The following is a 144,179-nucleotide window of genomic DNA, read 5'->3' as shown; positions in this document are numbered from 1 at the left end:
TGACACAGCATAGGTTTCTGACACAGAATGAATGTGGTCTAATGAACTTAAAAGTTTTTTTTTGCCTTTGAGCAATTCACTATGCTGTTGAATATTAATCCTCTCAAAAAAATGTTTGAAGAAATTTTCTTTTTATTTATGAAATCTGAAATGAGAAAAATTTAACCCCCACCCCATTTTTTTTTTCACATCCCCCTTTCCCTTTTTCCAAAACTGATCTCAATTCAAATTCCTAATGGAGTTTGCAACAATAACTACTCATTTAAATACATCATAGAATATTAAAATGTAAATTAAAGTGCTTGTTATCACTGAATGGTAAAGATTGTTTTATATTTCAGTTGGTAGTAAAAGTGAATATACATTGTATACTGTATAAAACAATGATTTAAGTTGATTTAACTACTATTCTGGACAAAGAAAGATAACTCCAATTGAAAATGTCTTGCTATTGCACAATATTGTGCAATTAGATATTTCTTGCTATTGCGCAATACTGTGCAATTGAAAATATTTGCTATTGCACAATACTGTGCAATTGAAGATTTCTTGCTATTGCGCAATACTGTGCAATTAAAAATTGCTTGCTATTGCACAATACTGTGCAATTGAAAATTTCTTGCTATTGCTGAATACTGTGCAATTGAAAATTTCTTGCTATTGCTGAATACTGTGCAATTGAAAATTTCTTGCTATTGCACAATACTTAACATAATAATTTTGGATCCTTATTTTGGACCAACTGAAAACTGGGCCCATAATCAAAAATCCAAGTATATGTTTAGATTCAGCATATCAAAAAAGCCCAAGAATTCAATTTTTGTTAAAATCAAACTTAGTTTAATTTTGGACCCTTTGGACTTTAATGTAGACCAATTTGAAAACGGGACCAAAAATTAAGAATCTACATACACAGTTAGATTTGGCATGTCAAAGAACCCCAATTATTCAATTTTTGATGAAATCAAACAAAGTTCAATTTTGGACCCTTTGGGCCCCTTATTCCTAAACTGTTGGGACCAAACCTCCCAAAATCAAACCCAACCTTCCTTTTATGGTCATAAACCTTGTGTTTAAATTTCATAGATTTCTATTTACTTATACTAAAGTTTTGGTGTGAAAACCAAGAATAATGCTTATTTGGGCCCCTTTTTGGCCCCTCATTCCTAAACTGTTGGGACCAAAACTCAAAAAATTAATCCCGACCTTCCTTTTGTGTTCATAAACCTTGTGTTTAAATTTCATTGATTTCTATTTACTTATACTAAAGTTATTGTACGAAAACCAAGAATAATGCTTATTTGGGCCCTTCTTTGGCCCCTCATTCCTAAACTGTTGGAACCAAAACTCCCAAAATCATTCCCAACCTTCCTTTTGTGGTCATAAACCTTGTGTCAAAATTTCATAGATTTCAATTTACTTAAACTAAAGTTATAGTGCAACCAAGTGCTCCGCAGGGCACAGCTTTATACGACCGCAGAGGTCGAACCCTGAACAGTTGGGGCAAGTATGGACAAAACATTCAAGCGTGATACAGCTCTGAATTTGGATTGTGATCAAATTTTTGACATTACATGGTTTTTTTTACACGAAACAAATGTCAAGATTTTACAAATCAATTAAAGATTTCTTCTTCAAACTTTTTAAATCTAAAATTAAATAGTTGACACAGCATAGGTTTCTGACACAGAATGAATGTGGTCTAATGAACTTAAAAGTTTTTTTTTGCCTTTGAGCAATTCACTATGCTGTTGAATATTAATCCTCTCAAAAAAATGTTTGAAGAAATTTTCTTTTTATTTATGAAATCTGAAATGAGAAAAATTTAAACCCCCCTCTTTTTTTCACATCCCCGTTTCCCTTTTTCCAAAACTGATATCAATTCAAATTTCTAATGGAGTTTGCAACAATAACTACTCTTTTAAATACATCATAAAATATTAAAATGTAAAATAAAGTGCTTGTTATCACTGAACGGTAAAGATTAGTTGGTAGTAAAAGTGAATATACATTGTTTATTGTATAAAACAATAAAAAAAACTTCATCAGCAACATTTTATATTGGCAAATTTCCAATGAAGTTATTTACATAAAGTTATTGACAAATAAAAATAGAAAATGACATCATAGTCATGTCTGGCAAATGTCCAACATACATTATCTAAAAACATTTTAGATAAGATAAGGAAAAAAAGCTTCATCAGCAACATTTTATATTGGCAAATTTCCAATGAAGTTATTCACATAAAGTTATTGGCAAATAAAAATAGAAAATGACATCATAATCATGTCTGGCAAATTTCCAACATATATTATCAACTACTATTCTATACAAAGAAAGATAACTCCAATTGAAAATTAATTGCTATTGCACAATATTGTGCAATTAGATATTTCTTGCTATTGTGCAATACTGTGCAATTGAAAATTTCTTGCTATTGCACAATACTTGATAAGGAATCCTGATTTGGACCATCTTGAAAACTGGGCCCATAATCAAAAATCAAAGTACATATTTAGATAAAGCATATCAAATAAGCCCAAGAATTTAATTTTTGTTAAAATCAAACTTAGTTTAATTTTGGACCCTTTGGACCTTAATGTAGACCAATTTGAAAACTGGACCAAAAATTAAGAATCTACATACACAGTTAGATTTGGCATATCAAAGAACCCATTTATTCAATTTTTGATGAAATCAAACAAAGTTTAATTTTGGACCCCCATTTGGACCAACTTGAAAACTAGGCCAATAATTAAAAATCTAAGTACATTTTTAAATTCAGCATATCAAAGAACCCCAAGGATTCAATTTTTGTTAAAATCAAACTAAGTTTAATTTTGGACCCTTTGGACCTTAATGTAGACCAATTTGAAAACGGGACCAAAAATTAAGAATCTACATACATAGTTAGATTCGGCATATCAAAGAACCCCAATTATTCAATTTTTGATGAAATCACACAAAGTTCAATTTTGGACCTGCATAAAAATATAGTATATACCAATACACATAATTAACAGCGCCTGGTGATGTTTGATAGCCTGACCGGTTTCGGTCCATAAAGGACCTTCATCAGAGGCAAAATGGTGGATTAATGTTTGCACCCTATTTATATAGATATGGTAACCGGCGGTTGAGTTAACCAGCGGTTGAGTTAACCGGCGGTTGAGTTAACCGGCGGTTGAGTCAACCGACGGTTGCGTTAACTGGCGGTTGAGTTGACCGGCGGTTGAGTTAACCGGTGGTTGAGTTAACCGGCAGTTGAGTTAACCGGCGGTTGAGTTAGGGGGCGGTTGAGTTAACCGGCGGTTAAGTTTACCGGCGGTTGAGTTAACCGGTGAAAAATCCCAGTGGGATTTTCCATGGTTACAATTATCTATATTTAGCTAATGTTCATGTTACAGTAAACTTTTTGACATGTTACGGTAAACATTTTTACACTATATGGTAAACATGTGACCTGATGATATAACCATATTTGGGCTTTAGCATTGGATAAAGGGTGTTTAAATAATTTAAGAAGTACATAGTAATCATTTAGTCTTGATCTTTTGCTTATGATTCACCTAAATATCAAGTCTTGGAATAGTATTTCATGGTAGTTATGTGATCTTAATATTTGGCTTATGATACACCTAAATATCAAGTCTTGAAATAGTACTTCCTAGTAGTCATGCAGTCTTGACCTCAGGCTTATGATACACCTGTATATCAAGTCTTGAAATAGTAATTCATGGTAGTCATGCAGTCTTGATCTTTGGCTTATGATACACCTAAATATCAAGTCTAATAATAGTATTTCATGGTAGTCATGCAGTCTTGACGTTTTAGCTTGTGATACACCAAAACATCAAGTCAAAACTTAACTCAACCGCCGGTTAACTCAACCGCTGGTTAACTCAACCGCCGGTTACCATATCTATATAAATAGGGTGCAAACATTAATCCACCATTTTGCCTCTGATGAAGGTCCTTTATGGACCGAAACCGGTCAGGCTATCAAACATCACCAGGCGCTGTTAATTATGTGTATTGGTATATACTATATTTTTATGCTTTTACATTTTTCTCACTGATACACATAGTTAATATGGCTTCTACTAACGAAAGCTCCATGGAGCTAATGTGTTTAGAGACTACTTATGTCAGTACACCTTTCCTATATTGCCTATTGATTTTTCACTGGCATAGGAGCTCTAAGCGTAAGCCTAGCGATTACCTGAAATTGATGTATATATGTAATACCTACATTACAAACTTAAGGTGTTGAAAACTTTTTAACACTGAGGATTAATATTCATCTACCTTTGATCTTGAAAGGAGTACTAAAGGCTTAAATGAAGCATTCTCAATAAGAACCCCCCCCCCCCCCCTAAACCAAATTTTGTTTGGTTAGGGGGGGGGGGGGGGTAATAGTTTTGACTTGATGTTTTGGTGTATCACAAGCTAAAACGTCAAGACTGCATGACTACCATGAAATACTATTATTAGACTTGATATTTAGGTGTATCATAAGCCAAAGATCAAGACTGCATGACTACCATGAATTACTATTTCAAGACTTGATATACAGGTGTATCATAAGCCTGAGGTCAAGACTGCATGACTACTAGGAAGTACTATTTCAAGACTTGATATTTAGGTGAATCATAAGCCAAAGATCAAGACTAAATGATTACTATGTACTTCTTAAATTATTTAAACACCCTTTATCCAATGCTAAAGCCCAAATATGGTTATATCATCAGGTCACATGTTTACCATATAGTGTAAAAATGTTTACCGTAACATGTCAAAAAGTTTACTGTAACATGAACATTAGCTAAATATAGATAATTGTAACCATGGAAAATCCCACTGGGATTTTTCACCGGTTAACTCAACCGCCGGTTAACTTAACCGCCGGTTAACTCAACCGCCGCCTAACTCAACCGCCGGTTAACTCAACCGCCGGTTAACTCAACCACCGGTTAACTCAACCGCCTGTCAACTCAACCGCCAGTTAACGCAACCGTCGGTTGACTCAACCGCCGGTTAACTCAACCGCTGGTTAACTCAACCGCCGGTTACCATATCTATATAAATAGGGTGCAAACATTAATCCACCATTTTGCCTCTGATGAAGGTCCTTTATGGACCGAAACCGGTCAGGCTATCAAACATCACCAGGCGCTGTTAATTATGTGTATTGGTATATACTATATTTTTATGCTTTTACATTTTTCTCACTGATACACATAGTTAATATGGCTTCTACTAACGAAAGCTCCATGGAGCTAATGTGTTTAGAGACTACTTATGTCAGTACACCTTTCCTATATTGCCTATTCAATTTTGGACCCTTTGGGCCCCTTATTCCTAAACTGTTAAGACCAAAACTCCAAAAATCAAACCCAATCTTCCTTTTATGGTCATAAACCTTGTGTTTAAATTTCATAGATTTCTATTTACTTATACAAAAGTTATGGTGCAAAAACCAAAAATAATGCTTATTTGGGCCCCTTTTTGGCCCCTAATTCATAAACTGTTGTGACCTCAACTCCAAAAATCAATCCCAACCTTCCTTTTGTGGTCATAAACCTTGTGTTAAAATTTCATTGATTTCTATTTACTTATACTAAAGTTATTGTGCGAAAACCAAGAATAATGCTTATTTGGGCCCTTTTTTGGCCCTTAATTCCTAAACTGTTGGAACCAAAACTCCCAAAATCAATCCCAACCTTCCTTTTGTGGTCATAAACCTTGTGTCAAAATTTCATAGATTTCTATTCACTTAAACTAAAGTTATAGTGCGAAAACCAAGAAAATGCATATTTGGGCCCTTTTTGGCCCCTAATTCCTAAAATGTTGGGACCAAAACTCCCAAAATCAATCCCAACCTTCCTTTTGTGGTCATAAACCTTGTGTTAAAATTTCATTGATTTCTATTCACTGTAAACTAAAGTATTCGGACGACGACGACGACGACGACGACGACGACGACGCAGACGCCAACGTGATAGCAATATACGACGAAAATTTTTTTCAAATTTTGCGGTCGTATAAAAACCAAGAAAATGCTTATTTGGTCCCTTTTTGGCCCCTAATTCCTAAAATGTTTGGACCAAAACTCCCAAAATCAATCCCAACCTTCCTTTTGTGGTCATAAACCTTGTGTTAAAATTTCATTGATTTCTATTCACTTTTACTAAAGTTAGAGTGCGAAAACTAAAAGTATTCGGACAACGATGACGACGACGACGACACAAGACGACGACGCCAACGTGATAGCAATATACTACGAAAAATTAAAATTTTTGCGGTCGTATAAAAATAGACAATCCCCATGGCAGTACAATATGGCCAAAAACACATGGATGCAAACACTGCTACCAAATATGAGAGTTTTCTGTTAAATGGTCTTATTAAGAAGGGATATAGTTACGATACTGTTATCAGGTCATTAAAGATTGCATATTTTGGCGTTAATATTGATTCACTTATAGGGTCTTTGCATCGGAACTAAACACATTTATTCAAAAACCAGTTGTTGGCATAACACGGGTTATGATCTTCTCATATATGTTATGATGGTATGATACTAAACCCCTAACGGGAAGGATTGTGCCTGATGTTCATATGATGAAATCATAATCTTTCAGTCAGTTTAATTGAAGTCTGGAGCTGGCATGTCAGTTAACTGCTAGTAGTCTGTTGTTTTTATGTATTATTGTCATTTTGTTTATTTTCTTTGGTTACATCTTCTGACATCAGACTCGGACTTCTCTTGAACTGAATTTTAATGTACGTATTGTTATGCGTTTACTTTTCTACATTGGCTAGAGGTATAGGGGGAGGGTTGAGATCTCACAAACATGTTTAACCCCGCCGCATTTTTGCGCCTGTCCCAAGTCAGGAGCCTCTGGCCTTTGTTAGTCTTGTATTATTTTTAATTTTAGTTTCTTGTGTACAATTTGGAAATTAGTATGGCGTTCATTATCACTGAACTAGCATATATTTGTTTAGGGGCCAGCTGAAGGACGCCTCCGGGTGCGGGAATTTCTCGCTACATTGAAGACCTGTTGGTGACCTTCTGCTGTTGTTTTTTTCTATGGTTGGGTTGTTGTCTCTTTGGCATATTCCCCATTTCCATTCTCAATTTTATTAGAGGAGTTTTGTTCATAAGGTGTTATTGTCCCAACAAAAGATAATTAGCTCATGTTTGTTTACATACCATGATGGCAAACAATCCTACAAATTACAAATCTTTTTGTAAAACAGACCCAGTTAAGTTGTTTTCACAAGGTGTCAGTGTTACAATACAAAATAAAAGAAGAATGTGTGTGAGGACACAAATGCCCCTACTCAAGCTTTGCAATTTTAAAAAGTTTAAAAGGGGCATAACTCTATATCAGTAGGGGACACAGTCCAAAATCGAACTCTGTCTGCTAGTTTTGGTTCCTATAACTCACATACAATTAAAAAAAAAAATTCCAATGTCCCCTGTGTTGCACTTTATATATCCAAGGGGCATAACTCTTTTAAAAAAAAGTTGATAGTCAATCATTATGAAACTTGTGCAAGATATTGCTGATGTAAACCTATAGTACAAGTTTTATAAAATTCTGGTAAGAGTTGTACCTGTGTTATTGAGGTCAAGGTCAGATAAAACTAGTCTATTCAAAAACCAACTACAAATTAACTTATGTTTATAGATTCTGTGTGAGACTTGACCATCAATTGGAAAAAAACAATGCAAGGATGAAGAAGTGTTTTCTTGTTTTTGTATGGTAGACATCTGTTAATCTCTCATAATACATACCTCAATGCAAAAATCCAGTGGTGTTTTATTACTTTTATCTGGTAGAAATACTGATCCTCTTTGTAATAATATTGTAGCTGTATCATGCTGTCCATGACTGCAAAAATAAAGAATTATAGATAAATTCATTCATATTCATTGGAGCCAATTTTCCTAGTAGAAGGAAAAATTGTATTTTCCTTGACATGTCTGATATTTGATATCATAAAATTGAGAATGGAAATGGGGAATGTGCCAAAGAGACAACAACCCGACCACAGAGCAGACAACAGCAGAAGGTCACCAACAGGTCTTCAATGCAACGAGAAATTCCCACCCCCGGAGGTGTCCTTCAGCTGGCCCCTAAACAAATATATACTAGTTCAGTGATAATGAACGCCATACTAAACTCCAAATTGTACAAAAGGAACTAAAAGTTAAAATAATACAAGACTAACAAAGGCCAGAGGCTCCTGACTTGGGACAGACACAAAAATGTGGCGGGGTTAAACATGTTTGTGAGATCTCAACCCTCCCCCTATACCTCTAGCCAATGCAGAAAAGTAAATGCATAACAATACGCACATTAAAATTCAGTTCAAGAGAAGTCCGAGTCATGGTTTTACCAAAGCCTGCATACAAGCACAAGGCAAATTTAAATTCCTGGTTTACCTATACTCAAAATATTCTGGAAAATAAGTATACAAAGAATAAACAGAATATTTTTATTTTTCTTCTCTCAAATAAAGGACAAAGGGAGTTTATACTGTTTCTTTGTTTTAAAACATGAAAAAAATCGAAGCATGATGAAAGTAAGATTGTAATGAAAAGTTTCTTTTGGTGAAAAAATGAAGTGGCAGTTGGTGCAAATACAAAAGAGTCTGCAAATCAAACAAATTAGTAAACACTTTTACCTGCAGGCAAAATGTAAAGGCATCCATCCATAATGATTTGGTCTGTTGATTTCTGCTCCATGGTCCAGTAAACATACAACAGTCTGTCAACAAATATTTACTCTTAGAATAACAATTTAACACAGTAACAAATATACTTCCTTTATAATAAATAAATATAACCTTAAGTTTTTGATTACTGTTCCTGTAAATGTGTTTATGCCCCACCTAGGCATGCTAGGAGCATTGTGCTTTTTAGTCTGATTCATTGCTACGTTTTAAAATTATGTGGTAAAACCTACTGATCTATCAGATCATTGTTTAATAGCATTGAATATTTTTAATTATAAAAATTCTAAAGAAATAGATAAGGAAGAACTATGGTCCCTTCCTGGTACTTTTAAATGGATGGATCAGAGCAAGGACATTTATATTGATGCTTTATTAGAAGAATACAGTGAAGAAGACATTCTATCTTTAGACAAACTAATTGATGATAATAATTTTAATGATATTGACTTCTTAGTAACCAAAACTAATGAAATCTGTTTAGAAGCTGCAAAAAAATCAGTTTCTTTTAAAGCAAATTTTAAAAAGTCCATAACGCAAAGACATACAAATACAAAATAGGCAAAACCTAAAAAAGTATGGATGTCAAATAATTGCTTACTCCTTAGAAAAGAAGTTCATTCCCTTGGAAATAGATTAGCTAAAGCCCCTAATAATAATGCATTAAGATTGACTTGTTGCAACTGTAAAAGAGAGTACAATAAATTGAATAAACAGCTGCGCCATGAGCGCATGATACGCCCGACGTCTTGTGTGGAAGTTTTATGCAATAATCATAAATAGTTTCTGAGAAAGTTTTAAGCAATTCCAATTTATTGCTTTTGAAACACGGCGGGACATGTGAAACCCCCCGCCCCCACCCTGTTTTTTTTTTACAAATATCACTAAAAAAAATTTTGAATCAAACCAAAAAGTATACAGATCTTTAGATTAATATAACAAAGAAGTGTGTACAGTTTCAAGCAATAATCATAAATTGTTTTTGAGATAAGGTGCGACATGTAAAAAAAAACCTCCCCTTTTTTACAAAATACTCAATAACTCAAAAATAAAATGTTGAGTCATCACCAAAAAGTATACAGATCTTTAGATTAATATAACAAAGAAGTGTGTAAAGTTTTAAGCAATAATCATAAATCTTTTTTGAGATACGGCACGACATGTAAAAACCCCCTCCCCCTTTTTTACAAAATACTCAATAACTCAAAAATGAAATTTTGAATCATCACCAAAAAGTATACAGATCTTAAGATTAATATATCAAAGAAGTGTGTAAAGTTTTAAGCAATAATCATAAATCGTTTTTGAGATACGGCGCGACATGTAAAAAACCCTCCCCCTTTTTTACAAAAAACTCAATAACTCAAAAATGAAATTTTGAATCATCACCAAAAAGTATACAGATATTAAGATTAATATAACTAAGAAGTGTGTAAAGTTTTAAGCAATAATCAAGAATCGTTTTTGAGATACGGTGCGACATGTGAAAAAAAAACACACCCCTGTTTTAGTTACAAAGTGCCGTAACTCAAAAAGTTTAAATCTTATTTTCACCAAAAAGTATACAGATCATTTGACCATCATAAAAAACAACTATATTAAGTTTCATGAAATTTAGATAAGTCGTTCTCAAGTTACGGTGCGACATGTTTATGCCAGACAGACAGACGGACAGACGTATGGACAGACAGACAGACGGACGGACACCGGACATTTGTATACCATAATACGTCCCGTCAAAATTTTGACGGGCGTATAAAAATAAATTGAAAAAGGATTTTTTTCATTCCTTGATAAAACAAATAAATGAGATAAACCCAACGAACACCAAAGAATTTTGGGGAAGCATTAATAATTACAAAAAAAAGGAATAATAACTGTGAACCTGCTATTTCTGCCAAAGAATGGGAGATTCATTATAAAAATTTGCTTGCTTCAAGTGATAATGATAAAACTCATACAAATCAAAATATGGAGAACAAAAACCACAACTTTACTGATACGTCCCTTAATGTCCCTATTACATGTAAAGAAATCAAAGACTGCACTAAGAAGTTAAAAAACGGAAAATCTGGAGGTCCTGATCTGATAATTAATGAATTTCTAAAGGTGGGGTCAAACACTCTAGTTTCACTTTTGACAAAACTTTTTAATAAAATACTTAACTCAGAAAAATTCCCCAAAATTTGGAACATTTCTCTGTTGACATCAATTTATAAATCTGGTGACCCATCTGATTGTGGGAACTATAGAGGTATAAGCATAACAAGCTGTCTTGGTAAAGTCTTTACCTCTATTTTACAAAAACGACTTAGTGATTTTCTTGAAACACATAATTTATTATCTTCAAATCAAGGTGGTTTTAGAAAAAAATACAGAACTGTAGATCATGTCTTTATTTTAAAAACAATAATAAACAAATATTTGTTTAAATGTAAAAAGAAACTATATGTGTGTTTTGTAGATTTTAAAAAGGCTTTTGACAGTGTCTGGAGATCAGCTCTATTTTTAAAATTACAAAATAAAGGAACACAAGGCAAATTTTATGATATACTGCATGACATGTACTCTAATACCTTATATTCATGTAAATATCAAAATATGTTTACTAAGCCTTTCTTTGCTAATCAGGGAGTCAAACAAGGAGACAGTTTAAGTCCAACTTTATTTAATATATTTGTTGATGACATAGGAAAATACTTAGATACAAACTCAACTAGTGTAGTTAATTTAAACGGTCAAAAAGTGAACCATTTATTGTATGCTGATGATTTATTATTGATATCGGAATCTGCAGATGGTCTCCAGAACTCTCTTGATTCCTTACAAAAATATAGTACTGAATGGAAACTGGACTCGAACCTTAAGAAAACAAAAATTATAATTTTCTCTAAAAAATAAAGTAAATAAAGAAAGCTTTTACTTTTATTACAGTTCTAATGCAATTAAAGTTGTTGATTGTTATAAATACTTAGGAGTTGATTTTCATAGCTCTGGAAAATTTATACAGGCAGTGTCAAGCCTCTCAGATAAAGCTAAAAAAGCATATTTTGCATTGAAGTCAAAACTACCATATAGTGAAAATTTGTCTGTTAAGACTCGGCTCCAGCTTTTTAATTCAATGATAATTCCTATTTTAACTTATGGATCAGAAGTATGAATATCAGAATTCAAACCAAATTTTGAAGCCTTAGACAAAAGTAAATTAGAAAAAAACACAAAACTCCATATTTAAAAACATACTTGGGGTTCATGAAAAGTCTTCCAATCTAGCAGTGCGGTGTGAATTGGGCACTTTACCCATTAGCATTAAATGTTATCAACTTATGTATAAATAGTATGTGCGTCTCAGTGATATTGGTGAACGGTCTGGTGGTTCGCATGAAATTCTCAAGGCTGCTTTTGAAGTGGACAAAACTCTCACAAATAGAGAAAATTCATGGTCTAATAAACTATCTGAATTAATGAAATATATTGGAATATCCTTCAAAACAAGCATTGTAATAGTAATTTCAAACAGAAACTAGAAGATTTCTAAAAAAAAAAAATTATATATGAACTATCTCAGATAAAAGATGGAAACTGTGGTAAACTTTCATTTTTTAGTAAAATTTATACTAAATTTAAACAACAAGAATATTTAAACTTTGATGTTCCTAGATACCTTAGAAAAGAACTCACTAAATTAAGAATAAGTGCACACTCATTATAGCAATAGAAACTGGTAGGTATGCAAGACCAAAAATACCCTCTAATGAAAGATTTTGTAAATTTTGCACAGGAATTTGAAAATGAGATACATTTCTTGATTGAATGTCCGTAATATAACAAAATTAGATCTAAATATAAAATTAATGATATTAATTCAAATAATTTGGATGAAAATTTTACCAAAATGTTAAATCCTATGTCTGAAAAAGAATTAAAATCTATTTGTATGTTTATTGAAGAAGCTCTTGATTTGAGAGACCACCATACCGTTTCATCAGATAATAATCTTTTACAGTAGTTTGTGAATATACATATATATATATCTTATATTGTGTGTTTTAAGTAAATTTATGAAAATCTAGAATAATACTGATGTATAAGTTTATGGTATCAATATCAGTTTATAATGTATTGGTTGGTATACATAGAATTGGCTTATGACTTGTTATATGCATCTTTATTCCATTTATATGTTGTTTAATATTATAAATGTCTGTATTTGGATCACGCCTCTATTGTGCTCTTTCCAATAAAATATTGAATTGAATTAAATTGAATATGCAAGCTTTTAAAAGATCATGATCAGAATGTTTACATTATTGCTAAGACCAGCTGTACACCCTTTGTTATTCATTTAATCTTTTAATTCATTTAAAGTTACTCATTTTCCATAAAATAATCTTCAATGAGACATAATAGGGAAATTTCAAAGTGAAATAAATTTACCAAAAGAAAACCAGGACGTAAAGATTTAAAATTTTGTCCTGCATTTTTTTTTATAGTTGTTATCATCATTATTGTCCTGCATTTTTTATTTTTCATTCTTTACAGACCTGCAATTTTCATTAGTTTACTGAAATTGTTTTCATAAATTGTCATCCTGCTGGTTATGCCAAATTAATGATCCTGCCTTTGTTGGTTCAAAAGTCTGTCTTGCCTTTTTTCAAATTTCATCCAAGCCCCCCTCCTCAAATGAGGGTGGATAGGACCTTTATCAGGACTCCGAGATCGTATGTTTTTAAGGTCGGGATTTAGGGATTGACCCTTTCGAGATCCGGAAATTCTCTTTTCGAATTTCGGAATGTCGGGATTTAAATTTATTTTAATTCTGGACCTTTGGGATTACATGTTTTTAAGCCAGGATTTCGGGATCAGGACCCCTTCTACCCCCCCCCCCCCCCTCTCAAATGGTAGCTCCCTCCGACAATAAAATTTTAACCAAATAAATAAGAATCCCTGGACAATTACACAATGCTTATGTTCGTAGATCTTCTTATCAAATTGATTAAATCAAAACTGAATTGACTCCACAATACTTTTTATTTAAACTAAACATGTAGTTTTTAATGAAATACACTATGGCCTTAATCATGTTAATTAGTAATACATGTAGTAATGTAAAAAAGATTACGAATAATTTATAATTTTATAATTGCTGTCATATTTTTTAAAGTGCAATTGAATATTTCATTGCATGATTTATATTCATGTAAAAAGTTAGAAATACTCAGAGGGATAATCAACCACCAGCATGCATGACCAGTGCATCATTTACATGTCATGAAACAAGGCAAAAAGAAGAAAAAAACGTCCAATTCAGTCCAAAAAACACTCCACATATTTTTGCTTTCTTAATTCATCTGAATAAAAAAAACCTATATCTTTCTAGTATCTTTTTCCAACCTTTATCCTGACATGTGTAGAAAATTAACGGGTGTCTTCTATTCCTTCCGTAATTTTAGTGAAAATAAAGTCTATATTTAGAATCATAGTTGAAACTGAAACTACACATGAATGATATAAATAGAACATGTCATTTTCACTTTATCAAATTTAAATTTCGAAGGGATAGCAAAATTTGTTATTGTCTTTTGTTGTGCTTTTGTCATGTTAACTTGTGTATCTTTCCGATTTTTTTTTTATCAAATGCAATTTTGAAAGAAATATAAAAAAGGAAGTGTGGTGTTATTGCAAGTGACAAGTGAAAATGCTTCTTCTCAAGTCTCAATTCAAGATTATTACTGAATAGAGTAATCATTCTCTATAATAATAAAGGGCCCCAAAATAATGTGAAACTTGTAACTGCCGTGCTTTTAACTTAAAAACCAGTTGTATCTAATTTTCATAACCTCTGCAGAAATACTAAAAAATTTCTATGTTTAACGAACTTGATTTAACAGTATAAGGATTTTGCACAGTCAGCTCTATTTCATCTCTCATGAGCCATGGTTCTTTGCACCAATGGTTTTGTCGTTAAGTTTTGAACTGTATATTTTTGAATCTGGCCAAAAGACAAATAAATTGAAAACCTTGATCATGTAAAGCATCTGCAAACTTTAAAGCTTTTCCCTATGTATCATGTGTATTTTTGGCGTGTGATGCTTTTAATTTCAACAGCTCGTATCTGAAATCAAAAATTAGTTACATCCTTTTTTTGCCCCTGCAATTGAAAGTGAAGAAGGCACACCACCTCATGATGATACATCCACATGCCAAAGATGTAAGGCCTAGGTCAAAAGACAAAGAAGTTATGGCCTACATGGTTGTGTTTTTCACAGAAAAAAAACCATAAAGTTGACCTTGAGGTCACATTTGAAGGTCAAGACACTTAACCCTGTGATGATACATCCACATGCCAAATAGCTAACGCCTAGTTCAAAAGATGAACAAAAATATGGCCATGTTGTACTTTTTGAATAGATTTTTCTCTTATTTAATGAACCAATTTGAGGGTGGGGCGTAATTTAAACTTAAATACCAAAAAATCTGACGGTTAAATTTTTAAAAAAATTTGCAAGAACAACCGACTAGTAAAGCACTCCAAATACTTAGTTTTATGAAAAAATTAAACGACACATTTAAAAAAAAAAAAAAAATTCTTCTTCAAATACTAGAAGCACAGAATTCACTTTACAGGGCCGATTCTGATACCCCCTATTAAAGTTCTGGCAAAATTTTAAATCCGGAATAAAAAACTTAAAAGAAAGGGGTATCAGTGAACTAATATTCACCTCAGCTATCAGGCCATAATAAATAATAGGTTTGTTTGCCCAAACACTACCTACCCAGAAACAAGAGGCTCTCAAGAGCCTGAATCGCTCACCTTAATTCTTTTGGTTAAATCTCTCATCAATGATTATTTTGGCTTTTCAATTTATTTAAATGTTTTTTGGATCGTCCTATTTTCTTCAAAAGCCAAAAAAAATAATCATTTTCTCCTATGTTCTATTTTAGCCATAGGAGCTATGTTTCTTGACATACAAGGAAATAAAATATAAAATTTATACTAGATACTCTGAAACTCATTTAGCCTAAGTTTGGCTGAAATTGATACAGCAGTTTCAAAGGAGAAGATTTTTTAAAGTAAGTCAACATGATGAACAAATTGTGGAAAAAGTCTTTAAAGGGCAATAACTCCTTAAGTGGTCAATTGACAATTTTGGTCAATTTGACTTAATTGAAGATCTTAGTTTGCTGTTTACAGTTTATTTCTATCTATAATAATATTCAAGATAATAACCAACCAGGTGCTCCGCAGGGCGCAGCTTTATACGACCACAGAGGTCGAACCCTGAACAGTTGGGGCAAGTATGGACAAAACATTCAAGCGTGATACAGCTCTGAATTTGGATTGTGATCAAATTTTTGACATTACATGGGTTTTTTTTACACAAAACAAATGTCAAGATTTTACAAATCAATTAAAGATTTCTTCTTCAAACTTTTTAAATCTAAAATTAAATAGTTGACACAGCATAGGTTTCTGACACAGAATGAATGTGGTCTAATGAACTTAAAAGTTTTTTTTTTTTTTTTTTTTTTTTTTTTTTTTGCCTTTGAGCAATTCACTATGCTGTTGAATATTAATCCTCTCAAAAAAATGTTTGAAGAAATTTTCTTTTTATTTATGAAATCTGAAATGAGAAAAATTTAAACCCCCCCCCCCCCCCTTTTTTCACATCCCCGTTTCCCTTTCTCCAAAAATTTCTAATGGAGTTTGCAACAATAACTACTCTTTTAAATACATCATAAAATATTAAAATGTAAAATAAAGTGCTTGTTATCACTGAATGGTAAAGATTGGTTGGTAGTAAAAGTGAATATACATTGTTTATTGTATAAAACAATAAAAAAAACTTCATCAGCAACATTTTATATTGGCTAATTTCCTATGAAGTTATTTACATAAAGTTATTGGCAAATAAAAATAGAAAATGACATCATAGTCATGTCTGGCAAATGTCCAACATACATTATCTAAAAACATTTTAGATAAGATAAGTAAAAAAAGCTTCATCAGCAACATTTTATATTGGCAAATTTCCAATGAAGTTATTTACAAAAAGTTATTGGCAAATAAAAATAGAAAATGACATCATAGTCATGTCTGGCAAATTTCCAACATATATTATCAACTACTATTCTATACAAAGAAAGATAACTCCAATTGAAAATTAATTGCTTTTGCACAATATTGTGCAATTAGATATTTCTTGCTATTGTGCAATACTGTGCAATTGAAAATTTCTTGCTATTGCACAATACTTGATATGGAATCCTGATTTGGACCAACTTGAAAACTGGGCCCATAATCAAAAATCAAAGTACATATTTAGATAAAGCATATCAAATAAGCCCAAGAATTTAATTTTTGTTAAAATCAAACTTAGTTTAATTTTGGACCCTTTGGACCTTAATGTAGACCAATTTGAAAACTGGACCAAAAATTAAGAATCTACATACACAGTTAGATTTGGCATATCAAAGAACCCATTTATTTAATTTTTGATGAAATCAAACAAAGTTTAATTTTGGACCCCCATTTGGACCAACTTGAAAACTAGGCCAATAATTAAAAATCTAAGTACATTTTTAAATTCAGCATATCAAAGAACCCCAAGGATTCAATTTTTGTTAAAATCAAACTAAGTTTAATTTGGACCCTTTGGACCTTAATGTAGACCAATTTGAAAACGGGACCAAAAATTAAGAATCTACATACATAGTTAGATTCGGCATATCAAAGAGCCCCAATTATTCAATTTTTGCTGAAATCACAAAGTTCAATTTTGGACCCTTTGGGCCCCTTATTCCTAAACTGTTAGGACCAAAACTCCCAAAATCAAACCCAACCTTCCTTTTATGGTCATAAACCTTGTATTTAAATTTCATAGATTTCTATTTACTTATGGTGCAAAAACTAAAAGTATTCGGACAACGAAAATAATGCTTATTTGGGCCCCTTTTTGGCCCCTAATTCATAAACTGTTGTGACCTCAACTCCAAAAATCAATCCCAACCTTCCTTTTGTGGTCATAAACCTTGTGTTAAAATTTCATTGATTTCTATTTACTTATACTAAAGTTATTGTGCGAAAACCAAGAATAATTCTTATTTGGGCCCTTTTTTGGCCCTTAATTCCTAAACTGTTGGAACCAAAACTCCCAAAATCAATCCCAACCTTCCTTTTGTGGTCATAAACCTTGTGTCAAAATTTCATAGATTTCTATTCACTTAAACTAAAGTTATAGTGCGAAAACCAAGAAAATGCATATTTGGGCCCTTTTTGGCCCCTAATTCCTAAAATGTTGGGACCAAAACTCCCAAAATCAATCCCAACCTTCCTTTTGTGGTCATAAACCTTGTGTTAAAATTTCATTGATTTCTATTCACTTTTACTAAAGTTAGAGTGCGAAAACTAAAAGTATTCGGACGCCGACGACGACGCCGACGACCGCGACGACGAAGACGTTGACGACGACGCCAACGTGAAAGCAATATACGACGAAAAATTTTTCAAATTTTGTGGTCGTATAAAAACAGCAAAATTTCTTTAAAATTACCAATTCAGGGGCAGTAACCCAACAACAGGTTGTCTGATTCATCTGAAAATTTCAGGGCAGATAGATCTTGACCTGATAAACAATATTATCCCATGTCAGATTTGCTCTAAATGCTTTGGTTTTTGAGTTATAAGCCAAAAACTGCATTTGACCCCTATGTTCTATTTTTAGCAATGGCGACCATGTTTGTTGATAGATCACAACTTCGGATACAATTTACAAACTAGATACCCTAAGGAACATTCAGTTAAAGTTTGGAAGTATTTGGCCTAGTAGTTTCAGAGGAGAAGATTTTTGTAAAAGATTACTAAGATTTACGAACCAGATGCTCCGCAGGGCGCAGCTTTATACGACCGCAGAGGTTGAACCCTGAACGGTTGGGGCAAGTATGGACACAACATTCAAGCTGGATTCAGCTCTAAATTTGGATTGTGATTAAATAGTTGACACAGCATAGGTTTCTGACACAGAATGAATGTGGTCTAATGAACTTAAAAGTTTTTTTTTTTTTTTTTTTTTTTTTTTTTTTTGCCTTTGAGCAATTCACTATGCTGTTGAATATTAATCCTCTGAAAAAAATGTTTGAAGAAATTTTCTTTTTATTTATGAAATCTGAAATGAAAAAAATTGACCCCCCAATTTTTTTTTCACATCCCCCTTTCCCTTATTTCAAAACTGATCTCAATTCAAATTTCTAATGAAGTTTGCAACAATAACTACTCATTTAAATACATCATAAAATATTAAAATGTAAAAAAGTGCTTGTTATTACTAAATGGTAAAGATTGTTTTAATCTATCAGTTGGTAGTAAAAGTGAATATACATTGTATATTGTATAAAACAATGATTTAAGTTGATTCAACTACTATTCTGGACAAAGAAAGATAACTCCAATTGAAATCCTATTGGATTTTCTTGCTATTGCACAATATTGTGCAATTAGATATTTCTTGCTATTGTGCAATACTGTGCAATTGAAAATATTTGCTATTGCACAATACTGTGCAATTGAAGATTTCTTGCTATTGCACAATACTGTGCAATTGAAGATTTCTTGCTATTGCTGAATACTGTGCAATTGAAGATTTCTTGCTATTGCTGAATACTGTGCAATTGAAAATTTCTTGCTATTGCACAATACTTAATATAATAATTTTGGATCCTGATTTGGACCAACTTGAAAACTGGGCCCATAATCAAAAATCTAAGTACATGTTTAGATTCAGCATATCAAAGAGACCCAAGAATTCAATTTTTGTTAAAATCTAACTTAGTTTAATTTTGGATCCTTTGGACTTTAATGTAGACCAATTTTAAAACAGGACCAAAAATTAAGAATCTACATACACAGTTAGATTTGGCATATCAAAGAACCCCAATTATTCAATTTTTGATGAAATCAAACAAAGTTTAATTTTGGACCCTGATTTGGACCAACTTGAAAACTGGGCCAATAATAAAAAATCTAAGTACATTTTTAGATTCAGCATATCAAAGAACCCCAAGGATTCAATTTTTGTTAAAATCAAACTAAGTTTAATTTTGGACCCTTTGGACCTTAATGTAGACCAATTTGAAAACGGGACCAAAAATTAAGAATCTACATACACAGTTAGATTCGGCATATCAAAGAACCCCAATTATTCAATTTTTGATGAAATCAAACAAAGTTAAATTTTGGACCCTTTGGGCCCTTTATTCCTAAACTCTCCCAAAATCAATACCAACCTTCCTTTTATGGTCATAAACCTTGTGTTTAAATTTCATAGATTTCTATTTACTTATACTAAAGTTATGGTGGGAAAACCAAGAAAAATGCTTATTTGGGTCCCTTTTTGGCCCCTCATTCCTAAACTGTTGTGACCAAAACTCCCAAAATCAATACCAACCTTCCTTTTGTGGTGTTAAACATTGTGTTCAAATTTCATTGATTTCTATTTACTTAAACTAAAGTTATTGTGCGAAAACCAAGAATAATGCTTATTTGGGCCCTTTTTTGGCCCCTAATTCCTAAACTGTTGGAACCAAAACTCCCAAAATCAATCCCAACATTTATTTTGTGGTCATAAACCTTGTGTCAAAATTTCATAGATTTCTATTAACTTAAACTAAAGTTATAGTGCGAAAACCAAGAAAATGCTTATTTGGGCCCTTTTTGGTCCCTTATTCCTAAAATGTTAGGACCAAAACTCCCAAAATCAATCCCAACCTTCCTTTTGTGGTCATAAACCTTGTGTTAAAATTTCATAGATTTCTATTCACTTTTACTAAAGTTAGAGTGCGAAAACTAAAAGTATTCGGACGAGGACGAGGACGACGACAACGACGCAGACGACAACGCCAACGTGATAGCAATATACGACGAAAATTTTTTCAAATTTTGCGGTCGTATAAAAATGGTTAAAAATTGACTATAAAGGGCAATAACTCCTAAAGGGGTCAACTGACCATTTCCGTCATGTTGACTTATTTGTAAATCATACTTTGCTGAACATTATTCCTGTTTACAGTTTATCTCTATCTATAATAATATTCAAGATAATAACCAAAAACAGCAAAATTTCCTTGAAATTACCAATTCAGGGGCAACAACCCAACAACAGGTTGTCTGATTCATCTGAAAATTTCAGGGCAGATAGATCTTGACCTGATAAACAATATTACCCCATGTCAGATTTGCTCTAAATGCTTTGGTTTTTGAGTTATAAGCCAAAAACTGCATTTGACCCCTATGTTCTATTTTTAGCAATGGCGACCATGTTTGTTGATAGATCATATCTTCGGATACAATTTACAAACTAGATACCCTAAGGAACATTCAATTAAAGTTTGGAAGTATTTGGCCCAGTAGTTTCAGAGGAGAAGATTTTTGTAAAAGATTACTAAGATTTACGAAAAATGATTAAAAATTGACTATAAAGGGCAATAACTCCTAAAGGAGACAACTGACCATTTCCGTCATGTTGACTTATTTGTAAATCTTACTTTGCTGAACATTATTCCTGTTTACAGTTTATATCTATCTATAATAATATTCAAGATAATAACCAAAAACAGCAAAATTTCCTTAAAATTACCAATTCAGGGGCAGCAACCCAACAACGGGTTGTCTGATTCATCTGAAAATTTCAGGGCAGATAGATCTTGACCTGATAAACAATATTACCCCTGTCAGATTTGCTCTAAATGCTTTGGTTTTTGAGTTATAAGCCAAAAACTGCATTTGACCCCTATGTTCTATTTTTAGCAATGGCGACCATGTTTGTTGATAGATCAAAACTTCGGATACAATTTATAAATTAGATACCCTAAGGAACATTCAGTTAAAGTTTGAAAGTATTTGGCCCAGTAGTTTCAGAGGAGAAGATTCTTGAAATAGTTTACGACGACAGACAACGACAGACGACGACAGACGACGGACGACGACGGACGCCAAGTGATGGCATAAGCTCACTTGTCCCTTCGGGACAGGTGAGCTAAAAAGCTGCCAACTCAAATTCTTTTATTGTTCTGATTTGAAGAAGTTTTTTTTTAATCAAATAGGCATGAAGACTAATAAACATCTGATACTTCAATTTCTTTTTTTTGAAGAAAAAAAAAAATGCCTTCCTACCTACTCACTGTCTCAACCTTTGGGTAGGGTTTGGGCAAACCAAAATATTTTTAAGTATGGCCTCATTATTAGCTATGCTATTGTCAATTTAGGATTAAATTTTAAAAATTTTAATAAATTCAATCCTATACCCATATTTCAGAAACTTCCAATTTTGGCCGATACTAGTATGTAAAAGATGCCATATTTGAGTTGCCAAATCTTTCAAACCTATGGTTCAAATCTTTTAAATTTTTTACAAGATGTTTAGGTTGGCCTAGTTTATCAATGAAAAAAAAATTAAGAAAACTTAAATGACAGGATTTTTTTGGGGTTTAGTGTTGGGTACCCCCTTAACTTGAAACACTTCTAAAAGAAAATATAGATTTTTCATGAGACATGTACAAAATGTACAGTACTAAGTTACTTACAGATTTGTGACCATTCTGACAGGCAACATGTAAAGCTGTTTGTCCTTGAGCATCCTATAAAGAGAAATAATTACATTACATGAATCTGTACCTTTGTTTGACAGAACACTTTTGAGAGGCATTCCAAAATTTGTGGAGATCCTATTCAGTAGATATGAGAAGATGTGGTATGAGTGCCAATGAGACAACTCTCCAGTCTCCACCCAAGTAACAATAAGCTCAAAGTAAACCATTATACTTATAATACATGTAGGTCAAAGTAAGGCTTTCAACACAGAGCCTTGGCGTACCCCAAACTGCAATCTATAAAGGGCCCCAAAAATGACTGAGAAAAATCATTCAAAAAGGAACACCAATGGTTTATTCTCTAAAACAGAATTCATGAGAGCATGTGCTTCCCATTAGTATTTACACAACAAAAATTTGGAAAACAAATGTTAAAGCATGTCACATGAAGCCTGATTACAGTTACATAGAAAAATACATCAACAAAATTTCTTTCATATAAAAAACAAGATGTGGTATGATTGCCAAAGCGACAACTGTCCGCAAGATACCAAACCATTTACAGTATGCAATGTTCAATTTTCTTCAGTTTTTCAGTGAAGGTCTATTGAAGCCTCCTGTATGTTATTATCATTGTTGAAGTCTGTATTCTTGCCTTTAATTGCCTTCCAGTGACGAATACATAAATTGTTATAAGTGGGGGCCCACTGACTGCCTAAGAGAGGGCCAGCTCTGGTCATGCTTCAGTGATTCCCTATATAAGCAACCAAATTTTTCAAAGAAAAGGGGGTGCCCGGGTCCTCTGGCCTCCCCCCTAAATCCGCCTCTGCCTACTTTCATTTCATTTAAATTTCAGGTTGATAGAGTCTCAATGGCAATCATACCACATCTCCTTTTTATATAGATAGTTTCAGAAATTTGTATGGTCAATTTTCCTGCTGTCATATATACATTTATCTGTTTACCCTTAATATTCAACTGAAATCATATAAATAGTATTACTTCAAAAAGAAGAATAAAAAGTTTGTTCATGGTGCAATAACCAATATATTTATATACTATGTATATAGACATGAATTATACTGTTCATATAATTTATTATAAAACCCAATCAAATTCATTTTTTAAAATTTTAAATGTTAAACTTTTTTTCATATTAAGGACTTACATAGGCTTGTAGTTTCTAAATCAAAGACTACCAGTGGAGCTGTAAAATATCTATTGGTATACATAATGATGCATTCATTGGAGCAATGATTTCATCATCTAACTGCTCATTGTCCATTCCAATTGTAAGAGATAAATTTGTACTGGTAAAATATGTTACAAAATTTACTAGTAGTTTTTGTCCAATGTTAGTAATTTATGTCCCCAGACTAATTTTCCTAGAAATTCTAGTCCATGTCATTAATATTTCTCGGTAAAAATGTCCATGTCCTCTTTATAGGTAAAATATTAATGAATTAAATTATTTAGGTTTAAATAATGAAAACTTATATAAGAGTTGTGTATTTATATTTTTAATAAAATGTATGTCCCCAGAATAATTTTCCTAATTGCAGATTTTAATTGTTATATACATGTATGGTATAAATGTGTTTGTACATAAGTAAATGAAATACCAAATGTTTAATGTATGTTCGATTGTATAACTTTGCATCAATTTAACAGACCAATAAACAGGCTCCCCATTTAATAGATAACAGTATTGTATTTTAAGATCTTTACCTGATGGATAATGTTTTCCTAATGTCATGCTTTGGTTTTTGAGATATATACATTTGCAAGCCAAAATCTACATTTTATCCATATTTCTAGTTCAAGCCATGGCGACCATCTTGGTAAGCTGGCCATTCTTCTGTTATACTGCAGCACTGACACGATAATTGAAACTTGAGGAGCCCGAATAATGTTTATTTTTTGTTACCTTGGTTGAGACCGTATGGTTAAATCTCTCATTTGCTTGGGAACTGGCAAGTTTTGATAATTTCTTTGATTGGCTCTCTATTTTTCCCAGAAACAATTTCTGGAGTTCAGCTTTCCGACTTTCAGATTTCAAGTCCTTTCTGAATGGTAAATTTGTGTGCCTGTATGAAGCTCTGTCTTTTAAAAAACACACCATTTTATATCACAGTTTTCATGTTTCCCATACATATGATCGATCATCCCTCTGACTCCTTTTTCTACTTTTTCTGGAGAACCTTGATTTTGTGCCAACATGTAGGAATAGTTCTTGGTAATTGCATTTATTAACATTGGTGTCAACTCCTTTTGCCTTAGTTTAAGACTGTAAAGCTTTTTGGTGACATTTATGATGATATGATTTCTGTCGCTTGTTTTTACAATTCTAGAATTTGGTAGAGGTTTCTTTACCCTGTCAAATACAACTGAATCATCATCACCTGCCAGTTCATTTATATCGATATTTCGTTCATGTACATCCTTCACCAACTGAACTACCATGTCTGGTTCCATGCCCTTTGCTGTCCCCGACCAGTTTTTCTTACAGTTGTGGGGTAAAGTTGGTCCTCCCTTCCGACATACACGGCAAACAGATATTCTGAGGGTGTGATGCACAATTTCCCCTGTTTTTCCCCTATCAGTGAGGCCACACCTGAAAAGTGAAATGCATATGCTAATGCAAATAAGCTTGCATTTCCTATCATGATTTTCTTGATAGAGGGTTACTGCTCACAATGAAGCTATTAAACCAAGAGTTCCAAATGGTGAAGTTGAAATCATCCCTTCGTAAATTTTACGGACGCCATCACGAGTTGGTTGACCGTTATGGAATAACCGTTTCACAAATGATATCGGATATGTTCCTTACGTCGTAACTACAATCCCCTTCCCTTTCATGAATATGACCTACCGAATTAGACTATTTACCGGATTTGTAATCACATATTAAGCAACACGACGGGTGCCACATGTGGAGCAGGATCTGCTTACCCTTCCGGAGCACCTGAGATCACCCCTAGTTTTTGGTGGGGTTCGTGTTGTTTATTCTTTAGTTTTCTATATGTTGTGTCATGTGTACTATTTTTTTTCTGTTTGTCTTTTTCATTTTTAGCCGTGGCGTTGTCAGTTTGTTTTAGGTTTATGAGTTTGACTGTCCCTTTGGTATCTTTCGTCTCTCTTTTAAAATAAGTGTTTAATAATTCTTATGTGGTTTGCATATCTATAAATACTTGACTTGGATAAGTCAGTTCAAATTTTTGTTCTCTTGGTTTACAATTAGATAAACCATGTTTCCGATACTCATTTCATAATCTGTTCATGCATGATACACATGCTTGCAGGGATCCTATGATTTTCAGCAAATTGAGATTGAATAACAAACAAGAATTACCAGCTACGCAGGGCACAACTTGATACTTAAGTTAATGTCCGGAAACTAAGTGATTCCTTATATAATCAAACAAATTTTTCAAAGAAAAGGAGGGGCACCCTGAAAACACCTCTAAATCCGCATCTGAAAATTCATACATATTTGGCTGAAGAATTATCAGGATTAAACACATTTTTTTTCTGAATTTGGTGTCCATACTTTTCAAATCTGTACTAAGATGGGCATTTTATAACTATATATATGAGGCACGATTTTTTTTTCTTTTTTAATATTTGTATATTTGTACCATTTGCGGCATTTCTTTAAATAGATGCACATTTTTGGGGGTCCAATATGATTTTATATTTAGCTGACAAACTATTATAAGCCCTTCCTGAACATTTTTTTTTTGCCAACATGTGTCTGTGGATGCATTAATACCTGATTGTTCATTACCCTCTGTAAAAAAAAGTTAAATTCGTAGTGCAGTACCTGGAAGTCATATATTTAAAATCAGATATCAACCCCAAAAAACATAAACCAAAAGGTAAAACTTAAGCATTAAAAATATACCAAATTGGCCTTAAATTTATACATCAGGACCTATTAAAAGCTGAGAATTATCATTGATTTAATATGAAATGTTTTCATAGAAATAAACCTAAACACAAAACTCAACCACAAAATTAAGGTATTAAAGTGATTGTGGCACCTTAATCTTATTGTTGGCTATTTATTCAGTCATTTCATATATACCAAAAAAATACCTGCATGAATCATACCTGTTAATATAAAAAAAACTTACAAAAATATAAATTAACAATGAATTTAAAACACCAGCAAAATTATAAAAGTACATGAAGCTAAAATTATACAATATTTGGACTATATGTTTATGTACATGTATGAAATTGAAAGGTAAGCAAAATTAATTTTGTGACAATGCAAAATAGGGAATTATAATGTCAATCTAATTAAAATTAAATCCTTTAATTGCTCCTGTTCTGATATGTCGCGCATCAGAACAGGAGCAATTAAAGGATTTAATTTTAATTAGATTGTTATACTGTCTGACCAGGTTGAAATGGTATGTTTTAAATTATCACACTACTGGCAGCTGATTTTAGTTCTGGTGTGCTAATACTATATTATATAAATCTTGCAAATTAAGAATTAAAGAGGATTTTCATGTTGACAATTAAGATTGACATGTGCATAAAAATACTCTGACATTATCATAATCAAAAAGTGACATCTTATTCTATTTTTTTAATCAGTTTCTTGTTGGCTGGCATTAAAAGCAGAGGACCTTATAAAATTCACTAACTCGTCATTTGCCCTATTCATTTAATGTGCAATGTTATACATGTACTGTGTACCCATTTTTTTTATAATATTCTGAAGTTAATTCTTGTATGATATGAATACTAATTTGGTTATCAAATTTAATTTCCTCAATTTTACAGTTGATATTCTACTTTAATGCTATAATAGCATTTTGAAATTAAACAAAAAACATAAATATGCTCTTTAAATAACATTAAGATACATGTGATGTATCAACCCACTAACATGACCAAGCCAATCTTGGAATTAAGTATTTTCTGCACTTTTCATTGTTTATTACCAACATATAATTATAAATGTATAAATAATCTGCCTCACCAAGTTTGTGTGTTTGTAACTTGTTTTCTGCTTTTCATTGATCTGATGAGATATAAGAATAAGCCCTTTTCAACTGATTTTTATATTTTGTTCATAAATTGTGCTGTACATGTACAACACTGTCCTAAGTTGGGTACCTGCAAAAAATTTAATCCCTCCAATCCCTATTCCGTATGCTCTTGTGCCAAGTCAGGTGTCTGTAATTCAGTGCTTCAATTTGATTTGATGCTGTGTAACATATTTATTTTTCATTCATTGCTAAGAACTTTAGACATGTTACAAAATTGTAAGTTTTTTTGTTTGAATTGTTTTACAATGATCATTTGGGGTATTTATAGATGACTATACTATACTATACTATACATGTATATGGTATGGGTTTTGCCAATCGTTAAAGGTTGGATGGTGACCTTAAGCTGTTAACTTGTATGTAATTGAAGTCTGTTGGAAAGTGGTCTTATTAGCAATCATTCCACAACTTTTTTTTTATACATAGTACATTCTTCATACTATATATTTATATCAATGACCAAACTATATCGTTATCATCATTGAAAGAACATTGCACGTTAATTGGTTTACCTGCAGCTAATTTTGTATCTACATCAAACATTGTCAAATCTACCAACTCCTCTTTTATTTTTATTTGCAAAATGTGTTTTCCCTAATCTAATTCTAGCAACATCTCCACATTCTGTACATTGTACTTACAAAATACCAGCAACACCATAAGGTTTAACTCCCAATGTATTTTGTTAGTGTAAGGGCTCTCCACATTTAAAACATTGTTTCAACTGCTGAACAATAAAGTCTAGTTCAACAACAGATTTTCAGTGGTTTAAGGGTAGTAAATCAGTAGGTAACAGTAAGAAGTCAAAGTCAACATTTATACCAACCATCATCAATCTCTACTTCATGACTATGATCTTGTAAATCAGGTACAGACTCAAAGCATCATTTAAACATAAATCAGATGTTTCATTTGTTTGCAGTTTGGCATATGAGTGGTCAGGTTCTAACTCTAAGTATTGATATGGACCGGGTCAAATGAAGGTATATTGTGGCGGTCAGGTTGTAATATGTTTTGAGAATTATCTGAATCAAGTGGTGGTATATTGTGATGGTCTGATAGCAATCTACTCCTATGAAAAACTAGCCCACTGATCCTTTGGTCTTTCTCGAAATTCTTCTTTTTTGAAAATTTTCCTTGTTTGTTCCTTTGAGACATTGTTTAGCAGACGATACAATAATTTTACGATTGTCGTGATTTTATATCAAAGAATCATCAGTCAAGGATTTACAAAATTTTATCAGAGACATATATGTCTCTGATTTACATGTCTCTGATTTCATTGACTAATTCTGAACGTACCTTTTACATACTCACCACTTTGTCTCTTTCTTTGGGTGATCTATGTGTTGAAAATTTGTCATACAGCTTTAAAATATACCGAAATGAATACAAATTATAACAAACATTGATAGTCATTCTAGTATAGATATAAACGCTGGTTACTTGTTATCGGCTCATAGGAGTCGATATTAAGAATTGAATGATGGACAGTCAGTGCGTGAATTTTTCTTGCTACCTGATTGGAAGATATTACGAGACGTGAATAATTAAAGTTTATTGATTGGTAAGGACAATCCAAACCTAGTGAATGTCCTTCAATCCCGTAGAGTATCGGATTTGTCCTCTCCATTATACATGTAGCAATTAGATTTTGCCTGGTCTTTAATCATGTATATTCATGATATTGATACACAGGTAATTATTTTCTATAAATAGTCGAATCTTCTGGAGTTTCGTAAACAACAACGTTAAGGTGTAATGGGTGTCTTCCTCCATCTTGGATTGTAAAAAACAGAGAACCAAAGGTCCAGATTTTCTATCAAGTTAGCAATATTGATGCACGAATGCATATATTTAATGTAAATTTTCATTTAACAGAACCAATTTATAAGAAAATAACTTATAGACATTAATATTTTTGCAAATGTTGATTATTTTTGAAAAACAAAAAACAAATTGCCATTTTAACGGGAGGTAACTCTAAAACAGTGCATTTTCTGAAGGATTCTACATTGAATTTTCCTATTTTGTATTTTAGCCAGAAAAAACGTACGGTGACCCTATCTTTTCTTTTGATATTCTCAAAGCATTGTCTGAAAGCTATCTTTTCCTTAAGTATTTAACAATTAAATCATTTTGTTTTGTTTCTAATCACAAAATGGTGTTTTTTCCTGTATAATCCATACAAAATGTGTCATTTTGTCACGTCCTGTAGCTTAACAATATTTCAAACTCGCAAACATTTTCAACAAAAAGATATAGTACTATTAATACCCTTAGTAACGAGGTTTTATTTTCAGACTTTAAGAGTGACAATACACCAAAATTTAAAAGGACTAGTCTACGAATAATAACCACAATAAGAAGTAATTACTGACTTGACTACTTTCTAAATTTAAAAAATGAGGATAAGGTTCCATAAGAAATAGTAATGAACATTTTAATCAGGAACTATGTCAAATAGAATAGTACAGCTATTGAAATTGAATACATTAATAATTTAAGCTTTAGTCCTACTTAAGGATGCTTTATAACACGTCGATACGCTGAGCGCTGGTTTTCGCTCAAACTACGTATTACTAGTATTACATGCGTTATTTACAGCAAAGGAGATACATAAAGTGAAAAATGTATTGCAAATCACAGGCGCTTGTTTCTGTCAATGTGGGGTTATACACTAAATTTAGTCCTGGTATCTATGATGAGTTTATTTATTTACTATCCATACCAGTACAAAAAAACACTTGTTTTTGTCAATGTGGGGTTTACTATCCATACCAGTACAAAAAAAATGTCAGTATTCACCTCAGAAGCTAACAAAACCTTTCAAAAGACTTATTAAGAAGGAATATAGTTACGATACTGTAGTCATGTCATTAAAGATTACATATTTTGGCGTTAATATTGATTCACTTATAGGGTCTTTGCATCGGAACTAAACACATTTATTTAAAAACCAGTTGTTGGCATGACACGGGTTATGTTCTCATATATGTTATGAAGGTATGATACTAAACTCCTAACGAAAATGATTGTGTCTGATATTCATATGATAAAGAGATAATCTTTCAATCAGTTTAATTGAAGTCTGGAGCTGGCATGTCAGTTAACTGCCAGTACTCTGCTGTTATTTAAGTATCATCGTCATTTTGTTTATTTTCTTTGGTTACATCTTCTGACATCATACTCAGACTTCTCCTGAACTGAATTTTAATGTGCGTATTGTTATCCGTTCACTTTTCTACATTGGCCAGAGGTATAGTTGGAGGGTTGAGATCTCATAAACATGTTTAACCCCGCCGCATTTTTGCGCCTGTCCCAAATCAGGAGCCTCTACCCTGCAGGCACACTTTGTTGAATCAACGTTGAATCTTTGTTGATTTTAGGTTATACATTGATCAACAAATATTCAACATAGATTCAACGTTGACAATGCAACGTTGAAATTAGTACATTGTTCCAACGTTGAATTGACATTGTGTTGAAATACCAACACTGAATCAACGTTGGCTAAACAATATATAAAACCCAGTAGTTGTGGATACCAGAATTGTCAAAAATGAAGTATTTGACACATCACAATTATTTTCAAATTGAAAACGATATTCACATTAAATAAAATATTTAGTAGATTTATCAGTAATTGTTGTGCTGATTATAGAATAACACATAAAACAATCGCAGTGTATATATAAGCATTACTAATTAATCATGAACTTCGCACCCCAAATATTGAAATAATAGAAAATTCAAAAATTTCACCCCACCCCAAAACATAATAAAAGAACCAGCGTGTATACAGGATCATACAGTAAATATAAAATTAAATATTTGTGAATAACTCCTTCCCCTTAAAAGATCCCTCCACCTTTTTCCTTAAATTCTGATGTCAAATATCTTGTTTTCATTTTTTTTTTTCTATTCTTTTTATTAATTCCTAGAGAAAGACGTATACATCAGTACATAAACAATGGTTGACAACTTGAAATATAAACAACGGATAGATCTATTTAAATAACGATTTAAATTTTCGCGGCATTGTAACATTTCTATTTTAAGACCTCAGGTATGCGCATGCGCAGTTGTTTTTGTTGCCAAAGTTTGAATATCCGCCAACGAGACCACAAGTGATTTGTGCAGAGTTTTTATCAATATCTTTCCTCTATACAGCTTTTACATTTTTATCGTAAGTATTTATATTAATTGTTGTGATTACGTTATCGTATTTTAGAAATGTGAACATATCATGTTGTTATGAAACTGTACAGTACTGAAAAGTTGAAATTTTACACGTGAAAAAGGGGGAAGTTTAGGACAATCTATGGATTGACCTTAGGATCAGGATCAGGATAGCATGTTACCATTCCTAAGATATCCTCCAACGTCTCATGAATTTTTATCATTGACTATTTGAAATCATATGATTGAATCAAAAGTGAAAAGAAATTTTAATCGCATAAAAAGGGGGGCTTGTTTACAACTTTGGGATGGAAGGTCAGAAGCTATATATAACTCACCAAGTTGAACCTTTAATTTTACTGTCAAAATTGAGGTAGAGTTTGGACAAGGTAATTAAACATAATGGTTATATGAGGGTGGTAAAAAGTTATTTGCATTTATGGCCTTTTTATTTCACGTGTTATAGCGTTTTATTTCTCGTAATTGGTTTCGACATGCATTATTTTTGTTTCCTCTTATTTATTTTCCATGTTTCGTCTGGATACTCTTTAATTTCTCGTGCTAGTCCAACATTCAAGATAAAAAAAAAGTAAACCAGGACTAAATTCGAAGTCCAGTCGAGAGATTGTTTTAAATTATGTGCTCCCAGGATATTAATTGTGATCAAGTTAACTTTTCCACGGTTCGGATGCAACAAGCGGAAGCGAAAAGGTGACTGCAGGGTCTTCGTGTCCATTATCATGACTGTTTGATCTCCAATAACGACTGAGTATTAACTTCTAGTACTTTTTTCCTTAATAATATTCATGATTTAATTTTTCGTGCTTCCTTTATCCAAATTTTTATTTTCAGTGCAGTGGGTTTTATTTATTTTTGTTTCACGTGTTTCCGTGTTAAGAACCCCCTTTATCATCCTCGAATATGTCAATAAGTCAGATATCCATGCCGCAGCACAAGTAATACAAAAAAAGACATAAGTGGATAAACCTTCAATTTGTTCAAATTAAAATGTAGTAGTTAGGATTTTCTTGCAGATTATACCTAAGTCCTTCTAGTCTATCTAAAAGGAAATGTAATTGAGACTTCAAAGGACAACTGTTATTTACTTTAGTTTTCACCGGTTCTTTATGCTTTTTATTTATACTTTAAAGTAATATCATTATGAAGTTAAAATAGTTAAATGTGTTGAACAGAATACAACTTTACAATGTTATAACTTTTGATTTTGTAGATGTCATCATGAAGACCTAGATGGAATCACGGAACAGCAATTCAAGTGTCTGAAAAAACAATAAACTTTCTAAAACGGGCTCCAAAAAGACAAGGTGTGAGAAAAAAGAAGTTGAAGTTTCACTATTAATAAATAAAAAGTTTCAGTATTAATAAATAAATTTATTTTAATTTTATCGTATTGAATATTTCTCTATAATCAGTGGTTGGACATTAGAATACATAGGATAGGAAGTGTCCGAACAGCAAACTGTTTTATATTTTGACCACTCAGATATTTCAAATAGACATTGAGCAAAATTTGTGTATTAAGGGTTGTGCGCTTTCGAAATCAATAATTCTCTTGGATGATAACTTGTGTTGTTGTAAGCATGTTGTTAAATGTTAAAAAAATCTTGGTGGTTAAATTATGGTTCGTAGGATATCCCTCAACACCCATATTTGTTATTCAGTTGATTGGTTGTTATCATCATCATTGTCAAGCCATGCTCTCATCACATGTGGCCACTCAGTTTTATTGTTGAAAATTACTGATATTTTACAAGTAATTGGCAGTCAATGGCATCTACATTGTATTAAAATTTTTGTGCACCCAAACACTTTTTATTGTTGTACCTATTGTTAACAAGACAACCACCAACCAAAGAACATTATTTATATATCTTTGCGGTACCATACAGTCTTCAACAATGAACTAAAGAACACACCATGTCAAATATAACCAGACAATGACTTTATTTAAAGATAATCAATTTTGTTTTGAGATTATTTTTCAAACTTGGGTCTAACGGAGCAGTTATTGGATCAGGTTTTCGAGGCAGAATGTTGCTATAGCGTTTTGCATATTGAGCGCCTAGAGAGGACAATAGCTTGAACATTGCTACAGTATAAAATTATGGACTGCAAGACAAAGAAAATACAGGATGAATGAAATATATTAGTTTAGGTGGAAACACAGTTGAACACTATCACTAACCAATTTTGATTCCGTGTTGAATTGTAGTATTGTATTCACCCTGAATTCAATCTGAATTTAAATTAAGCTATTGGTTGAAACAATGTTGAAGCAACTATTATTCTATATAGATTCGATGTTGAACATCAACGTTGATTCAACATAGGATTTCAACGTTGATACAAATTTGCAAAATCTAATAATAATTCAACATTGATTCAACATAAAAAATAAACATTGATTCAATGTTAAATCAACGTTGTGTGCCTGCTGGGTAGCCTTTGTTAGTCTTGTATTAATTTTAATTTTAGTTTCTTGTGTACAATTTGGAGTTTAATATGGCGTTCATTATCACTGAACTAGTATATATATTTGTTTATAGGCCATCTGAAGGATCCCTGCGGGTGTGGGAATTTCTTGCTGCATTGACCTGTTGGTGACCTTCTGCTGTTTGTTCTATGGTCGGGTTGTTGTGTCTTTGACACATTCCCCATTTCCATTCTCAATTTTATATATCTTTCTTATTTTTTCTTTTAAAAGATACCAAAGAGGCATTAGAAGATCACAAGTCCAATGAAAAAGGCAACACCATGGCCTAAAATTAATAAATGGGGAATGTGTCTATGGGACACAAATGAAGCCCCTGATTACATATATATAGTAAATCTGTATTAAAGACTGGGCAACAACGTTAAAAGATTTTATGCAGACTACATTTAAAATATCTGATATGTCAATTCTTAACTCCCATTTCCTATTTAAAAAATAACACTTCTAATGGACTCTAAGATCTATAATAGCTTCGAAATAATTGGCAATAAACTGTTTCGCATCTGGATATGACTGCAGAGGTCCAACCCCCAACAGTTTGTGCAAAAATGGACACAATGTTCAAGCTTGATACAGGTATAAAATTGGGTTGTAATTTAAAAATACTTGACACATCATAGGTTTCTGACATAGAACAACTGTAGCCAAAGAACTTGAAATTGGTTTGAATTAATATTCAATTGAAGATTTATCACTGTTGCACAATACACTGTGCTGTTGTCCAGTACTAAGTAACTCTGTTTTCAGACTATATACAAAGAATAAGCAAAAAAAATGTGAACCCTTGTGAACAACTTGTGGTACAATTTCTGAGCAATAGAAATACTTGTAAACCAGTTATTTTCCTGAAACTAGACCAGATGCTCCGCAGGGCGCAGCTTTATACGACCGCAGAGGTTGAACCCTGAACGGTTGGGGCAAGTATGGACACAACATTCAAGCTGGATTCAGCTCTAAATTTGGATTGTGATTAAATAGTTGACACAGCATAGGTTTCTGACACAGAATGAATGTGGTCTAATGAACTTAAAATATTTTTTTTTGCCTTTGAGCAATTCACTATGCTGTTGAATATAAATCCTCTCAAAAAAATCTTTGAAGAACTTTTCTAATTATTTATGAAATCTGAAATGAGAAAAATTTACCCCCCCCCCATTTTTTTCACATCCCCCTTTCCCTTTTTCCAAAACTGATCTCAATTCAAAATTCTAATGGAGTTTGCAACAATAACTACTCATTTAAATACATCATAAAATATTAAAAAGTAAAATAAAGTGCTTGTTATCACTGAATTGTAAAGATTGTTTTAATTTATCTGTTGGTAGTAAAAGTGAATATACATTGTATATTGTATAAAACAATGATTTAACTACTATTCTGGACAAAGAAAGATAACTCCAATTGAAAATTTCTTGCTATTGCGCAATACTGTGCAATTGAAAATATTTGCTATTGCACAATACTGTGCAATTGAAGATTTCTTGCTATTGCGCAATACTGTACAATTGAAAATTTCTTGCTATTGCACAATACTGTGCAATTGAAGATTTCTTGCTATTGCACAATACTGTGCAATTGAAGATTTCTTGCTATTGCTGAATACTGTGCAATTGAAAATTTCTTGCTATTGCACAATACTGTGCAATTGAAGATTTCTTGCTATTGCTGAATACTGTGCAATTGAAAATTTCTTGCTATTGCACAATACTTAAAATAATAATTTTAATTTTGGACCCTCTGGACCTTAATGTAGACCAATTTGAAAACGGGACCAAAAATTAGGAATCTACATACACAGTTAGATTTGGCATATCAAAGAACCCCAATTATTCAATTTTTGATGAAATCAAACAAAGTTTAATTTTGGACCCCGATGTGGACCAACTTGAAAACTGGGCCAATAATCAAAAATCTAAGTTCATTTTTAGATTTAGCATATCAAAGAACCCCAAGGATTCATTTTTTGTTAAAATCAAACTAAGTTTAATTTTGGACCCTTTGGACCTTGATGTAGACCAATTTGAAAACGGGACCAAAAATTAAGAATCTACATACACAGTTAGATTCGGCATCCCCTACAGAAAAAAAAGTTGAGGGCCAGTTGATGGCCATGTGGCGGACAGTTGAGGGCTAGCTGTTTTAAGCAAAATAGTTGAAGGCTAGGTGTTGAGCATCTCAGCTCAACTCAAACCTGGCCAAGCACTGTATGTTGGATAGATGTCGCTCAACTGGCCCTCAACTGAAGCTGGCCAATAAGTTGAGGAACATTGAGCTATTGATCTTTGATTGTCATATAGTTGAGCAAAAGTTGAGCTGTCAGACTTTGAAATTTTTGTAGTTGAGCAAAAGTTGAGCATTCAGACATTGAAATTTTTGTAGTTGAGGAAAAGTTGAGCATTCAGACTTTGAAATTTTTGTAGTTGAGGATAAGTTGAGCGTTCAGATTTTGATTTTTTTTAATAGTTGAGCAAAAGTTGAGCAATTAGAAATATGACCTAGTAATATAAATGTTATGTGCCATCTGTTTTATTTGTCTTTAGTGCAAATGGACAGGAAGTATTATTATAAATGTACACAAATTTTGAGGCAAAATTAAGGGAAGCACATGTTTTCAATTTTATACATTTTTCTGTATTTTAACTTAACTAAATCTTTGACATAAAGATAAAAAAACAAACAGCATTTCTTTTATTATAAGATCAAATATTCAAGATTTAGGTAATTAACAGTTATTATTAGGGGCAAATCTCAAAGTGATCACACTGTCACAATACCCAAAAGAACCTCAAACATTTAAAATGTGAACTGGGTTTGAGCATGCACATGGCAAGTAAAGATGTCTTCTAGCTATCATGAATAAAATATGAATTTTACAATGAATGTAGATAAAAAAAAGTTACAAATAAATGTATTGACATTGAAAAGTGCAGTGTATTCTTCTGATGACATGACTCTTGGATTTAGGAAGATTGGTGTTTAACACATATTTCTGGAAACATCTTTTGGTAAGTACATTGGATTAGATTTGATTTCCACCATTTTGAATAAGTGTATAATTATGCTCTTTTAGTTCATAATAGTGATATTTAAAATGTTTTCTTTATAAACTTTAAAGAGTAAAGAAAAAAATGAGACAATATATACTGAGTGCCAATGAAAACGCAACACTTGGTTTTTCAAAAATAAAATTTATTTTAGAAATGATAATCTTTCAAAATAAATTGTTCTTGAAAATTAACAATTTTAACAATAGATCGATGTCAAACAAAAATGTTTCATTGTCATCTTTCGGGCGAAATTGGTAAACGAAACATCCAATGTCGAATCATCAACTCACAGTCCTAACAAAAAATGTTACAACCCCGTGATGCAGCGCAATCTCGACAGCGCCGTGGAAATGATCATCCCGGACGTTTAATGTGATCCCGAGGAATGTTATTCCACTTGTCCCGCAAAGCAAACTCAAGCTGACTTTATGATATTGGTGGTGGTTTTCATCGTCTCAACCATGTCAAATCTGATGCAAAATTTGCTCGATCGGGCCAAAATCCGGCGAGAGCATGACTATTGGTACAGAATTTAATGTTTACGCCAGACGGCCATTTAGATGTCACTACGGGAAGACTGTGGTGCTCTTTAACAATTTCTGCGCAAATGGTGCTTTACTGAAATTGCTCCAAAGGTTCTACCGTGACCACCATTTGACTCTCGTGACCTTTGGACAGCCATCAGAGTCGATATCGGATATGTTAAAGACCAAATGTATCGGTCTTGCTGAGCGTTTCTTGCTTTTTGTACCCCGAGATGTGGCTTATCATTTAATGATCAATTTTGGTTGAATTTGTGGATGATTTTGGTTATTGTAGAGGCTATAACTTCAGTCTTCTCGTAATTGTATGCTGTAAGGGCTTCATTGGATCATGCCCAAAACTGCATGTCGCTGGTTCTCAGAAAGTCCTGGCATTTACTCAGATGTTTATTGCAGTTTCTTTAAAATGAGGGCGGGAAAATTCATGACATTAGCCAAGCTTTAAATGACCAAATCGTGAAAATGGTGCGTATGTTGAAAAGCGGCGAACTCGGTTTATGTCCATTCAAAATAACCCTTACTTCAGATTTGTTCCAAAAATCACTCAACCGTAAAGTTGTCGACAATTGTCTTAAAAGTCATTTTGAACCAACTATACCAAGTTCTGATATAAATAAAATAAAAATTATAAGATTTTTATTTAAAAACAAAAGTGTTGCGTTTTCATTGGCACTCAGTATATTTATGCATTAATTTAGATATTGTCAAAATGTGTAAGACAGGAGACATGTTTATTTTATTATTAAGACAATTTGTTTTAGAAAGTATTACTAATAAAATAAGAATATTCTAATATAATGAATTTGGTATAAAACTAGAGATCTATTCTTATTTGCTAGATAACTTCTTAAAAGCAAGAATAAAGCATTCATGTAGTATGTTGTGAGTTAAAATCTTTCAGCAGTATTTTGGCTATAAAAATACACAATTTAAATTTATTTTTTCTACAATGTGTAGTCATCAGTTTTCAATTACCACATAATGCTCAACTTTTTAAGACATAGCCGTCAACTTTTAATGACCTGGCCCTCATCTATTGGCCACCTAGCCCTCAACTTTTAATGACCTGGTGCTCAACTGTTGGCCAGGTAGCCCTCAACTCTAATTGCTCAACTGTTGGACACCTAGCCCTCAACTATGATATTTTCTCAACATTGCTCAACTAATTTGCATAAAGTTGAGCATTGATAGTTGAGGGCTACCTAATTTGCATGGCAAAAATCTAGCTAGCCCTCAACTATTTGCTCAACTGATGGCCAGCTAGCCCTCAACTGTTAGCTCAACTGCAATGCAGTTGGCCTAGTGATCATTTTTTTCTGTATGGAATATCAAAGAACCCCAATTATTCAATTTTTGATGAAATAAAACAAAGTTCAATTTTGGACCCTTTGGGCCCCTTATTCCTAAACTGTTGGGACCAAATCTCCAAAATCAAACCCAACCTTCCTAATAAATATTGTGTTTAAATTTCATAGATTTCTATTTACTTATACTAAAGTTATGGTGCGAAAACCAAGAATTATGCTTATTTGTGCCCCTTTTTGGCCCCTAATTCCTAAACTGTTGGGACCTCAACTCCCAAAATCAATCCCAAGCTTTCTTTAGTGGTCATAAACCTTGTGTTTAAATTTCATTGATTTCTATTTTCTTATACTTAAATTATTGTGCAAAAACCAAGAATAATGCTTATTTGGGCCTTTTTTTGGTCCCTAATTCCTAAACTGTTGAAACCAAAACTGCCAAAATCAAGCTCAATCTTCCTTTTGTGGTCATAAACCTTGTGTCAAAATTTCATAGATTTCTATTTACTTAAACTAAAGTTATAGTGAGAAAACCAAGAAAATGCTTATTTGGGCCCTTTTTGGCCCCTAATTCCTAAAATATTGGAACCAAAACTCCCAAAATCAATCCCAACCTTCCTTTTATGGTCATAAACCTTGTGTTAAAATTTCATAGATTTCTATTCACTTTTACTAAAGTTAGAGTGCGAAAACTGAAAGTATTAGGACGATGACGACACAGACGACGACGACGACGCAGACGACACCGCCAACTTGATACCAATATACGACCAAAAAATTTTCAATTTTTGCGGTCGTATAATAAAATTAACGGTACCAATTTTCTTGCACCAGATGCGCATTTCCACAATATATGTCTCTTCAGTGATGCTCGTGGCCAAAGTATTTGAAATCCAAAGCTTATATAAAAGATGAAGAGCTATAATCCAAAAGGTCCAAAAAATAGCCAAATCCTTGAAAGGAATCAGAGCTTTGCATGAGAGAGATACATTCCTTAATTTATAATAATTCTAATATTTTGTAACAGCAAATTTTAATAACACAAAAATCCGTATTTTCATGCCAGTACCGAAGTACTTGCTACTAGGCTGGTGATACCCTCGGGGACTAATAGTCCACCAGCAGAGGCATCGACCCAGTGGTAGTAATAAAATTAACGGTACCAATTTTCTTGCACCAGATGCGCATTTGGACAATATATGTGTGTTTTTACCCCTTATTTCTAAACGGTTTAGACCATCACCCCCTTAAACTTCATAGAGATCCATAAACTAAAACTAAAGTTATTGTCATTTAAACAGTAATTTTTGGTGTTTAAGGTGGTACCCAACACTTTCGCTAAAATTAATTTGGCTCGTTTAATATTCATAAAACTTTGTCAAAGTCAATAACAAAAATATAAAAATGTACAAAATTTTGAACCAACCGTTTTGTCAGAAAAATTACACTGGTTATATAGCAATTTGACAAACACCAATTTTGATCAGTGAGAAGCTTAATATTCCTTTTACAACACAACATAATTAAAACGTTTAGCTGAATTTACAGAGTTATCTCCCTGTAGTGTTAGGTACCACCTTAAAGTCCAACATATCAACTTTATATTGAACAGAAGGTATCATGTAAATGTAACAACTCTGTTAAGTAGCTTTCCATTGGTTCCAGTCATAATTACATAGTACCACTTATGTAGATCTATTGTAGTTTTTTGGTAGCTATAAGGAGTCATCCAATGGTTTCACTCATACAGACATTCCTGTAGATCTTGTTTTGCTAATCAATTTAGCATTTTACAATTTCTTCATATGTATTTATACTTTATTATATAAAAGGCAAAACATGAAAATAAGTTACAAATTATGAATTAGAAGTTTTAATTTTTTAGCCATGTTGGGCAACAAACAAAACAAAAAAAATATACAAACTTCATACTACACTCCTTTGGTATAATGAAACCAAAGTTTGTTTGAAGTGTAGAAGATTTCTTTTTTAAAATTAATGTTGAAAAACACCAAAGCCGAATAATGACAACAGCTCTTGGTACAGCCAGGATGAGCCAACAATAACCACATGGTACAATACTTAAAAAGGGAAAACAAGAGGGTAAACACTGAAAGTCTCCCCTGCTTTACTAAAAATATCACATAAACTTAGTATTATCAACAATCAATGTAAATGAGATCTAGGTAAAACAGACCCTGTCAGACAGACATTTACACCTAACAATCATACAATACAACAAATATACTTTGCCAATTCCTTACATAATATGAGAAACAGAATGAATTATGAAATTTGAACATTGAGTAATGAACCATATAAATTAGTTCAATGTCAGATGAAACCTGTCAAACCTCACATACACCTTATAACAATTCCATACACAAAAAAATTGATAAAATTTTAAACATGCAGCAGCAAGTCTGCCATACATATTCAAATCAATAATTTTTTTTCTCTCTTTGAAAATCTGGTTTAAATTAGTGATCATATTGCTAATAGTATCTGACAAATAGAACATTCAAATAAAAAGAAATAATAGGCAGTCCATATATCCTGATAATGACCAGTTTCTCAAAAAGCTATCATATAATTGTCCATTCTGCAATTTTTTTACCATCACTAAATACTACAGTACTTGCAACCTTAGGCGTTACTGTTTGACGTGAACTTGACTGATCGGTGAATGATCGGTGACGGATGTTTGACTGATCGATGACTGATCGGTGATCGGTGACCCATAGGATCCGTCAGATAAGTCAAATAACCTATGTAGGAGTTACCGTGACAACGGTCATCGATCGATCAGTAAATCAAATTTATGCACGGATCGGACGGATACGTATATATTTCAAATTCTAATGTAAACCGAACTCAACAGTGTTTACGATCCATGAACGCGGACCTCGACGAAGACACCATAATTTACACGTTAATTTGGTTGCAATAAAAAAGTAAAAATAGTATAACAGTTATATTAGATGCTTAATTAAAGCGCTAAATTGTTTTTGTTGATTAATTGTTTTGTATTACATATTGTAAACATTAGAAACATATATAATACATAATATGTCTCAGTTAACATGAACTTCTACCTACGAAAATGCCGATAATCCACCATTGAAGTTTTAAACTTTTTATAGTTTAGAAAAGGTCGCTTTTCATAAAATTAAAAGAATGTCAGATAAATCATATTTAAATATCATCCGCATTGTTTAAAACTACCAAAACAAAACTATTTATTTAAAAATGGCACTGTTTCATTTGAAATCAGTTATTTTCAACAACTGGAGATAAATACTCTCATTAGAATTGAGATATAAAAAGAATTAAAATACTTAAACTATTATTTTGGGGAATAAGAAAGGATTTATTCAATATTTTGATAAAAATTATCAACCGCAATATGATTTCAGTACTTTTTGTTCATCAGGATTGGTTGTTCTTCATAAATTATGTTTACTTTAGGGAAAAAGATATTAAATTTATATACACGTTGCGTAAAATGCTAATTTTTCTTCTCATATTTGAAAATATTGTAACTTCAATTTCAAACTGTTGCTATAAATTCCTTTTATTGACAAATTTTGTATAAAATTTGAATATTTGAAGAAGAAGTATCTTTTTACTTTTAATTTTGTTGAACCAGAATGCGATCATTTCTTCATTTGAATGGAAATTATTGACCACAATTTGATTTTTTCACTGTATATAGTTTAAAATTAATGGTTTGTTTATGAAGTTTAAAGAATGTCAGTGAAATCATACAAAATGTATTCGCATTGTTTAGAATAACCAAAATTGGTTTTCTTTTTATTGAATATGCCTAATTTAAGGAAACAAATATTTAATTTTTGTACGCGTTGCCTAAAATGCAAATATTTCTTCATTTTACCAGTCTGATTTTACTAAAAATTATTGACCGCCATTGGATTTTTGTACTTTTTATAGATAAGAATAGTTTTTTTCTCATGAAATTAAAAGAGTGTCAGAGAAATTATACTAAAAATTTTATTCGCATTGTTTAAAATAACCAAAATTAGTCTTCTATTTATTAAAAATTATGCTATTTTAATTGAAATCAGTCATTTTTACCATTTTGAGACAAGTCATCTAATCAGAATTGAGATAAACTGAGAATTTAAATACTTTAACTTTTAATTTTTGTTGAATGAGAATGCAGTTATTAATTTATTTTGATACAAATTATAAACCGTCATATGATTTCAGTTCTTTTGGTACATTAAGATTAGCTGTTCTTCATAAAATATGCTTACTTTCAGGAAAAAGATATTTAATTTTTGTATGCATTGCCTAAAATGCAAATAAATTTCATTTTACTAAAAATTATTGACCGCCATTGGATTTTTTGTACTTTTTATAGATTAAAATATTTTTTTCATGAAATTACAAGAGTGTCAGAGAAATCATACTAAAATTTAATTTGCATTGTTAAAAATAACCAAAATTAGTCTTCTTTTTATTAGAAATGATGCTATTATATTTGAAATCAGTTATTTCTACCATCTTGAGACAAGTCTTCAAATCAGAATTTAGATATAATGAAAATTAAAATACTTAAACTTTTATTTTTGTGGAATAAGAATGCAGTTATTGATTTATTTTGATACAAATTATTAACCGTCATATCATTTCAGTACATTTTGTACATCTGAGTTGGCTGTTTTTCATAAAATATGCATACGTTAAGGAAAAAAATATTTAATTTTTGTACGCGTTGCCTAAAATGCAAATATTTCTTCATTTTACTAAAAATCATTGACCGCCATTGGATTTTGGTCCTTTTATAGATTAGAATAGGTTTTATTTCATGAATTTAAAAGAGTGTCAGAGAAATCATACTGAAATTTTATTAGCATTGTTTAAAATAACCAAAATTAGTCTTCTTTTTATTCAAAATGATGCTATTTTATTTAAAATCAGTCATTTTTACCATCTTGAGACAAGTCATCTAATCAGAATTGAGATATAATGAGAATTTAAATACTTAAACTTTTATTTTTGTTGAATGAGAATGCAGTTGTTGATTTATTTTGATACAAATTATTAACTGTCATATGATTTGAGTACTTTTTGTACATCAAGATTGGCTGTTCTTCATAAAATATGATTACTTTCAGGAAAAAGATGATTAATTTTTGTACGTGTTGCCTAAAATGCAAATACTTTACTAAAAATTATTGACCGCCATTGGATTTTTTGTACTTTTTATAGATTAGAATAGTTTTTTTCATTAAATTAAAAGAGTGTCAGAGAAATCATACTAATATGTTATTCGCATAGTTTAAAATAACCAAAATCAGTCTTCTTTTTATTAGAAATGATGCTATTTTATTTGAAATCAGTTATTCTTACCATCTTGAGACAAGTCTTCTAATCAGAATTGAGATATAATGAGAATTAAAATACTAAAACTTTTATTTTTTGTGGAATAAGAATGCAGTTATTGATTTATTTTGATACACATTATTGACCGTCATATGATTTGAGTACTTTTTGTACATCAGAATTGGCTGTTCTTCATAAAATATGCCTACGTTAAGGAAAAAAATATTAAATTTTTGTAAGCGTTGCCTAAAATGCAAATATTTCTTCATTTTACTGAGAATTATTGACCGCCATTGGATTTTGGTACTTTTTTTTAGATTAGAATAGATTTTATTTCATGAATTTAAAAAAGTGTCAGAGAAATCATACTAAAATTTTATTCGCATTGTTTAAAATAACCAAAATTAGTCTTCTTTTTATTCAAAATGATGCTATTTTATTTAAAATCAGTCATTTTTACCATCTTGAGACAAGTCATCTAATCAGAATTGAGATATAATGAGAATTTAAATACTTAAACTTTTATTTTTGTTGAATAAGAATGCAGTTGTTGATTTATTTTGATACAAATTATTAACCGTCATATGATTTGAGTACTTTTTGAACATCAAGATTGGCTGTTTTTCATAAAATATGCTTACTTTAAGGAAAAAGATAATTAATTTTTGTACGCGTTGCCTAAAATGCAAATATTTTACTAAAAATTATTGACCGCCATTGGATTTTGGTACTTTTTATGGATTAGAATAGGTTTTATTTCATGAATTTAAAAGAGTGTCAGAGAAATCATACTAAAATTTTATTTGCATTGTTTAAAATAACCAAAATTAGTCTTCTTTTTATTCAAAATGATGCTATTTTATTTGAAATCAGTTATTCTTACCATCTTGAGACAAGTCTTCTAATCAGAATTGAGATATAATGAGAATTAAAATACTTAAACTTTTATTTTTGTGGAATAAGAATGCAGTTATTGATTTATTTTGATACACATTATTAACCGTCATATGATTTGAGTACTTTTTGTACATCAGAATTGGCTGTTTTTCATAAAATATGCCTACGTAAGGAAAAAAAAATTTAATTTTTGTATGCGTTGCCTAAAATGCAAATATTTCTTCATTTTACTAAAAATTATTGACCGCCATTGGATTTTTGTACTTTTTATAGATTAGAATAGTTTTTTGTTATAAAATTATAAGAGTGTAAGAGAAATCATACTAATATTTTATTCGCATTGTTAAAAATAACCAAAATTAGTCTTCTTTTTATTAGAAATGATGCTATTTTATTTGAAATCAGTTATTTTTACCATCTTGAGACAAGTCTTCTAATCAGAATTGAGATATAATGAGAATTGAAATACTAAAACTTTTATTTTTTGTGGAATAAGAAAGCAGTTATTGATTTATTTTGATACACATTATTGACCGTCATATGATTTGAGTACTTTTTGAACATCATAATTGGCTGTTCTTCATAAAATATGCATACGTTAAGGAAAAAAAAAATTTATTTTTGTATGCGTTGCCTAAAATGCAAATATTTCTTCATTTTACTGAAAATTATTGACCGCCGTTGGATTTTGGTACTTTTTTTTAGATTAGAATAGGTTTTATTTCATGAATTTAAAAGAGTGTCAGAGAAATCATACTAAAATTTTATTCGCATTGTTTAAAATAACAAAAATTAGTCTTCTTTTTATTCAAAATGATGCTATTTTATTTAAAATCAGTCATTTTTACCATCTTGAGACAAGTCATCTAATCAGAATTGAGATATAATGAGAATTTAAATACTTAAACTTTTATTTTTGTTGAATAAGAATGCAGTTGTTGATTTATTTTGATACAAATTATTAACCGTCATATGATTTGAGTACTTTTTGTACATCAAGATTGGCTGTTCTTCATAAAATATGCTTACTTTAAGGAAACAGATAATTAATTTGTGTACGCGTTGCCTAAAATGCAAATATTTTACTAAAAATTATTGACCGCCATTGGATTTTGGTACTTTTTATAGATTAGAATAGGTTTTATTTCATGAATTTAAAAGAGTGTCAGAGAAATCATACTAAAATTTTATTCGCATTGTTTAAAATAACCAAAATTAGTCTTCTTTTTATTCAAAATGATGCTATTTTATTTAAAATCAGTCATTTTTACCATCTTGAGACAAGTAATCTAATCAGAATTTAGATATAATGAGAATTAAAATACTTAAACTTTTATTTTTGTGGAATAAGAATGCAGTTATTGATTTATTTTGATACACATTATTAACCGTCATATGATTTGAGTACTTTTTGTACATCAGAATTGGCTGTTCTTCATAAAATATGCCTACGTTAAGGAAAAAAATATTTAATTTTTGTACGCGTTGCCTTAAATGCAAATATTTCTTCATTTTACTAAAAATTATTGACCACCATTGGATTTTTGTACTCTTTATAGATTAGAATAGTTTTTTTTTATGAAATTAAGAGTGTTAGATAAATCTTACTTACATTTTATTTCGTGTTGTTTAAAATATCCAAAATTAGTCTTCTTTTTATTAAAATTTTATAGGCTTCGATTGTGACAGGAATATTTATAGAAATAATAATAATGAATTTTATGATGATAACAAGGATTTGTATAGCTATGCACATCCTTGTTCTTACTATACAAATCGTTGCTTTTCCCGAGTATGTTTGGAAAATAAAAAAATAAAAATCGCAATGCAGACACCGTTTTAAAACCCGCCGTGTTTGAAAATATATAACCCAAATAAAACAAAAATACCATTCTTTAATAATAATATTTATGTTAGGCTTTATCTGTACATTTCTTTTTGATAGAACTTTGCTAAATTATTATTATTAAAGCAAAATGTATCATCATGATCATTGAACGTTCGATTTTCACTTGTCGCCATTTTAATTAAACTAAACGAAACTAAGATTCCGTAATTTGCATTATTTTATCATGTGACGTATTACAGGTCAATCCGTCATCAAGGTCGATCGGTTCTATCAGTCCGATCAGTCCGATCAGTCAATTACTTTTACTATAAGTCTGACGGATTGCTGACGTGAGTTTGACGCGAACTTGACTGATCGGTGACTGATCGATGACCGCTGACTGATCGCTGAAATAGTAACGCCTAAGGTTGCAAGTACTGTAAATATTGACTGGTAATTCAAACAACTTTGATCAAAATCATAAAAATCATTAAAAGTGAGAAGTAAAATATCAAAACGACACTCAAACTCACAAGTCGAAAATATACTGACAAAACCATGGCTACAAAAGACAAAGAAAAGAAGACAAACAGAAGTAGACAAAACACAACATTTCAAATAATTTTAATCATGGTTACAAAAATATCACAGCAATTTATTGCATAAAAAATACTAATAAAATGGAAAAATCAAATAAATATCAAAATGTACAGTTTGAATAAAAATCAATTCAAAAATTCAGACAAAACAATAAAAATATTAGTTCTTTATCAAATGGTCTACTAATAATTACATAATATTTTGTTATCTTTTTGGTAAATAATTATAATTGGATAAATGTTATTGTGTGGAATTCTAAAAATAAAAATAACATCTTCTTTCAACATGTCAATATTCATCATTTTCCTTTGCTATACTATATTATAGTAGTTGTTAAATATATACATTCATTTGTTAATAAAAGATGAAAATTTAGTTAACTTCTGTAACATGAAAATAGGATAAAGTAATATCCTATTTCTATGGGCCACCATACATGGCTAGCACTATTCTATATTTAAGTTCAGTGTACTGTAAAATCAGTATCAAAATTGTAATTTGTCATATAATATTTCCAGTTGACCATACTATGACCATGTGTACTAGGTTGCGTCAGCAATTTAATGTTTCAAATGATTCTTGGTAAACCACCTAAAACAAACAAATTATCCTGAGAATGTACTTATTTCCCACTAACACATTTCTATTGTCAGTAGGGTCAGAATCGTAATTTGGCAGAAAATCAAAATGTTCATGTTGTAAAGAAAATGTATTCTATTGAACCTGTATTATGGCAGGTTTTAGTTTTCAATATATCTTGTTGAAAAGGTTGATGGCTCAATATTTTCTGTAACATAAAATTGTTTCTCAATTTCAAACAGAAAATATGGTAAAACGTTTGTGCATCAGACCTTCTAACTCAAGCAATTAAAACCTTTCTTTATAATATGAAAAAAGCTGAATTCCAAGTAGATTCAGAAATAGTCTAAGATGTTCAAATTGGAGAGGTTTTCAAAACAAACAAAAAACTTTCAATAACTATAGGCTATTCAGATGGAAGGCTATTTCTCTGAAACATTAGAGTTCTCTGGGCAATATGAGGCATGCTTCTTTGTTTGGTGTCACAATGGGCTTCATCTTGAATAGTATTAAATGAAATCTGTGCAAAAATGTGAAAAATGGTTAAACAACATTTGGTCAAAATGTATTGATACTAATAACATTTAATTTTTTTTTTTAAATTCTTATTGTAGATAGTATGATAAAGTAAAATGCATGGCTGGTACCAATGAGGGTATGATGTTCAACCTCTGATTTATATTTTATTTTGAAGTTAGGTGCAGAGGAAAGAGGTATTAACTTTAAATTTTGAATAGAATTTCTGTTATTATATCTAAAAAAAAATACATTTGCCATAGTACATCAGATGATCCCATTTGTTTCTGGTTAAAGCCTACACTGTCTGTTTTAACATATATTATACAGTAGAGAAGTGGTATGTAAAGGCTACTGAGAAGACATTTACCACTCTTTGTTAAATGGATAGATTATTTCATTGAGTTTCTATATTCTCTTTGATTGATCATCACATTCTATAATTCATTCTAATTCTTCAACAATTCAAATCCTTCTGGGGCGTGTCTTCCAAGTCAATCCAAGAATTAATTGCACTTCCTGTTCATGCAAAAGCATACCCTTGGTTGCCACACTGTAAAGCCACCATCAGTCTGTTATGTAACTCTGTCTTTGATTTATATTCTGGCATCTTCAGCATGTTGATACATGTACTATAAAATAAAAATAAAGAATTTTCTCTTATGCAATGCAGTTGTGTATTTTCCTACAACATAAAGTAAAAAAAAACCAAGAGGCTTCTTAGAGCCTGAATTGCTCACCTTAATTTTTTTGTATTTATCTTTCGATTAAGTGTTTACGTGTTCAATTTCATTGTAGTGTTTGAAAATGCAGTTTTTTGTCATACTTTCTTAAAAGCAAAAGAAAAAGGTGTTTGGTGTGAGATTTTGAAGTTTGTTAGGTTTTTAAAAGGTGACTAACTGCAGTTGACTTGAAGATGCTTGCTTCAACATTAATTAATCTGTTGCAAATAACTGTCTCATTGATTATCATACAAGATATGGTTCAGTAGTTTCAGAGAAGATTTTTTAAAGTTTGAAATCATGATTAACAAATTGTGTAAAATTGTCTTTAAAGGACAATAACTCCTTCAGGGGTCAATTGACAGTTTTGGTTATATAAACTTATTTGTAGATCTTACTTTGCTGAAAATTTTTGTTGTTTACACTAGTTTATCTTTATCATTAATAATATTCAAGATGATAACCATAAACTGCAAAATTTCCTTAAAAGTACCAATTTAGTGGCAGCAACCCAACAATGGGTTGTTAGATTCATCTGAAAATTTCAGGGCTGATAGAACATTACCTTATGAGCACTTTAAATCAATGTCAGATTTGCTCTAACTGCTTTGGTTTTTTAGATATAAGCCAAAAACTGCATTTTACCCCTATGTTCTATTTTTAGCCATGGCGGCCATATTTTATGACAAAACAGAAAATAAAACACAAACTTTTTCTAGCTACCATAAGGATCAGTCAGCTTAAGTTTGGTCGGAATTGGTTCAGCAGTTTCAGAGGGGAAGATGTTTGAAATAGTTAACACCAGACGGACGACGACGGAAGGCAAGTGATGGCTAAAGCTCACTGTTCCTTCGGAATGGTGAGCTAAAAAAGGATAAAAGTGAGTGAAAGAATCTATCTAATTAATGGTATACAATGCCACAAAAGTACTGTTATTAATATCGTTAGTATATTCATCATATAAGTTGAATGTGATGCTACAATGCTTGAAGCAATGCCAACTAAAAATATTTTTTTATTCTAATAATAATCTAGATTGTGTTATGGTTGGTGGCTTGATAAAAACAGTAAAAACAGTCAACTTGTTCATTTGCTCTTGACTCTGAGCCTGTTTTCTCTTAAACAATAAAATGATAAAGTTATCACATGTTATAATGGTACCACAATCTTATTTGCTATGAATCTTAAAGTCCATTAATATTCCTCTCAATAAGTAAACAGATAAGGCTGCAAATAACATGTACAAATAAATAAGAAGCAGTCTATACAAACGAGGACTATAAATCCTTACCAAGTACTGGCTGTAGGTAATGTATGTTCTTTATATGGCACTATAGCTATGGTAAAATGTTGTGGCCCTCCTCCACCAACAAACTTTGCAAAACCTCCAAACGGTACTCGAGAACTGTATTTGAAAATAAAAATCAATAATAATCTTTATTGTCTTAAAGCATGCAAAGAATTGCTTGTGATAAACAAAATACAAATTACATAACATATATATACCTGTTGAAAACTGGATATAGGAAATATTGTAGATTTATAAGTGAAATTCAAAATTTCTGTTTGAGTTTTGGGTTAATATATTGATATTCATTTCATTTGTCAATAACTATTAATCATGTAGATACTATTGGTATCCCTAATCACTTATGTGTTATAGAATGTCTAGATCACTAATTTTAATATAAAAAAAATATTGAACTGTGACCAAATAATTATTTTGTTCAGGATTGTGTATTAAAAAAAACACAATAATTTTATCATTTCTTTATAAAAATAAGGAGATGTGGTATGATTGCTAGAAAGATGTACAATTATCCACCAAAGTTCTAATAAAGTGTAAGCAGTTTTATGTCTACATTACCTGCCAGTGGTGAACTGAAGCAGCAAAACTCTGTTCTCTTGACTGAAATCTTCAACAATTTCCCAAAACCACTAAAAGTATGAAATATTTAAAAAAAAAAATTAGTATTTATACAAATTTTTTTTATTCATATCTAAAAGGTGTATACAAAACAATATCATTTAAAATCATTAACATCACAATAATGTCTTGTTTGTTAACCTTGATATTGTCTTTTTTAATATCAGTATAAGGACATTGTTCCATTTATTTGACCACATAACCATAAAAAGACATTGGCAAGGTTGTAAGTATAAAATGTTTATTAACTGAATTTTCTTGGCAAACTTTAGAACCATATATAATAAGTGGTGTTGAAAACTGTATTTGAATGAGTGGTGCTAAGTTGTTTAATATTTTATTTATCATTTTAAACATTTAGTCTTACTACCATATTCTTTTATTTTGATATGGGCGCCATACTCAAATTTTCCAAACTTTCCAAAGAGCACCTGTTTAATTATTTCACACTAACCTGGATAACAGATGACTGTCTATCATAGCCATTGTATTCTGTATGTTTCTCCCAGTCACTTATATCTATCTCTGGAATACCTGACAACATTAACTCCTAAAACAGAACATAAATACAGTAAATCATCACTGTCTATCATAGCCATTGTATTCTGTATGTTTCTCCCAGTCACTGATATCTATCTCTGGAATACCTGACAACATTAACTCCTAAAATAGAACATAAATACAGTAAATCATCACTGTCTATCATAGCCATTATATTCTGTATGTTTCTCCCAGTCACTTATATCTATCTCTGGGATACCTGACAACATTCACTCCTAAAATAGAACATAAATACAGTAAATCATCATTGTCTATCATAGCCATTGTATTCTGTATGATTCTCCCAGTCACTGATATCTATCTCTGGGATACCTGACAACATTAACTCCTAAAATAGTACATAAATACAGTCAATCATCATTGTTTATCATAGCCATTGTATTCTGTATGTTTCTCCCAGTCACTTATATCTATCTCTGGAATACCTGACAACATTACCTCCTAAAATAGAACATAAATACAGTAAATCACCATTGTCTATCATAGCCATTGTATTCTGTATGTTTCTCCCAGTCACTTATATCTATCTCTGGGATACCTGACAACATTAACTCCTAAAATAGAACATAAATACAGTAAATCATCACTGTCTATCATAGCCATTGTATTCTGTATGATTCTCCCAGTCACTGATGTCTATCTCTGGGATACCTGACAACATTAACTCCTAAAATAGAACATAAATACAGTAAATCATCATTGTCTATCATAGCCATTATATTCTGTATGTTTCTCCCAGTCACTGATATCTATCTCTGGAATACCTGACAACATTAACTCCTAAAACAGAACATAAATACAGTAAATCATCATTGTCTATCATAGCCATTGTATTCTGTATATTTCTCCCAGTCACTGATATCTATCTCTGGAATACCTGACAACATTAACTCCTAAAACAGAACATAAATACAGTAAATCATCATTGTCTATCATAGCCATTATATTCTGTATGTTTCTCCCAGTCACTGATATCTATCTCTGGAATACCTGACAACATTAACTCCTAAAACAGAACATAAATACAGTAAATCATCATTGTCTATCATAGCCATTGTATTCTGTATGTTTCTCCCAGTCACTGATATCTATCTCTGGAATACCCGACAACATTACCTCCTAAAATAGAACATAAATACAGTTAATCATCATTGTCTATTATAGCCATTGTATTCTGTATGTTTCTCCCAGTCACTGATATCTATCTCTGGGATACCTGACAACATTAACTCCTAAAATAGAACATAAATACAGTAAATCATCATTGTCTATCATAGCCATTGTATTCTGTATGTTTCTCCCAGTCAATTATATCTATCTCTGGTATACCTGACAACATTAACTCCTAAAATAGAACATAAATACAGTTTATCAACACTGTCTATCATAGCCATTGTATTCTGTATGATTCTCCCAGTCACTGATATCTATCTCTGGGATACCCAACAACATTAACTCCTAAAATAGAACATAAATACAGTCAATCATCATAGCCATTGTATTCTGTATGTTTCTCCCAGTCACTGATGTCTATCTCTGGGATACCCGACAACATTAACTCCTAAAATAGAACATAAATACAGTTAATCATCATAACCATTGTATTCTGTATGTTGCTCCCAGTCACTGATATCTATCTCTGGGATACCCGACAACATTAACTCCTAAAATAGAACATAAATACAGTTAATCATCATAGCCATTGTATTTTGTATGTTTCTCCCAGTCACTGATATCTATCTCTGGGATACCCGACAACATTAACTCCTAAAATAGAACATAAATACAGTTAATCATCATAACCATTGTATTCTGTATGTTTCTCCTAGTCACTGATATCTATCTCTGGGATACCCGACAACATTAACTCCTAAAATAGAACATAAATACAGTCTATCATCATAGCCATTGTATTCTGTATGTTTCTCCCGGTCACTGATATCTATCTCTGGGATACCTGACAACATTAACTCCTAAAACAGAACATAAATACAGTCAATCATCATAGCCATTGTATTCTGTATGTTTCTCCCAGTCACTGATATCTATCTCTGGAATACCTGACAACATTAACTCCTAAAATAGAACATAAATACAGTAAATCATCACTGTCTATCATACCCATTGTATTCTGTATATTTCTCCCAGTCACTTATATCTATCTCTGGGATACCCGACAACATTAACTCCTAAAATAGAACATAAATACAGTTAATCATCATTGTCTATCATAGCCATTGTATTCTGTATGTTTCTCCCAGTGACTGATATCTATCTCTGGGATACCCGACAACATTAACTCCTAAAGTAGAACATAAATACAGTAAATCATCATTGTCTATCATAACCATTGTATTCGGTATGTTTCTCCCAGTCACTGATATATATCTCTGGAATACCTGACAACATTAACTCCTAAAATAGAACATAAATACAGTAAATCATCACTGTCTATCATAACCATTGTATTCTGTATGTTTCTCCCAGTCACTGATATCTATCTCTGGAATACCTGACAACATTAACTCCTAAAATAGAACATAAATACAGTAAATCATCATTGTCTATCATAGCCATTGTATTCTGTATGTTTCTCCCAGTCACTGATATCTATCTCTGGGATACCTGACAACATTAACTCCTAAAATAGAACATAAATACAGTAAATCATCATTGTCTATCATAACCATTGTATTCTGTATGTTTCTCCCAGTCACTGATATCTATCTCTGGGATACCTGACAACATTAACTCCTAAAATAGAACATAAATACAGTAAATCATCATTGTCTATCATAGCCATTGTATTCTGTATGTTTCTCCCAGTCACTGATATCTATCTCTGGTATACCCGACAACATTAACTCCTAAAATAGAACATAAATACAGGATATCATCATTGTCTATCATAGCCATTGTATTCTGTATGTTTCTCCCAGTCACTTATATCTATCTCTGGAATACCCGACAACATTAACTCCTAAAATAGAACATAAATACAGTACATCATCATTGTCTATCATAGCCATTGTATTCTGTATGTTTCTCCCAGTCACTGATATCTATCTCTGGGATACCTGACAACATTAACTCCTAAAATAGAACATAAATACAGTAAATCATCACTGTCTATCATAGCCATTGTATTCTGTATGTTTCTCCCAGTCACTTATATCTATCTCTGGAATACCCGACAACATTAACTCCTAAAGTAGAACATAAATACAGTAAATCATCATTGTCTATCATAGCCATTATATTCTGTATGTTTCTCCCAGTCACTGATATCTATCTCTGGAATACCCGACAACATTAACTCCTAAAGTAGTACATAAATACAGTACATCATCATTGTCTATCATAGCCATTGTATTCTGTATGTTTCTCCCAGTCACTTATATCTATCTCTGGAATACCTGACAACATTAACTCCTAAAATAGAACATAAATACAGTTAATCATCATTGTCTATCATAGCCATTGTATTCTGTATGATTCTCCCAGTCACTGATATCTATCTCTGGGATACCTGACAACATTACCTCCTAAAATAGAACATAAATACAGGAAATCATCATAGCCACTGTATTCTGTATGTTTCTCCCAATCACTTATATCTATCTCTGGGATACCTGACAACATTAACTCCTAAAATAGAACATAAATACAGTAAATCATCACTGTCTATCATAGCCATTGTATTCTGTATGATTCTACCAGTCACTGATATCTATCTCTGGTATACCTGACAACATTAACTCCTAAAATAGAACATACATACAGTAAATCATCATTGTCTATCATAGCCATTGTATTCTGTATGTTTCTCCCAGTCACTGATATCTATCTCTGGTATACCTGACAACATTAACTCCTAAAACAGAACATAAATACAGTAAATCATCACTGTCTATCATAACCATTGTATTCTGTATGTTTCTCCCAGTCACTGATATCTATCTCTGGTATACCTGACAACATTAACTCCTAAAATAGAACATAAATACAGTCAATCATCATAGCCATTGTATTCTGTATGATTCTCCCAGTCACTTATATCTATCTCTGGAATACCCGACAACATTAACTCCTAAAGTAGAACATAAATACAGGAAATCATCATAGCCATTGTATTCTGTATATTTCTCCCAGTCACTTATATCTATCTCTGGAATACCTGACAACATTAACTCCTAAAACAGAACATAAATACAGTAAATCATCATTGTCTATCATAGCCATTGTATTCTGTATGTTTCTCCCAGTCACTGATATCTATCTCTGGGATACCTGACAACATTAACTCCTAAAATAGTACATAAATACAGTAAATCATCATTGTCTATCATAGCCATTGTATTCTGTATGTTTCTCCCAGTCACTTATATCTATCTCTGGAATACCTGACAACATTACCTCCTAAAATAGAACATAAATACAGGAAATCATCATAGCCATTGTATTCTGTATGTTTCTCCCAGTCACTGATATCTATCTCTGGGATACCTGACAACATTAACTCCTAAAATAGAACATAAATACAGTAAATCATCATAGACATTGTATTCTGTATGTTTCTCCCAGTCACTGATATCTATCTCTGGAATACCTGACAACATTAACTCCTAAAATAGAACATAAATACAGTAAATCATCACTGTCTATCATAGCCATTGTATTCTGTATGTTTCTCCCAGTCACTGATATCTATCTCTGGGATACCTGACAACATTAACTCCTAAAATAGAACATAAATACAGTAAATCATCACTGTCTATCATAACCATTGTATTCTGTATGTTTCTCCCAGTCACTGATATCTATCTCTGGAATACCTGACAACATTAACTCCTAAAATAGTACATAAATACAGTACATCATCATTGTCTATCATAGCCATTGTATTCTGTATGTTTCTCCCAGTCACTTATATCTATCTCTGGAATACCTGACAACATTAACTCCTAAAATAGAACATAAATACAGTTAATCATCATTGTCTATCATAGCCATTGTATTCTGTATGATTCTCCCAGTCACTGATATCTATCTCTGGGATACCTGACAACATTACCTCCTAAAATAGAACATAAATACAGGAAATCATCATAGCCACTGTATTCTGTATGTTTCTCCCAATCACTTATATCTATCTCTGGGATACCTGACAACATTAACTCCTAAAATAGAACATAAATACAGTAAATCATCACTGTCTATCATAGCCATTGTATTCTGTATGATTCTACCAGTCACTGATATCTATCTCTGGTATACCTGACAACATTAACTCCTAAAATAGAACATACATACAGTAAATCATCATTGTCTATCATAGCCATTGTATTCTGTATGTTTCTCCCAGTCACTGATATCTATCTCTGGTATACCTGACAACATTAACTCCTAAAACAGAACATAAATACAGTAAATCATCACTGTCTATCATAACCATTGTATTCTGTATGTTTCTCCCAGTCACTAATATCTATCTCTGGGATACCTGACAACATTAACTCCTAAAATAGAACATAAATCCAGTAAATCATCATTGTCTATCATAACCATTGTATTCTGTATGCTTCTCCCAGTCACTTATATCTATCTCTGGAATACCTGACAACATTAACTCCTAAAATAGAACATAAATACAGTAAATCATCATTGTCTATCATAGCCATTGTATTCTGTATGTTTCTCCCAGTCACTTATATCTATCTCTGGAATACCTGACAACATTAACTCCTAAAATAGAACATAAATACAGTAAATCATCATTGTCTATCATAGCCATTGTATTCTGTATGTTTCTCCCAGTCACTGATATCTATCTCTGGGATACCCGACAACATTAACTCCTAAAATAGAACATAAATACAGTAAATCATCATTGTCTATCATAGCCATTGTATTCTGTATGATTCTCCCAGTCACTGATATCTATCTCTGGGATACCTGACAACATTAACTCCTAAAATAGAACATAAATACAGTAAATCATCATTGTCTATCATAGCCATTGTATTCTGTATGTTTCTCCCAGTCACTGATATCTATCTCTGGAATACCTGACAACATTAACTCCTAAAATAGAACATAAATACAGTAAATCATCACTGTCTATCATAGCCATTGTATTCTGTATGTTTCTCCCAGTCACTGATATCTATCTCTGGAATACCTGACAACATTAACTCCTAAAATAGTACATAAATACAGTTAATCATCATTGTCTATCATAGCCATTGTATTCTGTATGTTTCTCCCAGTCACTGATATCTATCTCTGGAATACCTGACAACATTAACTCCTAAAATAGAACATAAATACAGTCAATCATCATAGCCATTGTATTCTGTATGATTCTCCCAGTCACTTATATCTATCTCTGGGATACCTGACAACATTAACTCCTAAAACAGAACATAAATACAGTAAATCATCATTGTCTATCATAGCCATTGTATTCTGTATATTTCTCCCAGTCACTGATATCTATCTCTGGAATACCCGACAACATTAACTCCTAAAACAGAACATAAATACAGTAAATCATCATTGTCTATCATAGCCATTGTATTCTGTATGTTTCTCCCAGTCACTGATATCTATCTCTGGGATACCTGACAACATTAACTCCTAAAATAGAACATAAATACGGTAAATCATCACTGTCTATCATAGCCATTGTATTCTGTATGATTCTCCCGGTCACTGATATCTATCTCTGGGATACCCGACAACATTAACTCCTAAAATAGAACATAAATACAGTCAATCATCATAGCCATTGTATTCTGTATGTTTCTCCCAGTCACTGATATCTATCTCTGGGATAGCCGACAACATTAACTCCTAAAATAGAACATAAATACAGTAAATCATCATTGTCTATCATAGCCATTGTATTCTGTATGATTCTCCCAGTCACTGATGTCTATCTCTGGGATACCTGACAACATTAACTCCTAAAATAGTACATTAATACAGTAAATCATCACTGTCTATCATAGCCATTGTATTCTGTATGTTTCTCCCAGTCACTGATATCTATCTCTGGGATACCTGACAACATTAACTCCTAAAATAGAACATAAATACAGTTAATCATCATAGCCATTGTATTCTGTATATTTCTCCCAGTCACTGATATCTATCTCTGGGATACCCGACAACATTAACTCCTAAAATAGAACATAAATACAGTTAATCATCATTGTCTATCATAGCCATTGTATTCTGTATGTTTCTCCCAGTCACTGATATCTATCTCTGGGATACCCGACAACATTAACTCCTAAAATAGAACATAAATACAGTAAATCATCATTGTCTATCATAACCATTGTATTCTGTATGTTTCTCCCAGTCACTGATATCTATCTCTGGAATACCTGACAACATTAACTCCTAAAGTAGAACATAAATACAGTAAATCATCATTGTCTATCATAGCCATTGTATTCTGTATATTTCTCCCAGTCACTGATATCTATCTCTGGGATACCCGACAACATTAACTCCTAAAATAGAACATAAATACAGTTAATCATCATTGTCTATCATAGCCATTGTATTCTGTATGTTTCTCCCAGTCACTGATATCTATCTCTGGGATACCCGACAACATTAACTCCTAAAATAGAACATAAATACAGTAAATCATCATTGTCTATCATAACCATTGTATTCTGTATGTTTCTCCCAGTCACTGATATCTATCTCTGGAATACCTGACAACATTAACTCCTAAAATAGAACATAAATACAGTAAATCATCATTGTCTATCATAGCCATTGTATTCTGTATGATTCTCCCAGTCACTGATATCTATCTCTGGAATACCCGACAACATTAACTCCTAAAACAGAACATAAATACAGTAAATCATCATTGTCTATCATAGCCATTGTATTCTGTATGTTTCTCCCAGTCACTGATATCTATCTCTGGGATACCTGACAACATTAACTCCTAAAATAGAACATAAATACAGTAAATCATCACTGTCTATCATAGCCATTGTATTCTGTATGATTCTCCCAGTCACTGATATCTATCTCTGGGATACCCGACAACATTAACTCCTAAAATAGAACATAAATACAGTCAATCATCATAGCCATTGTATTCTGTATGTTTCTCCCAGTCACTGATATCTATCTCTGGGATAGCCGACAACATTAACTCCTAAAATAGAACATAAATACAGTTAATCATCATAGCCATTGTATTCTGTATGTTTCTCCCAGTCACTGATATCTATCTCTGGGATACCTGACAACATTAACTCCTAAAATAGAACATAAATACAGTTAATCATCATAGCTATTGTATTCTGTATATTTCTCCCAGTCACTGATATCTATCTCTGGGATACCCGACAACATTAACTCCTAAAATAGAACATAAATACAGTTAATCATCATTGTCTATCATAGCCATTGTATTCTGTATGTTTCTCCCAGTCACTGATATCTATCTCTGGGATACCCGACAACATTAACTCCTAAAATAGAACATACATACAGTATATCATCATTGTCTATCATAACCATTGTATTCTGTATGTTTCTCCCAGTCACTGATATCTATCTCTGGAATACCTGACAACATTAACTCCTAAAATAGAACATAAATACAGTAAATCATCACTGTCTATCATAACCATTGTATTCTGTATGTTTCTCCCAGTCACTGATATCTATCTCTGGGATACCCGACAACATTAACTCCTAAAATAGTACATAAATACAGTAAATCATCATTGTCTATCATAGCCATTGTATTCTGTATGATTCTCCCAGTCACTTATATCTATCTCTGGAATACCTGACAACATTAACTCCTAAAATAGTACATAAATACAGTAAATCATCATTGTCTATCATAGCCATTGTATTCTGTATGTTTCTCCCAGTCACTTATATCTATCTCTGGAATACCCGACAACATTAACTCCTAAAATAGAACATAAATACAGTAAATCATCATTGTCTATCATAGCCATTGTATTCTGTATGATTCTCCCAGTCACTGGTATCTATCTCTGGGATACCTGACAACATTAACTCCTAAAACAGAACATAAATACAGTAAATCATCATTGTCTATCATAGCCATTGTATTCTGTATGATTCTCCCAGTCACTGATGTCTATCTCTGGAATACCTGACAACATTAACTCCTAAAATAGTACATAAATACAGTAAATCATCACTGTCTATCATAACCATTGTATTCTGTATGTTTCTCCCAGTCACTGATATCTATCTCTGGGATACCCGACAACATTAACTCCTAAAATAGTACATAAATACAGTAAATCATCATTGTCTATCATAGCCATTGTATTCTTTATGATTCTCCCAGTCACTTATATCTATCTCTGGAATACCTGACAACATTAACTCCTAAAATAGTACATAAATACAGTAAATCATCATTGTCTATCATAGCCATTGTATTCTGTATGTTTCTCCCAGTCACTTATATCTATCTCTGGAATACCCGACAACATTAACTCCTAAAATAGAACATAAATACAGTAAATCATCATTGTCTATCATAGCCATTGTATTCTGTATGATTCTCCCAGTCACTGGTATCTATCTCTGGGATACCTGACAACATTAACTCCTAAAACAGAACATAAATACAGTAAATCATCATTGTCTATCATAGCCATTGTATTCTGTATGTTTCTCCCAGTCACTGATATCTATCTCTGGGATACCCGACAACATTAACTCCTAAAATAGAACATAAATACAGTAAATCATCACTGTCTATCATAGCCATTGTATTCTGTATGTTTCTCCCAGTCACTTATATCTATCTCTGGAATACCTGACAACATTAACTCCTAAAACAGAACATAAATACAGTAAATCATCATTGTCTATCATAGCCATTGTATTCTGTATGTTTCTCCCAGTCACTGATATCTATCTCTGGGATACCTGACAACATTAACTCCTAAAATAGAACATAAATACAGTAAATCATCATTGTCTATCATAGCCATTGTATTCTGTATGATTCTCCCAGTCACTGATATCTATCTCTGGGATACCTGACAACATTAACTCCTAAAATAGAACATAAATACAGTAAATCATCACTGTCTATCATAGCCATTATATTCTGTATGTTTCTTCCAGTCACTGATATCTATCTCTGGGATACCTGACAACATTAACTCCTAAAATAGAACATAAATACAGTAAATCATCATTGTCTATCATAGCCATTGTATTCTGTATGTTTCTCCCAGTCACTGATATCTATCTCTGGAATACCTGACAACATTAACTCCTAAAATAGAACATAAATACAGGAAATCAACATAGCCATTGTATTCTGTATATTTCTCCCAGTCACTGATATCTATCTCTGGTATACCTGACAACATTAACTCCTAAAATAGAACATACATACAGTAAATCATCATAGCCATTGTATTCTGTATGTTTCTCCCAGTCACTGATATCTATCTCTGGAATACCTGACAACATTAACTCCTAAAACAGAACATAAATACAGTAAATTTTCATTGTCTATCATAGCCATTGTATTCTGTATGATTCTCCCAGTCACTGATATCTATCTCTGGAATACCTGACAACATTAACTCCTAAAATAGAACATAAATACAGGAAATCATCATAGCCATTGTATTCTGTATATTTCTCCCAGTCACTTATATCTATCTCTGGAATACCTGACAACATTAACTCCTAAAACAGAACATAAATACAGTAAATCATCACTGTCTATCATAGCCATTGTATTCTGTATGATTCTACCAGTCACTGATGTCTATCTCTGGAATACCTGACAACATTAACTCCTAAAATAGTACATAAATACAGTAAATCATCACTGTCTATCATAACCATTATATTCTGTATGATTCTCCCAGTCACTGATATCTATCTCTGGGATACCTGACAACATTAACTCCTAAAATAGAACATAAATACAGTAAATCATCATTGTCTATCATAGCCATTGTATTCTGTATGTTTCTCCCAGTCACTTATATCTATCTCTGGGATACCCGACAACATTAACTCCTAAAATAGAACATAAATACAGTAAATCATCATTGTCTATCATAGCCATTGTATTCTGTATGATTCACCCAGTCACTGATGTCTATCTCTGGGATACCTGACAACATTAACTCTTAAAATAGAACATAAATACAGTAAATCATCACTGTCTATCATAGCCATTGTATTCTGTATGATTCTCCCAGTCACTGATATCTATCTCTGGGATACCCGACAACATTAACTCCTAAAATAGAACATACATACAGTAAATCATCACTGTCTATCATAGCCATTGTATTCTGTATGATTCTCCTAGTCACTGATGTCTATCTCTGGGATACCCGACAACATTAACTCCTAAAATAGTACATAAATACAGTAAATCATCATTGTCTATCATAGCCATTGTATTCTGTATGTTTCTCCCAGTCACTGATATCTATCTCTGGAATACCTGACAACATTAATTCCTACAATAGAACATAAATACAGGAAATCATCATTGTCTATCATAGCCATTGTATTCTGTATGTTTCTCCCAGTCACTGATATCTATCTCTGGAATACCTGACAACATTAACTCCTAAAATAGAACATAAATACAGGAAATCATCATAGCCATTGTATTCTGTATATTTCTCCCAGTCACTTATATCTATCTCTGGAATACCTGACAACATTAACTCCTAAAACAGAACATAAATACAGTAAATCATCACTGTCTATCATAGCCATTGTATTCTGTATGTTTCTCCCAGTCACTTATATCTATCTCTGGAATACCTGACAACATTAACTCCTAAAACAGAACATAAATACAGTAAATCATCATTGTCTATCATAGCCATTGTATTCTGTATGTTTCTCCCAGTCACTTATATCTATCTCTGGGATACCCGACAACATTAACTCCTAAAATAGAACATAAATACAGTAAATCATCATTGTCTATCATAGCCATTGTATTCTGTATGTTTCTCCCAGTCACTGATATCTATCTCTGGAATACCTGACAACATTAACTCCTAAAATAGAACATACATACAGTAAATCATCATAGCCATTGTATTCTGTATATTTCTCCCAGTCACTTATATCTATCTCTGGAATACCTGACAACATTAACTCCTAAAACAGAACATAAATACAGTAAATCATCACTGTCTATCATAGCCATTGTATTCTGTATGATTCTACCAGTCACTGATGTCTATCTCTGGAATACCTGACAACATTAACTCCTAAAATAGTACATAAATACAGTAAATCATCACTGTCTATCATAACCATTATATTCTGTATGATTCTCCCAGTCACTGATATCTATCTCTGGGATACCTGACAACATTAACTCCTAAAATAGAACATAAATACAGTAAATCATCATTGTCTATCATAGCCATTGTATTCTGTATGTTTCTCCCAGTCACTGATATCTATCTCTGGAATACCTGACAACATTAACTCCTAAAATAGAACATAAATACAGGAAATCATCATTGTCTATCATAGCCATTGTATTCTGTATGTTTCTTCCAGTCACTGATATCTATCTCTGGAATACCTGACAACATTAACTCCTAAAATAGAACATAAATACAGGATATCATCATAGCCATTGTATTCTGTATATTTCTCCCAGTCACGTATATCTATCTCTGGAATACCTGACAACATTAACTCCTAAAACAGAACATAAATACAGTAAATCATCACTGTCTATCATAGCCATTGTATTCTGTATGTTTCTCCCAGTCACTTATATCTATCTCTGGAATACCTGACAACATTAACTCCTAAAACAGAACATAAATACAGTAAATCATCATTGTCTATCATAGCCATTGTATTCTGTATGTTTCTCCCAGTCACTTATATCTATCTCTGGGATACCCGACAACATTAACTCCTAAAATAGAACATAAATAAAGTAAATCATCATAGACATTGTATTCTGTATGTTTCTCCCAGTCACTTATATCTATCTCTGGTATACCTGACAACATTAACTCCTAAAATAGAACATAAATACAGTAAATCATCATTGTCTATCATAGCCATTGTATTCTGTATGTTTCTCCCAGTCACTGATATCTTTCTCTGGAATACCTGACAACATTAACTCCTAAAATAGAACATAAATACAGGAAATCAGCATAGCCATTGTATTCTGTATATTTCTCCCAGTCACTGATATCTATCTCTGGTATACCTGACAACATTAACTCCTAAAATAGAACATACATACAGTAAATCATCATAGCCATTGTATTCTGTATGTTTCTCCCAGTCACTGATATCTATCTCTGGGATACCTGACAACATTAACTCCTAAAACAGAACATAAATACAGTAAATCATCATTGTCTATCATAGCCATTGTATTCTGTATGATTCTCCCAGTCACTGATATCTATCTCTGGAATACCTGACAACATTAACTCCTAAAATAGAACATAAATACAGGAAATCATCATAGCCATTGTATTCTGTATATTTCTCCCAGTCACTTATATCTATCTCTGGAATACCTGACAACATTAACTCCTAAAACAGAACATAAATACAGTAAATCATCATAGCCATTGTATTCTGTATATTTCTCCCAGTCACTTATATCTATCTCTGGAATACCTGACAACATTAACTCCTAAAACAGAACATAAATACAGTAAATCATCACTGTCTATCATAGCCATTGTATTCTGTATGATTCTACCAGTCACTGATGTCTATCTCTGGAATACCTGACAACATTAACTCCTAAAATAGTACATAAATACAGTAAATCATCACTGTCTATCATAACCATTATATTCTGTATGATTCTCCCAGTCACTGATATCTATCTCTGGGATACCTGACAACATTAACTCCTAAAATAGAACATAAATACAGTAAATCATCATTGTCTATCATAGCCATTGTATTCTGTATGTTTCTCCCAGTCACTGATATCTATCTCTGGAATACCTGACAACATTAACTCCTAAAATAGAACATAAATACAGGAAATCATCATTGTCTATCATAGCCATTGTATTCTGTATGTTTCTCCCAGTCACTGATATCTATCTCTGGAATACCTGACAACATTAACTCCTAAAATAGAACATAAATACAGTAAATCATCACTGTCTATCATAATCATTGTATTCTGTATGTTTCTCCCAGTCACTGATATCTATCTCTGGAATACCTGACAACATTAACTCCTAAAATAGAACATAAATACAGGAAATCATCATAGCCATTGTATTCTGTATATTTCTCCCAGTCACTTATATCTATCTCTGGAATACCTGACAACATTAACTCCTAAAACAGAACATAAATACAGTAAATCATCATTGTCTATCATAGCCATTGTATTCTGTATGATTCTCCCAGTCACTGATATCTATCTCTGGAATACCTGACAACATTAACTCCTAAAATAGTACATAAATACAGTAAATCATCATTGTCTATCATAGCCATTGTATTCTGTATGATTCTCCCAGTCACTGATATCTATCTCTGGAATACCTGACAACATTAACTCCTAAAATAGAACATAAATACAGGAAATCATCATAGCCATTGTATTCTGTATATTTCTCCCAGTCACTTATATCTATCTCTGGAATACCTGACAACATTAACTCCTAAAACAGAACATAAATACAGTAAATCATCATTGTCTATCATAGCCATTGTATTCTGTATGATTCTCCCAGTCACTGATATCTATCTCTGGAATACCTGACAACATTAACTCCTAAAATAGTACATAAATACAGTAAATCATCATTGTCTATCATAGCCATTGTATTCTGTATGATTCTCCCAGTCACTGATATCTGTCTCTGGAATACCTGACAACATTAACTCCTAAAATAGTACATAAATACAGTAAATCATCATTGTCTATCATAGCCATTGTATTCTGTATGATTCTCCCAGTCACTGATATCTATCTCTGGAATACCTGACAACATTAACTCCTAAAATAGAACATAAATACAGGAAATCATCATAGCCATTGTATTCTGTATATTTCTCCCAGTCACTTATATCTATCTCTGGAATACCTGACAACATTAACTCCTAAAACAGAACATAAATACAGTAAATCATCACTGTCTATCATAGCCATTGTATTCTGTATGATTCTCCCAGTCACTGATATCTATCTCTGGGATACCTGACAACATTAACTCCTAAAATAGTACATAAATACAGGAAATCATCATAGCCATTGTATTCTGTATATTTCTCCCAGTCACTGATATCTATCTCTGGTATACCTGACAACATTAACTCCTAAAATAGAACATACATACAGTAAATCATCATAGCCATTGTATTCTGTATGTTTCTCCCAGTCACTGATATCTATCTCTGGAATACCAGACAACATTAACTCCTAAAACAGAACATAAATACAGTAAATCATCATTGTCTATCATAGCCATTGTATTCTGTATGATTCTCCCAGTCACTGATATCTATCTCTGAAATACCTGACAACATGAACTCCTAAAATAGAACATAAATACAGGAAATCATCATAGCCATTGTATTCTGTATATTTCTCCCAGTCACTTATATCTATCTCTGGAATACCTAACAACATTAACTCCTAAAACAGAACATAAATACAGTAAATCATCACTGTCTATCATAGCCATTGTATTCTGTATGATTCTCCCAGTCACTGATATCTATCTCTGGGATACCTGACAACATTAACTCCTAAAATAGAACATAAATACAGTACATCATCATTGTCTATCATAGCCATTGTATTCTGTATGTTTCTCCCAGTCACTGATATCTATCTCTGGAATACCTGACAACATTAACTCCTAAAATAGAACATAAATACAGGAAATCATCATAGCCATTGTATTCTGTATATTTCTCCCAGTCACTTATATCTATCTCTGGAATACCTGACAACATTAACTCCTAAAACAGAACATAAATACAGTAAATCATCATTGTCTATCATAGCCATTTTATTCTGTATGATTCTCCCAGTCACTGATATCTATCTCTGGAATACCTGACAACATTAACTCCTAAAATAGAACATAAATACAGGAAATCATCATAGCCATTGTATTCTGTATATTTCTCCCAGTCACTTATATCTATCTCTGGAATACCTGACAACATTAACTCCTAAAACAGAACATAAATACAGTAAATCATCACTGTCTATCATAGCCATTGTATTCTGTATGTTTCTCCCAGTCACTTATATCTATCTCTGGAATACCTGACAACATTAACTCCTAAAGTAGAACATAAATACAGTAAATCATCATTGTCTATCATAGCCATTATATTCTGTATGATTCTCCCAGTCACTTATATCTATCTCTGGGATACCCGACAACATTAACTCCTAAAATAGAACATAAATACAGTAAATCATCATTGTCTATCATAGCCATTGTATTCTGTATGTTTCTCCCAGTCACTTATATCTATCTCTGGGATACCCGACAACATTAACTCCTAAAATAGAACATAAATACAGTAAATCATCATAGACATTGTATTCTGTATGTTTCTCCCAGTCACTGATATCTATCTCTGGTATACCTGACAACATTAACTCCTAAAATAGAACATAAATACAGTAAATCATCATAGACATTGTATTCTGTATGTTTCTCCCAGTCACTGATATCTATCTCTGGTATACCTGACAACATTAACTTCTAAAATAGAACATAAATACAGTCAATCATCATAGCCATTGTATTCTGTATGTTTCTCCCAGTCACTTATATCTATCTCTGGGATACCTGACAACATTAACTCCTAAAATAGAACATAAATACAGTAAATCATCATTGTCTATCATAGCCATTATATTCTGTATGTTTCTCCCAGTCACTTATATCTATCTCTGGAATACCTGACAACATTAACTCCTAAAATAGAACATAAATACAGTAAATCATCACTGTCTATCATAGCCATTGTATTCTGTATGTTTCTCCCAGTCACTTATATCTATCTCTGGGATACCTGACAACATTAACTCCTAAAATAGAACATAAATACAGTAAATCATCATTGTCTATCATAGCCATTATATTCTGTATGTTTCTCCCAGTCACTTATATCTATCTCTGGAATACCTGACAACATTAACTCCTAAAATAGAACATAAATACAGTTAATCATCATTGTCTATCATAGCCATTGTATTCTGTATGTTTCTCCCAGTCACTGATATCTATCTCTGGAATACCCGACAACATTAACTCCTAAAATAGAACATAAATACAGTAAATCATCACTGTCTATCATAGCCATTGTATTCTGTATGTTTCTCCCAGTCACTGATATCTATCTCTGGGATACCTGACAACATTAACTCCTAAAATAGAACATAAATACAGTAAATCATCACTGTCTATCATAGCCATTGTATTCTGTATGTTTCTCCCAGTCACTTATATCTATCTCTGGTATACCTGACAACATTAACTCCTAAAATAGAACATAAATACAGTAAATCATCATTGTCTATCATAGCCATTATATTCTGTATGATTCTCCCAGTCACTTATATCTATCTCTGGAATACCCGACAACATTAACTCCTAAAACAGAACATAAATACAGTAAATCATCACTGTCTATCATAACCATTGTATTCTGTATGTTTCTCCCAGTCACTGATATCTATCTCTGGGATACCTGACAACATTAACTCCTAAAATAGTACATAAATACAGTTAATCATTATTTTTTTTAAGTTCTTTGCATTTGAAACCAAACTCATTTATATTATTTTTGTTAAGCAATATCAAAAATTGTAAAGTACATATACATCTCTTTGGTGACATACAAAATATAAGAGTATCTTTGTCACAATGATTTATTTACTGAAATGTATAAAGTTTTTTCATAGTTTGCACTAATTATCTCCCTTTGAAAGGTAATATAAAGGAAATAATTCAGTGTATTTAATATTTTCCTCCTTAAAATGGCTGTGAGTAAATAACTGATGTTTTTTTCTCTACATCTGATTTGCAAGTTATAATTAATACAAAATCAAAGCATGACCTCAGTGTTGCAAAAGTGTAACTCTTGACTATATTTTTTTTTCAAATAGAATTTCATGGCAATTGGAACTCAGTGTTGAAAGTGTCCTTGGACTTTTTCTGTAATAAATGATACTAACCAATTCATACTCATCAAACATTTGAATCAGTGATTGTGGAATGTACTGATGGAAACCAGATAGAAAGCTATTTATCTGTGGCTGTATGTCATTCCTAATTCTGTTACTAACTGAGCATATTCTGTCTGCAATAAAATATATAATTATTTTGTATTAAAGAATTTTAAATTGAGAACCTGTTCAACACTTGCATATTCTACTAAACATTTTTTTTTCTCTCGATACTATCTTTTGATTGTCAGAAGCTTCTGTCCATGTTTGCTTAAAATCCGGAAGTGTTTAAGAATCTTAAAAATGTTTTTAAAACTTGAACTGCAGACTGTATGTAATGATAAACTGGAAGAAAAACTAAGTCCATTTAAAAGTAAAAAACAGGAAAAATGGATTTTTTTATACAAAATTTACTTCTGGATACTATCTTATGATTAGAAACATGTTTCTGTACAAGTTTGGTACAAATCCAGGATAGTTTAAGAAAGTTATTAAAATTTTAAAAACTTTAACCACAAAGTGAATGTTATGTTTCCAGGCAGAAAAACTAAGTCCATTTATAAGTAAAATACAGAAAAAATAGAATTTATTTATTACAAAATTTATTTTAGGATACTATCTTATGAACGTAAACAAGCTTCTGTCCTATTTATGTTTTGATATATATGCACTTATAAACCTTTCAAAGATACTTTTATATCAATCAATTTAATCAGTCAAATTGAATACTGCTAACTTTTTTATGTATATCAATCTGTATCATCCCTAATTAAAGAGAGCTGACCTTCTTAAATGCTTTATCTTGTACAACAGTCTGTTCACATATATATATGTATACCTTCATTATTACAAATTCAAATTCAAATTCAAATTATTTATTCAAGAAAACTCACAAAGAGCATAAAATGAACAATATAAATGCATATGTACATAAATATTGAGAAAGAGTTATAGCTGACAAAGAGATCTAATACACACATAAAAAAGGAAATATTATATTATATGGTATGATAAATATCAAGGGAGACAACCCTGTTCTTATGTAAATACTCTATTAAGTTACCATATCCATACAACAAATAAATATATATATATATGACAGAACACTAAGATGATAATTTTTCTGTTGCTTTGCTATCAGTTTTGTAAAATATACTCAAACTTAGAAATCTAGATATATTTCTACATACATTGGCATGTTCATTACTCATAAGCCAAATAAATTTGTTATCTGTGTTCAGTTTTGAACTATTCTTATTATAGCAAATGTCTATATAGGTTTGCCTAATAGTAAAATATTTTTGGCAATCTAATAAAATGTGTTTTTCATCTTCTACTTCACAAGAGGAACAGTTCTTACATGTTCTGTCATTAACAGGTGTTTTTGGTATTGTATATCTACCCAATTCAATTTGCAGTCTATGATTGCTGGTTCTATATCTACTCATGTTATATTTATCATTTTCGTTACAAATATTAACAAGATAATTTTCAAATTTGAAAATGTTTTTGAAAGTTCTATATGTTCTCAGTTTCTCACTGGTTTGAAGTTGTTGAAACCATCTAGATTCAAACTTACTTTTAGTAGATTTTATTATCCTTTGGATATCACCATTTTTCATAGAAACATGTAATTGAGTTAATTCTGACTCATTAGAGTTGAACATATTAAATTTCTTGAGAATATTTTTTATTGAGCTTAACCAGCAATTTTGATTATTTTCAATCATGAGTAGATTCTCTGCAAGTGCATGAGATAAAAGTTTATCACCTGTTTTATCATTTTCAAGTCTAGTCCAATATTTTAACATAGACGAAACAATATCAATATAAATTGGATATCGACCTAATTCACCATACAAGGCCAGTTTGCTTGTCTTTTTATTAACTGATAAAATATATCTACATAAAGACAAATTAAGTTTCTCCAATGGGAGATATTTATAAACTTTTTCAAATAAGTTATCATCTAAAGAGGGTTTAAACATCCCCACTATCTCGGATGCATATAAAAGTACAGGTTTGACAGTATGGTCAAATACATACAAAAAAATTTTCTGCATCACAAGACATATTTTTAAATACATTAGTTATTTTGAAAAAAGCTTTTTGGCCTCGGGTGTATAGGTCCTTTAGCGCATTATTAAAACTACCATTTGCAGTAAATATAACACCAAGATACTTGTATTGTTTTACAATTTCTATTTCTGATTCACCAATGTAGAAATTAACTTTAGGAATTCTACTTCCCTTATTGAATATAAGTACTTTTGATTTCCGATAGTTGATGCCAAGTCCCCACTCATTACAATATTCAAACACTTTATTCATGCTATTTTGAAGACCCTCTTTAGTTTCTGACATCAACAATAAATCATCGGCATATAGCAGACAGTTAATAGATTTAGTTCCCATAGAAACTGGTGAACAGGAGCAATCAAATATCTTGGTGATATTACATAAAGGCATAGTAAACTATGAATGACTATAAAAGTTTCATTTTTAATCTGTAATTACCCTCTACATTTAGTTTTCTATCTGGAATATACCCAAAAAGTTTCTTCAAGGTGATGTTACCTTATTTTCTTCTGTCACTGTTATCTTTCTGCCTCCAGGTTTTAGTTCTACTTCCTGCATCACACCAAACACATCAGTCTCAACAGAAAATGTCAGGTCCAATCCTAAGTTGTCAATGTCATGGTCAAGTATCCACTGTTATATAAAGTCAACAACCGTTATGAGAAATTATTACATAGGTTGCAATGAATTTCATTAATTTCCCAGTGAAAACACGATAATTTCACATGTAAAATAAACGTAGTTATTTCACTCCTCTGACGTCATATAACAATAAGCTTTATCAAGACCTTACATATGTAGATCAAAATAAATTGTGAAGGCTTAGAAAAAGATATAGTTCCTTAGATTTTCTACTCTAATTTCAAAAAGCAATTTGTCAATGTAGTCAAAAGAATAACATATCATAGATTCAAATATTGAAAAATATTCAACTTGTGTGACAGAACAACACTGATAATTAACTCATATATACACTACTTGCATCCCTGAATTTAATGGGTTCTCCGGTCACTCGTTGAATATTTTTTCTTTTTGAATTCTTCTATTAGCTATAAATTTTTGTATGAATATCTTTATAATGTCTCAGATAGCTATTCAAAATTTACCCTACAAAAATCATATTTTATCTATCGATATTTTTGATTAAAACAAACAAATGATAAAAACAGAACTCATCAATGCATTTGTTAAACTTTGTTTAGCTTTGCAAGTGGAAAAGAAAAATTTCCATACTGTCATTGATTTCTGGTATGCTATATTAATGGCACAAAACCAGGTAATCAGTTACAGTATATGATAGCAGGATTTTCAAGAGATATTAAATCATTCTAATCTATTAATTGTTTCACATTCTTGATTGGTTAAAAGGTAAGTAGACTTAATATTTCTTAACACATACTTGTAGATTTTCGGCGTAGTCAGGATCAATAGATGCCACATCTGTATAATTCACTGGAATACCTACAAAATAAAGACTATATTATATATTAATATTTATATGTTTTTAAGTGAATAATAATATTCTGTATTTAATAGTCATGCATATATCCTATATTCCATCTATTGTTATATCAAAATTATGAAGTGCAAAAATTTATATGTGAACTAGGATGCTTACTTTGCGTGATGCCAAATCATTTGATATGACGACATCATCAATTTATATGAGTAACAAGATGGGTGTTAAACATATGAGCTTAGCCTACTTACTTTTCAAGTACCTACAATCACCACCTGTTTCGTTATTTGTCATGGAATCTCCAGTATATTTTTGACTTATTTTTTTGAATAAATCATTTTACCCCTCTGGTATCTTTGACCCCTTTTATAAAACTACTACAAGGGCATCAAGCAATTCAGTGTCCTTTTTACCAATCTGTGTATATTTGGAAAAAAAATTCACAATTTGTGAATTTCAAGGCACTACAACTTTGTACTTGATTTGGTCTTCCAACTATTTCCAGCTTCTCTAATGAGTCTTATTGTAGAATTATCAGGCATTCAAATTATAAGCTTGATATCTTTGATGAATTTTAACTTACAGTTAATCAAACTTACCAAGGATATGTTTATAAAATGATCTGGTAAAGTAAACATTGATTAACTGCTTGTGATAAAGACAAAGTCCTAAGATTTGTCCTGCAAATCTAAAGTAATTGAGGTGGTCTGGATTAATAGCTGAATTACTGTTTGGCTGGAATGTACTCCCTAAAAAGACATGATATTCCCAAAATAATAATGCGCAATCATTAATCTTGCATTTCTGTCCACATTTCAACAATCATAATAATAAATACGTTGATGATATTCCAACAAAACTAGGATGAGAACATACTGTTGTGCTAAAAAGTACATCTTACAAAAAGACGTACATTATATACATGTATTGTCAATTATTAGAACCAACCATTAATATCTATAGTGTAGTGTTTTCATCTAAAATCTTAACTAAATTAGAACTTTCTTTGCTCCTGGTCCCACCTTTACAGATGTGCACTAGTCCAATTCCAACATTTTATTTTCTGAATACACCTGGGAAATTTTTTATACGAAGATCTTAATTTGGCAACAGTAGTTTTGGTGTCAAAAATGAATCAATCTTTAAAAATCTCATGCTTTTTTGTAACATTCAATTTTTAGATTTGACATTTATTACTTAATTCTGTTATCTTGAAACAATCATTGTCTCTATGACATCACATTTACTTACTTTTCCTCATAGATAATTGAGTCCTACAGTGACCTATAGTTAATTTCTGAGTCTGGTTTCTTTTTGAGAGTTGTTTCATTTACAATCATACCACATCTTCTTTTTTATATTTGGACAAAATGGTATTTCAATCTTTTTTCAAATTTTTTATCTTGAATCTTTTCTAACTACCATATTTGACATACCATCTGCTGACTGGGTAAACAATGCATAATCAGGATTTAGGATTTCTTTAGACAAAACATCAAACCATTCTCTCACTACTCCCTGTCCCTATAATATATAGATAATGTTAAATGGTTCAGATATCCAATTCTTTTTTATTTCTTAATCATTGGTAATACTGGAGAGCAAGTTATGAATTCTTATCCTAAGCAATATGCTTGTTTCCAATTGTTAACTTTCTGACCCAGTGTTTGGTTTTAATTGGTGTAAGATGGCAGGATCAAGTTAGCCTATAAAACATTTAAATGACATGAGAAATCAGAGAATAGTAAAAGAGTATTTCTGGTAATGGAAATGCTATGTATCATACATACTCCTTTGACATTTTGACAATAACCAGAGTAAGAAATTTTGTAATATTTTAGATTTTTCATTCATTCATTTTCTTAAAAGAATAAACACACATAAGACGTATTTTTTTTTTAGAAAATATTAATATATTTATGACATTTAAAGATTTAGTATTTAACAACAAGAATATATTATTAAAGTTACAATAATCAATATTACTTATCTGATGTAAATATTTATAAACAAATTTAATATCTACAAAATATTCTAAAGAGAAGTACAAAAGATGGATTACAAATAATCCAGATAATATAAATACCATGCCCTCTTCACCATCAAACTTGAACGCCAGTCCTTTCTTCAATTTATCAGGATTTTCTTTAAGCACCCTATCACAGCTACTGTCAAAAATTCGTTCTGTTCATAAAAATAATAGGTACAATAATCAGTTTTGTAAACATGAAATCATTATGTTTTGTACACAATTCCAACATTCAATATATGTTGTTTAAGAGACGACGTTACTCTTTAGTGTCTCAAATAGAAGCATATGAAATAAGACAATAATGTGTCTATAGTACAAAGATGCCCGAATCACACTAGCATTTTCTATGTTCAGTGGACTGTGAAATTAGGGTCAAAACTATAATTTGGCATTAAAATTAGATAGATCATATCATTAGGAACATGTGTACTAAGTTTCAAGTTGATTCAACTTGAACTTCATCAAAAACTATCTTGACCAAAAATTTAAACCTGTAGCGAAACAGACGAACGATTGAACAGACGAATGGACGAACAGACCATAAAACATAATGTCCATAAATAGGGCACAAAAAAACTTTTCAGTATGTATCACCCTTTATTAAACAATGACCCTTTTTATACAAAGAAACAAAATAAAATCAAATGTTTTTTTTTTAAACTAGTTATGGTTTGTGTAGGTGAAGAAAAAAATATGTGTACAAAAATTCATCATAATAAGCAATACTACTGCAATCATCTTGATCAATCAATTGAATAAAAGGAATTTTATTTATCAAATTAATCAGCCTTTGCTTTATTATTTAGCTGCATTTTCAGTTAATTAAGAAATATGGGGGGGGGAGTAAAAATAACAAAAAATAAAATTATTTCCCTTTTTTATATATAATTTAGCAAAACACTACCTCTATTTATAATGAGAATGTCCTCCTCAGTTGTTGGGATAGGTAGTACTTCACTTGGATTTTCATCATCGGATATATTCTGGTAAAACCATTCTCTTCTTTTCACAAAAGGCTGAGGAAATTTATTAAAATAATTGTATTAATAACATTTTTATCACAAATTTATGTTAAGTTTTTTTTTTCTAAAATTGAAATTTAAAGTCACTTGGCAAGTATTTTTTCTATTTATGTTCCACAATTATCTGTAACATTGATCGCATAAGAAACAATCGGGAGGCATTCCAAAATTATATCTCCTTTTCCAATGTACTTCTTCATTACAGCATATGCTTCCCAATATAACACTACAAAAACTCATAGGAAAACAAACAATAAAATTGATATCCTTGTATCCTATAGGAAATGTAAATATTATAAATTTATTCTTCTTTTAGCATCAAATACAGTTGACAGGTGAGATAATTTGGAAGTTTACAAACAAGAATGTGTCCAAAGTACACGGATGCCCCATCTGCATTATCATTTTCTATGTTCAGTGAATCGTGAAAACGGGATAAAATTTCTAATTTGCCATTAAAATTAGAAAGATCATATCACAGGGAACATGTTTACTAAGTTTCAAGCTGATGAGACTTCAACTTCAAAAAAAAAAAAAAAACTCGACCAAAAACTTTAACCTGAAATGGACGGACAGACGAACGAACGAACAGAGGGACACACAGACCAGAAAACATAATGCCCATAAATGGGGCATAAAAAACATATTGTTGCCTTTGCTAAAATAAAATTTGTTGTTTGATGCTGTGTGATTTTTTTTTTTTTTTTTTTTTTTTTTTTTTTTATATACTACAACATGTTTAAAGACTTCTTATCTATTGCTAGCATTTTTAGACCATACTGTTTGTTGTTTGTATCAGATTAAAACATTGGCATTTTACACCACTAAATTTAATAGCGTCAGCTGTGTATGAGACAATTTTCACTTAAAAACTAATTTGGTACTCTGCACAATTTGTTATACAAGCATATTTTTGGTACAACTTACATAGAAACTTTTATAGTGACAGTCATTAATGCTTCCAATAAATGACAACTTATACATAATGATTCTTTTTAGCTCAATAGAGTGCCTTTGTCGATCCATCATTCTGTCTCTGCAAAAACTGCAAGGATCGTAACTAGTCAGGCTATCAATCATCTGGCACAGTTAATTATGTGTCTTCTGCATTACCTTTACATTTTGTTTATTGTGTTTGTTTGTTTGTCATAAATATGATACACATAATAAATATGGAGATGTGGTATCTGGAGTCACCTCTATGTCATTAGTTATCTCCCCTTCTGTTCATTCAAAAAATATTCCGGTGTTTTTTATTTATCATAGGGATGAGAGTCATTATCTTTTTTCTATAATATTTGCCATAGATTGTTTGGGACTTTTCTGATCTAATTCTACTTGTTGCATATTTAACCAATCTTCAAGAGGCTGCCATAGGCTTTCTGCTGCCTGAACCATTTTATCTAAAAAAAATCAAATTCACATTTTTGATTTTAAAACACACTTCATTATACATATAAATGAATTCCAAAATTTTATTTGTGACATAGCAATGATAACAAAGAAAAAGCTGAATTAAAAATAAATTGTCAATTTATTGTTGGTTCATGTTGATGAAATAGCTCACCTATTATTCATATACTCGTGGCTTTCAACGTTTTTGATCATTCTGTATGAAAATTAACAAAGATAAAGCTTCAGACACACAAAATGTCTACTGCAGTAAACAATGAAAACTACACTCTAGAAATTTCTTGTTTGTAACGATTTTCTGGATTTACCTTCATCACGAACGCTCAAGGCTGAAAATTGAAAAGCCAAGGACTATTGACTTAATGGACTTGCAGGGTTGAGATCTATAAAAAAAACATGTTAAATCCCGCCGCAATTTTGCGCCTGTTCCAAATTAGGAGCCTCTGTATTGTGTGATTTTTAATTTTAGTTTCTTGAGTATAATTCGGAGTTTAGTATGGCGTCCATTTTCAGTGAACTAGTAGACATATTTGTTTAGGGGCCAGCTGAAGAACACCTCCGGGTGCTGGAGATTCTCCCTACATTGAAAAAACATTGGTGACCTTCGGCTGCTGTCTACTCTATTTCGTTGTTGTTTCTTTGACACATTCCAAATTTCCATTCTCAATTTTATATTTAACTGTTTTATTCTTCATGACCCTTCATTACTTTAATTATCATACACTGTATATTCATAAATTTTTGCATGCCTTTTTTCCCCCTTTCCATGTATTACAGTTGTTAAACAACTCACAAAAATGTGAGATTACTTTTTATAGTTTTTGGTATGAGACATACAAGAAAAGCTAACAAAACTCAAAATGTCACTTTTCGTTTTTCACAAAATAACAATTTTCAAAATAAACAAATCAGTGCATCTAAATTTAAAGTATATACTTAATTATCCAGTTTTAGAATAAAATTGAGTAATAGAAATAATTTAATAACCTTTCAATATCCTTATAGTTTTTGGTGAGACAGGTGTGACACCATTGGCTACTACTGATTGTATGGATGATGTCATAGACTGGTACACTAATGTGTATAGTTTACACAGAACTCTGACACAGGTCAACAGTACAGAAACATGGACTTCAACATTACTTGATAAACTGTAAGCAGAAAACATGTTGAATACATTGATAAATCTAAAGATTATATGTCTCTGATAAATCTAATCGATTAAAATAGTAATTTAAATTATGATCAAATAGCTACTGGCTTCCCTTAAGGAAAGAAAAGTGCTGTTCCTTGGCTTAATGTGTGTGTCGGTTTTTTTGTGTGTTTTTTTCTTTGTTGTGCATATTGATCTTATGTCATGAAGATACACATCTTCCAGGTAAAGGGTTGCAATCCGCACCGCCCCTCTCCACCCTTGGTGGGTTGAGATTGAATTTTGAGACACAAGATAATGATATTCATTGGTTGCAGTGGTCACTGGCTGCATCCAATCTAAAAATGCCTATGACATGATCACGTGTAAATGTATAAAATGTAGGTAAACAATTGCCACATGCAAAATGTCTTTACCCCCCGAAACATACGACGATATTAAGTGACTATTCAAATGTTCCAAATCAACTTCTAGAAGTTCCTGTGTATGTTTCTTGTACAAATGTTGAAATGTAATTGTATATTTTCGTTTCCTGCTTTACTCCTTTAAACTGTAGACGCTACCATGATTTCACCTCTACACTTAAGTGGGTGTCAGTGCTACCATTGGTAAAATATAATGTATTTGAAATGGGCGGGACTTTAATCAATCGATCGATGGCATAATATTGATAACACAAATGTTGGCTTAATCTATAAAGGGTGGAAAGGAGGGGAGCGGATCGTAAATAAAGGCAACAGTCGTATACAACTGTTCAAAATTCATAAATCATTAGAGAAAAAACAAATCCGGGTTACAAACACCGAAATGTAACACACACAGAAACGAACTATAATGTAACAATGGCCATTTTCCTGACTTGGTACAGGGCATTTTATGAAAAAATGGTAGGTTGAACCTGGTCGTAACCCTTGGCTAGCGAAGATTTGATAGATTGATAAAAGACAGGATAAATATTTTTCATTGCAGTAACGTTTTTCAGAATAATGTTTTAAAGTTTTTACAAGAATATTTTATGACATTAAATTTAAAGGTTATCTATCAGATGTTATCATTAAATTTGAGGTTAAAACTATGTATTCTTGCTCTATTGTATTAAGTTGCCTGTTTGTACTTAACACACAGTGTTAAAACCTTTTAACAGCCAAATTTTATACTGAATATTTCCCAGTGTTTTCAGTGAAAATTTAACAGGGATACTTAATAAAATGATGTGCACCAAGTGTTATTGTTAAATACAATATGTGCAATAAGAATCAATAAGAATGAATAGACAATTCTATATGTTGGCTATGATGATTGTAAATATTCACAAATAACAGTGAATAAGTGAAAGTAAAAATGATTTGTGGTTGCTAAAGGTATAAACTGTCATACACATCACACTGCTAATTTTTACTTTGTCTTGTCAATATATATTGAAATTGTTATAATCATGTTTTCTTCGATCTTCTGGACTATTCTTCCACTATTCATATCCTATTAAACACGATTCTATAATCAGGCATACTCGGGGATGAACGTTAATGTATCAATAGTCCAAGAAGCATGTTTTCAGTCACATGTGCGCTTTCCATGCAAATTTCCGAAAGACGATGAAACATTCAAAGAATGCAGTTATAACAGAAAAATAAATCCACCAGATTACAACTAGTCTGTAACATTTAAGATTGAAGAGGACATTTTGAAGTTAAGTCAATCAAACAATTTCCGTCCGTGAGTATAAAGATTCTTTTATACTGTCTATTCATTATTTCCATTTTTCCATTCACATTATGGCTTCTAGTTTAATCCGTATGCGAAATAATGCCATTTAACTGTAAGAGTAGTAACCATTTCTTAAATTAAGGCAGCAGTAGTATACCGCTGTTTCGAAAGTCATAAATCAATTGAGAGAAAACAAATCCGGGTTATAAACTAAAACCGAGGGAAACACATCAACTATAAGAGGAAAACAACAAAACAACAAAACAACATAAACATTGAACTGCAACAAAAACAAAAGACAATGCAACACAAACATAAGAAACGAACTAAAAATTAACAACTGCCATTTTCCTGACTTGGTACAGGACATTTTCAGAAAAATCGTGAATTGAACCTGGTTTTGTGACTAGCAAAACCTCGCGCTTTTAAGGCAATATTACTAAGATTGATGAGTCATATCAAGTTATAAGGCAGATCCCATACAAAAGTTGACTTATAAATATCCTTTTTTTACCTCTAAAAATAACAAAAATATAAAGCTTGTAAGAACCATCCGAACATGTGAATTATTTGAAACTTGACCAAATAGGAACGTGTTATATTAAATACGGTTTTCACCAGCCCAGTAGTCAACACTTCGGTGTTGTCATGAATATCAATAATGTGGTAATTTTTATAAATTTCCTGTTTACAAAACTTTGAATTTTTCGAAAAACTAAGGATTTCCTTATCCCAGGCATAGATTACCTTAGCCGTATTTGGCTCAACTTTTTGGAATTTTGGATCCTCAATGCTCTTCAACTTTGTACTAGTTTGGCTTTATAAATATTTTTATTTGAGCGTCACTACCTTTGATAACTATTTACACCACTGGGTCGATGCCACTGCTTGTGGACGTTTCGTCCCCCAGGGTATCACCAGCCCAGTAGTCAACACTTCGGTGTTGACATGAATATCAATAATGTAGTCATTTTTATAAATTTCCTGTTTACAAAACTTTTAATTTTTCGAAAAACTAAGGATTTTCTTATCCCAGGCATAGACTACCTTAGCCGTATTTGGCACAACTTTTTGGAATTTTGGATCCTCAATGCTCTTCAACTTTGTACTTGATTGGCTTTATAAATATTTTGATTTGAGCGTCACTGATGAGTGTTATGTAGTTGAAACGCGCGTCTGACGTACTTAATTATAATCCTGGTACCTTATAATAACTGTTTACACCACTGGGTCGATGACACTGCTGGTGGACGTTTCGTCTCCGAAGGTATCACCAGCCCAGTAGTCAACACTTCGGTGTTGACATGAATATCAATAATGTTGTAATTTTTATAAATTTCCTGTTTACAAAACTTTTTTCGAAAAAACTAAGGATTTTCTTATCCAAGGCATAGATTACCTTAGCCGTATTTGACACAACTTTTTGGAATTTTGGATCCTCAATGCTCTTCAACTTTGTACTTGTTTGGCTTTATAAATATTTTGCGTCACTGATGAGTCTTATGTAGTCCAATAAACTCATCATAGATACAAGGATTAAATTTTGTATATACGTCAGACGCGCGTTTTGTCTACAAAAGACTCATCAGTAACGCTCGAATCCAAAAAAGTTAAAAAGGCCAAATAAAGTACGAAGTTGAAGAGAATTGAAAATTTTGTAAACAGGTAATTTATAAATATAACCATATCAATGATAATTCATGTCAGCACAGAAAGTGCTGACTACTCGGCTGGTGATACCCTCGGGGAAATAAATCTCCACTAGCAGTGGCATCGACCCAGTGGTTGTAAATAAACTCATCATAGAAACGCGCGTATGGCGTACTAAATTATAATCCCGGTACCTTTGATAACTATTTAAATGTCTGACCGATGGAGAAGCAAGTCTTCCACTGACAACCAAGACATTAAAAACTAACGGAGAAATTCAACATTAAGAAGTTAAACAGTACGAGTCCCTATTTATTCAAAACAGGGGTCGGTCAACGCATGTGTTTCAAAAGAGTCAGTAGTTGCCTCTTACTGGTAGCACATGTGTTATTACTCTTTGCAAGTTAAATAAATGTTAAAGCCATATTCTTTAATCACGAAGATGTTAAAATCGAGGTAAACGAATTGGTTTTGACATGAAGAAGTATATCATATCCAAAGAAACCTATATAAAGAAACATGAAATTGTATTAACCTTGTATTATAGGCATCAGCACAATCAGCAAATAATAAATATTGCACAAACATAAAAAACACCTAATAATTAACGAGTTGAGTTAATCAATTATTAACTCTAAAAGAAATGATAAATATCATTATTAAGAAACTTACATAGTATTTTTTACACGGCAATATTTCCCAATCATTTATTACATAATGAACACAATAATTTACCTCTATACTGCAAAATGCTGAAAATGATAAATATATCTAGTCGTTCACATCAGTAATACTGAGATAAGTTTGACGATTATTTAAAAAAAAACAAAATCTTTGGATGGATCTGTGTCGCTTCATGCATTTCATTGGTGCAATATATTGCGGTACAGCCGACCATTCCTGTACATCCTTAAAGCAAAGAAATCTTCACAGACAGTTTTTAGTATTCTAAAATTTGAAACTACCGTCAAATACAACAGAGCCCGTTTGTATACTACTCGTACTTCCACAGTGAATACTTAAGTTAACGAAACATCATCATTTGTATCTAAGTAGTATATGCATAAAAAAATCTTAAACTAAGCATTTCGTTAGTAAAAGTATTTAAAAGTTATTTAAGTCGCCCTCAAAACATAAATAATTTGCGTTAAACCCCTTATAATAAGAAAACGCCTAACATTACACTTTTAAGTCTAAGTTACCTCTAAAGCAACCTTATATTTTAAAAAATATTTTAAAAACCAGTCGAAAGTATGCGTCCTTTGCAGAACATTAAGAGAATAGCTATACTGAGTATACCAGTGAAGTAGGGGCGAAAGATACAATTAATAAGATACTACAATTTCGTTTGTTCTTTGCTATATATTAACGATCATCGTAATTTTCTTAAAATCATGTATAATCAACAAGTCAAGAGGTAACAAATGCTAGTTAATTACCTTCATTCTACCAATATTTCGAAAGCTAGTTGTTGTGTTACTGCAAATTACTTTTACACACATGGAGTTTTTGCTACAATTGTTCCTTTGTCTACTTTCATCATGCTAAAGTTACGAACATTCCTATTGAAATGATGAAAAAGTTACGGACAAGTTGTTTTCAAGTTACGGACATCATAAGTGTTTTGGCAAATCTTGATGTAATAGTTTAATCACGTTTTACACTGCGGAGTTTCCCTAAAAGATTGTTATCTATACTATTAAACAAGAAGACCTCATGTTGTGTGTCGCTTCTCTTCCTTCCACAATGAATTAATTGTCATGCCTATGTGTCCTAAATGTACCATGCATAGTCGCATTTCACATCCTCGTTGATGTTTTTTTCCGTTTGGGTTATTTTGGGAGAAAAACGAAAATAAAGGCGTCCGGATATTTTTTCCGTCATCCGACGGTCTTTTAATTCATAGACAAGGCTTCCGTTATTTTTTTCTTCTCCATATTTCAATTGATTTCAAAGGCAGTCACTGATATAATATACGTAAAGAGTCTCTATATAATATTATAATACATTTAGTGTAGCATTCTCCTGTTTTCATTGGATATCACGGATTTTGGAGGGGAAAAAAGTGGGAGGTTTCTTTTCTTCTATATATATTTCATTTATTTTCCACTGCAGTCCCTAAGATATTATATGTAGAGAGACTCTATATAATATAATAATACATTTGATGTAGCGTTGTCTTATTTCCACTGGATATAACGGATTTTGGAGGGGAAAAAAGGGGGAGGGCTGAAAAAAATTACATATATGACTTTTAATACTGATCCCTAAATTCTACAGTCATAAAATCTTTAACTAAAAATCATTGATAAGGGACTTTCCGTGTTGAATTTTTCTCGAAGTTCAGTAATTTTACGCAATTTTTACATATTAATTTCAAACACTCTATAAAGGCCCACAATTTTTCAGTTCTGTTCTAGTAACTTTTTAATTACTGAACATTTCTGATGTATTCATTGTTTTTTTGTTTTTATAAAGAAGCTAACTTTCTTACCGACGCCAGGCGTTTTCATCTTTGGCTGTAGATAACTTAAGTTACCCACATCGTTTAAGCACAGTGACTCGGTAGTGCATGTTTACACACATGCATTTGAACGTTAAATTCTTAAACAAAAACTCGTGTTCTCAATTAGTAACCGTTAGTAAAAAAAACAATATGAAGGAAAAAAATACAGGGAGCTTCAAGCATGCAAACTACCATGCCCCAAAAACTCATTTTGCAAATTTCTGGATCTGCCGCTGCTTCCCCTATGGAATTCGAATTATCATTTATATAAAGTACTTATGATACCTGAACCGTATCATATTATTTTTCATATTTCTTAATATATTCATTGATATATTGCTGTGTACGAAAAAAAATCTAAGTACACTTAGATGTTGATAATACATTACCGTAAACATATGATTCTAATGATGTGTTTTAGTAAAGTCTGTAGACTGTCTATAAATTTCAATACTTTTATATCTCTCGACAAAACAAATTCTTTTTTTAACAAAATTGCTTATGTAAAAATTTCTAAATAACAATTTAGAAGTAACAAATGATAGTTAAATACCTTCATTCTACCAGTATTTCGAAAGCTCGTTGTTGTGTATACCGTATTCTACTAAAGAATTGTCCATTAGATTGACTAAAATTCTGTCCGCAGTGAAAGAGGGTCTTCAGAAATACTGTGAAACTGTTTACTCGCGTAGTGGTATTAACCATATGTGGATTCTTAAAAATTCTAAAGAACTTCTAGACAATTTTAAATCTCGGTCTTTTTCTGAAATTAGTTCCATCAAAACTTTTGATTTTTCAACCCTGTATACCACCATTCCCCATGTGAAATTGAAAAATCGCCTAAAAGAAATAATCCACAATGCCTTTCAACATAAAAATGGTAGCATACGCTATAAATTTATTACTTTGGGATTTCATAAGGCATATTTCATAAACAATCCGAACTTTTCTGATTGGGTTCCATTAATATATCCCCCAGAACTAAATTTAAGATTAAAGAAACAACAGACACGGCTTCCTCCGCCTCATTTTTAGACTTATATCTCGAATTTGACTTACACAGTCATCTCAGTACCAGAATCTATGACAAACGAGACGATTTTAATTTTGAAATCATAAATTTCCCCACCTTAGTAGCAATATACCAACTTCACCTGCATATGGGATATATATTTCCCAACTTATTCGATATTCAAGAGCTTGCAGCTCCTACTCAGACTTTGTAATACGTCATCAGTGTCTGAGTAGAAAGTTGATGAAACAGGGGTATGTCAAAGAACGTCTCGTTCTTTTTCTAAAAAAGTTCATCGGAAGGTACCAAGACCTTGTTGATAAATATTCCGTATCAACTTCTCAAATAATACACGATGGTCTTGATGTATAGATTTTTCGTACTGATGTTGTTTATCATCTTAACAACGTGTTTTATAGTTCTTTCATTTGTCTTTGTTCTATTATTAATATTACTTTTACTGTTGAATGGTTTCATTTGATATCCGTTTCACGTGGCTCGGTACTTATACATCTCGTCAATGTGTTTGTATTGGCTTTCATTTTTTTGTGGTTTGTTTTGTATTTGCGACTTTTTGTATTTCTTTTGTTCTTATAACGTGACTCTGTACTTTAAAAGATCCTGTCAGTATGATATTGTTCTATTATATGTCATTAGGATATATTTCTATTATGAATTACAATATACGTTGAACCACAAACGTCAAAATCATTCAATCGCGTAGTGGTATTAACTATTTTTGGATTCTTATAAATTCTATATATAACTTTTGGACTAGTTTAAATCTCGGTCTATTTCTTAAATTTATTCTTACATACTTTTGATTTTTTAACCCTGTATGCTAACATTCCCATGACAATTTTAAAATTGTTTGTGCGCACATTGAACGACAAATTTATGTGACGTATAAAATTTTCTGACGTCAGACATTCAATAAATGTGTTCGTAGATAGTAGATGTTTTTTGTGTTCTGTTAAATTGTTCCTTTTAAAATTGTTAAACGATGATGACTGATGTACCCATATTTTGACTATTATATTTATTGTGTCTGTTTATTTAACGCATCAATGTAAAAATATCGGAAATTGATGAGACTGTCATTAAAGTGAGAGGGTTAGCGCTATAGAACCAGGTTTAATCCACCATTTTCTACATTTGAAAATGCCTGTACCAAGTCAGGAATATGACAGTTTTTGTCCATTCGTTTTTGATGCGTTTTGTTATTTGATTTTGCCATGTGATTATGGACTTTCCCAATTGATCTTCCTCTAAGTTCAGTATTTTTGTGATTCTACTTTTTACTTTTACACACATGGAGTTTTTGCCACAATTTTCCTTTGTCTACTTTCATAACAATTTAGTCATATACTATAGTAATAATATTAAATTTTAGTTTTCATATCGGGGTATTTCCTTCTTTTCTCAATTAATATTAATAAATAGGGGGACAGATACCAGAGGGACAGTCTAATTCATAAATCGAAAATAAACTGACATTGCCATGGCTAAAAATGAAAACAGACAAATAATCCTAAACATGACACAACATATAAAACGGAAGACTAAGCAACACGAACACAGCCAAAATACTGGGGGTTATCTGAGATGTTCCGGAAGGGTCAGCTGATTATGTGGGGATACACTGTTTTACCCCTGTCTCCGTCCGTTCATCTGTCAATCCATCCGCCAATCCGTCCGAGCCCATGAATTATTTTTTATCGCATCTTTATCAGGAACTACATTACAATGATTTCTGAAATTTGGTTTCAGGGTTTAGATAAGTCAGTTTTACCTTGCGATAAGTTTTGAGATTCATCACTCAACAACTTCCTGCTTACCGTCAAGTATTTCAAAAGGGGTATCATCAGTTGCAGTTTCTCTTGTTTCTACAATATTTCATATAAATAAGCAAAGAAATGCCTTAGAAGATCTTCCATGTAATCGGCATAGATGTTTTTACCCGTGCAATCTATGTGAATTTCAGAAACACGTGCACACTTAAAAGTTTTATTCTGTGTAGGAAATCAAAGACAAAAATTCCTAACAATTTTAATTTTAATTGGCAGAAAATTTAAACATAAAAAATCAGACAATTTGAGTGTATGGCAATACATGTACCTCACATAAACCTTTGGGCCTAGGGGAGTTTATTTTTTGTTGGCGCAAAAACTATATTTTAAATTTGAATCTGGAACAGTATTCTGCAGATATTGATTATCTCTGACTATTATGAAAAATTTTCCTTTCGTAAGATAAACACAGAGTTAACATCGGTTGTTTTTTTTTTATTAATTATTCAAATTGGATCTGATTATTTGGGAAGTCGTATCTGATACACGATAATTTAAATTAGAGATCACATTAATAATCATGATATTGGTGATTTTTCTCTAATCCTTGAACAAAAAAGAAATAGTGTAAATATCAAGAAAAAGGTATATCAATTTACAAATTGCTTTTCAAAGTTCAGTACTTCTTTCATGAAGGCTATATATACGGGATGTAAGCTCTCATGTCTGCGCAACTTATTAAAGCATGCATTGATGTCAGTATATACCACCAGACAACATGTCTAGCAAAATTCAAATGAAAAGATGCAGAAAGTGAACACTTTTCAATGTTTGTAATCTTGTTCAGACAAATAAAAATTGACAATCTATTTTTTTGCGAAAATTACAGTTTACTAGTAAACATTTCTTAATCTCCATTCTAAAAAGGTTCTGCATTGTAATCTAGTAATATCTTTACTATCTCTATATTTTTTAAATCACAAGCAATGCGCAAAGGAGATTTTCCATCATTTCTACACTTATCAATGTCAGCCTTGTTGTCCAGTAATACCTTTACTATCTCTTTATGATTATTCTGACAAGCTATAAACAAAGCAGAAGTGCCATTGTCTGTACCCTTATCAATGTCAGCCTTATAGTCAAGTAATGTCGTCACTGTCTCTATATGTTTATCCTGACAACCAAAATGCAAAGGAGATGCCCCATTATCCATACACTTATTAATGTCTGCCTTGTTGTCCAGTAATAATTTTACTGTCTCTATATGATTTTTCTGACAAGCGATTGACAAAGGAGATGCTCCACCATCTTTACACTTATTAACGTCTGCATTATTGATCAGTAATATCTTTGCTATCTCTATATGATTATTATTACAAGCAATATACAAAGGAGATACACCATTACAGTTGCACTTATTAATGTCTGCCTTGTTGTCCATTAATAAATTTATTATATCAATATGATTTTCATCACAAGCTATTAGCATAGGTGAAGCTCCCGTATCGTCACACTTGTTAATTTCTGCCTTGTTGTCTAGTAATACCTTTACTATCTCTATATGATTTTGCTTACACGCAATATACAAAGGGGAAGCTTCATTATCACTGCACTTATTAACGTTGGCATTGTTGTCCAGTAATACCTTTACTAAGTCTATATTATTATTTTGACAAGCTATAAACAAGGGAGTAGGCGAATTTCCGTTACATTCATCAACGTTGGCCTTGCTGTTCAGTAATAAATTTATCAAATCCTTGTGATTTTTTAAACAAGCAATAAGCAAAGCTGTTGCTCCATTATCTGTACACTTGTTAATGTCTGCCTTGTTGTCCAGTAAAATTTTCACTATCTTTTGGTGATTGTATAAGCAAGCAGTAAATAAGGGAGATTTTCCCTCATCGTTACACTTATTAATATCTGACTTGTTGTCCAGTAACAACATTACTAACTCTATTTGATTTTCCTGACAGGCAATAAACAATGGAGAAACTTTACCATATGCACACTTATTGATATCTGCTTTGTTATTCAGCAAAACCTTTACTATTTCTATACAATTATTCATGCAAGCAAGAAACAAAGGCGATGTACCTTTACCGCCACATTTATTAATGTCTGCTTTGTTGTCAAGTAAAAGCTTTACTATCTCTAAGTGATTATTCTGAGAAGCAATACACAAAGGAGGTACTCTATTATTTATACTATCATTAATGTCTGCCTTACTGTCTAGGAGTAACTTCACTATCTCTATATGATTTTCCTTACAAGCAACATACAGAGGACAAGTTCCATCATATAAAGACTTATTAATGTCTGCATTGTTGTCCAATAATATCTTTACTGTTTCTTTATGATTATTCTCACACGCTATATACAATGGAGATACTCCTTCATATGTACACTTATTTATGTCTACTTCCTTGTCCAGTAAAATCTTTACTATCTCTGTATCATTATGCTCACAAGCAAGATACAAAGGAGATAATCCATCATCATTACTCTTATTTATATCTGCCTTGTTGTCCAGCAATAGCTTTACAACCTCTATATGATTATTGCAACAAGCTATACACAATGGCGATGCTCCATTATATGTACATTTATTTATATCTGCATTGTTGTCTAGTAATGCCTTTATCAACTCTATATGACCCATCTGTGCTGATACATACAAAGGACTAATACCAATATAGTTACTCTGGTTAACATCAACACCATGATGGAGACACCACTGAATCAAAGTTATATCACCTAGGTAAGAAGAGTCTAACAGTACAGTACTTTTGTTATTAACATTGCATGTCATAGCTAATCGTCTCTGGAGTGAAATATCTAGTGTATTTAAATAACATAATAACATATGCCTGAACTCTGGTACCTTCATATTGATGTTATTAAACAAACTTTGTACTCTACCTGATGACCAGTCATCAATCAATCTCTGCAAGTACATATGATGATATTTGGGTGGTACAACAGTAACAAACTGATCCTGGTTTTCTTTGTTTTGTAATAAAAATCTCTTCTCAATTACCTCACTGTTTGCATTCTTGATCAAACATTCAATCATGTGCTGCGCAAAATAATAAACCAAAAAGTCAAATATTTTATCATGCAAAGTTTTGTATACATCTTGTTCTTTTATGATAAATGTATGTTCAAGTCCTCTTACTTCATCTAGTAAGATAAGTCGAGATGTACCTCTGTCTAGTTTACACGCCTCACATGTGTTTTTTATTCTTTTTCTTCTTTCTTTATCTATCTCATCTGTCAACCATTTTTCCTCTAGTCGGTTATTGAACACGACAAATAGAGCCAAGACACAATATTTTTCAAGATGTCGTTTTATATGCAAGTTGTCAATTTCTCCTTCATAAACAGAAAATGGATTTGTGAAGAAATCTGTAATACTGTGCTCGGGATTTTCTTTATACAATTTACAGAGGAGTGGAAAACAAGCATATAAATTGCAGTACTGAATAATTTTTGACGCTTCTGTTTCCAAATATAGTTCTGCTATTGACTGCTTTTCTGTCTGTAATAAACATAAATCATCTGACTGCAGGTTGCATACACACTTTCGAAAAATTGATAATGATTTAAACTCTTCATCCTGATATACTTGTAAACGACATGCCACGATGATTTTTGTGAGTTTGTTATTTAGTAGTACTTTAATTTGCTTTTCGACTGATTCCCAGCATCTACGGTCAAACTTACATATAGAATAAGTTCCACAAAAATCGTCAACACAAAACACTGTTTTTTTATTCGGATTGTAATAGTTTATTATATCATGTGCATTTGTAATAACCAAAATATCATAGTCTTCGTCTTCCATTTTTAATGCCACATGCCGTAGAGTTGCTGTCTTTCCAACACCTGAGCTAGCAGTAATTGTTACACAATCACTTTTCTGTAGACATGCAAATACATAATTGGCTGCTCTTGTTTCAACATAGTTTGAGTTATTAATCCTCCATGCGTCCAATGTCTGTCTAATTTGAACTGAAATATAATGCATACAAACATGATAAAGAAACTTTAAATTGATCTGATGTCAGTATTATTAGTAGAGAAAGTAAAAGAACTTATGTGTCAGACTTACTATTCGTTTCCGGTTCATTTTTACAGTAGCGTGCTTTGTTTTAGTTTTTACAACCAATTTGCAGTTCATACTCCCAAATGAATTTATGCTGTTTTGACCATTTATATTATTCCTTAAGACAAGAGGCATCATGTGATTGTGATATTGTTATGGTTGAACCTTTAAGTTTTTTTAATATTCTGATCGGCTTCGTAATATGGTCTAATGATTCCAAATAGACAAATATCCACCTAAATTAGAATGCAGCAATTGTAGGCAATCGTACGGTCTTCAACATTGAAAAAAACACCGTATCGTTTAAACCGTTTTGAAAATGCCTGACAGAGAGAAAAAACATTTAAATTAATTGAATAGATACAGATTTTAAACAAAACAATTCACGAAAAATCAATATGAAAGATATGAACCAATAACAATCAATGTACTACAGATTCCTGACTCGATACAGCACATATAGAATGTGGCAGGTTCAAACATGTTTCAATGTGCCAACTTCCCCTATCCTAAGCCAGTGGTAGAAGCATTACACATCCAAATCCAATGAATTTGGTGTAAGATCAGAATTATGAGAATTTTCAATGGGTTATATTTAATCATGTTAACTACATATCTTCTTGAATTTTTACAATATATAAAGAAAACATGCTGGAATCTGTAGAATATGAAAATAAGGAGATGGATTGAAGAAAATAGTTTTTTTAGTTTTTATTAGTATGATTGTTTTTTTAGGTTAGGATTTTTAATACAGTAGAAATCAGCTTTTATTAATTGCACTTTTTGCAAGTTTATCGTTAATTTTCAATATACTAAAGTAATTTTGTTGAAATAAAGCTTCATTCTCGCCTGCTAAGATAAGTTAAAGATAACTGTATTTTCCAAAGAATTTATTACAGTGTAGAAAGTTAAATGTTTATCTTAACGGGATTCATAAATTTTATGACACTTTCAGTGGGTCAGTCTAGTCAATTAGAGTTCAAATGATAGTCGTCTGCAAATGCAGCTGTTGCGATTTCAATACTTTGTTTTGATCATCTCTGGAAATCATGTTAAATTAGTGTGATATTTTATGTCTTATGTTCAGACGTAAACAGATCGTCTGTATCATGCGATAAGTTAACAATGTCGTGAAATTGTATTACGAAATGATTGTAAATATTGTAAATATTTGATTAAAACGTAGTTTTAGCAAATATTCGAGTCAGTTTTATGTTATGGAAATTATAATACTAATGGTATAACATTATCGTCGAACTCCTAAATCCTAAATCGTCTAACTTTATATGAACAATTTCTTCCACTGCACATTTCAAAACGTCTCCGCGACAGGATATGTGGTTCAATTGTCAAAGAGATAACTATCCACCAAAAATTAAAAATGAAGAGGATGTAACAAGTTTATATTAACATATAAATGAACCAAAATTAAAAGAAAAACGCAAAGTTTAACCCAGTTTAAAAGTCCGAGTCCGATGTTTGAATATGTAACAGTATTAACTAAGCGAAACATCATGACAGTCATGGCTTAAAGATAAGCTTTAGGTAAAATGCGTCTATTTTCTTCTATCTTTTATCATATGATAAAAACAAAATCGGAAATTGAAAAACTGGTAATAATGTCAAAACCTTCAAAAATGACAATTTGATCTAAAACAAAACAATGGATCACACTTTGAGCAGATTTGCTACGTAAATGAAGATCTCAGGCTGATATTAATGGTTTTGCCTAAGTAATTTAGATACTAAGTAGGAACAGTCAACAACAAAATCAGAAACAAAATATCAGCACCCAAAACAAATAACAAAAATATAGTAATACAAGAATTATTAAACTCGGAAAGTCCATCAATGGCAAATTCAAAAGCTCAAACACATCAAAAGCATAAGAAATAACTTTCATATTCCTGACTTTCTGACAGAATAAGGTAAATTTATTTTGTGTATAGCTCGCTTAACATGTCAATTGTATAACAGTCGATTTATATTCCATTATATTGACAACAATTTGTATATACAAAAGATCTCCAATTTGACAAACTTGAAGTGATTGATGTAAAGAATATAATATCATATTGTATGTATTTATTTTTTCAGTATATCAACACAAATTGCCTTTACCTGTTTATGGCTAAACATACATGTAGACCATTATAGATATATAATTGTCCCGAATGTGAATATATGGAACGCCTTAACTGTCTCATAGTGTAATATTTAATATGTTTTGTCGATTTGTCTTTATGTTATGTGTAAATCCTTTATTTTCAGTCAATGCATCTCTGTGATATGTCACAATTAACTGTTTGTTTGGTCAAACAATTATATGATATGTCATTGCTATTCTTTGCTACTGTATGTGCAATATGCATTACATTATGTTGTATATATATCTACGCAAATCTAGTACATTGTGTGCAAATACCTTTTACTTTATGTGCAAATACCGATACGTTTATGATAACCGCCTATTTCGTTATGTGCAAAAATCTATTACGTTCTAGTATCTGGTAAACGCTTTTTGTTTTAGCACAGAATATAATTAAACTCATCTACGATATAACCATTTACAGTATAAATTGAACCTTGAAAAAATCAAAAGAATGTAGCATGTTTAAAACAAAATGCAACCGCATTTTATTACGAAGAATTTGAACGGAAAATCTATTAATGCTCTTTCACCTCGACCAGCCGGGTTATTAGCCATAGCTTACATACATTACTTATTACAAATGGCTTTGGAAGGCGGCTTATTATATACTGTAAACCAACTTATTTTCGCAGATACTTTATTCCTCGTATAACCCTTTCTAGACCACTTCGCGGCTATTTAATTTCGTGCTTTTCTGATTTACTTGCTGAAGTTTGATAAGGAATGATCTAAGTTTTACATATTCGTGACGATTTATATTCGCGTTATATTTCTACTCTCAAAGTTAATCGCTCGCAATAATAAGTTGGTTTACAGTTTATCAATTATCTTGAATTCTTCTTTAAATTAGCAGGGAATTTTTGTAATATCTAATTCGATTCCCCTACAAATCAAACTTCTGATAGAACCAACAAAGGAAGCTCCATTCTTTTTTAAATGTTTCGCCACTGATCATTGACTGAGAAATCGAAAAGAGCAAATAACTCTCGTTTGGTCTCTTTTGGAGAGTTGTCTTAATGGCGTTTATACCACATCTTCAATTTTTTTAAAGTCAAACGGATCAATGTACTCATCACAGATAGTTTTTGAAGGCGACTAATTATTCATATAAATATAAATTATCTGCGCTTTTAAATCGTAAAAAAATGTATATATTCGTGTATCTTCATATCATATGTAGCCTTTATGCCATTATTTGTCAAAACGACTGAAGAATAACTATAAACATTTATTCGAGGTTTAGGGTTGGGGTATCAACATCAGTTTTTGTCGGTTAACAAATGTTCAGCTGGGATTGCAAAAACACCCTCATTCTAAATAATTGTCTTTACAAATCACGATAATATAAATCTTTCATAAAAAAAATCATAACACATTCATATATTTCTCAGATATATATTCTATTTCGATTTAACAGCGGTATACTACTGTTGTCTTTATTTAACTTAATTTTAAACGATGAATCAAAATTTGTACAAATTCTAATCGAAATATGAAAATAGCTGACGCTTGACCTGTTAACTTGATAAAATTGCAACCCCCAGATATATTTGTTGTAAAACGGATTAATTGTTATGAGGTAGTTTCCAAGAAGGGCAGTCGGGGGGAATGATAAGAATTCACTTTGGTTCTCCGGACTGCACCCCTGATCTAGAAATATATTGCGTGTTAGGATAATTTAGTATTTAAAGTATATTTAAATATATTGAGTATTTCCGAATAATATATTCACAAAATTATCTTCCAGGTGGGCTGTTCCAGCGACAGACGTGTACTAGCTAAATGCTTCCATTGCAATGACGCCCCCATGATTGATGTAGCAGATGAGGAATCCTGATCATAATTTGAATGTTATTGCGATTTATTTCCCATAACATATGTATATTATTCTGAATGATATTCCAAAAATATACATTTATTTAGTGATTCTTCCGTCCCTGACGAGTAACAACATTTCTGTCATATTGCGACGGGAGAAAAGGGGAGTATAAAAAAGAAGATGTGGTTTGATTGCCAATGAGACAACTGTCCACAAAAGACCAACATGACACAGAAATTAACAACATTACTATAGGTCATCGTACGGCCTTCAACAATGAGCAAAACCCATACTGCATAGTCAGCCATAAAAGGCCCCGATAAGAGAAGGTAAAACAAGAAAACAAGAAAACTAACGGCCTTATTTATATAAAAAAAATGAACGAAAAACAAAGATGTTACACATAAACAAACGAAAAACAAAGATGTAACACATAAACAAACGACAACCACTGAATTACAGGCTCCTGACTTGGGACAGGCACATACATAAATAATGTCGCGGAGTTAAACATGTTAGCGGGATCCCAACCCTCCCCCTAACCTGGGATAGTGGTATAACATTCAGAGAGAAATATGACCTTGTGCAATGCCAAGTTACAGGTATCGACAGATTGTAGATCCATGAATGTGTATATGTATATGACATACTTGTAATATTTAGTGTTGAATTGATAACCTTAAAGAATAAGTTTATGTAAAGGAGCGATAAATGTCCGCGCACGGTTAACAAAATTTCCGTAAAAATGAGCTCGAGGATGTGCTATCCCGTTTGAAATAAGTTGTCTACAGGTACAACTAAACTTCAAAACCAAATCTTTATATCTATTGAAAAATTTCGTAAAGGTTTTAAGTCATTTATGGTAACGATATCCCTGGTTTAATAGTTTACCAGTAATACATAGATTGCGATCGTTAAAATCAAAAACATCACACCAGACACGGGCTTAGCGAACGAGCTGTGAAATATAAACACCGCAAGATAGTACCAAAGGAACATCAACATCTAAAAATGGAAAATAAACAATAGGGAACGAATAATCGTCCCTTTTGCCGTAAATTTTAGTATGGAGTTTTCCGTTTAATACCGAAATATCTAAATCCAGGAAAGGACAGTTGTTATCGTATCAATTTGATTTTTTCAAAGCAAGTTGCTTGGGATAAATTTCAGCAGTATATTGAGGAAATTCTTGATTATTTAACGACAAAATATCATCAAGATAACGGTAAGTGTTGTTGAATTTATCAATTAAATGCAATTTCGACGGGTCTTTACTGAGTTTAGTCATAAACTGTGATTCGTAACAGTACACAAAAAAAGTCTGCTATTAAAGTGGCACAATTAGTGCGCATGGTGATACCTTCAACCTGTCGATAAACTTTGTTGCCGGAACGTATATAAATATTACCATGGAGAACATTAACAGCTTCAATCATCTCATCACACCTCCAGTAAGTATATCTAGCGTATTTACCTCTCTGATTAGAGAAGAAGGCTTTAAATGTGTTGCAGCAAATATATTTCCATTCAGCTTTACCAAACGACCATTTAATTAGATAGGAAAAATTTTGTTTAATAAGATAGTGTGGAAATGTAGTGTAAAGAGTAGAAAAATCAAAACTGTCCACAGAATCAAAACTGTTAAGGGAAATGAACGACAATAATATCTTAATTCAATGAAGGATTCATTAGCGGCTACATAAATCGTTGGAGATGAAACTGGTACATGTTTCACGCTAGAATAACTTACTTATCAGGGCTCTTTAAGAACGAACAAAGTTAATCTTCACCAATAATAAATAATCTTAAAAACTAAATCATCCTGACACTCGTTTTATTTCTAGTCCGTCGGTGCAGACAGGAGAAACAATGTGAACTTTGATCTAGATGTATGTACTGCGAGTACTCTCAGATCTGTATTTAGTGTGTTTTTGTTTTGTCCTTGGGATGTACAAGTACGCCATGTTCTCTATGTGTTTTTATTAGATGTTTTTTAATTATTTCAACTGATTTAATAGTTTGTTCTTAGGTTGTACTATCACAGACTGCCCAAGGTTTGGGGATGGTTAGGCGACCACTAATATGTTTAAACCCGCCACATTCTATATGTGCCTCTCCCAAGTCAGGAGCCTGTAATTTAGTGATTGTTGTTTGCTGCTGTTCAACACATGCGTTGTTTGTTTATTGTTTTGTATAGTTCTTGTATTGTATTGTTGCACCACAGTCCCAAGATTGAGGGGAGAGTTGGGCAGCTTAGTGTCATGTTTAACCCCGTAACATTCTGTATGTGTCTCTTCCGAGTCAGTAGTCTGTAATTCGGTGTTTGTCGTTTCTCGCTTTGTTACACATATTTTTTTTACGTTTATTATTTTTTACATCAATTAGACAGTTACTTTTCATGTTGAAATTGTTTAACATTCGTCATTCCGGGGATTTTTTAAAGCTGACTATGAGGTATGGGCATCGGTCATTGATTTTTGAAGATCTTAGGGTGGTCCATAGTTGTGTGTCATGTGGTCTATGGTGTAGAGTTGTCCCATAGATAATCATACCACATCTTCTTTTTATATCACTTGTATGAGGTTGATTTTTGTCCCTTTTTCACTCAAACTTTGAATTTTTAATTTCTTAATCTTCTTTTGATATTATATCACAGTCATAGTTTGTATAAAAACTCGCCAAAATGTTCATGAGGGTTTTGGGGAGAGGAGCTGGCATTTGGGGCAGGCTTTCCTCATATGAAGGTATATACATATGTGCCGTTAGAATGGATAACTTTTTTAAACGTCAAATATATCAATGGGTTGTGATTACACCAAGGTTATATGTCAATGTGTCAGTAACTTTCCTCTTTTTTTGAATATATTTGTGAATAAATCTTGAGAAATTGTAAAAAAAATATATAAAAGAATTAATAATATGATATCTGAGAAACATATATATGAATACAGATTTTGCCATGGATTATTTGTATGCCCCATCTACGATAGTAGAGGGGCATTATGTTGTCTGGTCTGTGCCTATACAGTAAACGCAGTAGACAATTGGTCTAGATCTTTGCCCTAATCAGCAAATTTGGATACATAATCTTAAAGCTGATTTGCAAATAACGTAAAAGTTGTTTTCATTCAATGCAATTGGTATTTTAACTTTATAAGTATTTGCACATAATGTTATAGAAAAAAAGTAAAATCACAAAAATTCTGAGCTCCGAGGAAAATTCAAAACGTTACTTATGACCTAAAGTACGTATTATATTGTTATTTTATTTGCCTTTGCTACAATTTTTGGTTATTAAAAGTTGGTGTGAATTGGTACTTATACATCCAAACATTGTGTCATGGTACCATGTCAATGTTTTGTCTTACACTTTTGCTTTGTATATATGCCGTTTTATTTGTTGCTTTCATATTTAATTGTTTGTTTTTATAATAGATTATAACATACCGTTTGAATTTTTTTGACATTTTCACAAATTAGGTCTGTTTGTTTTTTGTTCATCCATTGAAGTCAATATAATGAAATTGTATGCGACTGTCATACAAATGTGAGGTTAAGCTTTCTATAAAATCAGGTTTAATCTCCCATTTCTTCATAAGGGAATGCTTATACACAGCCAGGAATATAACAGATGTTTTGCGTTCGTTTAATGTTTTTGAGCATTTTTGTTTGCCATTTAATAGGGAACTTTCCGAGATTTTTTTAGTTTTAGAAGAAAACATCTCTTCCAAATGCAACTAATATGTTTTCAATAAAAAAAAGATCCAGTTTTTCTAAAATATTTGCATTTGTGCTGAAATATCTGTTTTATGAAACAAAATGAGACGTTATCTTTCAATCCTCTATAGATTTGCGAATGAGCTAGTTTAAAAAGTAAAGACATCAATTACTTTTATAATTTTGCATTACTGAAATTCGTAGATTTAATATAGAATGGAAATGGGAATGTGTCAAAAATATAACTACCCGACCATAGAGTAGACAATAGCCAAAGGCCACCAATGGGTCTCCAATGCAGCGAGAAACTCCCGAACCCGGATTTTATGTTCACCCACTTATCGTTTCTAATATTGAATATCCACATCCGATTCAAGTCATTTGTAGATAGTTTCACAGGAACTCTGAAGTCTGGTTTTGATTTTTGATAGATGTAAATAATTGGAAAATATGTTGTGTGCATCATTTTGCAGACACGGCAGAACAACGTTTTTTAAACTACACTTATGCACTCAAATCTATAACCTGTAAAAGTTTTTATACATTTGTTTTCATTTAAAGTTTTTTTTCTCAAGGTTTTGAAGTCATTAGCCAACACATAAACGTTGAGAAATTATTTACATAACCTGCCGGTTATATATGAATATGAAACTTGCTTATAGGCAATCAGAAAAGCAGTTGTCAGTTTTGACATTCTACAATACATATTTGTATTTGAAAGTTTGGTGGCATTGAATGTGATGCAGTAAAAAATATATGATATATACATTCAGATCTTTTACAACAAATGCAAGTTCTAGAATAAGTAGTCTTCTGTCTGTGTCCAGAGAGGCGTCGCAAGATGTAAAATGGTATAAAGTTATGAAGTGCCTGCTACAAACGAGGTGTCAACCCAATTAGCAATAGTATTGACTGAGTAGTTCTAAACATTCATAAAAATACCCCGCTTATCATTTGGTACATCAGATTTGCGATCAAAATATTTACATGGACAAAAAAAAAGATGTAAAAAGTAACTTAAAATAGAATATTCCGAGACTCGTCAAGAACAACTTACTTATCTTTAGGTTAACATTTTGATACGGAATACCGAACCGTAACAAAGGAAAAGTCAGGTGGTTCCTGTAGTATAAATAAGAGAACTAAATTCATGACTTGTATGAGTAAGTAGTTTACTTTTATTACATGTATGTACACTCAAAGTCAAATACGTATAAGCCAAGATTCAAAATATACCCTTCAAAAATGGCCAAATTATTTTAAAAAAAAAGTCAACCTTGCCTAAAAGAATTCAAACCATAGTTTCTTAATTATTGCAATTACAAACAGTCATTTAATAAAGGTTTGCTGTAAATCACGCATATAGTGATGCACTGACTATTGACCATTTTGAGCTGCTGATAATATCATTATATAGTCCAAGAGCAGCGATATTGATCCAGTGCTACTAAACATAAAAAGTTATTTGCGTCCAAACCGATGTTACTTCTATTACTTTTTCTAATTATTACGGTATACCGCTAAGGTTGCACGTTTTTAAGAAATGTAAATGCTAAGTTTGTTTTTATACTGTATAACATATGACTGTTTCAATTCAAATCCGTTTAAAACCCCAACCCCTAATAAAATCCGTCGAAAATGTTTCTTAAGATAAAATTGGTCTCACGGTGACTAAAAAAAAACGGTGACATATGTTTAAATGCCTTATATGTTCAAGTATATTGATGTTCATACCTGAGCTATTATTCCTTTCTCATGTAGATCAGTGAACCTATGGGTTTAAAGTGTTGGTCTCATTTGTTTAAGGTTGCTTATGTTTCCACGTTACTAAAAATTTATGACTCGGTCAGTATTTCTAAGTACCTCATAACTTGCATGGTGTTATATCCCTTACCTCTTATGTTCCAAGGTACCGTTGATGTGTCTAAAGCTGTTGTTCTTAATTCTATACATTCAGTAAGCATAGTTTGGCCACCTACTCTTCCAACAGCCTGTAAACATTCAAAAGGACAATAAAACAGTAGTATACCGCTGTTCGAAATTCATAAACTTCACACAATAACATCTCCCTCTTTTCTTGGCATGCTTTTTCAATTATCTGATTATGGTGACTCTGTACAAAAAGACTATTTCTAGTCAGCTTTGAAACATGTATCATCTGATTTTAACCAAATTGAATTTTGTATTTGACGTCCATGTAAAACCTTCTCTTTCACTAATTTAGCTTCATATATTAAGTGAACACAGAAAAGAGGGACGAAAGATACCAAAGGGAAAGTCAAACTCATAAACCAAAATAAAGTGGCAACACCATGGCTAAAAATGAAAAAAACAAACAGACAAACAATAGTACACATGACACAACACAGAAAATTAAGAATAAGCAACACAAACCCCACAAATAACAAGGGGTGATCTCAGGTGCTCCGGAAGGGTAAGCATATCCTGCTCTACATGTGGCACCCGTCTTTTTGCTTATGTAATAACAAATCTTGTAAATAGTCTTATTCGGTAGATCACATTCATGAAAGGGGAGGGGATTGTAGTTACGACGTAATAAACATATCCGATATCATTTGTGAAACGGTTATTCCATAACGGTCAACCAACTTGTGATGGCGTCCGTAAAATTTACGAAGGAATGATTTTAACTTAACCATTTGGAACTCTTGGTTTTATAGCTTCCTTGTGAGCAGCAACCCTCTATTTTTTGTTTGAATCAGAGTGATCCTTAACAAAGTAGGATTTAAAGACAAGATACTTTTATTTACGTTGGCCATTTTTTTTTATGAAACAAAGCAATACCAACTCTTTCAATATTTGTCTTTTAGTTTTGAATGTGGATAATTGTGTAAAGTGTAGAAAAGTGAAAAAGGATTAAATAATTCTACCTACATATCAATTTTCTATAACCTAATAGTTGTTTCTCTAACTTAGTGAACTGTTCTATACAAAGCAAGATTTCCAATGCATTACGCATGTTATGAATACTTATGAAATCAAACAAACGTTGCATTTTATACGTCTTTTCTTTTTGCTGATGTAAAAATACTCAGAGTGTTTCTCAACATTGTGGAAATTTGAAACAAAAATGTATATCAAAACCTCATAATTGACAAGGAGAATGAATACCATATTGTTTTACAGTACATTGTGTTTTACAGGGGAAAATACTTTTCTTTCTACCCACTTAATTTTCTCTAAACGCACAATTTGTACCATAAATATCGAAAACTCCAAATGTATGTACCATATTTTACGAAGAAATGATAGCAAAAACCTGTTATAAACTTCTAGACAATTTTTATGGCCAATTTTGGTCATTTTTTCTTTTTTTCAAAATCAATTACTGCGACCTTGAAACAATTTGTAATACTATATTATTCTTCTATGTCAGTTTTTGTATTCAGCCAAACACTTAGATAATTTTTCATAATGATAAATAAACAAACTTATCTAATTTTGCTTAATATTATTTTATCAACTGCAATCAATTTTACAGAGCTTATCATATACGCTCCTGATTCATACAATTTAATAAAGTTAAACTTTTCTTTTTGAAATATCAGTCACCTAGTAACAAAAGCTCAAAGGCAAGTTTTTCTAGAATACTTTATAAAGTTATTAATGTTAACGTTTTTATTGCTTTATTAAAGAAAAAAGCAACAGTAGTATACCGCTGATCGAAATTCAAACACCGATTGAGAAAAAACAAATCCAGGTTATAAACTAAAATCGAGGAAAACATATCAACTACAAAAGGGAAACAACGGAACAACAGAAACCATAAAGTGGAACAAAAACTAACTTCAATGCAACATACTATAAAAACGAATTTTTATATATGAACTGTCGTATTCCTGAATTGGTATAGAACATTTCAATAAAATATGACAAGTTGAACCTGGTTAAGTGGTTTTCCAAACCTTCAGCATTTATGGCAGTGTTAAAACATAGCTAAAATGACAACACTACGCAAAAGGAATACAACACAAACAAATTCAATAACACTCAGAACAGAGAAACACATAAATAAATAATGCAATTTCGACATTTCAACTTATAAATAAGACCAAACACCAAAAATTAATTTACGACAGTAACTAACACAGTACAATAGAATAATGAACTGTGCGCCACACGAATGTATCGAATCCATAAAAAGCAATGCCACAGGTAAGTTTCAAAAAATTAAATACAAAATCGGGACCGATTTACACACTTCCACCCATATTTTGACAAATATCAATACAAATTGATAAGAATTCTTTTGTAGCAAAACACAAATGACAATTCAATTTATAGGTAGTAGAATGAAAATTTTGAGCAAACAATCTGTTTTTTACAGACATGTTAAATGCGAAGCTTTTTTTGTAACTATACTTTTTATAAAAAAGGGTATATAATGACGTTTGAGAAAAACTATTCATATAACAGTAAATAATAAATTTTAGGCATGTACTTTCTTTCATGTTGACTTATTAATTGATCTTTTTGCATAACAGTTATGCAGTTTCGAGTTAACACACAAGAATAAATCTTTAAATTTAGAATAATTTATATGAGGAGGCAATTATGTCCTCCTACAATGTTGAATATTTGTCTTTCTTTTCCTGTTGATAACTTTTTGTTGTTTATAACTTAACTCTTTATTTCATAGATTCATATGATAACATTACTATTTGTAAAAAATATTCTTCCCAAGGGAATATCTTCTAAAGAGTCGACTGGCAATTTCGACCACTTCCCGAATTGGTCGAATTTTGCTTGCTGATAATTTTTGTCATTTTCAGTTTAACTTCCTAATTGTTAACTCTCCTTGTCTATGTAAAAACATACCAGCAGCGCCTGTATACGGATCATATATCTTCCAATTAATACGATATTCCCGGGCTCGTATTTTCTATCACGATTTTCTGGATAGAGGGTTGCTCCTGACAAGAAAGCTATCAAAATTGACAGTGTTCCAAATTGCGAAGTTGAAATCGTCCCCTGGTAAATTTTTGTGGGTACCAATTTTCGAGGATATTTGATTTCGTGGTTTTACCGAAGTCTGCATACAAGCCAATAATAAATTTTGTAATTTCGTTGTACATTTAATTTCGTGGTTCATCTTTAGCCACGGATTCCACAACAATTTGTATCCAACAAATAATTATGAAAGCACAGAATTTCAATGAGACCACAGAACAGACAGTGTGTCCGTTTCACGGATAATAGAGGATATGTTCCTCTGGTATCTTTCGCCACCCGTTTTTATGCCAATAAGGTTTAATAAGGCGAAACCTGAGACATGGTTCTACAACGACTAGTAGTTGTTTCAGTCCGATATTTTAGAGTGTGCAGTCAATAGTCAGCAGTCAAGACAATCTGACAAATATTTCAAACAAATAACTTGATATAGTAAAAGTTGGTTCCATTTGGTTGGGATATTTCACAAAGAATTAAATTAAACTGTACATACAAATTATTGACATCGGTTAGGATAATCTTGGCTTATCATATGAAATATAGATGCTGACGGACAGAGGGCGTGTTTACTTTAATGCATGGCTAGATTTATGGTGGAGCCTTTTAAGAAATAAAAATATTGTCTGTTGTGATGAATTAAAATTAAATCCCAATATCCAAGGATTTTGAAAATGTAATGATGATCTGATATCACAACAAATGATAAATTTGCAGAAACATACAAGTAAATGTATAATGTATGTATTTGAGAACATATGAGGATTTGGACCGTACGCGTACGGCCTTGACCATATGCGTATTTTTTTTCAAAAAACGCATACGGTCTGCTTTAATTAAAAAACTCCGACGTTGGTCAAGTTTATTAAATACAAATGTATATTACAGATCAATATATCTGAAATATCGAATTGATATTAAAAGTTGAATTGTAAATGAAATTAAAAAAAATATATATTTTAACTATTTAAAAGAAGTCACGTAGATTTAATGTTAAACTCCTGTATTTAGCATGTCAGTTATATATCAAATATGATTATTCTCATTGCAATTGAAGTTACCCGGTGTAAATTTTCTGTTTAAAGGAACTTTACTATAAAACCTTCAAAAATAATGGGCAGAAATTTTCAAAAAAATATATTGCATATCAATGAGAAATATGATAAAAACGTGTCAATAACTAATTCATATAATTTATTATTATAAGGCTGACTTCTTAGGAAGAAAGATAAGAAGTTAGCAATATCCGATGTGCCTTCATAGATCAGACATCAACCATGATGCTAACGACATTTTTACCCGCATTTAAATCAGCCTGATCATTCATCGTCTCCATGACAGTTCGCAACTCTCCTGCTCGACGTAGACTTACTGTCATATATACAAAACACGTTAGGTATTTATCACATTTGCACGAAACTTTATTCATGCATCAAAACTGTATTATATGTTCAATTAATGTTTGGACACCACTGTTAAAAACCCTCATTCAAACTAATACAAACTTACAGCTATCATTTTGGATTTTGCGAGTCACAGACGTTTCAAACCAGATCGCATTGGAAAAGATGAAAAAAAGAAAGGATCGTTTCTTAAACTTTCCTTTGCCAGCAAAGGTCTCAATGGCGTCATCTTGGTCAATATCTTTCATCACAAATTAGTTACATTGTAAATCGAAAAATACCTCATTATTTTAACGATCACTTTATACCAATCATTTCCTACCTCTATAACAAGCCAATAGCAACTACAATTTTCAATAACAAACTATTTTTTCAGGATCTCAATAATGACGACTTCAAGTTTTTACCTCATGATTGCAATAGTGCTGGTTCCCAATAAACATATCATCCGGCTGGCCACGTTATTACCGGTGACCTCAACATTGTTTATAACACTTACCAAAATGTGTTGGGTCCGAAACATCGTGATCCTAAATCCATCAATTGGAAATACAACTTAACAATACAGATGGATTTAGTCAAGGACTATGTCAGGTAAAGGGCTGAATGCGACCACAAAGACGTAGATATTCTTTTCGAATGGATTAAGACTGGGAGGTCGTTGATACAAATCAGAGATATAAACCGAATAGGTAAATCATAAAAGTCCACAGTAGAATACCGCTGTTCGAAATTCATTAATCGATTGAGAGAAAAACAAATCTGGGTTACAAACTAAAACTGAGGGGAACACATCAAATATCAGAGATCAACGATACAACAGAACCACAACACTAAAATACAAAACTTTACGATCTAAAATCAACCCATTTGATCCAACTACATATATATCCAATTCATCTTAGACCGTATGGGTATACTCATATAGTCCGACAGGAGGAGTGTGGCCAGATCGTACGAGTATAAGCATACATGGTTTGATGATCAAATAACTGTTGCTTGACTAAGATGGATTATCGGTGTTTCTTTCCTCAGAAAGATTTTTTTGTCATAACAAAGTTTTTGTAATGCCTTTTTATAAAACATAATAAAAAGTAGGGGTCACCGTGCTATATTTTAAGCTTAAAGACGTGCAAAATTGCCCAAATTTGTATATGTTCCAGTCCATATGAGTATATAGACCATACGCGTATGGTCCGACCGTATGCGTATGGTCGGACCATATGGGTATATACTCGTTTGGTTATAAACGGGCCGGACCATATGAGTATTTAGACCATATAGGTATATTTTTCAATAATATGCATGAGAAAACTTTATAAAAGAACAATGATTGCTACATGCAATTGTATTATTTACAATTCAAATAACATTAAATATTGATGCCGAAGTTAGTTTCCATCGCTAAATGTATTCTTGAATGGATGGATAGTGTGACATTTACGTCCACACGGCACCATAGCTTTTCTTTGGTCCCAGGTCATTGCGATCTGTCTACGGTGAAAAAGCTCTAGATCTCCAATATCATAACATGACTGAAGTACATCATATCACCAGACAACTTTAAAAAATAAACTAGTGTCCTTGCCGGTGACGTCATTAATTTTTTTTCAAACTAAACACGTATAAGTATAAAAAATTATTAATATTGCACTGCTAATGGACATTTTGCCATTCACTCGTAATAACATATCGGTAATGAAAAAAAATGTGTTTAATATAGTTTTGACTAGTGATGAAATTTACTGTGTGAAACTGCTTATTTTATTTTGTTACTCTTGTTATAACTAATTTTTGATGAAAAAATACCTTTGGTAGTGTCTTTTTAATGACGTGACAACTAGAAGGGTTATATAAAGAGGTAAGCATAAATGTACCTGTAAATAAAGGCAACAGTAGTATACCGATGTTCAAACTCATAAATCCATGGACAAAAAACAAAATCGGGGTAACAAACTAAAACTGAGGGAAACGTATTAAATATAAGAGGAGAACAACGACACAACACTACAATGTAACCCCGACTATACGCGTATGGTCGGACCATATGAGAATATACCCATATGGTCATGACAATACGCGTATGGTCCAAATACTCATCTGGTCCGGTACATATATATTGTTCTTAAAAAAAAACATGTATGTGAATTAAAAAAAATCTATGAGAAAAAATTGTTTTACCGCAAAAAAATTCTTGCTACAAATGCAAGTTGAAAAACATAATTGCTATTTATCCAGTGTAAAAGCTTAAATAACTGGTTTTGTTGAAAATATGTTGGATAATGCAATGAATTACCTGTTTGTCTTTATACAAATAAGTAGTCTTACACACATATTATAAATATGTTTCAAAATTTTAAGATTTAGACAAAAACTTTGACAGATTGTGTAACTGTATTGTACAATCAAAGATGGCGGTATTCAGTAAACCTACCTTTATATTTAGAGATAAGTCTTTCGATACCATCATTGTGATACAGATTTGTTGGACGAATATTGTACAACAGTTGTATAGAGTTTGAGAATGTATTTAAGTTACGTACGCGCGTCACTGTTCTTGATATCCTGTGGTCGTTGATGGAATATTTATTCCATGTTGGTCAGCGGTTTGTATGATGTGTCGACTATTATATAAAATGTTTGTGCTTTTATCTATTATGAATGTTCCTGCGTGTATTTGTATTTCTGTAACATAGTGTTTTAGCGAGAGAGAGAAAATTAAAATGTCATAGAGCGAGGGGTTTCGCATACCATTTAAACAGGTTCTATCAACCATTGTTTTCCTTTATTGTGTTGTACCAAGTCACGAACATAGCAGTTGCTATAAAATAGTTCGTTTCTATGTGTGTTGGCGTTTGATTTTGTGCCACTTTTGTGTTCCTGTTGTTCCTTTGTTTTCCTGTTATAAAAGATGTGTGTCCCGCGGTCTCGGTTTGTAACCCGAATCGATTGACGACTTTTGAACACAGGAATACAACGGTATTTTATAGAAGGTTGAATTCCTGGGATAACGGTGATAACTTCCCTGACGGAATACGTTTTGTTTGATATTAGTAGAACGGGCTACAGCAGAACCACTATGTGATGTGACAAGTGTCTGGAACATTTACTTCATCACAAATGTAAAATATTAAAAACAAGATTTCTAAGTCTTAGTTACTGTTTAGTGAATTTTTTATTTAATCAGAAATAAGCATTTTTGAAAATTGATATATATGAAATGTGCGTAACTAAAGTATCAATCATACCCTGCACCTTTTACTTAATAAGATATAATAAATAAAATCCTTTATTGAATAACTTAATAATCACAACAATTTTTCATACCTCAGTTATATCATTCCAAGCTGAGCTGAAAGATAAGTTGCTTATCTTTCCATCTTTGTTGTGTGATATATGGTTCCTATAGTACTTTATTCTTCCCAAATCAGCCGATAGTGAAGTGTCTGTTACCAATGGCAACTGATCATAATGATCCAACTCAGTCAAATTTACTAGTAATGTTATCATCAAAGTCACATCAAACGTTTTTGAATTTGGAACACCTGTAATTAAAAAAAAATTAATATAATTGTAAGCTGTGAAGTGTTTTGTTGTTAAGTTTATTCCAGATATCTGGTAAAAATCCGTTAGCATTTAATCTTTGCTGGCTGTAAATCAATACAATATTATGACAAGAAGCTTTGTTAAAAAAAACCTATGGAAAAATACATGATATGATCATAATACTAGTACTCATTTGAAATTCCCCGTGTAAAGTCTCATTTTGTCGGGACCGTATAAATACTTAAATTAACATAAACATTCGAATAAGCCAAAACCTCTATGATACTTGTAATCATGGTGTTAGGCTTGGTAGCACATCAGATGATTTATCTCTTATTTCTTCAAAGTGTATACCAGTTCAAAACTGACCAATGCCAGGCATAGTATTCCTTTCCTAATGAATTGTTTCTAAGAAAAACGGCAACTGGGGTATCGAACATAGTAGGACGAATAACATCGAGACATATTCCGTGCATACTTTTTCAAAGGGCCGTATTCGACACAATTTTGTACCCACTGGTTGTACTTGGAAAGTTAAATTAAGGGATCTCAGTATAAATGGTGAACTCTAAGCTGCTTTAAAAACGAAATTAGAAACTGGTACGTAGATATAAATTAAAGACCTCAACTAATCAAACATAGCCAACTCATTTGATTTAAACAATTACTTCATCACCCATGACATGTTAAATAGTTGAGCAAAGTAAAGTAAAAAATCCCCTTACAAGCTTGAAAAAAACCGGGTTTTAGTGAATGAGTCAATCGACTACTTCATGAACTCCTTGTAGTGTTTAACGTGTAATCGATCCACTCCAGTAACAAGTTGTGATAATTGTCACTTTTGCAGTACATTTTATTAATTGACTCTTTAATAAATTAGTGTCATACTTCATGAACAATAGTATTTAATGATTATTATTGTAATTTGCTGTTTGTCAATTACTTTTTTTTTCTGTTGTCGTTAGTGGTATTTCATCATCAAAATCGCATAAAAGTAAACGAATGTTAAAAGGACTTTAGTCAATATTTTCAGCTTTACTCCATGGTAATCGCTAAATCTAGCCCTTTAGATATTGTTTTGCACTTCAACTTTATATTTTAGTTTTTTTCTTTCAAACATTGTTATTAATATATGCTTTGCAGTATGGCCTAGTTACAGTTTAACAAAAGCATTGACAAATTTAAGTTTGACAGGTACAGTAGAAGTTTTTAATTTTATTTTTGGTATTTTGTAAATGAACAAAGTCTCCAAATATTAAACGCAACCACATGGTTTGTGTTGTATGGGACTTTGTTGGTCATGTGCTATTTGTGAATTTTTGCTGGACCGATTTTCTGTACGTCTATTATATTTTAAAAGACAATGAGAACACTTTGCATTCAAACTGTGATTTAAGCTTAAAATACAAATATTATTCAAATCAAAGTACATGGATAGATAGATCTTGTGTTGCCTATCAGTTTTGTTATTCAAGTGTCAGTGTATCTATTTTAGTGTCCAAGATAAAAGGTAAAAAGACCAAAAACTGTGAATAATATATTATTTGATAACAATGTCAATCGTCGACTGATGATTTCAATCACTTTCTCAAACTTGCAGATTTATCGAAATTGACAATTTTGTTGTGTACAGTTCTTCTCTTCTTTTTTACTGTATAGTTTCTCATAAAGAACAAAAAAGAAGAAAACAATCATCATTGAAGTATCAGACTGACAATTTTGACTATATTGACTTATATGTAGATCTTTGCTGGCTGATAATACTGGCTGATAAAAGTATTACTCTAGCTATCGTTGTTTTCAAGATAAAAAAAAACAAGGATGAAAATTGACGTTGTATAAATTTTTCAATATTAATAATATCATATTTCCTTTTATATTGAAAGGCAAATGGTCTAATAAGGAGCCAACTGAGGATGTATGCAAATCAATTTGTGAATCATGTTTAGCGGACCATTTTTACTTGCTACAATTTCCCTCTATCTACTGTTACACTACGAAGAAATGTTAAAAAAAAATATATATATATAAAGACAATTACTTTTATTAAAATCCTGAATTAAACAAATTTTTTCAAGCAATAATTTCAATAATTTGTTACTTTTAATTAAAAAAAAAAAGGTACAGAACCAGAACATAGATCTAAACGATTTTCTTATCACCACCACATTACTACAACAATTTCAATTTGGTAATAAATGACTGCACAGAAACATACATGTAATAAGGGCCTATAGTTGGCACCCACAGTTATCCCTTTAATTTGTCGATAACTTTTACTGCCGAAACTAACATAGGAGTGTTTGGCGAGTGCAAACATGTTTATCTTTATCTTATGTTGTATGGGCTAGTCCCAAGGTAGGACCCTGTAATTCAGTGGTTATAACGTTTGTTTCTGTATGTCATATTTGTTTATCGTTTGTTATTTTGTATATTCATCACGCCGTTGGAATAGTGACAAATTAGAGAAATTAAAACCTAACAAGTGTTTACTTTCTTTTCTTATATTTAAATGCGAAAGTTCATCTTAAACAAATTCGCCGTATGAGTTCTCTGACCGTCTCCAGTTTTTATTTCATCTATTTTCACAATTGTTTTGATTAGTAAACAACTTGTAATTTTTTACTAAATTCTTCAATAACTATGATTGACCTACCAAAACGTGGAAACAAAAGGTTCCATTGTGATTGGTTGATTACTCTTTTCGTTTTCAGGTCATTCAAAGTGGTGTTTGCTTTTCTTAGAGATGCTTTTAAACAGGCTGGATCAAATTCACTGTCGAACAAAGCTCTCACTGCACGAAGGGTGATTCCCGACAACAACAAACTCATCCTTGCATAGTTTTCTTCTTCTTCAGATATGGTTGTTATGTTACTTTTAAAAGTACTCTTACGGGTTGTATTGTCTTCCATTATTCTAATATTAATTGTTTCTAAAAGAGATTTATTTCTATTTTATTTTTCTAATATTAATATAAAACACAAAGCTTAGTCGACAAATTTCGTATCACACTCGATTTGCAAAGATCGGTTTCCCATTGTGTGCACTTATTTATTTAATTTTTATGTACAAAAAGTTAGTACAAACAAAATTAATGGTTTATAGGGTTGTTTTCATTGTCATATTTTCCCTCTGTATAGAGGGTTATTTTTATACTTGCATTGCAATATGTTGCTAATATAAATAAATCTTTTGCCAAAATTAACATTTTTTATGCAAATTCTTTGAGTATTCTTTAGTGCAATAAACTGCATTTCCTGTATCAAATATATAACTCATTGGTGAAGACCGTGTAGCTGTGAATTCTCATGTCATTTTGTCTGTTGTTGAGAGTTGTCTCATAGGCAATCATACCACATCTTCTGTTTATAAATAATATTAAACATATTGTCATTAGAGGTTAAAATCTTGTGTATGTAGTCGACATGAAATGTTGGTGGATTGGGAACGTAAATTGATCTACAGATAGTAGTATTGTCAGGTTTGTATTCATTTTTTTCTGTCCATTCTTGTTTAAAAAAAATTATGATATAACTACAACCCATTTTCTTTAATATTGTAAAGATTGTTGCCAATCTTTAATTTAAAACAATATCTTTGGTTTCTGGATATCAAATAATGACTAAACAACTTTTAAAAGTATCAGAGATTATTATTATCAATAATAATAAATACAGGTAAATGAAATACAATATGTTAAAACGTTTGAATGTGTTTTTCGTGTATGCGTTATTACCTCTTGTATTCTTTCAAGCTTGGTTCAAATTCGTTTCGTTATAAGAAAAATCCGGTTTTTATAATACTTAGCACGCCTTATCCTTGCGTGTAAGAATATAGTCCGTAGCCGGTCAAGGTTAAATGTTATTATTAAAGTTATCGAGAATGTAAACATAGAATAATATTGAAGGAATGGACAATTTCATCCGACTTTACACCGATTTAGGAATATAAAGCAGGTAAAATGCAGTTACTAATGAAATGTAGGATTAATAACAACTGAAAAACAAATGATGTTTCCCGAATGCCACATGTTGGCGGAATTTCATAACGCAAAATAGGAAACTGTCAATTTTGCCGGGAACAATATTTTCGGCTAACAAAAACTATGGAAAGATAATAAAACGTTCTTAACAAATATGTTATATGATTAACAATGTTGAAGTCGTAGTTTGACTATAGAAGGGACAGACAAAAATGTACACTAGATACTTTAAGATTTCTAGACAAGTGATGTCGATGACAAACTTGGTGTGTTGATTTGGTAAGAGAGGTTTTAATCACTGTATTATGCTACAAAAAAGCTTGATAGTTCATGTTTAATGTGTTTTAATTTAGTATATCTTCAGACGTCTTCAGATCACAGCCTTGAAATTCTCTTACTACATCGTATATTGATAGGAAATTATGTTGTAACCTCTGAATTATATGTCATTAAATCACCTAAAAAACACAAAAAGACAAATCAACATACCTCGTTAGTCAGAAACTTAAAAAGGAATAATCTTTAAAGTTCCACAGTTGATTATAATGGGTATGTATCATCACATGTATCTTTTGTCAGCACCTATAAAAAAAGGCATACCTACAACCAAATGGAATGTTTATATTGAACCGTTTGAAACACGTATAAACATTCATGGTGTGCTATCTCAAATCCAAGGAAAACATCGAAAAAGTAATAGCATATGTATTCAAAATCAGTTGTAACTTTTATAAAGCAATTCCAATTATATTACTTGGGAGATGATTTTTATTGCAAATAGTCCACAAAAAGTCGAAGGGAATATTTTCATTTAAAGACCCAGTTGCAGTAAGCAAATTAGATTGCGAGTCTAAGTCCGTACAATTTTGACATTCAACACAGTCCAGTTAAAAATAAATTTAAATTATGGCGCAATATTTGTAAACTGAAATGAAATTGATTTATGTATACATTTGGAAGATGGAAATATTGATCCTAGTTGCATTGAATTGAAAATAAAAGACTCAGCATTTTGAAAATATTGTTCTTATATAAATAAATTTACTGATAAATCAATGGTAGGAAATGTTAACCAATCATGTGATGGTCATTGTTCAAATTACCTAACCAAGGCAACAGTAAACCAGATGAAAAAATTCAGTAAGGTAGATCCATATAATAGAAGAGAGTCGAAAGATACCAGAAGGACTGTCAAACTCACAAAACTCAACAAAATAAACTGACAACGCAATTCGCCTTTTCAGAATCTAAAGGACTATGGGTAATCTCGTTGTTCGTACACCAAAATGAAAATAACGTTACGTCATTGGTTGAATTTTCATTGTTTATCACGTTGTAAACCAATCACAACGTTTTGGTGTACGTTTTGGGAAATATTACCCAGGATGCATTACATTCTGAAACGGCGAATTGCTAAACAAAAGTCAAACAGGCAAATAATAGTACACATGACACAACATGGAAAACTACAAGACTGAGCAACATGAATCTCTTCAAAAACTTGGGGTGTTCTCGGGTGCTCCGGAAGGGTAGGCTGATCCTGCTCCACATGTCGCACCCATCGTGTTGCTCATGTTATTATAGCTATTTAAAGAAAATAATGGATGCAGGAGAAATACCAATTAGAGTCTAGTTTGTCTAGTACCAGTTTCTTCCAAACAGTTTAAATTAAAGTAATCTTGTTCTTGTTGATAGAGTAAAATATCGTAAATGAATAGAAGTTTAAAGTAATGAATTTATTGTAGGAGTTTTTATAAGAGAAACTGATAATAATAATTTGTGATGATACTACATATTTAGATCATTTTTGTATTAGGAAAATCACAATTAAAAATGATACAAATTGACAAAAGATGTCAGAGTGCTCATTCAAAAACTGTAATTTGAAATAGAAATAAAGATCAAGGAATATCAAAAGATAGTTGGTTGATTTAAAAATGACTTATTCTTTATGCAGACTCAGTATGACGTTGGGCCATTGCCCTAAAATAGATAAGTATTAGTGAATGGATAACTGCACTCGATAGATTGATGTCCATGCGTTACCACATCAAAACGCTTATAGTGTCGCACATTAATCAGTTACGGAATAAATGATATGAATTGTAATACTCCTGAATTGAAGTATACCCAAGGCAGTAATTGTGTAGCATACTATTGACTGGAAAGACCAGGACTACACCTTACCATCTTGCCTCAAATGTGATTATAGAGAGGTTTATTGGTAAACATGCAGCAATTATTTTAATTGTAATTTACAAGAATGCTACAACCTGGGATATCAACACAAATAGCAGTTCACTTCATCTTTCTGCATGCTTCATTCCTGTTATTTTAAAATGTTTATAACCATAACAATAAAACTAATGTATCCATCAGAAATAGAAAGAATGGATTTTTTTATGTTCTTAACCTTCAAAACAGATTAAAAGAAGTGTATCAACTCGACTAGAAACATCAAAAGCCTGTGCTGAATAAACCGAAAAAGAGCATGTCACAATGCTGACAAAAGAAATCAATATAAAAAGAGGGATCCTTTTTACTAAACTAAGCAACAAAAATTCAAATCCCCATGGGTTTGGTTGTGTCTTATTTCAAAGCTGTTTAAGGTAATAGTTTTCGAAAACTTTCTTCATTCATATAATTTAAGTTTTTTTATGCTTATAAATTAAAGCAGTATATATAGTTATTTGGATGGAATACCTGACTGGGTGAAAATAAGTTGCATTTTATTGTAAAAATGCATATTTAATTAATATTATTTTTCTTAAAAAATCACTTTATACATGGTAATATTCAAAGGTATCTGTTATTGATTAAAATTACTCCTATAAAACAATAGTAAGGTTTCAGTGCTGCAAATTATCAAGCTAAGTATGTTGTAAAACACGCAATTTCAAAATACATGTTTTTTCCCAGTGGAAAATTGTAACGACAAGTGAAAAATATTAGGAACCATATGCCAATAAAGAATTCATTACGAATGAAGCGCTTAAATCCTTAAAGACCCTATAAATAAACAAAAATCATACAATAAGGGCATGTTGCAATAGCAAAAAATGGTGTGTCAATAGAGAAACAATTTTGGAATTTGAAAACAAATTAGGAGAAAGAAATCAAGGCCAAAGATAAACATAATTTTGATCGATTCCCTTTTAATTATTTCATTAGAAAAAAAATGAAAGCTTAACTTTGCAATGAAAAGGGAGTAAGAATACTACAAAATAAAAAATGTGAAAAAGATACAAAGCCCAAATGAAAAGAGAAAATCATGAGATCTACTTGTGTAGCAAGTGTAGTGTACATTTACCCAAAAAGAAGTAGAAACAGCTTTCGATATTATATTAAACTTAATAATTAATGGATAATAGACTTGATTGTGATAAGTGTTGCTTTGCATTTGTATGCTTATTTTTGTTGAAATTGAAAATGCAATTTTATTTCATTTAAGTTTTATGGACAAAATGATTTTTTTCTTTGTGAGGAACAGTAAAGAGAATATTCATATTGATAGTTATCATTTAAGTAATAACCTTTATTAATTTTTTTATTCATCCATTTCATTTATATTTCATGGCAAACGTAATATGACTTGTGAACAGTGTATACTACTTTTTTTGACTTGATGTAATACATTTTGACTTTCACACAGTTGTTTGTTTTTCGCCATGATCGTTTATAGATAAAGGATGCAACAGATACAGTTAAGTCATCCTCATATATTGACTTACATCTAGAAATTGACAATGAAGGTCGATTGAAAACAAAACTTTACTTTACAGCTTTCCAATTGTGAACTTTCCATTTCTAATTAGCAACATTCCATTAGCCCCTGCATACGGTGTATATATTTCCAAATTGATTCGATCGACATTCCCGTGCTTGCACTTCCTATCATGATTTTCTTGATAGAGGGCTGTTGCTCACAAGGAAGATGTTAAATCATGAGTTCCAAATGGTAAAGTTGAAATCATCTCTGCGTCAATGTTACGGACGTCATCACAAGTTGGTTTACCATTATGGAATAGCCGTTTCACAAATGATATCGGATATGTTCCTTACGTCGTAGTTACAATCCCCTTCCCTTCATAAATTATAAGTTAGACAATTTACCGGATTTGTTATCACAAAAGCAACACGACGGGTGCCACATGTGGAGCAGGATCTGCTTACCCTTCCAAAGTACTGGGATCACCCCTAGGTTTTGATGGGGTTCGTGTTTTGGATTTTGATGACACAGTACAACACTGTCGCTTTTCAAAATGTGAGACTAATGGCTGCAAAACTTGTGCTATTTTAATTACAGATGCTGAATTCACTAGCAATTTGATCAAGAGGTCATATTTTACCAAAAGTTACGGTGATCTTAATTGTAAATCGATAAATGTCGTCTACTGATTAGAGTGCAACCTTTGCGGATTGGTATACGTCGGTGAAACGAAACAAACGTATGTGCGGTCATAGATCAGACATTACCTCAATGCTAATGACATTCTATACCAGCATTTCAATCAGCCCGATCATTCCATCGTTTCTATGCCAGTTCGCATTATCGAGAAGATATATCATAGGTCTAACAATCCTAATCTCTCAACGACTCTCCGTAGACAAAAAGAAGACTACTGGATTAGACAATTGGGAACTGCAACACCTTATGGCTGCAATGACAAAATTGATGGTGTAGGTATTCTATCTAGTCCTTCGTCTAACTCGGTAAATGTGATGAATATTTTCAACTCGACTCCTCGACGTAGATGCAGTCATAGTCATCGTCATTATACATCACCTTCTCTGCATGATGTCTTTATTAATGACTTGCTGCCATTCATACAAAAGCCGTTAGGTATTCATCACATTCGCACGAAACTTTATGCATTACCTCTTTCAAAACTTCATTCTCTATTCAATTTATGTTTGGAATCCACTGTTACAAACCCTCATTCAAACCAATACAAACTTCAAGCTATAATTTCGGATATTGCAATTCACAGACTTTTCAAGCCAGTTCGCATTGGAAAAGATGAAAAAGAGAAAAGATCTTTTCTAAATCTTTCTTTTGCCAACAAATGTCTCGATGGCTTCAACATAGGCAACATCCTTCATCCTAAATTAGTTCAATCGAAAATACCTCCTTATTTCAAAGACCAGTCTGTACCAATCATTTCTTATACCTATACCAAACCTATTGCAACTAAAATTTTCAATTACAAACGCGTTTTGCAGGATCTCGATATTGAAGACTTCAAGTCTAAATCTCCTGATTGCACTTGTGCTAGTTCCCAATTCACATATAATCCTGCTGGCCACGTTATTACCGGTGACCTTAACATTGTTAATAACAATTCTATACGAAATGTGTTATCGAAAGGTCCGAAATATCGTGAGCCTAAATCCATCAATTGGAAATACAACTTTAAAATTTTGATGGATTCAGTCGAGGATTATACCAGGCAATGGGCTAAGCGCGAGAAGGAAGACGTAGACACTCTTTCCGAATGGATTAAGGCAGTGAGGTCGTTGATACAAATCAGAATTAAGAAACTGAATGGGTCCATCAATGCCCATGCTACGTCAATCTTTAAAGACCCAAATGTTGCAAGAGACCTATCCGACCTCCATGACAAATATGTTGTTGTCCCCGCAGATAAAGCCCCAGATAACATCGTGTTTGTGTGTAAAAGTCATTACATTAACTGCTTGATAAACGAATTAGGTATTGACAATTCACTTGGAAACTCAACATATACCCTCACGACACTTACCAAAGAGGAAATCCTGGATAATCATAGGTCTGTTCTATGTTCCTTTGGAATTTCAACCAAAGATGAAGAACTGGATCTTCCATCACTGTATTGGATACCTAAACTACATAAGTGTCCTTACAAACAACGGTATATTTCTGGGTCTTCCAAGTGCTCCACGAAACCTCTTTCTAAATTATTAACATCTATTTTATCAGCAATCAAAGACGGGCTTCAAAGTTATTGTAAAACTGCCTATTCTAGAGGTGGCGTGAATCAGATGTGGATACTTAAAAATTCCAAATATCTTTTAGAGTACATACAATTTAACTCTCTTTCATCTTGTAACAGTATTAAAACATTTGACTTTTCTACTCTTTACACAAGTATTCCACATTCCAAACTAAAAGACTAATTGAAAGAGTTGGTATTACTTTGCTTCATAAAAAAGAATTGCCAACGTAGATACAAGTATCTTGTCTAAGGTAGGGATAAATCTTACTTTGTAAAGAATCACTCTGATTCAAACAAAAAATTCTCTGAAACTGATATTATCAAGATGCTTGATTTTTTGATTAACAACATATTTGTTACGTTCAGAAGTCGTGTTTTTCAACAGACTGTCGGCATTCCAATGGGAACAAACTGTGCCTCTCTACTTGCCGACTTGTTTCTTTATTATTATGAGGCTGACTTCATGCAGGAACTTCTTAGGAAGAAAGATAAGAAGTTAGCAATATCCTTTAACTCTACTTTCCACTAAACAATTCAAAATTTGGTGACTATGTGGAACGCATCTATCCTATCGAACTAGAGATAAAGGATACTACAGATACAGTTAAGTCGGCTTCATATCTTGCAGCTTTCTAATTGTGAACCTTCCATTTCTAAGTAGCAACATTCCAGCAGCACCTGCATACGGGGTATAAATCTCCCAATTGATACGATATTACCGTGCTTGTATTTCCTATTATGATTTTCTTGATAGAGGGTTGCTGCTCACAAGGAAGCTATTAAACCAAGAGTTCCAAATGGTGAAGTTGAAATCATCCCTTCGTAAATTTACGGACGCCATCACGAGTTGGTTGACCGTTATGGAATAAACGTTTCACAAATGATATCGGATATGTTCCTTACGTCGTAACTACAATCCCCTTCCCTTTCATGAATGTGACCTACCGAATTAGACTATTTACCGGATTTGTAATCACATAAGCAACACGACGGGTGCCACATGTGGATCAGTATTTGCTTACCCTTCCGGAGCACCTGAGATCACCCCTGGTTTTTGGTGGGGTTCGTGTTGTTTATTCTTTAGTTTTCTATGTTGTGTCATGTGTACTATTGTTTGTCTGTTTGTCTTTTTCATTTTTAGCCATGGTGTTGTCAGTTTGTTTTAGATACTCCCGTTACCTCTAAAAGTTGCGTAACAGGAATTTGACAGATGTTGTCATTCGATTTTGCCATTTTTAGGGACTTTAAAAGTCAGTTAAGACTTTTCCAAAAGATTTTTATAGTTCGTTCTTTTGTTGTACTGTAAAAAATAAAATAAAAACAATACTGAACACAGAGGAAAATCAAATCATCCTCTGTGTTCAGTATTGTTTTTATTTTATTTTTTACAGTACAACAAAAGAACGAACTATAAAAATCTTTTGGAAAAGTCTTAACTGATCATATGGATACAAATAAAAAAAACATGGAACAAAAACACAGTGTGGCCGTGACCGGGTATTTGTTCCTCCCAACAACAAAAACCACATCAAGTACAGATCTGAGAGTACTCGCAGTTGCTGACAGCTAATTTGAAGTCACTCACAACAAATAAAAAATAATGCATCTAAGACTAAATTATCAATCAGGACACATCATAATGATTGATTATAAAAAGGTCATAAACAGTCATGGAAAGTCATGACTTTTGGCAATGCCAATATACAGGTATGGAATGTTTGTAGAACCATGAAAGTGCAAACTTCAAAACCGATTCTTTATATATATATGGAATAAATTTAGTAAAGGTTTCAATTAATTTAAGGTAACGAAATCGTTTGCTTTATAATTTACCAGCTATATAGATTACGTCACAACAGACACATGCATTATCCCATAGCAAACTAGTTGTGAAAAACTAACACCGTAGGATGGTGCAAAAGGAACATTCCTATCAACAAAGAGAAAATTAAGATAAGGGACCGATGAAACGTCCCTTTTGTTATAAATTTTAGTATGGAGCTTCCCGCGTAAAAGCAAAATAACTAAATTAAGGAAAGGACAGTTATTACCGTTTACATTTGATTTATTCAAAGTAAATTCCTTAAGTTTTTGTCTTGGTCACGATTCATATAAGTATAGGAATAAGTCTGATATTAAAGAGGCGTTATTAGTACCCATAGAAAAACCTCAAACTTATCGTTAAACAGTGTTGCCTCAAACTACGTAAATATTGGCAAAGAGAATATTAACAGTTTCGATCATCTTGAAGTGTTTTTCATATTCCAAAGAAAGGCATAGCATGTTCTTTTTTTTTTTTTTTTTTATCTATTCTCAATTATTTGCAAAATGTGATATTTGAATATTTACATTATGCATACGTTCATTTAAATAAGAATCTAGAGATATTTTAATAGATAGGTCCCTGTACATAAAAGTTTACAATACGAGGAAAGAGCGTCTTTTGTTACCGGAAGATACTGCTCCCAATATATTTATGATAGAAGACGATATTTTGGTGGTTTTTTTTTAAATGTTTTGACGTCTCTGAATTTGACGATATTGAGATCCCCTGTAATAACAATGCCATGGAAACCATATCTAAAATTCGACGAATCACAGTTTCAAGTTACAGTATAATTGCTAACATTTACGTCTGATGTGCTAACGCAAAATAAAAATTTGACTTCTGCTGTTGTTTTTTTTATGTGTATGAAATAACAGGTGGTTTTGTGTTGTAATGTTTAGGATCTTCAGGTTTACCGATACGCGGGAAGAGTCCATTGAAGGCAAAACAATTGTAATCATACGCAACAATTGTAATCATACGCGAATATTCATTTGAAGAAAGAGATTATGTCACATTGCTTGAAAATATAATATGCTATTTGGTATATAACCAAGTTTGCATAATAATCGATGCGTAACATTCTTCATGTTTTTTTCTAATATACATGTATAATGAATTATCAACTGTTTAATATATACGATTTTAATTCGTTGATTTTGATTGATAAGTATGCCTTGAGACCAATTATTACCATTCATCAAAAATGTTCATAATATCAAAAGAATAAGTTTCAGATATGTTCCCTTTTCAAGTTTATTGTCATTACAGTGACTTGACTGTTAGTGTTGCTATCCACCAATTGCAACTCATTCAAAATTTTGACCAAATTGCAATTTGTTTTATAAAATCAAATTATTCAACTGGTCAGAATATTGAACAAATTGTTTAGTCAAAATGTGAAAGTGCAAGGTGATAAAATAAAATATACTTACAATCCTATAAGAATTTAACTCCACTTTAATGATGTTATTACTAAATTTGTCTATCAATCTGTATAGTTATATTATAGCCATTACCATACTAAAGGTAAAATGTTTTATTTTGAATTGCTATAAAAATGTCCAAACTAAGCTTTTATATAGTTTTTCTTTCGAAAAATATTTTATATTTATAAGAATCATATATCATCTAAAATAATACATCATATATTCAGTAAAATATGTGTGAAATAACAATATGCTATTGGTAAGTTTCCTTGGGGACATAAAATACTATTCTTTTGAAAAAAGATTTTTTGAAACCAAAAAAGATTATCTCCCCTTCCTACAAACATATTGCAATTTCACAAATATTTTACTGAATATGAAATGTTTTTATTCACATAATGTGTGATTCTTATGAATATAGAATACTTTTCGAAAGAAAAACTATATAAAAGCTTAGTTTGGACATTTTTATAGCAATTGAAAATAAAACAGTTAACCTTTAGTATGGTAATGGCTATAATATAACTATGCAGATTGATAGATTGATTTAGTAATACCATGAATAAAGTGGAGTTAAAGTCTTATAGGATTGTAAGTATGTTTTATTTTATCACCTTGCACTTTCACGACTTGACTGTGGTTTTCTACAGCAGTTGGTTCAAATTTCTGACCAGTTGAACAATTTGGTTTAATAAAACAAATTGCAATTTGGTCAAAATTTTGAATGAATTGCAATTGGTGGATAGCAACACTTACAGTCAAGTCACTGTAAGACTTTCTCGAATAAAGATTTGATAAGAGCCTGAAAATTTTGACATTGTATATTTTTTTATCACTTTCCTTTTTAAAATATAATGACAACTTCCTGTTGAGATTTAACTAATATCTCGATATTGTTATGTAAATACGCTGCACGTATTAAGAAAAACCTTTTTGAATTTGCAACATGACCGAAAATAACACTCGATCAACATGGTGAGTCGTAATCGCTTTCTGGGTTTCACTGTCTAAGGATGATCAAACAACAACATTTGAATGTTTCGATCAACATTTTCAGATGCAGTTAGAATCTTGGTGTATTAATACTTTCTTTGTTAATAATGATTTTCTGGGAAGTAGACAGAACTTATTGTCAGAGGCTTCCGATTTTTTAAGTCTAACCTTTTGCAAATTTCATGTTTTACACAAGCAAATTATCAAAAGATGATTAACATTAAGGTAAATTTTCATCAGAAATCGTTTCACTACTCTTCAAACACAAATACTAACTTAAAAATATTTAAAGTTTGAACAACACAATACAGTCTAAAGCACTTAAGCTTACTCTAGAAAATGTTAATTCTGCAATGCATGTTTGATATTGCAAGACCCAACAACACTCAGTCGAGTATACGTACTAAAAATGTGCCAGGTTATCAGATTTTCTTTCATCAATTTAAGTTATTAGAAGGTAATCAAAAGGTATGAAAGGATAAAGGACAAAGTAAGTTTTGAATTGTTCTAATAAACATCACAGCAAATTTACAAACAAAACCGTTGATTTGTCCATTGCCGGGAATATTTGCAAATGACACGTAACTATTTGATAACAGAAAAAAACTTTAAGGACACATCGAAGTCAATATATGTTAAACACGATTAAGTCTAATACCCAAATTCCGTTTCTTCAATTTATTCATAATTTTACGGTAATGTCAAAATTCCCATAAGCATAGACAGGATATTTTCAAACTATCATGTTTCTATAAGAATAAATAAGCAATTATCACTGACCTGATTTTAATATAAAATAGATAAAAGTTTTTCCACTCAAATTCTCTAAGATAAGAAAATATTATAAAAATATTCAAAATGTTCGGACTTGAATAATACCTTTACCACACCGATTTAGAAAATACAATGTTTTAGGCACTTTTTCATCAATTAAGATATTAAGCCACCTCCGATTAAATCAAAGTTACTTTCGGTGTCAAATAATAGCTTACTTTACTCTGATTCTAAAAAAAATATAAATATAAATCTACATGTCAAAATTTAGTGAGTCTATTTTACCTTTGATTTTGAACATAAAACCAGCACCTGAACGATCATTAGTCTCTAATATGTAAGGAAAAAGGGTTATACTCCAATTATCCTCAATAGCTAACAATACCTTTAAATGTATAAACAGACTTAAGAAGGGATATATTAATGCTACTGTTGTCAGGTCATTACTTATGAAATATTTGGACTCTAATATTGATTTATTTATAGGGTCTTTGCATCGGAAATTAACACATTTATTATAAAACCAGTTGTTTTTATGAATTGATTTATATTCTTCTCGTATATTTGATGATGGCAACAGGAGAAAGTGTGCTTCATATGCATATGACGGAGACATCATATTTTAATCATTCAATTGACGTCTGGAGCTAGTTTTTTTCTAGCTGTATTAAATATCCATTGGTGTTCTTGCCCGTGTTAGGTCCTTGGTCGGATTGTTTTCGTTTTGACACATTCCCCATTTCCATTCTCAATCGTATTTTGAATATAAGAGGAGAGTAAACTGTCCATCAAATGTCAACCCACCCTTTCAAAAAAAATTATGCATATATTAACATGTCGCAAATGCCAGTTTAGTAAAAATATACTAAATATAAAGACAGAATAGATATTAAAAATCTGACCTAGACCTTTGACCTTTGACTATTATTCTTGGCCCAATGAGACCAATTAAAAAAAGCATAGGTCTCTATCACTTATATAGTTTACAAGTTACAATAACATTCTTCTTATTTAAAATATAAAGGAGAACTATCTCTCATACTAAGTCTCCACGATACTTTCGTTAATATTATTCCTAAGATCCTGAGGATATAACAAGCAAATTGGTGAAAAACAAATTTCATTATACCGAACGGTATCAAAGGAGATATGCACATAAGAAAAACAGTGCTTGGGGAGATAACGCTTACAATAAAAAGTGTTCGGTTAAGCAGGATAAGAGTAAAAAGCGCAATAACTGTTCGATATGATATGCAAAAAATCTAAGAGACCTCTTGCGAAACCACTATACACAGTAAGATAAAAATGTTGTGGAAGATAACAACTGAAGGTCTTTTCAACAGAAACGATATATTATGATATAAAAATGTAAAAATCCGGATTTAAATGTCATTTCTGGTGTCAAATGATAGCTTATTGTACGCTGATTGTGTCTATTCATTTTTGTGTGAAGGAAAGGAGATGATTTGTAATAAATATGACTTGAGAAATGTGACTTTTGGTTTTATTTGATAGTTAACTTAACACTGATTCCAAAAATGTATGGTTCTATATACATTTTAGTAAAATTAAGTACAAAAATAGCTACTTCCAATTTACACTTGGTGGGATTTTTCACGGTCATATGTCTAACAACCTAATACACAAAGTCATGTATGTCGTTAAAGCAAAGTTTAAAATCTAGAATGTAAAAATTTACCTATGATGTAGACCTTTACTCCAAGGTCATTAAACAACGATGTCATATCAAAAGACTACATGTCTCTTCTATGTATCGCTGTAAATGTTGACTGCTGTACCCCTATTTTGACATTTTTAGCTATTACGTCTGTTTGTTTTTTTCACAAATCGTTGTCAATAAAAGGCATTTGATGCGACTGTCATACAAGTGAGAGGTTTAACAAGCTTTGAACCCAGGTTTAATCAGGCCTTTCCTACATAAGAAACTGCCTGAACCAATTCATGAATATGACAATTATTATCCATTCGTTTGGTGTATTTGCGAATTTGATTTTGCCTTTTGATAAGGAACTTTTCTTGGAGTTCAGTATTTTGTGATTTTACTATATGTTAATAAGTAACAAAACATTTTACTTTTTACTTTAAATGGGAAGAACGCTTTGCTTAACATGAAATTTTTCTATTGCATCATAACTAACAATTAATTGAAAATCTTGTGTTGATATATGTTAAAGTTTATTAGTAGAGGCATAAACAAGCAAAAACAACAACATGACCTTTGACTTCGACCTTATTTTCTTTTTAATGGACACAGGACCTTAAATCAGAAAACCTGAAGATATAACGAATTATTTGGTAATTTGGCAATTTCCTGTGTCATAACTTTTTATGGTTGCAAAAAAAATTATAGTTTTGGCACAACTTTTTGGAATTTTGGGTCCTCGATGCTCAACTTTGTACTTGTTTTGCTTTACCTCTATTTTGATCTGAGCGTCACTGATGAGTATTATGTAGACAAAACACGTGTCTGGCGTATTAAATTATAATCCTGGTACCTTTGATAACTATCAAGTAAACTATCAGATAATAGTGGAAATTATATTTTTCCAACAGGGAGATACAATTTATCTCCCGTATCTCAGACAAAAATTTATTGAAAACATATATTTTTGAAATCATCGTACAATAAGGTAGCATTTTCACCAGAAATGACATTTGAATCCGGATTTTTATATTTTCATGGAGAAACCTTCGATTTTTCTCGGAATTGCTTTTAATGTATTCCTTTTTTCGGCCTTACTTTTGTCTTGCTCTGTATTGTTTTTCAAAAGATTTCAGTTAGATTTTTGATATATGAAATTTATACTCTTTTAAAACTGACATTTTGATTACAAGGGTACATTGACTTTAAATGGGAGTTGTCTCCCTTTTTTTATTTAAATTTATATGTATGGTGATAAGCTCTTTTAACAAATATGATAGAGACCCAGCGTCTTTTGAAATTGAAGTCCATGGTTATGATTTTGAAATTGATGTCAAGGTGAAAGTTGAATTTGACAGTCTAGATTTTGACCTTTGCTTCAAAGGGTACTACAAGATATATATAAAAAAATCTAAAATATGATTTTTTGTTTTGTTCAAACATTAATGAAAGTTCAGGAGTAAAATAAAAATTCGCTTTTAGTAGTAAGTATGGTTCAATTTGGTCAAAATAAGCTAAGAAACATTAATGATGAAATATTCACTTGCAAGTGAATAATTCGACCTTATTGAATCCGTATTCCTGTGAACTTCAATGTAACCCCTAATATAGAATTGGATAACGCATAAATCGTGCATGTTCAGTTACTTAAAGGAAAACAATGTCAATATTGAAATTGAAACAAAGGGACATTATGTGATTGAGTGATTCGATCCACTAAAACAATCGTATATAGGTAAAACGATGATTAATATGATTTTTTTATCTTTGAAAAGAAATTAGAAAAATCCAATTGCACGAGTTTTCTTAATCATTTAATATCTATATTTATGGTCATCCTTATGTTGCCATCAGAGGTCTTCGAAGGTCAACTTGATAGTTAACTAGATGGTGTCTAGACTTAAATACACACGAAACGAGCTACATATTATCGAGTTCATGACCTGTAAATTGTTGAGTTTAGAATTTTAATAATTTGGAGAAATGTTTTACATTGTTATAAATCAAATATGTAAACTTGAGTCAAATGGGTGAATATGAATTTGACAGCTACTGCCCCTTTAACTTCATATTTACATATGATAAAGCCATGTGAGTTTTGTTTGTTGTTTTTTTTGCATTAGGTTTCAAGCTATATTACCCTAAAAAAACAGCCGAGAATGACCTTGTATAAACCGAAAGTAGCTATTTTTTGTACTTATTTAACTGATGAGCTATATATTAGAATATAGCTTACCATCATATTGACGTTTCTAATTTCATCTCCATTAATATACCATAGGAATATTATAGACATATGTCACATATCTAACATGGTTTAACTTTTGAAAGGTCCTTGTTTTTTTTTAAATTTATGTTTTGAATTACTTACATATTCTTGAAAATTTTACCAGATACAATATCCTTGGTCATCTCCTCACTATTTCTGAAACGTAATAAAAAGCAAACTTACACAAAATATATATCTTATTCTTAAAATTAAAATACATTTATTTGTTAAACTGCCAGTTCGTTGCCTTCATAGGGAACAAGATATATATCTTTGTAATTAGTATAAAAGATGAAATTATAGGACAACTACATGCCAAATAATGTTTTACATAAAAATCAATTATGTATGACAAAAAATAAATTCTCAACATAACTTTAAATCAATATTAATTGATTTAAAGTTATAATCAATATTTAATATAATACATGGTATAATCAATATTTAATATAATACATGGTATAATCAGATTTAAAAATCTCAATGGTATTTTGACAATGTTTAAAAATAGTACCAAACAGATAAATGATATAATTAAAATGAAACATTTAAATAATGTCAAAATGCATGCACTGAATAATAATCTTGCAACAATATCTAAAGAAATGATAAACAGTACAAGGATAAAGCTACATATTTCCGGTGCAATAAATGTATAATGAGTTAGATTTGCAGCATGATTGACTAGAACAATTTGTCAAATGTGTGCTTTCTACACACCTTTCTAGATATCACTACATTAGGGACTATCCTACTTTCAATATTAAAGTTTACAATTGAATGATCTGGATTTATAAATACTGTATACATAAATTAACCCCTCTCCGTACTTTCTTGGTTGTGTGGTGTTAATTTACGCGTTATTTATATCAAGATAACAAACGCAGGAGTTAATGCATAGTGTTGGTCATTTAAATGAAACTTGATCCATGAGCTTGATAAATATTAAGCACATTTGGATGAGTTAACATACATTAAACGCAAACGAGAAATGCAAAGTGAGACGTCGCATTTTTGGAGTGTATATTTAATTCATTTAAGCACATGATAGTTGTTTGAAAGGTTAAATGTTGGTTGGACTTGTTTTGGTCTTACCTGTTTAGCACACCAAGATTTCCTTATATTTTAAATTGTTGTGTTATTGGTCCATGTTAACAAACTCCTGATGTTCGAAATTCCATTGAGGATGCGTATTCGAAAGTTGACTATGCGCATGTGCGTATTTGGTTAAAATAGAAAAAAATCTTTGTGAGTCTTGAAATGAGGTAAATTGTCCGGATTTTATATTTGGTGTTAGTTTTCAAAGACACAAAATATATTAAAAGCTCAATTTTATGAAAGTTAAAAAATTTGTAAAGTTTAAAGAAGTAATGGGTCTTTGAAGAGATTCTGATTGTTACCTAAGAGATGGTGAATATCGCATCCACCGGATTCGCCCCAATCATCGCTGGGCATATGGCAACATTATGGGGAGAGCTAAACTTTAGCAATAGCTATGGCAACATAACTGATGTATAAACGCGGGGAGGCTGTTACAGTGTTCTGGGTTTTACACAGTGCTCAACGAAGAAAGAACGCAGGACAAAAAAAGGTATAGAGCAATTTTATTTAGTATAAAAGTTGGATAAAACACTTTTCTGTTAAAAGACATATTATTTTTATCTCATAAAAATTAGGTCTTTTCACTTTTCCTTGGACAAACATTTTGCATTTGTTCTGATTTTTTTTCTGTCTTTTCTTTTTCTTTTGCTGTTCGGTTGTTTCACAAGATGTCGAGATATCGAGCAGTGTATGTGCTATCGGAATAGTTACCTCCCCGGTCACTGTTTTGCACTGTTTTTCTTGTATTTGTTACTCCATTTATTTTCAATTTATTTCACCAATTTGCTCATTATATTCTTAGGATGTTGAGATTGGTTTTGACCGAAGCGTTACAGAAACTCCATATGAGAGTTATTTTCCATGATGCATTGGATATAAGTGATATATGCATTTGTAACTGGTAAACAAGTGATAGACAATTTGACAGCTTATGCCCTTAAAGTGGGAGTCGATAGAGAAAAGCTAAATTTAAAAAAAAATAATCATAAAACGGCGTGCTTTGTATCAAAGATAAAATAAACTATTCAGCTTATACTGTTTTAAATTTTCCTTTGTCTTTCAATTTTTGTTTCAAACATGTGTTTTGAAATTTAACATGTTTAAATACTTTGTTAAATGTTCATAACCACATGTCAAAATTTGTTTAAGTTAAGATTAAGACAAATGTTGTTTACATTTTATTAACCCATTTATTTATATTCTTCTTGAAGAGATCTTTATTTTGATAACCCATATATTTATATTCTTCTTAAAGAGTTCTTTACTTTGAAAGTATGCATGAACTAAGGTTTTACTATACTGCGTGTTCAGATACAATAACTTCTTTGTTGGTTTCATTGTCAGAATTATTAGTATTTATGTGTGAATTTATTTTTTAGTCATTTAGATACTAGTAAATATCATATATGTCTGAGGCATATTTACACATTTGTTGCGACTTGATTTAAATTGTTGGTAAAGTGTACATTATACCACTCCAGGTGTAGTTTTTCCCCCGATTGTTTCTCCAGCCCAGTAGTTAGCACTTGTGTTGACAAGTATTTTCGTCATAATTATTAATTAACTGTTAACAAAGTTTGCAATTTCAAAATCATTACAACATTTTCAAGAAATTTTTCAAAAGGTTTTGAAACAATTCAACGGAAGATGTTTTATCGAATTAAGCATTGTTATCTGCATGGCTTCAATTTGCTATCTGACTTTTCTGTCAATCGTTAATGGTCTGAACATATCAGAACACTAAAAACCTTTAAAAACGTAGTTATGTTTCATGATATATGTCATTTATTTACCATGATTGCAAATTCTATATATAGAAATCAAATAAATAAAAAAAAATATAAAAATAGAGGAACCGAATTGCAATGTCGAAATAAAAATCTTGTTTGCAAAAATATATTTAATTTGAAACTCATAAATCGATTGAGAAAAAAACCAAATCCGGGTTAAAAACTAAAACTGAAGGAAACGCATCAAATATAAGAGGACAACGACAAATCAGAAACCCAACATTAAATGTAACACACACAGAAACGAACTATAATATAAACAATGACCATTTTCCTGACTTGTATGTGTGATTTTCTTTTATTTCAATTGCCTAATCATCATGTAAATTCAATTTGATACATTAAATAACGACAAGATAGGTTTGCAATCCTGGTACCTTTGATAACTATTTGCCCCAACAAATATCTTCAACCCCACCACATCATATCATACGTGCCTCTTACTGTCCGATTTTGTAATTTCGCCGTTATCGTAAGTAGCTGTAGATCATATATTCGATTTTCTTTAATTGTTTTGTACATTAATAAAAAAAACACATTCTGGCAATACAGATGATAAATAAAAATATTCTGAATCCAGAGTTTCGCCATACATTATAGTGTTATATGTTTAAAAAAAAAAGATTGCTAGCATCGAAAAAAAAACCTGAATAAAAACGTTCGCACGTGAAACAAAATCTGACTCAGAAAAAAAAACATACCCCTCTCCCTCTTTGAAGTTAAGTGGCTGATCCTTTCTGAAAGCCATTTTGATGATTTGCAGTAGTTTAAGGATATTAATTAAAGATGTCTCGATTACCGTTAGTGAACGTACGTTTACAGACGAAGAACCAGGTGCTCTGCAGGGCGCAGCTTTATACGACCGCAGAGGTCGAACCCTGAACAGTTGGGGCAAGTATGGACAAAACATTCAAGCGTGATGCAGCTCTGAATTTGGATTGTGATCAAATTTTTGACATTACATGGTTTTTTTTTACGCAAAACAAATGTCAAGATTTTACAAATCAATTAAAAATTTCTTCTTCAAACTTATTTAAATCTAAACTTAAATAGTTGACACAGCATAGGTTTCTGACACAGAATGAATGTAGTCTAATGAACTTAAAAATTTTTTTTGCCTTTGAGCAATTGACTATGCTGTTGAATATTAATCCTCTCAAAAAAATGTTTGAAGAAATTTTCTTTTTATTTATGAAATCTGAAATGAGAAAAATTTACCCCCTCTTTTTTCACATCCCCGTTTCCCTTTTTCCAAAACTGATATCAATTCAAATTTCTAATGGAGTTTGCAACAATAACTACTCTTTTAAATACATCATAAAATATTAAAATGTAAAATAAAGTGCTTGTTATCACTGAATGGTAAAGATTGGTTGGTAGTAAAAGTGAATATACATCGTTTATTGTATAAAACAATAAAAAAAACTTCATCAGCAACATTTTATATTGGCAAATTTCCAAGGAAGTTATTTACATAAAATTATTGGCAAATAAAAATAGAAAATGACATCATAGTCATGTCTGGCAAATGTCCAACATACATTATCTAAAAACATTTTAGATAAGATAAGGAAAAAAAGCTTCATCAGCAACATTTTATATTGGCAAATTTCCAATGAAGTTATTTACATAAAGTTATTGGCAAATAAAAATAGAAAATGACATCATAGTCATGTCTGGCAAATTTCCAACATATATTATCAACTACTATTCAATACAAAGAAAGATAACTCCAATTGAAAATTAATTGCTATTGCACAATATTGTGCAATTAGATATTTCTTGCTATTGTGCAATACTGTGCAATTGAAAATTTCTTGCTATTGCACAATACTTGATATGGAATCCTGATTGGGACCAACTTGAAAACTGGGCCCATAATCAAAAATCAAAGTACATATTTAGATAAAGCATATCAAATAAGCCCAAGAATTAAATTTTTGTTAAAATCAAACTTAGTTTAATTTTGGACCCTTTGGACCTTAATGTAGACCAATTTGAAAACTGGACCAAAAATTAAGAATCTACATACACAGTTAGATTTGGCATATCAAAGAACCCATTTATTCAATTTTTGATGAAATCAAACAAAGTTTAATTTTGGACCCCCATTTGGACCAACTTGAAAACTAGGCCAATAATTAAAAATCTAAGTACATTTTTAAATTCAGCATATCAAAGAACCCCTAGGATTCAATTTTGTTAAAATCAAACTAAGTTTAATTTTGGACCCTTTGGACCTTAATGTAAACCAATTTGAAAACGGGACCAAAAATTAAGAATCTGTCACCAAGGTCCACTCGAGAGCACTGTTAGATAAGGGGGAGCTGACTCGTATGTGCTGGAACCAAGGGACAGGGGGTCAGTCTATCGCTAGACTTAATGTTCTGATAGGCATAGCTAAAACGCAAGGAAGGTTTTCATAATTTAATTAACGATAACGATTTAAATGAATGATAACAAATCAATCAATAAACAATGCCAAATAATAATAATCTAATTAAAGTACAAAGTATCAATTTAAAATAACAAATCCAAAGTAAAACTATTTCTCTTTAAAATGTAAAATATAAAATAAATGCCAAAATTACTAAATCATAAAATGTACTTAATCTCAATTTCAGAATGTAAAAGTCTCAAAATAAAAGTTTCTCAAAAGTATAATTTTCTAAAGTTAAATTACGAGTCAGAGATAAATTTTGTCTCACACTACACAGTCAACTGGTAGACTGGTAGACAGTCTTATAGGTCCAGTATAATGACATGAGTAGTGTGAGGTTACGCTTCCGAAACACTGACTGCTATCTTAAAAATTCCCAAAAATAAAAGGTGAGTCAAAAATACATTTTTGTCTAAACACTACAAAGTCAACTGGGAGACTGATCGACAGTCCTACAGACCCAGTACAATAGACTTTAGTAGTGAAAGGTTAGGTTTCCGAAAGGTGACTGCTTTTCCAAAATTTCACAATGATATTTATACTAAAACACAAAATAACTCGACATGACACAAGATGTTAATATTACTCTCATTAGTAAAAAGAGACTTTAATTAACAAAGCCTAATCCTAATAAGTGACATATGCTAATTACAATTAATATTTCAAAATAAAGTGCTTTGAGCAAACTGTGACATTTCGAGTACTAATGCCACAGCATAGGTAAAATTAATTAAACAGATTAATTAAAACTTTTACAAAATACAAACATTAAATTTTCTTTCATAAAATAAAACATATTTTTATCCAAAATAACACTAACACAAATATAAGCCAAATAACACACCATGACATATTCCCCCCTACTCTTATATGTTTGTCCCCAAACATGATATATACATTTACATATTAACACTGAAAATATTCTTAATACACTCTATACAAACTATAACCTGGCGTCAGTAAGAAAAAATATTTTATATGTATCAACAACAATTCATATCAACTTGCTATCTTCCAGCAACCTTTATTCCTTGTTTAACAGATGAATAATAGAATAGTATTTGTGTAATCCAAAATTCAAATTGATGTAGTGAAAAGAACCAACAGGCGTGCACTCCTACTAGTTCCTAGAACCACAAAAAAAAAAGAAGATAGAAACCGAAAGTTTTCTATGTACTGCTGTCTTGGAAAGTTGCTATGGTAACATGATAAGCACCATCATGATATTCACTGATGTCTAAATGATCTAAGTTGGTAATGTCAAAGTTCTGTTCTTGTAATCTAATTTCGCTTTGTTGTTTCACAAAAAGTTTAATCCTATAAATAAGCTCTAGCAAGTAATGTTCAAAATTATGAATTTCTGGTAAGATGTCCAAAAGAAAGTTGAAGCACTATATTTTTGATTATTGAATACACACATCCACGGACACTTATTGCATCCTTGATCGTTGATCTCTGTGTATCGCTGTAGTGGTGTTTAGACGGTACCACATGATGTTGACTAATACAGCTAAAAGATGCTCCACTGTCAACTAAACATCTCACTTGATGGTTCTCTAGTCCAATTTCTACAAAGTTCCTCTCCATTGTTGTAGTAAGCTGGAAACTTGCTGTTCCTGGTATAACACTGGATAGCCTGGCACATCGGTCTTTTTGGCAGCACCATCCTTTTGAAATTATCTTTCTACCCATGATGATATTTCTTTTCCAATTACCAAACTGAAACTAAAAGTATTTTTTGTCAGGATATTGTTTATGTTCTATTCTCTCTACCTTAAGTTAATCATCATATTTTATTAATTACACAAATAAAATCTCTCCTGAATAAAATGTTAACTTCTGTAAAGTTTTGCACAAACAAATATTATAAAATTACAGATTCACACCAAGAATCAACATACATCTGTGCTTTTCACTTAAAAGTTATTAAAGTGTAATATAATAGGCAAGATGTACTTATCTTTTAGTTATATGTTGTCGAATCTGCAACTTGTCTCTCCTGCTACTGGTTTTCTCTTCCTCTCATTGTTTCTCCTGCTGTTGTCTCAATTTTGAAATTTAAGTTTTAAATAATTTTGAATGAATTTTACCAACCTACATTCTAGCTATGCAGTTTCAGAATCTCATTTGTATCGTGCCCGGGTCAACTCCGCCATATCTGTCACCAAGGTCCACTCGAGAGCACTGTTAGATAAGGGGGAGCTAACTCGTATGTGCTGGAACCAAGGGACAGGGGGTCAGTCTATCGCTAGACTTAATGTTCTGATAGGCATAGCTAAAACGCAAGGAAGGTTTTCATAATTTAATTAACGATAACGATTTAAATGAATGATAACAAATCAATCAATAAACAATGCCAAATAATAATAATCTAATTAAAGTACAAAGTATCAATTTAAAATAACAAATCCAAAGTAAAACTATTTCTCTTTAAAATGTAAAATATAAAATAAATGCCAAAATTACTAAATCATAAAATGTACTTAATCTCAATTTCAGAATGTAAAAGTCTCAAAATAAAAGTTTCTCAAAAGTATAATTTTCTAAAGTTAAATTACGAGTCAGAGATAAATTTTGTCTCACACTACACAGTCAACTGGTAGACTGGTAGACAGTCTTATAGGTCCAGTATAATGACATGAGTAGTGTGAGGTTACGCTTCCGAAACACTGACTGCTATCATAAAAATTCCCAAAAATAAAAGGTGAGTCAAAAATACATTTTTGTCTAAACACTACAAAGTCAACTGGGAGACTGATCGACAGTCCTACAGACCCAGTACAATAGACTTTAGTAGTGAAAGGTTAGGTTTCCGAAAGGTGACTGCTTTTCCAAAATTTCACAATGATATTTATACTAAAACACAAAATAACTCGACATGACACAAGATGTTAATATTACTCTCATTAGTAAAAAGAGACTTTAATTAACAAAGCCTAATCCTAATAAGTGACATATGCTAATTACAATTAATATTTCAAAATAAAGTGCTTTGAGCAAACTGTGACATTTCGAGTACTAATGCCACAGCATAGGTAAAATTAATTAAACAGATTAATTAAAACTTTTACAAAATACAAACATTAAATTTTCTTTCATAAAATAAAACATATTTTTATCCAAAATAACACTAACACAAATATAAGCCAAATAACACACCATGACATATTCCCCCCTACTCTTATATGTTTGTCCCCAAACATGATATATACATTTACATATTAACACTGAAAATATTCTTAATACACTCTATACAAACTATAACCTGGCGTCAGTAAGAAAAAATATTTTATATGTATCAACAACAATTCATATCAACTTGCTATCTTCCAGCAACCTTTATTCCTTGTTTAACAGATGAATAATAGAATAGTATTTGTGTAATCCAAAATTCAAATTGATGTAGTGAAAAGAACCAACAGGCGTGCACTCCTACTAGTTCCTAGAACCACAAAAAAAAAAGAAGATAGAAACCGAAAGTTTTCTATGTACTGCTGTCTTGGAAAGTTGCTATGGTAACATGATAAGCACCATCATGATATTCACTGATGTCTAAATGATCTAAGTTGGTAATGTCAAAGTTCTGTTCTTGTAATCTAATTTCGCTTTGTTGTTTCACAAAAAGTTTAATCCTATAAATAAGCTCTAGCAAGTAATGTTCAAAATTATGAATTTCTGGTAAGATGTCCAAAAGAAAGTTGAAGCACTATATTTTTGATTATTGAATACACACATCCACGGACACTTATTGCATCCTTGATCGTTGATCTCTGTGTATCGCTGTAGTGGTGTTTAGACGGTACCACATGATGTTGACTAATACAGCTAAAAGATGCTCCACTGTCAACTAAACATCTCACTTGATGGTTCTCTAGTCCAATTTCTACAAAGTTCCTCTCCATTGTTGTAGTAAGCTGGAAACTTGCTGTTCCTGGTATAACACTGGATAGCCTGGCACATCGGTCTTTTTGGCAGCACCATCCTTTTGAAATTATCTTTCTACCCATGATGATATTTCTTTTCCAATTACCAAACTGAAACTAAAAGTATTTTTTGTCAGGATATTGTTTATGTTCTATTCTCTCTACCTTAAGTTAATCATCATATTTTATTAATTACACAAATAAAATCTCTCCTGAATAAAATGTTAACTTCTGTAAAGTTTTGCACAAACAAATATTATAAAATTACAGATTCACACCAAGAATCAACATACATCTGTGCTTTTCACTTAAAAGTTATTAAAGTGTAATATAATAGGCAAGATGTACTTATCTTTTAGTTATATGTTGTCGAATCTGCAACTTGTCTCTCCTGCTACTGGTTTTCTCTTCCTCTCATTGTTTCTCCTGCTGTTGTCTCAATTTTGAAATTTAAGTTTTAAATAATTTTGAATGAATTTTACCAACCTACATTCTAGCTATGCAGTTTCAGAATCTCATTTGTATCGTGCCCGGGTCAACTCCGCCATATCTGTCACCAAGGTCCACTCGAGAGCACTGTTAGATAAGGGGGAGCTAACTCGTATGTGCTGGAACCAAGGGACAGGGGGTCAGTCTATCGCTAGACTTAATGTTCTGATAGGCATAGCTAAAACGCAAGGAAGGTTTTCATAATTTAATTAACGATAACGATTTAAATGAATGATAACAAATCAATCAATAAACAATGCCAAATAATAATAATCTAATTAAAGTACAAAGTATCAATTTAAAATAACAAATCCAAAGTAAAACTATTTCTCTTTAAAATGTAAAATATAAAATAAATGCCAAAATTACTAAATCATAAAATGTACTTAATCTCAATTTCAGAATGTAAAAGTCTCAAAATAAAAGTTTCTCAAAAGTATAATTTTCTAAAGTTAAATTACGAGTCAGAGATAAATTTTGTCTCACACTACACAGTCAACTGGTAGACTGGTAGACAGTCTTATAGGTCCAGTATAATGACATGAGTAGTGTGAGGTTACGCTTCCGAAACACTGACTGCTATCATAAAAATTCCCAAAAATAAAAGGTGAGTCAAAAATACATTTTTGTCTAAACACTACAAAGTCAACTGGGAGACTGATCGACAGTCCTACAGACCCAGTACAATAGACTTTAGTAGTGAAAGGTTAGGTTTCCGAAAGGTGACTGCTTTTCCAAAATTTCACAATGATATTTATACTAAAACACAAAATAACTCGACATGACACAAGATGTTAATATTACTCTCATTAGTAAAAAGAGACTTTAATTAACAAAGCCTAATCCTAATAAGTGACATATGCTAATTACAATTAATATTTCAAAATAAAGTGCTTTGAGCAAACTGTGACATTTCGAGTACTAATGCCACAGCATAGGTAAAATTAATTAAACAGATTAATTAAAACTTTTACAAAATACAAACATTAAATTTTCTTTCATAAAATAAAACATATTTTTATCCAAAATAACACTAACACAAATATAAGCCAAATAACACACCATGACAAATCTACATAAATAGTTAGATTCGGCATATCAAAGAACCCCAATTATTCAATTTTTGATGAAATCACACAAAGTTCAATTTTGGACACTTTGGGCCCCTTATTCCTAAACTCCCAAAATCAAACCCAACCTTCCTTTTATGGTCATAAACCTTGTGTTTAAATTTCATAGATTTCTATTTACTGATACTAAAGTTATGGTGCAAAAACCAAAAATAATGCTTATTTGGGCCCCTTTTTGGCCCCTAATTCATAAACTGTTGTGACCTCAACTCCAAAAATCAATCCCAACCTTCCTTTTGTGGTCATAAACCTTGTGTTAAAATGTCATTGATTTCTATTTACTTATACTAAAGTTATTGTGCGAAAACCAAGAATAATGCTTATTTGGGCCCTTTTTTGGCCCTTAATTCCTAACCTGTTGGAACCAAAACTCCCAAAATCAATCCCAACCTTCCTTTTGTGGTCATAAACCTTGTGTCAAAATTTCATAGATTTCTATTCACTTAAACTAAAGTTATAGTGCGAAAACCAAGAAAATGCTTATTTTGGCCCTTTTTGGCCCCTAATTCCTAAAATGTTGGGACCAAAACTCCCAAAATCAATCCCAACCTTCCTTTTGTGGTCATAAACCTTGTGTTAAAATTTCATTGATTTCTATTTATTTTTACTAAAGTTAGAGTGCGAAAACTAAAAGTATTCGGACGACGACGACGCCAACGTGATAGCAATATACGACCAAAAAATTAAAATTTTTGCGGTCGTATAAAAATGATTGAGATGTTAAAGATCTCTGTATTTCTATCTTTTCTGTTTGTTTCAAATGGTATTTCTTCTCCAAAGAGTATTTGGCAAAAGGGAAGGGATAATGTTTTTTTTATTATTATTTCTAAGTGTATTTTAACTGATCTGATATACTGAACAAAAAATACAATTTATCTCTTATTTTTTTAGTAATGCATTTATGAGTGAATTGTTGTTTGAGTAAGATCCAGTGTAAAATATCTCTGTGTACGTCGAGTCGATTCGGGAAGACCTTTTCAAATGAATTATGTGTTCTGCAATGATGATGCTTTGAGTCTTGATAAGGGGTTAATAAAGCTACGTAAAGTTTTTTTATTACAAATAAATATATCAAGTTCAAACAAATATTTCTGTAATAATTGTTATAAATATAAGTTCTATTCAAAAATCGTTTCTTCCTTAAATATACATAGTAAAATTAATGTTCTACATGCTTAGTTTTGTGTACACTTAACCTACACAAGGCCTACATTGACTATCGACTGCATGTAGACAAAACATGATTTAAACTACATGTAAACATTGAGTTTTATCAATGGGAACATAATTGTGTTTAGTTTACGTGTGAGTTACACTAACACAACACCGAGTTTAGGTCAATGTGAACACAGCCTAAGACTGCATCTCAAAACAAGAATCATCAAATATGTGTTTAAAGAGATATTCAGTAAATGAAAGCGACAGTGACTTGATATAAGCTATTACCAAATCAATACTTGTAAGAAGTTTGTATATAATTTGTTTACTAGTGACATTCTAGATGGGCCAATACCTTGCTTTTGTTTTTGGGACTGGCAGTTTAAGTCTGGTTCTTAATTGTTTTTATCTCGATGAATAATTGGTCTTGAACCAAGCATTATGTGAGTATTGCATGGCAATACATAGTCCCCTATTGGTTAAAATATCTATCGTAATTGAACGAAAATTCTAACTTGATCTTAAACTTGTCATGTTGCAAACTACATTATAAAATCATGTCAATATCTTCAATGATGATGGAAAAAAAACTATTGAAAACTGATAATTTAAGTGAATTTTCTATGTCAAAAGACAATAACTGTGCACAAAATCATCACAATTTTTTTCCCAAATATATAGCATTCAGGAAATAAGGTTATACAGAAATACACACAAACCTACCGCTAAATTTACCAGAGATAAGGAAAAAATCCAAAATGTCATTTATCAGTAATACTTTTGAAACTTTGAAACTTTTAAAAAATCATCAGTTATCTCTCTTTGAACAAAAATCTAGTAATTTATAAGTATTTCATTAAGAATTTAATTCTAGGGAAAGGGCTTTAGGAAGTTCACCACTAATTCATGGTCCCATTGCTTTCTATGTTAAATTCCTCCATTTCAAGCAGGCACACCTCTTTTGTTATAAGTTCAAATAAAGTGGCAATCATTGCATGTCAAAGTAACACTTTATGGCAGTCTTTACGCTGAGTGGCAGCCCAGGCTTGAAAAATTGCTCTGTAAAAACCATATCTACAAGCAAATAGAATCTAAAAATTTTCAAAAATTGATCTCAGGGCCTGTAGATTTTTAAGTTCATCGTGTTATGGTGTCTTGTACGGAACAAATCAACATACCTTTAATGGCATATAAGAAAGAACTGGTTCCTGGAACTTCAGATGTACCAATACAGGTATTTCAGATCTGACAGACAAAAAGTACCCTCTTTTTAAAATTTGGTGCAGTTTTTAAATATTTAAAATTATAAGACCAAAAGTGTTCTTTAATGATCACCAGTCATTCAGCTTTCATTTGATACCGAAATACATAAATATTCTACATATTTTGAAAGTTACACTCATGCGTTGGAACTATTTTGCGTTAAATATGTACTACTCTCTAGTATGTTGTTTCTGGTCAGGGCTAATAAAGTGGTGTTACATCTTTAACTGAACAAGGAGAAAAGCCAAACTCATAAAAATTGTACTTGACCTTTAACTTGTCATGATAAAAAACAATACACCAAATAGTTAACCAATATCTTCAAGCAAGAAGAAAAAGAGTCTGGAAAACTGATTTTCCAGAATGACAGACAAAAAGAGGGACAAAGAGCAAACCTAAAGTCCCGTTCAACTCCGTCAGTAGGGGACTAAAAATGAAGTCAATAAAAGGGTTTTACTCATCCTTGAAGGCTGTGACCTACATCATTTGGTCTCTTTGGCAATTATATAAACATCATCTTATTTTTTTGTATGTATACTTAACTTTATAAATAAACCAATGTAATCTATCAATGATATTTTTGAAACTCAGTTTTTATATAGTTTCAATTTCAACTGTCATTAAAAAATATACAAATCAATTGAAAGAAATATATATTTGATATGAAACACACAAATGTTTTCAATACAAACATGTAAGATCAAAGAGCTGTATCATAAAATAATAATAAGTCAGTTGATTTTCAACAAATAAAGAACCATGTCATGACAAAATTATATAATAATATTGAACAGTATTCATAAAAGGAAAACAAAGTAAATATCAAAATATGATAAATTTTTTGTTCAAATGCTTTATAAATAAGCAAATTTTTAATCAAAATAAAGCTTAAAAAATCAATTATATCACAGAAAAGTATTGCATAAAACGGATATCAAATAAATATAAAAATTTAGTTCATAATATATATAATTTCACTCATAACAGAAAAGCAAAAAATCAAACAAAGCCATTTAATATAAGGTTCTTAACATATTGTCCATTTATATCTACAAAATGTTGACTTATTTTTACAAAAAGTATATACTTGACAAAGATGTAATTCAACTTGCAGAATACTTTTCTATTTCATTACTTTTCTGCTTCTTATCGTCATGTTCCTGTTCTTTGCAGTAATGGTAAATCATAAAAGTCATTTGCATATGAAAAATTCAGTAATTTGACATGATAATGAGACATACTAGTATAAATATACAAAAAATGACAGAAGATGGTACATGTGCAATAAGACAACTGTTGGGACTGTACATTTGAAATAAAACAAAATAAAAAGCTTACAAGAAATAAGTAATAAATATTCTGCTGATGTCAACAAAAATATCAATTAGTCAGATATGAGGTATAGTTTGATAATAATTGGTTATGTGATTTGAATTTATATTCCTTTTTTTGCTTTTGTGATTGCACTATGCTGTTGCTAATTTACACCCCTCTCCCATTTTTTTGTGGAACATTTAATTTTCTTTTTAATTTCTAAAATCTTGAGAACAAACTGTTCCCCCCCCCCTTTATTTTTAACTCCCCCCCCCACCTTTCAAAAATATAATTCTTTCCCTCAAGATATGGTCATAATTTCAATGAAAATTTCCAATGAAGTTTGCAATCAAAATAACCCATTTAAATACATCATGAAAGTCTTAAAATAGAAAATGACATACATACAATCTACAAACTTTTAAATAACCATCATCAGCATTTATAAAAAAGTGTATCTTCTAAAAATAAATTGACAGCATATCACCTCAAGACAATACAATTTTTTTTAGACACAATTCAAAAGCAGTGTAAGGGAGGAATTCTATCTGAGGGAATGTAATTTGTAAACCGATTATCCCCCTTAATCTAATTAGATATGGAAAAATTACCATGAGTGACATTCACAAATCTTTGTATAATAAATCTACTCCGCCATTTGATTAACAAGTGAATTTGCTTGTTCAATGGTTGTAATATATTATTCAATCTAATTCTTAAACTATAAAATTCCATCAATGTCAATTCCAGGATTCTTCCTGTTCACGCAAAAGCATAACCCTGGTTACCACACTGTAAAGCTACCATCAGTCTGTTATGTAACTCTGTCTTTGATTTATATTCTGGCATCTTCAGCATATTGATACTATAAAAACAAAATGAATTTTTCTGATGCAATGTAGTTGTGTATTTTCTTATAAT

The 144,179-nt window shown here is 31.6% G+C and overlaps 3 protein-coding genes, 1 long non-coding RNA gene and 1 pseudogene across 4 annotated transcripts in view; 1 reads left to right on the top strand and 4 right to left on the bottom strand.

Moving 5' to 3' along the window:
- The window catches only part of LOC139493002 (E3 ubiquitin-protein ligase HACE1-like), a 62,870-nt gene extending 35,976 nt beyond the window's left edge, over window positions 1-26,894 (bottom strand). The window contains exons 1-6 of the mRNA XM_071281146.1: window positions 26,887-26,894; window positions 26,429-26,443; window positions 24,506-24,944; window positions 22,325-22,378; window positions 8,699-8,781; window positions 7,806-7,902 (exon numbers count right to left, since the gene is read on the bottom strand). Of these exons, the coding sequence (XP_071137247.1) occupies window positions 7,806-7,902; window positions 8,699-8,781; window positions 22,325-22,378; window positions 24,506-24,944; window positions 26,429-26,443; window positions 26,887-26,894 (696 nt within the window). The remainder of the gene's footprint in view (window positions 1-7,805; window positions 7,903-8,698; window positions 8,782-22,324; window positions 22,379-24,505; window positions 24,945-26,428; window positions 26,444-26,886) is intronic.
- A 4,394-nt stretch (window positions 26,895-31,288) lies between these two features.
- Window positions 31,289-32,984, top strand: LOC139492546 (uncharacterized). The gene is made up of 2 exons (XR_011656889.1): window positions 31,289-31,585; window positions 32,810-32,984. It is a non-coding gene; the product is annotated as an uncharacterized lncRNA (long non-coding RNA).
- A 14,680-nt stretch (window positions 32,985-47,664) lies between these two features.
- Window positions 47,665-79,379, bottom strand: LOC139493001 (E3 ubiquitin-protein ligase HACE1-like; annotated as a pseudogene).
- Window positions 79,380-88,948: 9,569 nt separating this feature from the next.
- LOC139493000 (ankyrin-1-like) lies at window positions 88,949-112,651 on the bottom strand. The gene is made up of 5 exons (XM_071281145.1): window positions 112,396-112,651; window positions 109,521-109,738; window positions 101,717-101,813; window positions 91,847-92,040; window positions 88,949-91,567 (listed from the first exon to the last, which is right to left on the bottom strand). Exons 1-5 carry the CDS (start codon window positions 112,649-112,651, stop codon window positions 88,949-88,951), a joined length of 3,384 nt encoding a protein of 1,127 aa, XP_071137246.1.
- Window positions 112,652-143,828: 31,177 nt separating this feature from the next.
- The window catches only part of LOC139491934 (E3 ubiquitin-protein ligase HACE1-like), a 24,495-nt gene continuing 24,144 nt past the window's right edge, over window positions 143,829-144,179 (bottom strand). Inside the window, exon 16 of the mRNA XM_071279881.1 lies at window positions 143,829-144,123. Within this exon, the coding sequence (XP_071135982.1) occupies window positions 144,021-144,123 (103 nt within the window). The 3' untranslated portion in view covers window positions 143,829-144,020. The remainder of the gene's footprint in view (window positions 144,124-144,179) is intronic.

The sequence above is a fragment of the Mytilus edulis genome, chromosome 10 (genome assembly GCF_963676685.1).
Source record: "Mytilus edulis chromosome 10, xbMytEdul2.2, whole genome shotgun sequence".
NCBI lineage: Eukaryota > Metazoa > Mollusca > Bivalvia > Mytilida > Mytilidae > Mytilus > Mytilus edulis.
Note: the sequence above shows the minus strand (reverse complement) of the source record. Positions and strands in the feature narration are given on the sequence as shown.

Coding starts and splice junctions, on each gene's coding strand:
- LOC139493000 (XM_071281145.1), bottom strand. CDS start 112,651: ATGGAAGACAATACAACCCGTAAGAGTACTTTTAAAAGTAACATAACA. Junction 92,041..101,716: donor GGTACCTTGGAACATAAGAG/GTAAGGGATATA, acceptor ATTATATTTCAG/TTCAAATTAGACAGACATTG. Junction 91,568..91,846: donor ACGAAGACTATGATATTTTG/GTTATTACAAAT, acceptor TGTTTATTACAG/ACAGAAAAGCAGTCAATAGC.